We start from the raw sequence: 138,129 nt of genomic DNA on the forward strand, positions 1-138,129 counted from the left end.
AATGCATAAACAAGTTTCTAACCTTATGATAAATTTTAATTTTGACCAAAAATTATTTAGGTGCTAAATTTAAATGCGCACAAAAATGCTTAATTAAATCAAATTAATCCCTATTAATTTAAAACAGATTTTTGGGTGTTACAGTATGGTTAGAGTGGAGTAATTCAATAGGAAGTTATCCAAACCTTTTAAAATCACATAGAGATCGAAAACCTTTTAAAATCACATAGAGATCGAAGGAGTATATTCTCGAAATTGAAAAGGAGATCTGAAACAACATCTTTACCGAACATATATGTCATCAGGTAAGATGAGATGCGTGGTTTTGATATCTGATGACAACTCCATCCACGCTTTTTTTTGCATGACGCTGCATTTAATACACGGATGATGACACACTCTCTTATCTTTCTTGATAAGGTTCATCGTCCCCATTCAAACACTCTACATATCTATATTCATATGCTTAAAGTTAATTCACACAGTACTAATATTACTACTCGCGGAAAGTTTATGAATCCTAGTCAGATTAAATAGTTTGTCTACTCCTACGTCTATAACAGAAGACCGAGTCATATATGAATACATAGGCTCAAAATAATGATAAGAGGAAAACAGAGATCTCATAGGTTTTAGTAAATGCATGTTCCGCATGATTCGATATGACGGAGAATTTTGAAAAGTTTTTTGTTTTTTTGCGGTGAATTTTGAAATGTCTTGTTTAGTTCACCGCAAAAACAAAAAACTTTTTAAAATTCTCCGTCATATCGAATCATGCGGAACATGCATAGAACATTAAATATAGATAAAAAAAATAAAAAACTAATTACACAGTTTATCTGTAAATCGTGAGACGAATCTTTTAAGCCTAGATATTCCATGATTGGACAATGTTTGTCAAATAAAAAACAAAAGTGCTACAATATCAAAATCCAAAAACTTTTTAGATCTAAACGAGGCCTTAGCTGTGAGCTGCTTAGAAAATTTTGGAGGCACTAGTGACCACTAAGTATACTCATTAGTACTAAATGAAACAAATTGTTTGGGTTTATGTGGTTGCAATGGCCCTCGAGCGACAAGCACCCCTCACCAACCACCCTTCCCTGACGGGATCTTTACACACACGCACGCGGACGGAGCCGAATGAGAAGCGGCAGGAGAATCCGTTGGTGCCTGGGAGTGGAAAGGCACGGAGCACATGGGTAACGACAACCAACCAAGGGCGAGGGAATCTTGGCGTTTGCAGACTAGAGAGATCACAGATGAGACCAAAGTATCAAACCCACGCCACCGCCACCTCCAAGTTTTGCAATTTTGCGTGACAGGCCTTCCATCGTCACAAAAAAAAAGGGAAAGAAAAGAATTTGCGTAGTGAGGTACGTCGAAAGGGGTGTTCGGATACTAATAAAAAAATTAATTACATAACTCGACTAAAAACTGAGAGATGAATTTATTAAGCCTAATTAATTTACCATTAGCACATGTAGCTTATTATAGAACTTAAGGCTAATTATAGACTAAGTAGGCTTAAAAGATTCATCTCATGATTTTTAACTAAACTGTGTAATTAGTTTATTTTTTTAATCTATATTTAATATTCCATACATATGTCCAAACATTCGATGTAACGGGTGAAAACTATTTGAGTTGGAAACTAAACAAGACCTGAGCGCAGAATTATCTCAGGTTGTTAAATTATTAGAAATGGGAAACTCCAACCTTCGTTTGTCACAAAAGAGCAAAAAATGAGCATGCAATAAAGAGAAGCATAAGAATTGGTACTGGGGCCTTGTTTACTTCCATCGAAAAACCCAAAATTTTTCAAGGTTCCCCATCACATCGAATCTTTAGACACATGCATGGAATATTAAATATAGACGAAAATAAAAACTGATTGCACAGTTTGGTTGAAATTTACGAGACGAATCTTTTGAGCCTAGTTATTCCATTGTTAGACAATAAATACCACAAACAAACGAAAATGCTACAGTGTCGTAAAATTTTTTTTCCTTTGCAAACTAAACACGGCCACTAGTAAAAGGAGTGTAAGAAACAACAGTGAAAAAAATAACACTGCACAAAGGCTATAGGGTGTATTAGGCCTTGTTTAGTTCAAAAAAAATTTGCAAAATTTTTCAGATTCTCCGTCACATCGAATCTTTAGACACATGCATAGAGTATTAAATGTAGACGAAAATAAAAACTAATTGCACAGTTTGGTCCGAATTTACTAGACGAATCTTTTAAGTCTAGTCAGTCCATAATTAAACAATATTTGTTAAATATAAACAAAAAATGCTACAGTGTCGATTCTTCCCAAATTTTTTTTAACTAAACCAGGCCTTATTGGTCGACGAAAGCGGCATGGATCGTTGTCCAAAAAAAAACGCGGCATGAATCAGGCGGGTAGAGGAGGAGAGGAGGAATTGTTGGGAAGAAGAGGGGCCGTGTGGTAAGATGAGAAGCTGGAGTTGGAGTTGTGGCGGAGGGCCGAGGAATGGGGCCCGCAAGCGAGATTCCCATTCCCCGGAGCCGGAGTCAAGCTTGCAGTTGCAGCCATATACCATGGAAGCGGTCTCTCGTCTCGACTCCACGCCCTCGGCCTTGTTTAGTTCCAAAAAATTTTGCAAAACAAGCACCGTAGCATTTTCGTTTGTATTTGACAAATATTGTCCGATCATGCATTAACTAGGCTCAAAAGATTCGTCTCGTCAATTTCGACCAAACTGTACAATTGGTTTTTATTTTTATCTATATTTAATATTCTATATATGCGTTTAAAGATTCGATGTGATGAAGAATGTGAAAATTTTTGCAAAATTTTCTGGCAAGTAAACAAGGCCCTCGCCTCTTACGCGACGAAACGCCACTGCTCTGCTCCTCTCTCTCGTCTCCACCCACCGCATCGCATCCAGATTCCTCCACACCGCAGAAGCAATCGGGCAGTGCAGCGGCATCTTTTCTCCACCTCCCACCCACGCACCAAATTACCATCCTACCCTCCTCCCAGGATCTTCCCCCCGTCCCTTCCTCCGGCTCCGCCGGTATAAACCCACCGACGAGGCGAGCGGATTCCCCCCCTCCCTCCCTTCGCCAACAGCACGCAACCAGCAGCAGCAGCAGCAGTCCAGGTCCAGGGAGGAGAACGTACGCGTACGGAGGGAGGGTGGGTCTCGCGTCGACTGCCCGGCGGGCGATGATGGCGCGGAAGGAGGACCACCAGCAGCAGCAGCAGCAGCTGCGGGCGCTGGCGGCGAGGGCCGTCACCGACTCGCTCCGCGCCGCGGCGTCGCGGTGCTCGGCCGCCGACCGCGCCGCGCGCTTCCGGGACTGCGTACGCAGCCTCGAGGCCGAGAAGGCCAAGATGGAGGTCTTCCGACGGGAGCTCCCCATCAGCGTCCACCTCGTCGCAGACGGTACGTACCGTACGTCTTGTCTTACTTCTATCTACTGCCGCCCCCCCCCCCCCCCCCCCCCCTGCTTAATCCCGCCGCGTGCGTGCGTGCGTGCAATTGCTGATCCCCCGTGCGTGCCGTGCAGTCATCCAGTGGCTCAAGGACGAGCTCGCGCAGGCGCAGCACCGCCGCCACCCTCCGCCGCCGCCGCCGTCGGACCTCTTCGCGCCTGCCACCACCGAAGCGGCGGCGGCGCCCGCTCCACCGCCGCAGACGCAGGCACAGGCACAGGACGGAGCCGCCGTCAAGGCGGATGACGCCGAGGCGGACGCCAACGACAAGCGGAGCTGGATGAGCTCCGCGCAGCTCTGGAGCTGCGGCAGCCACGACGACAGCACCGCCAACACCAATGGCGTCGCCGCCGCCGCCCACAGCAAGGTACGGAACGTCGAACGCGGGCAGGACTCCTCACTCACTCATCACGCAGACGTGCTGGTTTTTTTTTTTCTTCCGGTGCAGTAATTCGGAGTCGCAGTGGTTAGCACAATCCGCCGCTAAATTCGCACCGAACTTTTTGTTTGGAACAAAAAAAAACGCTACCATTTGATCGAATTTGTTTCAACCGAGATTATTGCAAATTTAATTGTACGGAAGCATCTGATAAGCTCCTACTGGTGGGGGAAAAAAACAGAGGAACCTTTCTACCCAGTAAAAAGAGGCGAATTTTATGGTACAGTCACTAGGAAAAAAGGAAAGAATCTTTGCTTGTTTCATGCAAACAGATCATGTGATATTCACAGCGAGGCAAACCCAAAAATGGTTTTTTTTTTTTGTTTTCAGACCTTTTCTTTTTTGTGCGACCTCATTTAATTCTTCTTAAGCAACCATCATGCCAAATATGAGTTCAAGTTCAAAAAATCTCCTAATCTAGTTCAAATTTAATCTTTTTGATTTGTTCACCCAAGTTTAATCACATTAGCTAGCTAATTACGTGTAGGTAGTTTATATACATGCACACATGTTGTTAATTAGTAGTACTAGAAAGAATGCACACCACATGTCCAGATGCCTTGTTCTGATAGTAACCTGCTGTGCCAAATTACAAACAACCAGGTGTCCACCGCGTTCATGCCGACACTGGCCAGCCCACCGACGCTGGCGAGATCACCCGTCGACGCGGCGTGTAAGCTCGCCGGCGCCACGCCGGTCCCGGACCTGTCCCTGTCGCCCCCGCCGTCTTCTGCCGCCGCAGCTCCGAGCGCCACCAGCAGCGCCGTCACGGACGCCGACAGAGCGCAGCGCCAGCACCAGCAGGCGCAGGCGCAGCAGCAGAGGAAGGCCAGGAGGTGCTGGTCGCCCGAGCTGCACCGCCGGTTCGTCGCCGCCCTGCAGCGGCTCGGCGGCGCTCAAGGTCAGGAACAGCATCGGTTGTTGCTGCCAGCCCTGCGCTGCCTGCGCTGTGCAGTGCAATATGTTTCTTGATCTCGGTTATGCCTCGTGCTGAAATTCGCTGCTGTGTTCGCGTGATGTGCAGTTGCGACGCCAAAGCAGATCAGGGAGCTGATGAAGGTGGACGGGCTCACCAACGACGAGGTCAAGAGCCACCTGCAGGTAACGAGCCCTGTTCTTCCTCCTCCTCCTCCTCCTGTTGGGAATTGGGAATTGGGATAGTACACACAAACAACCTGCAAGCAATTCATTCAAGTTTGCAGTCACTAACAAATGTTTTCTTTTTTTCTTTTCTTTCGTCACTGCTGCAGAAATACAGGCTGCACACGCGGCGCGCGTCGTCGGACGTCGGCGGCGGCGACCATCTGGCGGCCGCAGCCGTGGGCGGGCTGTGGTCGTCGTCGGGGGCGGCGGAGCAGCAGTACGCGACGTCGCAGCACAGCACGTCGCAGTCGCAGTCCGGCTCGCCGCAGGGGCCCCTGCAGCTGACGACGGTGTCGAGCAGAGCTATGTCGGCCACCGCCGGGGACAGCTGCGACGGCGACGGCGACGAGGCCGAGGGCGGCGGCAGGTCGGAGAGCTACGGCTGGGAGATGCAGCAGCAGCAGCAGCAGCAGCATGGGACAAAGGCATCGTCGTCGTCTTGATGAAATGATGATCCTTGTTCTTCCTTGGACTGGATCACGAATTCACGATTCACAGCAGTATAGACGAGGACACTGCGGATGAGGCATTTTTTGTACAGCCGTTGAGAGGAATTTTTTCCCCCCTTCGATCCATTTTCTTGCAGCAGAGGGAGGAGGATGTGATGAACTGATCCGAGTGAGTGTTTTCGCTGGGTGGTGTTGTTGTAGGGGTTGATCGAGAGTGTGACATATATGAGATGAGATGGTGTCCTATTTTTTTACATACATCCCATTGTACAATCTTGAGGCTGGATCGCAATATCGCATAGTCCTTGTGGACCTAGATCGGTTTTTCGCATCTACAAAAACAGATTCATCCATTCTACCTGTTCGCTTGAATTTATGAGCTAACATCATTCATAATTATGTACTTTTTTAGCCACATAATAGTGTTTTTTCTTTACAATAAATCAGCATCAGCCACATAAACAATCTAGAAAATCACTATGTTTGAGATTTCCTTGGTCATCTGATTTTGTTCCTGCCTTGCTGCTGATGGTGTTCCGATTCAAAGATGAACTGAAAAGCATGCTTTTAGATTATCTTGAGCTGCTCAACTTTCAGTTTGATCTTGCCTGGCTTTGTTTAGTTTGCGAAAAGAAAAGTTTTTATATATTATAGTACATATATGTAACATCCCTGATGTTACGAACACTAAAACTGGATCATGTCATCATAAGCATTGCAAAGCATATTTGTTAAGCACATTATTATGCATCAACTTAAAATAAGGTTATTTTGGTTGATTGTGCTTAGGAAATTAAAGTGTGCTTATATTGTGTATGGATGTTTGTGTTGGTGATTAAAACCCTGGGTGAAAGTTTTTCCGAAAGACTTAAGGGGGAAACCCTAATTTCAAAAACCTAGATTTGCCCCTTTTGTGCAATTCAAAAACAAAGCAAAATTTGAAGTTGAGTTCAAAAGCAAAGTTGTAGATCTTGTCAAGATGTACAACTTTGGTGTTTTGAGTTTTTGAAGTTTCAGTACAAAATTCAAAGTAATTTTGAAAATACAGATTTCCGGAAAGTGTCCCCTTTTCAAACTTAAATCTCCAATTCAAAATCTGTTTGGAATTTTGAAAAATGGTCAACATGAGAGTTGTAGGGCTTAAAAATTTGAACAACTTTCATGTTGATAGTTTTTCAAGTTGTTTTGGAAAATCAAAAGTAATTTTGGAAATTCTAATCTGCTCCAATTCAAAATTTGGAATTTCCCCAATTTGGGATTTGAATTTCAAACTGTTTGGCTCAAATTCGTCCCTTTCCATTTAAAATCAGCCTTGGACCCTTAAAGATGTTTTGTAGCATTCAAAATTCTGAACAAGTTTTATTTTGGCATAAATTTGACTTCTATTCAAATTTTGGGAGTAATTTAAAGAAAAGCCAGAGAAGGGGATAACTCTCTGCTACAGTGCACCGACGTCGGTGGCCAACGCCGCTCCGTGGCGCTGCCGAGCTCGCGCTGGCACTCTGCATGAGAGCCCACGCAGCTGCTAGATAGCTGACTTGCCGCCTTCTAGAGCTCGGTCACCCTGACTCGCGAGCTCCATGTGTGTGGACTCCTCTTCTCTCCTCTTTGAGCTCGCCACCGCCATCGCCGTCGTCTTTCTGTCCACCCCGAAATTCGTCGTCTTCATAGCTCCTCCGCCTCCCCAGTGTTTCTCTTTAGCTTCGCCCAAAGCCTATCTACCTCTTGAGCTCCCCTGCGCGCGCTCTAGCCCACCATAGCGCCTGCTTCACGCATCTTCCTCAGCTCCGGCCAAAAGCGCCGTCGAGGAGCACCTCACCGTGGCCAAGCCACTCTAGTGCATCTCCACGGCTGAAAGGCACCGGTATACACTCCCGGTGAGTCACTGATGCTCACGCGCCCTTCGTTTTGCTCTCTACCACGGAGTAGGTAGTGGGCCGTGACATCGCCGCCAGTCTGCACAGCCGAGCTCCACCTCCGCGTGGCCATGCCTCTGCAGGCCACCTCCGACCGAGTAGAGGACACCATCAAATGCGCATGAGTCCGAGAAAGCTCCCTCACCACTCCGTTGCCACAGATACGCATCCCACCGTCGAAACCGCAAGCTCCGACGAGCTTCCTCTGTTTTCAGCTCGCGCTAGGGACCTCGTGCAACAATTTGATGTTTCTCAGGGGTCTAACTGCAGAGACTGTGACTCAGGTGAATAGTGCTATAAGGACTTGTTTGTAGATGTTTTGTTAAATCTTTGAAAATTCATATCTGGAGTTTGGTAGCTCCAATTTTGGTGAACCAAATTTTGTTGTGCTCCTTGAAATGTCTAGTTTTTATTAAAAATATGGAACTGACTATGTTTTGTAGTAAAATAATTAGTTATGATTTATGCCTTTTAATTATGTTTAAAAAGGAGAAATTCATATCTAATTCTGTGTAGCTCCTATGGGCCTGAAATTTTATTGGTGTTCTTATGATGCTATGTGAGTGTTACAGTAAAGATTTCATGTTCAGTGTATGATAGATGGTTAAGTTATTAATTTATCTTGTTTAGTGCTTATTAAATAGTTTAAAATTAAACTAAAAATAAATAAATGTAAAATATGGTTCCTGTACCTTTATATGAGGTTGTTATATCATATAGGTACATAATTTAGCTATGTGTTTGTAGAAAATGTCGAGTTTCTTATTTATCTTGCTGTTACATGCTTCCTTGTGATGGAAATTTATCTTTTTCATGGAAACTGCTATACTTATTCAAATGGCATGAAATTTATACAGTAGACTTTGGAGAACATATATGAGCTTCTGTAGTTTTCTCAGAATTTATTGTGTACTTTTGATATATGGTTATTACTTTGTCTATTTATCTAAATAAATTAATAAAGACATAAAAAGAATTTATTTAGGGATGGCCATGATGTTTTCTAGTATCTCTTTAATGTATTTCAACTGTTGGTGAGCTGAGTTTTGCCCAGGTCCAAGTTTGGAACATAAATGAAATGTTATTTGTCTATAATTAAATTATTGGTGATTTCTGGACAGTTTTTGGAACCTTATGAATTGCTCTAGGTAGATAATAATGGATGTGAAACTTGTCTATAACAAAGTTGTATAGAATTCATGTATCTAGCTGGTGTTAAATTTTGGTGGCATTTGGCCCTATAGTTTCTGAGTTATGCCTGTTTAAATTTAAGTTTCAGAAATGGTTCCTCTCTGTCAAATTCTGGATCAGTTTCTGTAGTTGTGCAATTTCAACCTACTAAACTTATGAATCATGCTTTCATGATAAAAGATGAATTGTAGTAATTTTCATAAGCTTTCCAAAATGTTATGGATCATGACTTTTGGTGATCTAGAACTCTGGTTATAGATGTATGAAGCTTAATGTCTGATTCTGTCCAAGGTCTGGACAGAATTGTTTATTCATACTGTTTGACCATGTTATCTATTAAATCAGTTCTCGAAGATAATAACAAAGTTGTAGAAAATTATCTAAGCTTTCCAGAAAGTCTAATATCATCTTTATTGGATGTTTGGATCTCTAATTATGGTTGAATGAAGTTGTGTATATGCTGCTGTCCTGGTTTTGTGTGCAAATAGAATTGTTTGCTTTTAGCTAGCCTTTACTTAAATAATGAGTAACTTAATTTCCAAATTATAATTTGAGTGCTTTTGGGATTGTGTGATGACCTGAGGTCATTATCTTTTATGACCTTTGGCACTTAACTATTGTTTGATGTTAATACTTAGTTACTGTCATTAATATTTAATTAAGAGTTTATTAAGAAAGATAGAAAGCCTAATCATATTAGGTTTTGATTGATCTTTAGGATTGATTGATAACCAGTGGGTACTTGGCATGATATGCTCCCTGGTTATGGATTATTTCATATAAATGATCTTTGTTGCCTGATATCTATACAACCTTGCTTCATGAAAATGATAAAATTTGCTTAGTAGTAATCTATGTTTTGATAGCTAAGTTAGTTTATTTCTATACCGTGAAGGTAAGTTGTACTCGAGGTAGTTATGATTGTTGTTATCATCCAAGAACATGTAACCTGTCTTTATCATGTCATGAACATCTCATTGATCATGCATATGCACTTCTACGTGTAGACTACGCTCCGGAGGAATCTGATCCTCAATGGGTTGCTTCCGAGTTTGTGAATCCATCTGGTTTTGCTGAGTTGTCGAACTTTCCTTCCGGTCAAGGCAAGCCCCGGACATTAAACCCTATCCTTGTATTTTCATAAAGTTATTTATATCACTTGAGTTAATATGATGCATTAGGTGAATAGGAGTTGAGTGAATCCTATTTGCTGCATTATCTACCTTGATGATTTCCATATTAACCTTGATACCTGTTTTATGAAAATACTTAGTATGCTTAGTCCTGCTTATTAGATAAGTTTTCAAATGAGAAAGTTTGAAGGGTTGTTGTGGAATACTTTTAAGGTCAATAATGTTCAACTTGAGACCGGTCGGTGGACTTGCTTTAAGAATGGAGTCTTAAAGTAGTGTCTCCAACTGTGTCGATTAAGGACCGTACCGTTGATTGGCCTGTTGTGATTGAGACCTTTGAGTACAGCCCACATGCGGCGGTAAGCCTTACCTATAGCTATTCCGATACTTGAGAACGGCTAACCGCGTACTGGGAGTGGAAAGATGGCGAGAGTAGCGTGTACCCACCTTACGGATCTGAGATGACCGGGAAACATCTAGATTGGCTGTAGGATGGTGGTGTACTGTACTCTCGGGTGACGCTGGACCCGTTCTTGTATGGGAGGATCTATAGAAAAGGTTGACATATGCAAGATTAAGTTCTACATATGTCGTGTGGTACTGAATCCCCAGCTGGGTTTAATCGATTCGAATCGCCGTGTTTCCTCGGATATGGAGCCTCAATCCTCGTACCATCATCGTAGTAATAAGTGAATCTTTGGTAAGAGAAAGATGTGGTATTCTTATGCAAGTTTGATAATAGTTTTGGTTAGTCATAAATGATGATCTTGAGTTAAAACTTGAAAGTAGGTTTTACTCTTAGTAAGCTTTTATGCAAAAGAAATGCTTTGATCTTGCTAAAGCTTTACCTTAAATCCCTATAGCCTGCATACCTGAGTTTTCACCTCTTTTATAGTCGGTTAAGTCTTGTTGAGTACTTTTGTACTCAGGGTTTATTAACCCCTGTTGCAGGTGCTGACTTAGACTGCTAATGGAGGTCATGTCGGTGGGCGCGACATGATTTATCCACCTCTTCTACCTTAGAAGCTTCACCTAGGATGCTTCTGCTACTCTACACACCTTTTAAAAATTTAGTTAAGTTTGTACTTCATCATATGTTGTAAATTAAGTTATAAATCTTCCGCACTCTGATGTAAGTTATTTTTGTAACAAATGTTGTAATGTTGTGGTAACTCCATGTTGATCCTGTATGAGATAAAATGTGGATGATTCGGGGTCCTCCGAGGATACCCGACAGACTTCTTGAGTCATTTGGAACTCGTGCATGCCGATCACAAGTCTTGGAGACAATGATGGGTGCATGTGGGCCACTTAATTCAGGAGGTTCTGCCACAGCTGGTATCAGAGCTCATACATGGATCTTCTGCAACATTACTTGTGAAAATTTTCAAAAGGAATTTACGAATTAAAATTTTTGTGGACAACAACTTGTAAATGCTCCTTAACTTTTCTTATGCTTGCTGTCCGGGTTCTACGAAGACTTTATGCTGACTCAAATAGAAGACATTGAAAGAGGCTTCAAGTCTTCGGCAAGCCAAGTGAAGAATTAAACCACAATGCTTTGTCAAGAGTCTTGCAACCTTCCATCTGGAGCAACAAAGATAATGTATAAAGTATGCCCTATATAAGCAATTATCTCCTAACTAACGTTGTAAAGACGTATGGGACGAGCATATTGCATATCTTGCATAACATGACAATATAATGATACTTAAAAGCCCCTCCTTATGCTTCAAAACAGTTATTATTCGTTATAGCTGTTTTATTGATGAATCTCATCATGTACCAGGTTTCGTTAACTGATTGATAATCTTTTACTCCATAAGATCCTGATCCTTGATTCATTTGTTATGCATGTGACCTTCCTTGATTTCATCTAATTCGGACACATGCTACCTCCTTGATATCTTTTGTCAACATTTTGTTGATTGAATGTCACTATGATTGTGTCCTCTTAAGGTACCATGACTTGTGACTTAGGTAACAATGTCAAAACCTGGGATCTCCTATGGCTCATGACCATGAGGAAATACTGCTGGGCGCTCATTGTTATCAAAGTATATGATCATGATCCCTTATAGTCCACAATTAGGGTGTTTCATTCTTTGGACACTCCTTAGGGATTCAAATTTGTCCTTTTGAGTTCCCTAAACACCTTGTGATTGTGATCGACTTTTGATCTCAGTTACATTCTTGGTCTTGTGAGACATGGGTTATTGTTGTGGTGCCCTATAGTGGTGCCATGTCCCGTGACCACGGTGCCGCGTCGGAACCTAGAGTCTTTTGTGTGTCCGGATGACACAAATTTCTACTGGGCGCGTGCAGGTATCGAGGTTATGGGCATGATCCATTATAACCCCACAACTATGGTGCCCTCGTTCTTTGAGCCCTATTATGGGAATCCATGCCCATTTCTCTTTGGAAGTACCTAAAGCCCCTGACTTGGATAACCAACATAGGTCATTGAAAGCTATTGTAACCGTACTCTATAGTAGGTACCATGATCCGTGATCACGTTATAACGTCGAACCTTGTAGTCTTCTGTGGACTGCAGCCATAAGGAAATACTACAGGGTGCTCGTTAAACATCGGGATCTCTCGTCATGCTCCACTATAGTCTACAGTTAGTGTGCTTTCATCCTCCTTGGAAGCTCATTTGGAGATTCATATCTTCGTATGAATTCTCTAAAATTCCTGATTGATTACAACTTCTTGTTGATCTTAGTTGTAATTCTCGGACCAATCGTAATTGTTGTATGAACTTCTCAAAAGTTAATGTGCTTGACACATTCCCTTTTCCATTACTTAACCCCATGGGTTTTAGTACCCTGGAAATCTCGGGACGAGATTTCTTTAAGGGGGAAGGGCTGTAACATCCCTGATGTTACGAACACTAAAACTGGATCATGTCATCATAAGCATTGCAAAGCATATTTGTTAAGCACATTATTATGCATCAACTTAAAATAAGGTTATTTTGGTTGATTGTGCTTAGGAAATTAAAGTGTGCTTATATTGTGTATGGATGTTTGTGTTGGTGATTAAAACCCTGGGTGAAAGTTTTTCCGAAAGACTTAAGGGGGAAACCCTAATTTCAAAAACCTAGATTTGCCCCTTTTGTGCAATTCAAAAACAAAGCAAAATTTGAAGTTGAGTTCAAAAGCAAAGTTGTAGATCTTGTCAAGATGTACAACTTTGGTGTTTTGAGTTTTTGAAGTTTCAGTACAAAATTCAAAGTAATTTTGAAAATACAGATTTCCGGAAAGTGTCCCCTTTTCAAACTTAAATCTCCAATTCAAAATCTGTTTGGAATTTTGAAAAATGGTCAACATGAGAGTTGTAGGGCTTAAAAATTTGAACAACTTTCATGTTGATAGTTTTTCAAGTTGTTTTGGAAAATCAAAAGTAATTTTGGAAATTCTAATCTGCTCCAATTCAAAATTTGGAATTTCCCCAATTTGGGATTTGAATTTCAAACTGTTTGGCTCAAATTCGTCCCTTTCCATTTAAAATCAGCCTTGGACCCTTAAAGATGTTTTGTAGCATTCAAAATTCTGAACAAGTTTTATTTTGGCATAAATTTGACTTCTATTCAAATTTTGGGAGTAATTTAAAGAAAAGCCAGAGAAGGGGATAACTCTCTGCTACAGTGCACCGACGTCGGTGGCCAACGCCGCTCCGTGGCGCTGCCGAGCTCGCGCTGGCACTCTGCATGAGAGCCCACGCAGCTGCTAGATAGCTGACTTGCCGCCTTCTAGAGCTCGGTCACCCTGACTCGCGAGCTCCATGTGTGTGGACTCCTCTTCTCTCCTCTTTGAGCTCGCCACCGCCATCGCCGTCGTCTTTCTGTCCACCCCGAAATTCGTCGTCTTCATAGCTCCTCCGCCTCCCCAGTGTTTCTCTTTAGCTTCGCCCAAAGCCTATCTACCTCTTGAGCTCCCCTGCGCGCGCTCTAGCCCACCATAGCGCCTGCTTCACGCATCTTCCTCAGCTCCGGCCAAAAGCGCCGTCGAGGAGCACCTCACCGTGGCCAAGCCACTCTAGTGCATCTCCACGGCTGAAAGGCACCGGTATACACTCCCGGTGAGTCACTGATGCTCACGCGCCCTTCGTTTTGCTCTCTACCACGGAGTAGGTAGTGGGCCGTGACATCGCCGCCAGTCTGCACAGCCGAGCTCCACCTCCGCGTGGCCATGCCTCTGCAGGCCACCTCCGACCGAGTAGAGGACACCATCAAATGCGCATGAGTCCGAGAAAGCTCCCTCACCACTCCGTTGCCACAGATACGCATCCCACCGTCGAAACCGCAAGCTCCGACGAGCTTCCTCTGTTTTCAGCTCGCGCTAGGGACCTCGTGCAACAATTTGATGTTTCTCAGGGGTCTAACTGCAGAGACTGTGACTCAGGTGAATAGTGCTATAAGGACTTGTTTGTAGATGTTTTGTTAAATCTTTGAAAATTCATATCTGGAGTTTGGTAGCTCCAATTTTGGTGAACCAAATTTTGTTGTGCTCCTTGAAATGTCTAGTTTTTATTAAAAATATGGAACTGACTATGTTTTGTAGTAAAATAATTAGTTATGATTTATGCCTTTTAATTATGTTTAAAAAGGAGAAATTCATATCTAATTCTGTGTAGCTCCTATGGGCCTGAAATTTTATTGGTGTTCTTATGATGCTATGTGAGTGTTACAGTAAAGATTTCATGTTCAGTGTATGATAGATGGTTAAGTTATTAATTTATCTTGTTTAGTGCTTATTAAATAGTTTAAAATTAAACTAAAAATAAATAAATGTAAAATATGGTTCCTGTACCTTTATATGAGGTTGTTATATCATATAGGTACATAATTTAGCTATGTGTTTGTAGAAAATGTCGAGTTTCTTATTTATCTTGCTGTTACATGCTTCCTTGTGATGGAAATTTATCTTTTTCATGGAAACTGCTATACTTATTCAAATGGCATGAAATTTATACAGTAGACTTTGGAGAACATATATGAGCTTCTGTAGTTTTCTCAGAATTTATTGTGTACTTTTGATATATGGTTATTACTTTGTCTATTTATCTAAATAAATTAATAAAGACATAAAAAGAATTTATTTAGGGATGGCCATGATGTTTTCTAGTATCTCTTTAATGTATTTCAACTGTTGGTGAGCTGAGTTTTGCCCAGGTCCAAGTTTGGAACATAAATGAAATGTTATTTGTCTATAATTAAATTATTGGTGATTTCTGGACAGTTTTTGGAACCTTATGAATTGCTCTAGGTAGATAATAATGGATGTGAAACTTGTCTATAACAAAGTTGTATAGAATTCATGTATCTAGCTGGTGTTAAATTTTGGTGGCATTTGGCCCTATAGTTTCTGAGTTATGCCTGTTTAAATTTAAGTTTCAGAAATGGTTCCTCTCTGTCAAATTCTGGATCAGTTTCTGTAGTTGTGCAATTTCAACCTACTAAACTTATGAATCATGCTTTCATGATAAAAGATGAATTGTAGTAATTTTCATAAGCTTTCCAAAATGTTATGGATCATGACTTTTGGTGATCTAGAACTCTGGTTATAGATGTATGAAGCTTAATGTCTGATTCTGTCCAAGGTCTGGACAGAATTGTTTATTCATACTGTTTGACCATGTTATCTATTAAATCAGTTCTCGAAGATAATAACAAAGTTGTAGAAAATTATCTAAGCTTTCCAGAAAGTCTAATATCATCTTTATTGGATGTTTGGATCTCTAATTATGGTTGAATGAAGTTGTGTATATGCTGCTGTCCTGGTTTTGTGTGCAAATAGAATTGTTTGCTTTTAGCTAGCCTTTACTTAAATAATGAGTAACTTAATTTCCAAATTATAATTTGAGTGCTTTTGGGATTGTGTGATGACCTGAGGTCATTATCTTTTATGACCTTTGGCACTTAACTATTGTTTGATGTTAATACTTAGTTACTGTCATTAATATTTAATTAAGAGTTTATTAAGAAAGATAGAAAGCCTAATCATATTAGGTTTTGATTGATCTTTAGGATTGATTGATAACCAGTGGGTACTTGGCATGATATGCTCCCTGGTTATGGATTATTTCATATAAATGATCTTTGTTGCCTGATATCTATACAACCTTGCTTCATGAAAATGATAAAATTTGCTTAGTAGTAATCTATGTTTTGATAGCTAAGTTAGTTTATTTCTATACCGTGAAGGTAAGTTGTACTCGAGGTAGTTATGATTGTTGTTATCATCCAAGAACATGTAACCTGTCTTTATCATGTCATGAACATCTCATTGATCATGCATATGCACTTCTACGTGTAGACTACGCTCCGGAGGAATCTGATCCTCAATGGGTTGCTTCCGAGTTTGTGAATCCATCTGGTTTTGCTGAGTTGTCGAACTTTCCTTCCGGTCAAGGCAAGCCCCGGACATTAAACCCTATCCTTGTATTTTCATAAAGTTATTTATATCACTTGAGTTAATATGATGCATTAGGTGAATAGGAGTTGAGTGAATCCTATTTGCTGCATTATCTACCTTGATGATTTCCATATTAACCTTGATACCTGTTTTATGAAAATACTTAGTATGCTTAGTCCTGCTTATTAGATAAGTTTTCAAATGAGAAAGTTTGAAGGGTTGTTGTGGAATACTTTTAAGGTCAATAATGTTCAACTTGAGACCGGTCGGTGGACTTGCTTTAAGAATGGAGTCTTAAAGTAGTGTCTCCAACTGTGTCGATTAAGGACCGTACCGTTGATTGGCCTGTTGTGATTGAGACCTTTGAGTACAGCCCACATGCGGCGGTAAGCCTTACCTATAGCTATTCCGATACTTGAGAACGGCTAACCGCGTACTGGGAGTGGAAAGATGGCGAGAGTAGCGTGTACCCACCTTACGGATCTGAGATGACCGGGAAACATCTAGATTGGCTGTAGGATGGTGGTGTACTGTACTCTCGGGTGACGCTGGACCCGTTCTTGTATGGGAGGATCTATAGAAAAGGTTGACATATGCAAGATTAAGTTCTACATATGTCGTGTGGTACTGAATCCCCAGCTGGGTTTAATCGATTCGAATCGCCGTGTTTCCTCGGATATGGAGCCTCAATCCTCGTACCATCATCGTAGTAATAAGTGAATCTTTGGTAAGAGAAAGATGTGGTATTCTTATGCAAGTTTGATAATAGTTTTGGTTAGTCATAAATGATGATCTTGAGTTAAAACTTGAAAGTAGGTTTTACTCTTAGTAAGCTTTTATGCAAAAGAAATGCTTTGATCTTGCTAAAGCTTTACCTTAAATCCCTATAGCCTGCATACCTGAGTTTTCACCTCTTTTATAGTCGGTTAAGTCTTGTTGAGTACTTTTGTACTCAGGGTTTATTAACCCCTGTTGCAGGTGCTGACTTAGACTGCTAATGGAGGTCATGTCGGTGGGCGCGACATGATTTATCCACCTCTTCTACCTTAGAAGCTTCACCTAGGATGCTTCTGCTACTCTACACACCTTTTAAAAATTTAGTTAAGTTTGTACTTCATCATATGTTGTAAATTAAGTTATAAATCTTCCGCACTCTGATGTAAGTTATTTTTGTAACAAATGTTGTAATGTTGTGGTAACTCCATGTTGATCCTGTATGAGATAAAATGTGGATGATTCGGGGTCCTCCGAGGATACCCGACAGACTTCTTGAGTCATTTGGAACTCGTGCATGCCGATCACAAGTCTTGGAGACAATGATGGGTGCATGTGGGCCACTTAATTCAGGAGGTTCTGCCACAATATATAACTATAGCAATTATGATCATAGAATAATTAATTAATGAATTAGGGTTAAAAGATTTGTATTGCAAAATACATATAAACTATATTATTAGTTATTTTTTATTTATATTTAATGTTCCATACAGAAGTCTAAACATTCGATGAGATGAGATGAAAAGTTTTTATTAGCTGAAAAAGCCTTGTTTAGTTGCACCAAAATACAAAAACTTTTCAAGATTCTGCATCAGATCGAATCTTGTGGCATATGTATAAATATTAAATATAGATAAAAAATAATTAATTGTACAATTTATTTATATTTTACGAGATAAATTTTTTGACTCTAGTTAGTCCATCATTGGACATTAATTATTAAATACAAACAAAAGTGGTAAAGTTAACGGAAAAACTTTTCACCCAGGCCTCGACAAGGCATTATACGGGCCAGCAGACATTGATACCTGGATCAGATCGGATTCGTGGCTTCCCGATTGCCGTGCAGGCCGTACTGTTTTATTCAGACGTGAAACGGGCCCGGGGCTCCGGTCACCAGCTATGGTTGGCTTCTTCAGTTCTTCTCCATTTTCCTCTTCATCACGCTACATTTCTCTCGGGACTATTCCAAGCATCCCCACTCTCCAGCAATTGTAAAAAGGATCCCTATAAACTAGAAAACTACCACAATATTTATTATTTTTACTAGTAAGATGATAGGGAGAAACAAAAGTCAAGAGACCCTAGAGGTGTGACAACATGAGAATTTTTTGGCATTATTATCGCAAAAAAAAAAGAAATTAGATCTTTTTTCCATTTCATATCTTAAAGGGAAATTGTCTAATATCATGGCTAATGAAGTTTTGAAACCTTTTTTTAAAAAAAAGCCAGTTGGAAAATTTATGTGTTTCTACTTGAGCCATACGAGATGAAGTTTTCATATACCATTGACTCAGAAAACAAGCAAGTTCAACGGTTCGCTAAATGCTCGGCCTAGATTCCTGATCCTGCAAACTAGCAGCTAAGGTCCTATTTGGATTCATAGACAACTAGTTGACTAATTTTTAGTCTCTAAATATCCAAACAGGCAGACTAATTCTTAGTTCATTAGTCATGGACTAATTTTTAGTTCATTACTTCACTCATAGGAGCTAATAAGACTACTTGTTAGCTCATATTCATCCAAACATCCCCTAAATGGACACTCTGGAGGAACTTTGTTTTTCTTTGGCACCTACTAAGGCCTTGTTTAGTTCCGAAAAAATTTTAGATTTCGGCACTGTAGCATTTTTGTTTTTATTTGACAAACATTGTCCAATTATGGTCTAACTAGGCTCAAAAGATTCATCTCATGATTTACAGACAAACTGTGCAATTAGTTTTTGTTTTTGTCTATATTTAATACTCCATGCATATGTTGTAAGATTCGATGTGACAGGAAATCTTGAAAAGTTTTTGGATTTCGGGGTGAACTAAACAAGGCCTAATCCATTTTCTTGCAAGTGGCGGACCCAGCCAGGCCTAGGGCCATGGCCCAAGTTGTGGCCCATGTAGCCCACATACACCCCACGGACTTTTGGCCCAAATTCATTTAGCCCAACAGCAGTCATGCCACCCAGCAGCCCAGCCCAATCATCGATGCCCTGTCTCGCAGTCTCGCCTAGACGCTCCTCTCTCTCTCGCTCTATGGCACTCGCGCCGCCGCCGACCATAGCCGCCGTCCATAGCCGCCGCCCGCCGCCCTCCAGTGCTCTGCTGCGGAACTGCTCGCTACGCCGCTCGCCCGCGTAGTCGTCCGCCGTCCTCCGTGGGAGCAACTTGGGCCTAGAGGGATCCAGAGCCCGCCCTCCGCCGTGGGAGCAACGAACGAGGGCAGGCAGGGATGAGGGAGGCGGTGACGGTGCAGGTCGGCGGCTTCGCGAACTTCGTCGGCTCCCACTTCTGGAACTTCCAGGTGATTGATTAGTTCCCCCCCGGAAGATCCTTTCCTTCCTTCCCCGGGTCCTTGCACTCGCTGTGCCTGAGCTCGACGACGCCTTTGCAGGATGAGCTGCTCGGGCTCGCCGACGACCCCGGCGCTGACCCGGTATTCAGGACCGCCGCGCTGGACTTGGACGTCCTGTATCGCGCCGGCGAGACACAGCAGGTAGAGAGAGAGAGAGAGAGAGAGAGGCTCTCACTCGCTTGGGCGCCGTATTTATTATTTCCGTGTTCGTTCACTGACACTGCTCGACTTCTTCAGGGCGTCGCCACCTACTGCCCTCGCTTGGTGTCAGTTGGTTCTCGAGGTAATTGATTGATTGGCTATGTTCTTCATTTCTCACTTTGCGTGCCCCATTAGCATTTCTCAATCGTGGACGAGTGCTGCATACTTGTAGTTTTGTTTCTGCCAGTGTAAATAACGTGGCGGTGACATTTGCAGGGTCTCTTGGCTCGTTAAGTTCCTCTGGTACTCTAGGTTCGAGCAGTAGTGCTGCAGATCAGCCCAACATCTTCACATGGCAAGTGATGTTCTAACTAAAGCTTTACATGCGTATGTCTAGCTGTTTATAGTTACAATTAATAGACAAAGTCAGCTTTTCTCGTAAAATTGTACTCCCTCCCTTCCAAATTGTAAGTCGTCTTGGCTTTTTCAGAAAAAAAAAGGTTTTTGGTTTCTATACACCCAAATATACACTATGTCTAGATACATAGTAAAAAAATTTGTATCTAAAAAGGCCAAAACGATTTACAATTTGGAACAGGGGTGAGTAGAAAACTGTTGCTGCCAGTGCCAGCAGAAACAATTTACCAGTCTTATATCCTCTTAATACTATAATCCCTGAGTTCTCTAATGATGCATTGCCTACACTCATCCAGCCGCTAGAGAATTGCTACATGACATCTGCCTATTCGTGGAACATCATCCAGCTTTTGGCTTACCATAACCTTGCATTGAAAGTGTTGCTTTTGTACTATTGATGCTATGAGATGTATGTTAGTGTAGTGGTGATTTAACTCTGAGTGATGAGAGAGCACAAATTTGTCCCACAGTGTGATAGGATCATGGAGTCTTGTGATAACTGGTCCCAATTGTTGCAGGTCTGGAAATGTAACGAAATCAGTAGCAAAACCTCATGAGCGGAACTTGTTCCTACAAAGTTTATCTGAAGGAGAAAGCAACCCAAGCTCTAGCAATGGCCGAAACAATGCCAGAGAAAATATTGAAGATAAGGACCTGGTTGAAAATCTAGAGAATGGAGTCATTTTTTGGACTGATTATTCAAAAGTTCAGTATCACCCTCAGAGCTTGTATGAGTTATATGGATCATGGACAGACTTTGACAAGTTTGATAACTATGGGACTGCAAAGGAGGTGGTTTCAGAATGGTCTCAAATGGAGGAGATGAATGAGAGGCTAAGGTTCTTTGTTGAAGAATGCGACCATATCCAGGTCTTGTCTTTTTACAGCAAACTATCAATAAACACTATTTACAGTTAGTCGTTTACACTATGGGCTGTGTTCACTTACATATTTAGTGAATTTGTAGAAATTTTTTCTCTCTCCTTTTTTGTTGATGACACTCGACCTTTGAAATTGTTTATCTTGATTTACTACAGGGCATCCAGTTTCTTGTGGATGATTCTGGAGGCTTTGCCAGTGTAGCTGCACAGTTTTTGGAGAGTATCGCTGATGATTACACAAATACCCCTGTAATGCTGTACTGTGTGCGCAATCCAGACTCCTCTGGGTCTTCCAGAAATCAGCGCGAAACCATCATAAGATCTTTGCACGATGCTGTGTCATTGTCGAAACTTTCATACTCCTGCAATCTGATGGTACCAATAGGACTGCCTTCTCTAAGTATGCTTCCGATTGCCTATAATCTCTTACATAGACTGCCATATTACTTGTGTTTCTCTTATACCTTCCCCCATTGTAGCATATTTGTATGTGCAAATCCTTATAATTGTACTAAATATACAGTAAACTCATAATTGGACTTGTGATCCTTTTCAGTAATTTAAGGCTTCTTTCACAATGCCTGGACCTTAGTTTTGTAAATGTTTCATTTCCTGGTCTTTGATCGTAAGCCAAATAAACAGTCAAATGTTGCATCCTTAACCTGAATCAACTCACATACACCTACTCAATTCTGTTATAACTCACATATACCTACTGTGAGCATGCCTATCACTAGCACATTGTTTATACATAACTTTTTTGTAGATTTTGTCAAACCTTGTTGATGTGTGTTCCTCTAACAGTGTTTCCTTTTGACTTTGGCACTTCAGGTTACTTGTCACCTTTGCTTTCTATAAAAGATGATAAACACTTCCACTCCAGTGCCATTTGTGCAGCAGCAATACATTCATTGTCTGTTCCATTTAGGCTACAACATGTGGGCCCGGCCACAGATTCGGCACATTCATCTGGCAAGCTTGATATCGGTGAGCTTGTGCACATATTATCTGATCAAGGAAGGCAGAATATGATCACTGCGCTGGATGTAGCAATGCCTGCCCCTTCTTTGACAGGTGCACAGACACAATAAATGTCTTGTTAGGTCAAATCTGAATATCTGATCTTGTTTGCTGACTCACTGTATATTCCTGATCTCTAGATAGAAAAGATCTGAGGAACATACAGAGGAGCTTGCATTCTCTGACCCCTGAAATCAGCAACAATGATGAAGATCCTTACGCTGTTGAATCCTTGGTGGTTCATGGAGCTCTAGATGCAGGTTTGCTATCTTATTCCGTAGGATCAGTTTTATTTGTATCATCAGCTACTTACTCTGCTACATTTTGCTTTTTGTAAAGACTTCATTAGGAGACATATTGCAATATCTGTGTCATGGCGAACTTTAGGCTGTACAAAGTAAAGTGAAGTTGGCTAACCTACATTCTGTCAATAATACAGGCGGGAAAAGGGCTTCCATATCCCAGGTGAAGGATGCCATCCGTTCAGGTCTGGAAGGCAGGGAAACAAAACCAAAGTTCTCCCATCTCTCTGTATCGCCGTGCCCCCTTCCGATCCCACTCCCATTCCCATCAATCTTCAGCGGCTCCATAGGTCAGCAGGGCGAGATCCTCAGCAACAGCCACCCAGAAGGATCTCGGCCAAAGGGTTCGCTCGATGTTGTCTCGGTGCCGATGGCAGCACGCCTGAGGTCGAGCAGCGCCATAGTGCCTTTCATCGAGAGGAGGTCGACGAGCCTCCAGAGGCTCGGCGTCGCCAGGGGCACGCTGGGCTCGCAGGTCCTCCGCGACTGGGGCTTTGGGAAGGAGGAGGTCGAGGACATGGGCGAGCACCTGGCGAAGATGCTGCGCCCATTTTACCCTGAGATGGATCTGACGTCGGATTCTGATGATTTGGTTTCAGTGTCTTTGTGAGTGTGTCGTATCACAGGAAGATAAAGTTCAAGTTTTGGTCTGTGGAAACTAGTAGAAACTGTGATGTGATGCAGCTGGTGTGAGATGCCATGCTGCTATGAATTCGTCTGTCCTGTGTTAAAGGGATGCAGAGCACTGGGAGAAGAGTAGTAGCTCTGAAATATGACCATGTACGTATGTATCTTTTGAGCAAACTGGAAATTAGATCTGAGAGCCCGGGCGTGTGACACGTGCGTGATGCAGAGGTTCGGATCTGTGCTGCACCTGCAAACCGCAGCAGAGGAAACTGAAGAGTCAGGCGTTTCTACTCTGAAATGTTTTTCCTTTGGCCTTAAAGATGTCAATGGGGGCCCGCGACCCGATGGGTATTTACCCTATTAGGGTACTAATATGGAGTGAAACCAGTACCTATGGGTACACAAACGGAGCAAACCCTTCACCCATTGGGTACGCGGGTATGGGGACGTTCTAATAGTCCCCATACCCATTTTACCCATGGGTGAAAAATACCCAGCCCAAAACTAAAGAAGCCCACCAGCCACCAGTCCACCGGCAGCCCATACACTGAAACCTTATGTAGTGCTAGCAAAGTACTACTCTCTACTACGTGATTTGTATGGACAATGAACTATTATGGTGTTGTGACTAGTGGTTGCAGCAAAAATTATTATGTTGGTATTTGCTAGGTATATGATGAGGTGGCTATGTGACGATGCTTGTGAATGGCTATATGACAATGCTTGTGAATTGCTACTACGTGACTGGTGCTTGTGAATTGCTGATGTTTGGCGGGTATGGGTGACCCACCGGGTCTAATTTACCCACCCGGGTATGGGTCTGGGGAAATTCCCCCACCCATCACTCTATATGGGGATACCCATGGTGTCATATTGTTGTCACGGGGATGGGTCTGAGGAGTTCATACCCGATGGGGATTTACCCATTGCCAACACTACTTGGCCTTGTTTAGATGCCTTTTTTTTTTGATTTCGCTACTCTATCACTTTCGTTTGTTTGTGACAAATATTGTCCAATCATGGACTAACTAGGGTCAAAAGATTCGTCTCATGATTTATAGTCAAACTATGTAATTAGTTTTTATTTTCGTCTATATTTAATATTTTATGCATGTGCCGTAAGATTCGATGTGACGGGGAATCTTGTTCGTTTTCAGCTTGGAAACATCAGTCTGAACTGTGTATTTGGCAGTTTTTCACCAAATGAATCCTTAACAGTCATTCATCATCTGTTTATGCGAACAAAAATTATTCCATCTGAAAAAAAAAAACATTAGTTAACTCGACAAGGCGCATTGTTCAATTGGATCTTCATGTCATCACATCCAGACAAAAAAAGAAGGTGTTGTTGCAAGCGCTAAAGTTGGATCGACCAGAACAAGAGGGCAAATGGAGCATTCTTGCATGTTGGGGTTCCCTGAATTTTTGCATGGTAGTGTCGCCATAATTGATCTCACGAATATGCAGTGTAACACTCTTTGTTTCTTGTCGTGTGCATGAATTTTCTTCAGACAGTGTGCATCGCGTGCACACATGCACATGGTCGCAACATTCTGCGATCTGATGTTTCAGACAAGCAAGATCCAGATCAGATACCCAGCCGGGTTGCCTTTTCCAATATCAGTGTTCCTCTCATATACAGTAAAGGTATGGTCTCAGTGGACGGGCCCTTTCTGTTATCCATTTTCCCGGGCTTTGTATACTTTCATGAAACATTTCTTTGGCCTTTTCCATAGCTTTTCTAGCCAAATGTTTGCTCAACGGCGTGGAATCTAGTTGATTGGAGATATAAAAGGTAACCCCGCCGAATGTGCTTTGGTTGGACCACTGTTTTCTGTTATAACAATTCTATAAAACCTATCTAGGGCGACTAGGAGTAATGAATTTATAATATTATTATCAAGTATCTTCAAGACAATTCTGACTTTTCATATATTGTTTTGAAGTTATGGATAGCAAGAACATTTTTCGTAAGATTACTTGATATTGTCTAAAATATATAGAGCATCTCCACCGGTTCTTTGTTTTATGAAAGTAACTCAAAATCAATTTATGATATACTGATGTAGTGGGTTACCTAAAACTTGTCTCCTATATCTTTAAGGATAGAGGAGAGCCGGAGAGGGGGTTGTCTCCTTTATTTAGGAGAAAAGATGTTTTTTAAGAGTTTTTTTTTCTAAAAAATAAAGATATATAGGAAATGAGATAGGAGATCTTTCTATAGGTCCTCCATCTCCTAAAATGCTACTTTTTAGCTATAAAAGATTGGATAGGATATCTGGTGGAGATGGTACTGTTTAGTTATATAGAAAATTGGATATGATATCTGATGGAGATGCTCTTGGTTTTTGTTAGAGCACGCAATAGTCTAGTCCCACGGATACCCACCATAGGCTACACCTTACTAAGAGATTAGACGTAGCTTAAAAAACTAACATGATACTCCCATGGTCCAAATTATAAGATGTTTTCATCTTTCTAGATACATTATTTTTGTTGTATATCTAGTATAGTACCTGTCTAAGTTCATAACAAAAGTTATGTATCTAGAAAAGTCAAAATGCCTTATAATTTAGAATAAAGTGAGTACAATAGAACTGCCCCTTGCTAGAAGAGCTTTCCACGTGGAATTAGATGGGGGTGTGTGGATGGGCAGTAGAGCAATAAACCTGTAGCTCGTTGTGTTTCGAATCTTGATAGGAGTTTCTGTTTTCCTTTTTGTGTTTTTACTTGCTTCATAATAAAGATTGAAATTTTATGATGTATGTGCAAGCAGGAGAATCTTTTTATATCTATACAAGTTTTTTAGTCCATGAGTGCTAATTGTTAGTATAGCTTTCAAATTGTCACTAGTAGATCCAAATACCCCAGCTAATAGTAGGACTAATAGTTCAAAATAAATTATCTGGCTAGGTAGTAAAATGTTATTAGCCTCCAAATGGAGCCCAACTAATAGGTCAGCTAATTTTTCATGATAAAAGGCTAGGTTTTCTCTACTTAGTACTAATAACTATTAGCGCTAATGGATTAAGCATAGCCTTGCCAAGACATTATACCTACCTTAAGGACTAACACGATTACTTACATTTGGGCAATCTCCTGTGTGCCCCAAGAACTTTTGACGTGGGGGGTAATTAATTAAAACCGGAGGATTATGAATACTCCCTCCATATATATAAAGAAAGTCGTTTAGAATAGAGACACGGTCTCTAAAATCTAATTTTAACTTCTTGTTTTAATAAAAATATTTATCAAAAAGTGATATGCGTATATCTTTATAAAAATATTTTTCAAAACAAATATATTCATATGGTTTTCACATTTTCAAACTCAACAACTTAAAAATTATTCATAAATTATATTTTCAATATTTGATCTAAATCTTGTCAAAACGACTTTCACGGAGGGAATATAAAGTGCCAAAGTGGAGAATGACAACATATTCCACTTATGAAAACAACATGAAATGAAATGGCACGATGGTACCGTACTATTCCTCCATTCCAAATTATAAGAAATTCTAAGAATCTTACAAAATCAAAATATTTTAAATTTGACCAAAGTTATTGAATAAATTACAAAGATTTAAAACATCAAATAGGTATACTATAAAACTATAATTAATAAAGAATCTAATAATACTTAATTAGTATTATAAATATCTTGAAACCTTTTACTATATAAATTTGATCAAATTTGAAATCTTTTAACTTTCTAATTTTTTTGAAATATCTTGTAGTTTGGCACAACGGACTAATTAAGAAATACTGCCGGTCGGTTGGTTGAATGATGAGCCAGGCGGCCTGGCGTATAAAAGCTCGGCATTTGGCCGTGTAGGAATGATTGGTGGCGACCGGCGAGGCTCTCACATGGCCCGCATGTGCCCGAGAAACCGCGTCCGATGCGAGGCTCGCTAAAAACAAAAGCCATCACGCACAACAACAGCAGTTGGTTAAAAGAAGAAGTTGACACGAGCAGAGCAGAGACATCAGACATGGATTTATGTTTGTTTATCCTAGCGATTGGGATTTATGTTTGTTTATACACGCGATTGGATCATGGATCTGCCTTTAATGATCGATTGATCATCATCACACACACACACACCACCCTCTCTCTAAAACGAGAAATAAACAAACAAAAGATTGGTGGAATTCGAATCTTTGTACGCATGTGTAGTTGCGTATTCGTGCTCCACGCAATTGCAATGTACGAGTATATATATATTTTTATATATTTATATACTTTTTCCCTTGCCTCTGAAAACGAAATGTCTGGAAAGCTTCACCTGCCAATTTGGCTTTCGACGAGAGCAGAGCAGGTGGAAGAGTGGTTGAAAGCGAGTGACTGAGGCCTAGTTACACTTAAAAACCAATTTTTTTTAAAGATTTCTCGTTACATCAAATCTTTACGGTATATGTATGGAGTATTAAATATATATAAAAATAATAACTAATTGTACAAATTGTCTATAATTTACAAGACAAATCTGTTAAGACTAGTTAGTCAATAATTAGATAATAATTATTAAATACAAACAAAAATACTACAACACCTTAAATTTTTTCACCTCAACAACTAAACAATGCTTAAAGCTGCTTTTCTCTTGGCCCTTGTCCTAGGAATAGCATGCTGCCCGTTCTTTGCTACCCACTCATGGTGTCTTGTGTGAAAAAAAAAGATGGAATGCATCCGGTGCCTATTGATCAGGTGCATAAAACCTTGGACCAAGGTGGAATTCGATTCCAAAGCTAGGACACTCTGCGCCACAAAATGAGTTTAATTCTAGATTAGACTAAAAGTTTTTTATTTTAAATTTAATCAAATTTATAGAAAATAGTACCAGCAATTTGTATCTCTAAACATTTGTATATTTATATATAATATGAACATTTATGTTTGGCGTATGCTAAGAACCGACGCGTGTATAGTGCGGTGACCATGCAAGAACGAGAAGATTGGGGGACGAAAGAAGAATGACTTGTGGGGGGCTCCTCATGTGACAGATGAGGGTATGTGACATGGAGAGAGAGAGAGAGAGAGTGAGAGAGAGAGGAGGAGGGTAGTGTTTTGCTTAGAGCTTGGAAAAACTATCTCGACCTATCAATAATTTTGACGTTGGACTTTGGAGAATCGGAGTGAAGATAGATGCCTAGCAGTAGAAGTCCAGCAAAAAATAAAGTTGTAGATGGACTCTATTTAGAGCGTAGATATTAGATACTATATAATAAATTATAATAGCAATGTTGAAAATAGATAAAGTGTAGCACAGTATCCTAACAAATCAAAATCTTTGGCCTAAGTCCAATCCGACGGACTACCAAACCGGATTGGATCAAGTTGTTTCGAAAGTTCTTTTTTTAGGTTGAACGCTACATGACATCGTGTCTGGATCTAGAGGCTAAAATTTAATGGTATCACATCGATGCGAACTAGGAGGATTAAACATGAACTAATCTTAAAGCTAGTTGCACAGGAGTAGACTAATTAGCGAGAGGAATCTATTAAGACCGATCAACCCATGTTCACTGTAGAATTACATTGTCAAATCATAGATTAATTAGGTTTAACAGATTCACCACACAAATTAGTCTCGATCTGTATACTTAGTTTTGTAATTAGTCTATATTTAATATTACAAATTTATGTCAAACATCAAAATGTGATGGAGACTAGCCGAGGTCAGTTGTTGCCTTTGACGGGTCAGATGGGGGCTCCTTTGGCCTATGGCCATGACCATGAGTCCATGAGCAAAGCAACGCTGGTCCAGTGTCAAATGCGTACGCGCCGCCCCGTTCCTTTTGGCTTCCGCAGTTCCGCTCAACTGGAACATCCACCGGTCGCTCTCGCCTGGACCACCGGCGCTGCTGCTGCTGCCACCCACGATTCCGACTCGTGTCGTCACCCTCCCCACCACCACCGCAGTTTCCCAGCAGCTTCCTTTCCTTTCCTTGCTTCCATCCAGTAGTCGCCGCAGTCACCACTCTGCAGTCTCAGTCTGCACACCCCTCCTTGGCTCGCGGGAACCAACGCCCATCGCGACGCCGGCCCCCACCGAGCGAGCGAGCCAGCCAGCCACAAAGTCAGCCGTGCTGCCCCCGGCACGCGCGCGCCTGATTGGCGCTTGACCGGCCGGCTGACCACCCACCCGAGGCGCGGAGGCGGGAGGGAGGGAGGGAGGACCTACTGCTTCCTTGCCGTTGCCCAGGGGGGCAGCCGGTCAGCGAGGAGGAGGAGGAGGAGGAGGAGGAGGAGGAGGGCGATGGAGAGCTACCTGGAGGAGCGGTTCGGCGGCGTGCAGGCCAAGAACTCCTCCGAGGAGGCGCTCCGCCGCTGGCGCCGCCTCTGCAGCGTCGTCAAGAACCCCAAGCGCCGCTTCCGCTTCACCGCCAACCTCGAGAAGCGCGGCGAGGCCGAGGCCATCAAGCACGCCAACCACGTGCGTCCCTTTCCCCTCCCGATTCCCACTCCCCCCTCCTCCTTCCTCCGATGCCGCCGCCGGGATCCGCCGCAAGCCAGCTCGTGGGATCTGGACCTGGGGCCACTGCCTGCTTGCCGGCGCCTGGGGCTAGTAGCGACTGCTGGCTGCATCTGGGTGCCGGATTCAGTGAGCTCAGCGGCGGCTGTGGCCATGATTCACGGTCAAGCTAGTGTTTTGGCCGCCTGTTTCGTTTGCGCATTTTGGGGGCCTTCATTTTTTGTTTCGAGACCCACTCAGGATTTGTGGGATCAATCAATCAAGCCCTTAATGCAACCAAAAAAAAAAACCATGATGATTGTTCTTTTAGCTACGATTATGTACGAGGGACCGACCATTTTGCTTCTCGCAGTTATATTGCTTTCTTAAAAGCAGAGTTCTACTCCCTTTTTTTTTTCTTCTCGCACCATTTCACACTGCTGCGACAACATGCCTTTTAATTTGCTCTGTTTCAGTGCGGCCAGTTCGGGAAATCTCAGTCCTTTTCACCAATTGATAATTACCTCCCATTTTCAGTAGGCCGTTGCAACTGGGCTGCTATCAACTCCACTCTTAGTTAAGATTAGTACCACTGCAGAACCCATAACTTCAAACTACTTTCCATTACTCTGCTACCAGATCCTGAATCAGTGCAGCCAGCAACTAGTTTTGCCCTCCCGTTTTCTGATTTGAGCAGTTAACCTCGCAATCCCAACTTTGCGAGGTTACTCAAGTTAACACTGCTGCTGTATCGTATGACAGGAGAAGCTGCGCGTCGCTGTGCTCGTCTCAAAGGCTGCACTGCAGTTTCTACATGGTAAGTGCATGCTGACAGATAGTGCTGCCAGAAATTGTCATTCTTTTGGAATTTTGATTGACTCCATATGTTCCATTTCCTAACGTTGCCAACATCTAAAACCATGTTTCTGAATCACATATGTTCAGGTCTCTCCCTTCGAAGTGAGTACGTCGTCCCTGAGGAAGTCAAGGCTGCAGGGTTTCAAATCTGCGCCGATGAGCTGGGGTCCATTGTTGAGGGCCATGATAGTAAGAAGCTCATCACCCATGGTGGAGTTGATGGAATTGCGGAAAAACTTGCAACTTCGAAGACGGACGGGCTAAGCACAGCCGATGATAGCATTAAGCGCAGGCAAGACATATATGGAGTAAACAAGTTCACTGAAAGTGAGGTCCGCAGTTTCTGGGTGTTTGTATGGGAGGCGCTTCAAGATACAACTCTTATAATTCTCGCTGTCTGCGCGTTCGTGTCGCTGGTTGTTGGTATTGTGATGGAAGGGTGGCCAAAAGGCGCTCATGATGGCCTTGGAATTGTTGCAAGTATCCTCTTGGTTGTGTTTGTGACTGCGACAAGTGACTATCGGCAGTCGCTGCAGTTCAAGGACCTGGACAAGGAGAAAAAGAAAATCCAAGTACAGGTTACAAGGAGTGGTTTCAGGCAAAGGCTATCGATATATGATCTTCTTCCTGGCGATGTTGTCCATTTAGCAATTGGAGATCAGGTCCCTGCTGATGGGCTCTTCATTTCAGGGTTCTCTCTATTGATCAATGAATCCAGCCTAACTGGTGAAAGTGAACCTGTTGCTGTAAATGAAGATAACCCTTTCCTGTTGTCGGGGACCAAAGTACAAGATGGCTCCTGCAAGATGCTGGTCACAACTGTTGGCATGCGCACCCAATGGGGAAAACTGATGGCCACTCTCAGTGAAGGCGGCGATGATGAAACCCCACTCCAGGTTAAACTTAATGGAGTTGCAACCATTATTGGCCAGATTGGACTATTTTTTGCTGTTATAACTTTCATTGTCCTGTCCCAAGGGCTTTTCAGTAAGAAATACCATGAACGGATGCTTTTAAGCTGGTCAGGAGATGATGCATTGGAGCTGCTGGAGCATTTTGCTATTGCAGTTACCATTGTTGTTGTTGCTGTTCCTGAGGGATTGCCATTAGCAGTCACGCTGAGTCTTGCATTTGCCATGAAGAAAATGATGAATGACAAGGCTCTGGTTCGCCACTTAGCTGCATGTGAGACTATGGGTTCAGCTACTACCATCTGCAGTGACAAGACAGGAACACTGACAACCAATCATATGACTGTTGTTAAGGCCTGCATCTGCGGAAACATTAAGGAAGTTAATGGTTCTGAGAATGCATCCAAGTTACGCTCTGAATTTCCAGAGATCGTCGTTAAAACTCTTCTGGAGTCTATATTTAACAATACAGCTGGTGAGGTTGTAATTAACCAGGATGGTAAATATCAGATCCTGGGTAGCCCCACGGAGACAGCTTTACTAGAGTTTGCATTGTCACTAGGTGGAGATTTTAAGGCAAAACGTGATGAAACTAAGATTGTGAAAGTGGAGCCTTTTAATTCAACAAAAAAGAGGATGAGTGTCATTCTTGAGCTTCCTGGAGGAGGGTGTCGTGCACACTGTAAAGGTGCTTCAGAGATAGTCTTGGCTGCTTGTGATAAATTCCTAGACGAGACAGGTGGTGTTCATCCTCTGGATAAAATAACTGCTGACAAGCTCAATGGTATTATTGATAGTTTTGCTGGTGAAGCTCTTAGGACATTATGCCTTGCTTTTAGGGAAATGGAAGAAGGTTTTTCCACCGCAGAGCATATACCACTACAAGGGTACACATGCATTGGAATTATAGGTATCAAAGATCCTGTCCGTCCAGGGGTGAAGGAGTCTGTTGCTACTTGCCGGGCTGCTGGAATTATGGTGAGAATGGTCACAGGAGACAACATAAATACAGCGAAGGCAATTGCTCGTGAATGTGGTATACTTACTGAAGATGGCATAGCTATTGAAGGACCGGAGTTCAGAGAGAAAAGCCTAGATGAACTCCTTAAGCTGGTTCCAAAAATCCAGGTTTGCTATGTACACAATATCTTATTGACTTTCAATCATTTTAACCATCGGTCCAAAAGTCTCACCTACTGCTGAATCTGTTCATTGAAGGTAATGGCCCGATCATCACCACTTGACAAGCATACACTTGTAAAGCATTTGCGTACAACATTCAATGATGTTGTTGCTGTTACTGGTGATGGTACAAATGATGCTCCTGCCTTGCATGAAGCAGATATTGGACTTGCAATGGGCATTGCTGGGACTGAGGTGCGAACGCTTATTGTTAAGGAGACCAAATCAAGTTTTATTCAGTAGAGGGCAGATATGCCATCGTGGCATGTCCTATTGCTCTAAACAGTACATGCAATTAGGATATGTCTATTCTTATTGAACCTGAGTATTGCCAAATTATATCATATCCTGCTATCTTAGTCATGTCATCCAGTGGAGCTAATATAATCTTTTTCAGGTGGCAAAAGAGAGCGCTGATGTTATAATTCTGGACGACAACTTCTCTACGATTGTAACTGTTGCCAAGTGGGGACGATCTGTTTACATCAATATTCAAAAGTTTGTCCAGTTTCAGCTGACTGTCAATGTAGTGGCACTTCTAGTTAACTTTTCCTCAGCCTGCTTTACAGGTATGTCTCCTTGCATCGCGATTCTGTTAACCTCAGAGTTTTCAGATGTCTCTCTGTCTAATCATATGTACTTGTAATGCCAGGAAATGCACCGCTGACAGCTGTTCAGCTTCTTTGGGTTAACATGATCATGGACACCCTTGGCGCGCTTGCGTTAGCCACGGAGCCACCTAATGATGACTTGATGAACAGAGAGCCAGTAGGAAGGACAGGGAAATTCATTACGAATGTGATGTGGAGGAACATCCTGGGTCAGTCTTTCTACCAGTTCTTTGTGATGTGGTATCTCCAAACGCAAGGGAAAAACTTCTTTGGGCTTGAAGACTCTGGTACTGATATTGTGCTAAATACAATCATTTTCAACTCATTCGTCTTCTGTCAGGTATGGCTATTTATTGCAGATCATTTCTTTTCCACAAGTGATTGGTTTGTTAAGTACCTACAGCAGCATTGATGCCAATATCTTGGGTTTGGTTAGAATCAGTTCAACCTAATTCTCGTGGGCACGTCATGGGAAAAGAGTGTTCACTGGAGAATAAGAAACCTGCTGTCACAACTTTGAGTATAATATGTTGACCTAACACAACTAGCTACAAGAAACTAGAGTTATGAGTTATGACTGGAGATTGATAGGGGGGTACCATCAATTTTGGGCAAAATAACATTACATTCTTTCAGAAGCTATCTTAGACTACACTGACCAGCTACATGCCACTTCAGGTGTTCAATGAGATAAGCTCTCGGGAGATGGAGAAGATCAACGTTCTCAAGGGCATGACTAGGAACTACGTGTTCATGGCTGTCCTTACCAGCACGGTCATCTTCCAGTTCATCATGGTGCAGTTTCTAGGCGAGTTTGCCAACACGACGCCCCTGACCATACACCAGTGGCTGGCCAGCGTGCTCCTCGGTCTGGCTGGGATGCCCATTGCCGCTGCCGTCAAGCTGATTCCAGTTGGCTCGTCATGATATCATTGAAGATCGCTGTCTGCGAAGCACGGCATAATACAGGCTGACTGACCAAGTTGCATGATATTCGGTGCAGCTGAGCTCTCTGCGTAAACTTTTGTAATGCATGGAGAGCAAGCAGGCTTGGGAACAGCTGCTGCACCTGCACTTCGAAAAGTTTTGTAGCCTGCAAATGTGTCTAGATCGCATCGTACTGTAAGAAGCTCCGTGTTTGGCACTGGGGTTCAGGCCAGCTCTGGTGGTGCAGCAGAATTGTAAGATTGGTGCTTAGACCTTGAAATGGAATTTAGACCACTGCATATTTATGTGGATGAATGAATCGAAACGTGGTTTTTTAGTTGGTCCAACCGCCGCCCAGGCACTGACAGGGACCGAGGGGAGTTCGGGAACGGGACATGCGATTCTAGGTTTGTTGCAAAACGGATGGTACAGATTGATCGGCAGATAGAACGGATGACACGGGATAAGTTAAACAGTATTCGTATTAAGCTGACCATTGTCATGCTAAGCCAATGGTCTAATGCGACGATTGTCAGCAGTTGAATTGCTATTAGATTCTCCTAGACACAACCATGACCGTACATGACAGTTCTTTTATTTTCATTCATGTATATACAAAAAAAGAAATAAACATTCGTCGAAATAGAACTTTTTTCCATTAATTCATTCTACATAATAGAAAGATACGATTTGGACGACTATTTGATCGTACTCGTCCGAAAACATAATAACTAACCTAAATTGTTAAACCTACTACCTATAAACTTTTGAATCTAAATATGATCCTCTCTGTTAAAGCGAGAGGATCATGCTCGCCTTGCTCACTTGGGAGGAGGTGAGTCGTCGTCCTCCTCCTTGTCCTTGCACTCCTCTTGGGTGCTCCATGAAGGAGACCTCCGGTTATCGGAGGAGACGTCCTTCGAGGAGGACTGGTGGCACGACAACTCATCCTCGCTGAATGAGTGACATTGTCATTCAAGATGGAAGAGAAAGGAATAAAGAAGAGGGGTGGTTTCAGAGGGCACTGGGCTTGAAGAATATGTAGAGCAGTGGTGATGAAACGACGTTGGAAGTTGGCATTTAACAATCACGCTAAGGGCACTCACAATGCAGACTCTATCATAGAGTCTAAAGTTATTTATTACCTCGAACAATGTGGACTTGGAGTCTAAATAAGACTTGGAGTCTTATTTTTTCTACCTCTTTCTTCAATAAATATGTTGCCACATCAGCAAAATATCATAAATAATATGTAATTAAGTGTCTTAGACTTTGTGATAGAGTCTTGCATTGTGAGTGCCCTTACTTAACTGCCTGTAGACCAAACGGTCATTTAGGGCCGGCGGCCATAAATGCGTATCGCACTCGGCCTGGCGTTTCATATGTCAGAGAAATGCAACCCCAACACCACCACCGCATCTATCATACTTGGTTTGATTCCTTTTCAGGCCTTGCTATCGATCTAACTGACAGTGAAGTATCGCACCATCACTCCTGCATGCTTCGGCAATGAAAGTGGCAACGACGATCACTCCATCTTTTTTCGAACCGGAGGTAACCCCCATTTCCATTAAAGTGCAACGGAAATACATCAGTTCATTCAAGAATGTTGCAGAAACGCGAGAAAGATAAGAAAGAACAGAGCGGGGCCACTCACAACTTCTGCTTGACCTAAGAAAGTTTGTCCAGAAACCGCAAATCTAAAGGTAGCCAATCAAACAACCTCACCATACAGACTCCAAAAGAAGGTAGCACACACATAACAATCTTTCGAACACCAAAACACCTCAGTCCTGAGAATTGTCGTCCGGACTCTCCTTCAGGAATAGAGTGTCATCTCCCTGCTTTGACCTGAGCATCAGCTTGGTGGCGATCTGCAACATTGTAGTCACTCCAGCTTGAAGCGTCTCCTTGTCCATCTCCGGGAACAAACCTGCCCAATATGTCATGAGGGCACATGCATAACAAATAATCTCAGCAGGATTTTTTATTTTTTTTTCCTTCAAAACAACATTTGTTTCTGGTTTTCCAAATTGCCCAGCAAATGGCAGCAATGCCCATAGTATGAAACTGTTTGCCAGAAGGTAACCAACGCTCACACCATGTCCAGCATTGGTTAAGAGTATTAGGTATATTGTTAGCACCAATGCAATGAGCAACAATGGCCCATACTGCCTTAGCTGTACTACAATGGAAAAAGAGATGAGAAACACTTTCATCCTGATCACAAAAGTAACATGTTGGTTCACCAATCCATTTTCTTTTTATTAAGTTGTCCTTTGTTAAAGTCACATTATTAAGGAGCCAGAGGAAAATCTTGATTTTAGCAGGTATTTTGCTTTTCCAAATTTTACTATGAGAATGACCAGAGTCATTAGATGTCATAGCATTATAAACAGATTTCACACTGAAATGCCCAGCATTTCCAACTTTCCAAACAACTGAATCATGATCAGGAGTAAAATTAACTTTCCTCATATCACTCAAGATTTTTTGCCAATCATATAGCAAATCATCTATCAACCACCTAGTAAAAGAGATATTCTGATGATTGTCTCTAACCTGATCCACCAAAATATTTTGCTTTTGGCAAAATTTGAACAACACAGGATATAGAATGCAAAGAGGCTTCTCATAAAGCCAATTATCTTTCCAGAAAAAAGTAGTCTTACCATCCCTTACCACCTTTTTCCTTCCCTGTAAGTATATATCTTTAACTTTTAAGAGATCAGCCCAAATAGCAGAATTAGATTGTTTATGAGATACATCAAGAATTGAATTAGATTTAAGATATTTGTGCTTGATAATCTTTTGCCATCTGTAGTAGTGATTGGTTTACTTATTGAAAAATCAAGGAAAAATGTATCATTTCTTTCTAATTTGAATGAATACCTAGAGCATCTCCAAAGAGTTCCCAAAACACTCTCCCAATCCTTTAATTTTTGGTAAGATTGAAAAACACCTCTCCAACGGTTTCTAATACCACCTCCCAATCTTTTGGCACTTGGAAATCTTACTCCATTGCGTGTAAAGATACGCACAATTCCTCTGCCGCGTATATGACTCGCCACCCCAGCTTCCTCACCCTTGTTCTTTCTCCTTCTCTGCTCACCATGGACGCTGGCAAAGCAAGCCTTCGCTCGCCCTCGCGCTTACACCCTCTCGGTACGCCATGGACGCTGGCAAAGCAAGCCACATCCGCCGTGTTTCCATCCTCCCTGTCTCTTGTAAGTTCTTCCATCAAGTAGTAAAACCTAGTATAAAGCTTAGAGGGACGCTGCGGATTGGCTCAGCCGGATGAGAGGGCCTGGTGGCCGGCTGGGCGTGGCCGGCGGCGGCCGTGGCCTAGTGGCACGCGCATGCGCGATCTGCTCTATTGCGAGCCTGTGAAGAAGAATGGCGTGGGAAAGGAAAAGGATTGTATGTTGTTCAAGAGGAACATAATTTATGTAGCGCTGAACACTACATATCAAACACCACCAATATCAGAAACACGACTCCAAGCAGGAGACTTCTGCATGTCCTTGTCTACCATGGAGCTTCTAATGTCTTCCACTTCACCCCATCTGCTACCGCCTGCTTGGACATTACTGAAGACCACATGGTAGCCAACATTATTTGGTTCCAGCTCCATAAGTTTCCGAGCAGCTAGATTTGCAAGCTTTGAGTTTGAGTGCGTTTTGCAGGATGCAAGGAGCGCACCCCATATCCTGCCATCTGGCTTAACCGTCATGCCATTGATCAATTGTACAGCTTCCTCCAGATTGCCGGACCGGCCAAGAACGTCCACCATGCAAGTATAGTGCCCTAACTCAGGTGCGATACCGAATTTTCTTGTCATGCAATCAAACAACTCACGAGCTTCACTAACAAGACCTGAGTGACCACATGCTGATAGCAAACTCAGGAAGGTCACTCCATTTGGCCTAGCTCCTTCTTCCAGCATCTGTCGAAACAATGCCAGTGCTTTCCTACCATCGCCATGGATCGTGTAGGTTTCAATCATTGAACTCCATGAGATGCTATCTTTGTGAAGGATGCTGCTAAAGCACCTTTCTGCCAAATGAATGTTCCCACATCTAGCATACAGCTTAACAATGGAGGTCTCCAAGGCACAACTGTGAGATTCTGCAGCACAGTTGTTTCTTATGATGTATCCATGAACTACTTTACCAAGCCGTAAATCACCCAATTCTGTATAACAGATGACCAGTGCTCGAAGCACGTCAGCACTGGGAACAAGTGATGAATCAATCATTCTTCCAAAAAGATGGATTGCATCTAAGAACTGCCCATGATGGATAAAGGCCGCGAGCATGGCTGACCATATGCAGTTGCTTTTCCCCCTGAATTCCTCAAATAACTGAACTGACGATGGTAATTCACCACATTTCGCATAGAAGTCCACAAAGGATGCTACCAGGATTGTGTCAATGAGCCCACTCTTAAGACCAAAAGAATGCAGCTTCTGACCCTGCCGAAGGTGTCTGCACTTGGCGAACGCTGCAACAACTGAAGTTAAGGTTTCACAGCTTGGACACACCTCCTCTCTTCTCATCCTTTCATACATATCGACAACCTTAGAAACTCTCCCCTCTGAAGAATACTCCGAGATTATAATGTTCCAAGAAACCGCATCGCTTCTCGGCGACTGCTCGAACAGCCTCACAGCAACGTCCACGCCAGTGATCCTGCTCAAGTGCGTCAGAATCGAGTTCAGAACCACCACATCACCACTCCAACCGCTCTTCACTGCGTAGCAGTGGAGCTGCCCCCCGGCAGCAGCATCCCTCTCAGCCATGCACGCCTGGAGCAGCACCGCAAGTGTCGCCGCGCTCGGCTCGCACCCGTCGGCCCTCATCTCCGACACCAGACGGGACACGGCCTGCGCGTCCCGGGCGCCGGCGTACGCGGACACCAGCGACGTCCAGGAGACCACGTCCCGCGTCTGCATTTCGTCGAACAGCTGCCGCGCGCGCCCCACGGCCCCGCGCCGCGCGTAGGCCTGCAGCAGCGTGTTGCAGAAGTAGGTGTCGCCGCCGAGACCGGCCCGGAGGCCCACCGAGTGGGCGGCGCCGACGGCGAGGCCGCGCCCCGGGAGCAGCGCCGCGGCGCGGTTGAGGAGCGGGAGCGTGAACGCGTCGGGGCGGGCGCCGGCGCGGAGCATGGCGGCGAAGGCAGAGACGGCCTCCGCGGGGAGCCCGGAGTCGAGGCGGTGCCGGATGGCCGCGTTCCATTGGGCCGCGTTGACGGCGGCAGCGGCGGCGGCGGCGGCGAAGGAGCGCAGGGTCGCCCGCCGCCGCGCCGGAGACCTCGACGGAGCAGGTGCTCGACGAAATGAGGAGCAGCAGCTAGTCATGAGATGACGCAACAACCCAGAAACCGCATTCACACACAGGGGCTGTTTAGTTCCCAAATTGTTTTTTTAAAATTCTCCGTCGTATAAAATCTTGCTACACATGTATGAAACAAAAATAACTAATTATACAGCTTCTCTGTAATTTACAAGATGAATCTTTTAAGTCTAGTTAGTCAATAATTAGACATTATAAATAAAAATGCTACCGTAGCTGTTTTAAAAAAACTTTTTGCAACTAAACAGGCAGCACAATTTCTCTGCGACTAAACAGGTGCACCTTCTCAAAAAAATTTTAGGGAAAATGAGAATGTGCTGCCTTGCCTAGTAACTTTTGTCCACAGCCACATGTAGTTTCGTTGTGCAGATCTAGGCCTTGTTTAATTCTAAATTTTTTTGGAAAATCGACACTGTAGCATTTTCATTTGTATTTAACAAATATTATCTAATTATGGACTAACTAGGCTCAAAAGATTCATCTCGTCAATTACGACCAAACTGTGCAATTAGTTTTTATTTTCGTCTATATTTAATACTCCATGCATGCGTCTAAAGATTCGATGTGACGGAGAATCTGGAAAAATTTTGTAAAAATTTTTGGGAACTAAACAGGGCCTCAGGAATTGTTGCATGGTACTTGTTACAATGACTCTGTTTGAAAGAAAAACGAATGATCTTAATCGTTCATGCATGTACAGCATATAACACACTAGTATACAAACAACTCTGAAGCACAAACTAAACACAAACCACAGGAATTTCAATAACCCAGGCCAAGCTGCGGTATGGTAAAACAAACAAAGATGCAAGCAACCAAAGCAAACCTATAACATTTATCTGACTCATAATCGACCAAGCCTATAAAAAAAAGTGATTGACTAGGCTACTGGAACAGATTTAGAATCAATCTGATATGACATCTCACATACATGGAAACCCATCCATGCTCCCATCGGAGGGCAGCTGTGTCTGTAAGCCCAGTCTCAATGCATAGTTTCATGACACAGTTACCAAGAATATAAACTAGGTAACCGAGCCACAAGAGTTTCATGGAGATGAAACTTCTCTCTCATCTGATGAAACTCCTTCATTTAATGACCCTGCCAAGTTAGCAATTTTGCTGATGTGGCACTCTATTTAATGTGCATGACACTTTCATGAAACATGCATTGAGACTGGCCTAAACAACTCGGTCCTCCTTCTCATGCATGGGCATGCATCGGCAGATGTTTGTCGAGATGCGTCCTATGAGCCACGCGTTAGAGTCAAACATAGGGCGCACGGCCATACCGTTGGATTTATTATAGGCTAGATCTATTTAGATTTAATAAATTAATAAATTCTATGATGTATAATTGTAGATAATATGAGTTATACTGGATTGGAATTCTAAGAGTTTTTGACTTGACTTATATAGTGGGAGTTACTCCACTTAAACTGAGAAGTTAAAAAAATGACAAAGGTGTAACTCTGCGCACACGGAGGACCAAGAGGGCAGGTGCCTCCGAAGCCCTTATCATTCGAGACCTTGCAGGGGATCGACAATTAGGTTTTTTAGGAGCATCATCGCGACTGTCCAAACCGCTGCTGTTTGTGGTCGTCTTCAAGCGCCATCATCGTCTTCCTCACGCGGATGCGAGCGGATTTCAAGCGCCATCATTCTTCCAATAATAAATTAACTAGGCTCAAAAGATTCGTCTCGTTATACAATTAATTATTTTTTATGTATATTTAATGCTTCATAGTTCTTCTTTCACTTCCATCTCAATTCCTAGGCCTTGTTTAGTTCCCACCGAAATCTAAAAAGTTTTCAAAATTCCCGGTCACATCGAATCTTGCAGCACATGCATGAAGCACTAAATATAGACAAAAATAAAAATTAATTATACAGTTTGTCTGTAAATTGCGAGACGAATCTTTTGATCATAGTTAGTCTATGATTGGATAATATTTGCCACAAACAAACTAACGTGCTACAATAGTGAAATCCAAAAAAATTTAACATCTAAACAAGGTTCAAAAAATAGAAGATGTGATACGGCGTAGCTAGGGGCCAAAATGCCTAGTAAACAAGATTCAAAAAATAGAAGGACCAAAATGCCTCGTAGCTAGGGGCTCTATTTTAGGAGCTATCGTTAGAGTCGCTCTCACTGCTCCTCTTCTATCTGCAAAGTATGAATCTTGTTAGCCCAAGAAACCAATGATGATGCATTTCATTTGTTTTTAGAATGAAAATATGTGGGCATCTCACAGCGAGTTCACACAATTCCTACACACGCGCAGATGGCCCATCACCATCTCACAGTGAGTTCACACAATTCCCACGCACACATATGGCCCATCAGCAAGGCCGATCCTAGGGGTGGGGCAGAGCGGCCGCCGCTCGAGCCCACCTAAAATGCAGACCCTCTCTATATAATATAATATGTAGGCCTTGTTTAGTTCTAATTTTTTTTTGATTTTTGAAACTGTAGCAATTTCGTTTTTATTTGATAAACATTATCCATCATAGAGTAACTAGGCTTAAAAAATTCATCTCGCGATTTACAAGTAAACTGTGTAATTAGTTTTATTTTCGTCTATATTTAGTGCCTCATGCATGTGCCACAAGATTCGATGTGACGGGAAATTTTGAAAATTTTTTGGTTTTTCTGGGTGAACTAAATAAGGCCGTACTTCCTCTATCACAAATTAGATTAACTTATTTATAGAGTTATTCTAAGTCAAACTATTTAAAGTTTGACCAAATATATATAAAATAGAGGTAATACTTATGGCTCCAAATCAATATTACTATATATATATATATATATATATATAGTTATTTAGGGTCTATTTGGTTCCCTTACTAAATTTTAGTTAGCTAAACTTCAATCATCACTTTAGTAGCCTAGCTAATAAAGTTGTAAATACAATGACTAAAAGAAATAAAAATAGTTTAATCCCATTAGTCTTTGAAAAATAACTAAAATAATTTTATCTCACTGAAATTTAGGAAGAGAAGTACACCCGGCTGGCATGGAACACGACGGCACGGCACGGCACACATAGAAGTTGGCAGTGAGTCTTGAGGCCTGTTTAGTTTGGAGATGAAAATTATTTAGGTGTCACATCGAATGTGTCGGAAGAATGTCGGGAGGGGTTTTTAGAAACTAATAAAAAAACAAATTACATAGCTCGTCAGGAAACTGCAAGACAAATCTATTAAGTATAATTAATCTATCATTAGCACATATCGGTTACTGTAGCACTTAAGGCTAATCATGGACTAACTAGGTTTAAAAGATTCGTGTCGCGATTCTCAACCAAACTGTATAATTGGTTTATTTTTTTATTTACATTTAATGTTTCATACATGTGTCTAAAGATTCGATGGGATGGATGAAAAAATTTTGAGCCCCGGCCGGGCCGGCGCAGAAATCGACGGAGAGGTGGATGGATGGCAAGCAAGGAGAGGTTGTAGGGCAGCCAGGAAGAGGCAGACCTGCAGTCCCCGATCTCGAGGTTGACCAGAGGAGAGCAGCTGAGGTCGGTCGCCCCCGGCAACGGCACGGCCTCCTCATAATGCCTCCCCTGCCGTTCGTTTGCCCATCACCACCAGCTGCAGCAGCAGACGGGGAGACAGACACGTCTCCCTCCCTCTCCCTGAGTAGACGCCGCCACGCACGCCCACAGTTTCTAGGTTATTCAGGCAGGCCTGTTTATTTGTGAAATGTTTTTAGATTTAGCACTTTCATTTTTATTTAACAAACATTATTCAATTATGGAGTAAATAGATTTAAAAGATTTGTTTTGCAATTTACAGGTAAATTGTGTAATTAGTTTTTATTTTTATTTATATTTAATGCTTCATACATTTACCGTAAGATTCGAGGTGACGAAAAATTTTAAAAAGTTTTTTGGTTTTTGATGGGAACTAAACAAGGCCTTAGTTTTGAAGCTTCATTATTAGGCACTCATGCTAATTAATATATGTTTCCAGGGTTATTCTTCACTACTCCGTTCTCGTTTCGCAAGAATGCAGTGGTGGTTTTAACTGATCCAGGATCGAGCTATCAAAGTGCATGCAGACAAAACGCTGCCAATACCGCCAATAGTATCTCATCATCTAACAAATTCCAGCTGAAGAACTTGTGAATGGGCACGGTCAAATTGTTTTCCCTTTCTCGTGAGCACACTGTTACGGCTCTCTAGCTAGTAAACAGAGAGAGTACTATACATAAGAAAGCGATAGAGTTATGTGCATCGATGGATGCTTAGGCAGATAGAGAGAGTATGACAAGGCAAGAACCGGGACCGCACGCCATGCCAGACGCCATTGCCAATGCCACCCAACGCAAAGAGACGACACTTCATCACATTCACAAACAGTGCCTCTCTCTGCCTCCACGCAAAAAAAAACCAAAACAAGCGATACAAAACAAAGCATGCATGTGTTTCCTTGACCAGATCAGGATTTGTGTGTGACTCTGCTACAGGATGCTGCTCTCATCTGATGCCCTCTGTTGTGTCATGCAATGCATGGGAAGACGTCTTTGTGCTGGCCTCTTTGTCTTTGTGCAGGCTTGTTTCTAGCCTTTAGACCACATCCCCCCTGATCCAGCAAGTGCTCGCCCTGCTCACAGTGAGTGAGTGAGTGAGCAACCTGCAGGGCCACGCCACGCCCTGCTGTTGGTGCAAGCACAAGCAGGGCCATCATCTTTGCCTCCACAGGCTTTCGGTTTTACTGAAGACTCACAGTCACAGCTGTGCAAAACTCCAGCTGCCATACCTCATATACTGTATCGATCGGCTACTTTTAAATTCCCCCTTCAGTTTCATGTACATGCATGTATGGCATTTAAATTAAGAAGAATGTAGTGCATTTCATATTAGGATGTATAGGATCATACACGCATCAAACTTAACTGGAAACTGGAGATGATTCAGAAATTTTAAGATTCATTTGTGGCGCGGAAATTTCGCAGGTGACTTACTTCCCCGGATCGCGATGAAACGACCCCCGTGTTCTAAATGTGTCTAGGCATCGATTACATGGAATTGGGCACATAAATTCGATCAATGTTAGTTCATACAAAAATCCTTTATGATCACAATATAGTCAAGTGTTGGATAAAAAAACTATTGGTGCTTTGCTTAGGACTAGGGCAGCCGGCCATCCAATGAGGTGGCCACTCACTTCTAGGTGGCAGCTGTGCTACTCCTTTGAACCAACAAAATTTAACCAAAGCTTTGTCTCCAAGCCTGTTTTTGACTGCATTGGTGACTGAGAAGCTCTGCAGGCTTGTTAACCCTTTCTAGATCATCCTCTCTCATGTTTATTCACCCAACAACCATATGCATATGCAGCTCTAGGTTTGAGCAGTCCAGATTCAGAAGACAGGCAGGCATACTATTATATCCTCTCCACACTTTAGATACAAGCTATCAGATGTGCTGCCATTGGTTGAAACATGCATTATTGTAGGTTATCTTTAGTTGCCCAATGCCCATCTTAACATTGTACAGTTGATTAGTCCAAGAAAATCCCCTAAACATGTTTGATTTGATCTGCTTTGTGACGGACCTACAAATTTTTAGTGGTCCATTCATCTTGACCAGCTCGATCTCCGAGGTATCGATCATACATGATAAGTACTGTAGATCAGTTTGAATCAAAATCAATGTTACTCCTATATGGTAGATTGGTAGGCAAGGAAGCATTTCCTCAAATTTCTTTGGGTGCCTACAGAGACACCTAGTTTATTTCCATTTTTTTTTAATTTTCTCTCTTCTGGGGGAAAAATGTTCAGACTTGGGAAATGACAAAATCCATGCTCATATATTCCCTTTCTTCCTTATGTACATGTATTTCTATCAGGCCTACAAAATGGAATCAAGATGTTCAAAAATCTGATCTCCCTTGGGCACTCTTGATCTACAACTGAATTATTATAATAAAGCACATGTTGCATTTGTTTATCTAACTGATCTAGGCTAACATTTTCAAGTTCCACCTCCATCCCCCCAAGTACCAGCTGGCCTACCTTCATGTCATGGAAACACTGTTTGAAAATAGTACAGAAGCATTTGTGACCAACTGTCCATGCTTCAATGCAAGGAACCCCTTTCCTTTATATAGCAACATTGGAGAAACAAAACAAAGCCATGGAGGCACATGAATGAGAGAGAAAGAGAGAAGGTTTGGCAATGCCATGTCTGCAGCAGCCAGCAGCTAGCATGCATGCTTGCAGACTGCAGAGATGGTGGTGGTGGACTGGTGGCTGTGCTCTCAGCACAGAAAGCCACCACTCCATTGCCCATGGGGGCAGGGCAGGGCAGGCATTTTCATTGCCAGAGTGCAGGGCAAAAGCTCTTTTTACCAGCTGTAAGGCAGGGTGCAATGTAAGACCTGCATTAGGTAGTGGATGAGGCCAGAAGACCAACTTTAGGGTTTAGGGTTTTATCATGGGGAGGGTGAGAAAAAAAATTAAAGGCAGTGGATGTAAAGATATCATCATTATTGTATCCATGAATGAAAGTTGTAATATTCTGGGCATGTGTGTGTTCATCTTTCTCTCTGCATGTGCACGATGCCACATTGGTAACCTTGTTCTTCCATTTGACTAACTTATGGTAGTTTGTGTTTGAAAGAGTTTTCTTCTTTGAAGAGTTACAATAAGCCCATGGTTACTTGTCGATTCCTTTGCGCCAACTTGGCGCCTATGTAACCCACATACGTCTTATGATCTAGTTTGAATTGGTATAATATATAATAGGATGGATTAAATATACCATTTGTCAAAAAATGTCACATGCCACAGCTTCCAAACAACTTGCAAGTTGCTTCACTAGGTGAGGTGTGTAACAAATATCATGCTCCAGTAGTAACGCTAACACCCCAACCAAATACATAAGTTCGAAGTCACATCACCATTGCTAATATTGGGGCAATTATTGGCATAAAGTGCTAACCTTAGTATCTATCCGGTACATTAATACTCCCATTCATATGCAACACTTGTCTCCTTTCCAACACAAGTGCACATTGTAATGTGCTGTTGCATGCTTTGCTCAGCATGCACAATAATGACCAAAAGGCCACATTGTACTTACTACTAATCATGGTTGACAATGCCTTTCTTTACGCACCGGCCATCTCTTCCTTTACATCACTGTGGATTGTGCAAGTGCTGTGCAACAGTGGGGTTTGGCCAAGATTCATCAAGCATGTGCTAAACTGGTTGCAATGTAACAGGGAAAGGGTTGCATTGGATCCTCCTTCCTGGAAAAAAGCAGAACAAGAAGCACTGGCATGGCCCAGCCAGAACTGAATGAGTGGCACTGAAAAATTGCAGCAGCCAGCAGAACTGATCAAGAAACCTACAGGGATGTTGCCACATACACAGGCAGGCACCACAGCTTGATGCAATCTGATTCCATTCCTCAGGAACAAGAGGGGTTACACAAGTACAAAGGGTTTGTTACAAACGAATGTAACCCTTGCAAGTGCAGAGTGAAACACCACTCTCACATCCACTTGCACAAGTGAAAAAGGGAAACAGCTCTCTCTATAAACAATGGCAAAACCCTCAACCTCTCAAGTGTTGTTACCACTTGTTTTGCATCTTCTCTCTGCAGCAGCAGCATCTCACCATATGCAATGCAACATTGCATCAACAAATGGTTTATCAAACAGTGCAACTTTGAAGTAAAGTTCACTGTGAAATGTGCCCTGTTTGGGCACTGGCATTGGGCTTATTAACCTAAGCTCTCCTCTCCATAGGAAAGCTCAGCCCTCTGCTTTGTTCATTCATCTCTTCCACCTCTCACAAACCAAACCAATCCAATCTGACAACAGCCAATGCCAACCCATGGCAATGGCTCAAAGAACCTAAAAAATCTCTTCTTTTTTTTTTTTGCAAACATATAAGTTAAAAAAAGAAGGAAAGAAAATGAAAGGGAAGATCAAACCAAGCCCCCCCCTAGACATCTGGCTAAAAATTGTGTCCCCGGTGGTGCTAGCTTTCTCAACGGATGCCCGTCAGCTCCAGCCTGATCCGCTTATTCCTCGCCGCCACTACAGTGGCAATGGCGGCTGCCGCGGTGTCCGTAACGTCATCATCAACAAGAACAGAATCATATGTACTAGTGGCAATCTCGTTGGTGCCTGAACATGGCAATGATCTCTTGCTACCTCTCCTGTTCATGTCCCCAACCATCATACTGTAGCAGGCATGTACATGCTCCTGATCAGAGAAACAAACACATCTATTTAAACAGAGAAATGGTAAACTGAAGCTCATCTAATCCAAGGTTCATCCAGATAAACACTCCTATGGTCAAAAAAATGCTACACAGGTACGTACTAGAAGATGGAAGCAAGTGACTCACCTTCTCAATAAGACAAGATGGAGAAAGGTAGCTCATCTTGGAACCCAGTGCTTCTTTGGTCAGCAGAGGTCCATAGGTTGCAGCCAAGATTGCAGCTGCAGCCACAGTGGACGGCCTGTGATCAAGCACGCTACCAGCTGCACGAACAGTCGAACACCGAGCAGACCAGACAGTCAGAGCAATGCACGCAAGACAGATCACTCGATGTCAGAAAATAGAGAGAGAAAAAAAAATAAAAGATTCGATCTTGATGTGTATGAACCTTCAGCCGTGGCGAAGATGAAACCGATGGCCTTGAGGGCGACGTGGCCGCCGGCGCCGGCGCCGGCGCCGCCGTGCGGGTGGACCCGGGAGGAGAAGCAGGGGAGGAAGTCGAAGGGCGTGACGGCGCGCATGCGCCACCCGAGCGTGGACAGCACCAGCAGCTCCATCCGCCGGATGGACGCCGAGTCGAAATCGTAGCCGCCGGCGTGGAACTCCGACAGCGCCGGCACCTGGCACTCCTCCATCTTGGCGGCCACGGACACGCACGCCACGGACAGCAGCTGCGCCGCCCACGGCATCGCCTCCCTCTGCAGTCACACCAGTGCAATGCCCGGCGTCAGGCATTCATTCGCGCGTTGGTCCCCAAAAGCAGAGGCTTCTTTTCTTCTTTTTTTTCAAAAAAACAAAAGTTTTTTTTATACGGCGGCGCGGATAGATAGAATACATCGACGCGTCGCCGGAGGAGGAAGCTATCGAAGTAGGCGATGGCGAGGTACGCCGTCCGGTGGCCGAAACCGAAGCACCCGCGGGTCTGCAATGGGCGAACGATGCAATCAGATGCCATGCCAACCTGATGGCGTCAAGGAGCTAGAGCTAAGCTAATCGGGACTCACTTCAAGAATCCACTTGACGGCGGCGAGGCGAGCTTGCCGGAACCACTCCTCGGAGGCGAGCGAGGGGTACTCTTCGTCTCCTTCGCCGTCTCCGTCGCCGTCGCCGTCGCAGTCGGCGCCTGAGTCGGAGGAGGAGGAGCAGAAGCTGGTCTCCTTAAACACCAGCTGCTCCAAGTACTCCTCTTCCTCCTCGTCGCCGGCATTGTAGAGCGGGAAGAACTCGCCGTCGTCTACGACGCCGTCGCCGAGGTCGGCGCAGTCTTCCTCGCAGGTCAGCGAGAACGCGCACTCCGACCAGTCATCCGCCGCCGCCGCCGCCGCTGCCTCCACCGGCATCATCTCGTCAGTGGTCACCACGCTTATAGTCGATTAGTTACAGTGAACGTCGAGCAAAAAGCAAGAAGCCAAGAACCATGCGCGAGGGGCGCGAGCTCTGAAGTATTTGATGCTATGGTGGTCGGCGGCGAGGTGGCGGCGGCGGAAGCGGACTGGCGGAGGCGGCCGTGGAAGAGGCCGGAGTGATGGCGAGAGTGAGATGGCAACCGAAGCCACCTCCCCCTATTTAAATGGCTCTAGCTTTTTAACCGCTCTGTTTATTTTATTTTATTTCTCAAGACAATTGTGTGTGTGTTCCAATGTTACCGTCTGCATTTCTAGACATTGACAGTTTTGGTAAAACTTTGCTTTGCGATGGTATAAACTATGACAGTTTTGGTAAAAAAAATCACCTGGGGCTAAGAGTACTATACCAGTACAGATACGGACTACGGAACGATGTATGCGAGGTGCATTCATGTATACTCCCTCCGTTCCCGAAAGCTTCAACTCCTAGAATCCGTGCCAGTCAAACTTTTCTAACTTTGACCAACTTTATAGAAAAGAGTATCAATATCTATAACATAAAATAAGTATCTTTCAAAAATATATTCTATAATAAATTTAATGGTATTAATTTGGTATAATAAATCTTAGCATTTTTTCTATAAATTTGGTCAAAGTTGTAAAAGTTTGACTTAGAACAACTTTAGAAATTGCAGCTTTTAGGGACGGAGGGAGTACGTGCATCTGTCACCTTAGTTTAGTGGTCATTTACTCTAAAGGGTGAGCCTAATCATTATTATGACCGTGCATTTGGAACTCTAAAAAGGGTATATAGTGCCCGTACGTTGTAAGTTGTAATAGGGTATACAACTTGTTACACTATAACATGGACCAATCAGACATTCCCTAATATGTCTAATGTATGTATACTGTTCTCTTTTCTTTTCGGTCATATTTTTTCTGTCAGCCAACAGTGTTTCTTTCATAATATATGCATCATATGTTCTAACATCCTAGAACCAGGATACACTATTTCTAAGGGCCTATTTGGAGAGCTGCTTCAACTCTGAAAAAACTAAATTTGAAGCACCAGATTCATTTGGATAGCTGCTTTAATTATTGTGCATTTGAGCTCCCACAAACTTGTCCGGAGATCTCCGCCTCTAATATGGATTCATATGTAAATATTAAAAATTAATCATGGGCTAGAATGGAAAATACCTACACAGGCATGGATTCATCTTCGTCGACGGTGGACGTCCGACCACGGCGGCACGGCGATGGAGCTGAGCGTACGGCAGCCAAAGTCGAGCAGCTCTGGTCGGCGATAGGAGAAGAAAAAGAAGAATAGAAATTAATTGATACTCATACAATTTCAGATAGGAACTCTAGATACCCAAATTTAATTAAGGTAGTTTGGGTATTGATCCCGCTACCCGAATTATCCATATATATAATACCTAAAATTTATGTATGTGTGATGTGTATGAGTGCATATATATGTTTATCTGCTTAATTAACATTGTATGGTTGTTGAAGACACATATGCTGTTTGCTACTTTGTTATTTGCTAGCGCTGTGATTGCTTATATATTTCTCTCTATTAATGCTGGTGAGAATTATTATTTACTGTTTTAATAAAAACGTCACTAAAGTTTTATCTGTTTTGTCGGTTTTATCAAATTCAGGTACTTTGGGTATATCTGAGTTTTCTTAGGGTCTAGATAATTCGAGTTTGGGAATTGACCGTTGGGTTCTATGCCCACCCCAAGAGAGAGTGAGGACAGCAAGGCGAGAGACATATAGAGAAATTAACATTTTGTAATATCAGATACATAGGATTTGTAACCAGCCATAGGGCTTGATTTGGCATGATGCTAATATGTTTTACTTTGCGACACACTCTAAAAGAAGGAAGAAAAATGCCTAATAGGATTTGTAACCAGCCATAGGGCTTAATTGGGCATCGACGCCAAATGTTTGAGTTTGCGACACCATTTCCAAGAAGGGAGAAGAGAAGTGCTCAACGATGCAGAGTATTATTTTAGAGTTTGAGTATCGTGGTTTTGGAAAGCTTTGAGATGTTTTGATGCATGTAACATATCTTATAGTTTCCAGAACCATGATATTGCTAAAATTACATTGTTTTTTAAGGTTCAAAAACTCAATTCTAGACGATTTTTGGAGATTCTCCCAAAAGTCAAAAGTATGATTGCAAACAGCCCCTCAGAGTCATCGTAAGCATCCTTGTACTGTGCATGCCTTCGGATATTTGATGCATTGAAAAGTAATCAAAGGTAATTTAGCAACTTCCATAGTTCCACGTTCTCTTAAATCTAATCTCTTAAAAATATTGTCCTCGCAATCATAGCTGGTAAAGTCGCTCTTGGCATAATGTAAGGTCATTTTTGGATCAAAGGGACTAATAGTTAGCTACTAATTGATTAGTTCCTTGAGTCTAAATAGGTCTAGCTAATTGTTAGCTAAATACTAGACTAATAACTATTTCACTAGCTGACCAAACTAGCACATAGCAACCAATATGAAAGCTTTAGAGCTAAAGTTTCCAAACATATTGTTTAAGTTAGACCTAAACTTTCGCCCACCTCACATTAGAACTTTAGAGCTTAAAAGTGAGCTCAAGTGCTCTAAAGTTTTTAGATCTCTAAAGTTTAGAGGAGGTGATCCAAATTGTGACCTATTAGAGCAACTCCAAGAGACTCTCTAAATCTTTTCTAAATTCTAGGAATAGAGATTTTAATGAAAAGTTACCCTCCAACAGTTTATCTAAATGGTTATGCAATTTTCTATTCTGGATTTTTCGCTAGCCAAAAACAGAAGATTAGAATGGCTCTCTAGGATGCGCACGAGAGATAGAAAAACTATTGGACAGTTCAGAAATATAGAAAGCGATTTTTATGGAAATGGTTTCCTAAATGATAATTTAGAGAGTGAGATTTGCAAAGACTCTTGGAGATGCTCTTAGCTGATTCAAATAGGATCTAAGTCCGGCTTTAGCTTTTCATATACAAAAGGATAATACAGGCAAAATTTATAGGTTTAGCATGCAACAGTGTGCATCTAATCTAACTATCCATATGCATGCTCATCTCAAAGGGAGAGAAAACAAAATAAAGCAAAAACAATATCCACACGTACGCTCTAGCTGACAAGGCATGCTTACTCCTGAAACATTTTTATTCAGATAAAGAGTTATCTGTCGCGAGGAAGCCCTAGAATCTAGTGTGTGGAAAAGGCAGGCTGCAGGCTCTCTGTATAAAATATGTATACAAAAGGATGGATTCGCTTGAGACGAGACCAATCACCAATCCCAACTACCTCCCAGCATCATCTGTCCCAAAAATTCTTAGTAACGCGTCCAAAAAATATACAAAAAAAATAAATAAAGATTGCAACGCTCCTCCTGCAGAAATGTACAGGCGGTGAGACAAATCACCCGGTTTGGACACTAATCCGTGTGGGCCCGGCCCGGCGGCCACAAATCCAGAAAAGGAGAGCCATCTGAAAGCGAGCAGGGACATAATACAGACACAGCGTGGTATCTGCTCAGGAATCATGAGGCTAATCTATAGCATCTTGCCATACCCCATCACAAAAAATCAGAAGCTTTATTATCGATCTCAGCAACACTTTTTACATACAGTCTAGTATTAATAAAGTTCAGACCTTGTGAAAACTGAGCTGAATCATTTTAACCGAAAAATGGTGAAATACCATGGAACAAAACCTTGCAGTAGGTGTCCAATTAAAATGTCCATTTGCATGATAGGACTATGTATATATATTTGCATGCTCGTGAACTAGGGCAAGCTGTCTGCAGAAGTCGCTGTCATAATACATCCACAGTAGTGGGGGCATGCCCAAGATATATGTAATCACATATAGAGCCTTGTTTAGATCATCCCAAAATCCAAAAACTTTTCAAGATTTTCTGTCAAATCGAATTTTGCGGTATATACATAGAGCACTAAATATAGACAAATACAAAAACTAATTACACAATTTGTCTGTAATTTATGAGACGATTTTTTTGAGCCTATTTAGTATATAGTTGGATAATAATTGTCAAATACAAACAAAAGTGCTACAGTGTCAAAATCTAAAAACTTTACGAAACTAAACAAGACCTAGATAAATAATTAGATAGATAGATACATATACATAAATATATGTACAGTACATATATGAGGTCACATGACGGGCAGAGGATGCAAAAAATGGTGGGCATGCAGTGAGCAAAACGCATGATTCGAGGGCCAGTGTATTGGACTAGCGGAGCAGTGCCAGTTCTACACGCATACTTACATATATCGTCCAAGATGTGGATTCATTCATCAGTACCCAACCCGATTGCTGCCATATATTCCAATACAAAATACGCTGAGGGAAGGTGCCAAGATTTGGCCAGAGCTCAGCTCACTGAGATCAAGGAGCCATCAGCCATGGATGGACCACCGCCGCGTTTGGTGATCGATTCATCAGGCAACAAGACGACCGGGAATTCGCGCCTGAAAACGAAAGGGTGCATCACATGAGGTTCTTTCTCATCAGGAGTTGTGAGACCTGACCTGATGAATCCTCTGCTTTTGCTTTGGCCTCGGTTCTTCCGACGAACCCTGCAAAAACCAGAAACAATATTGAGCAAATTCAGAATTTGAATGCTTTGCAGTCATCAATTGATGAGACCACGAAGAATCATCAGTATTTCAGTCCACTGCTGCTGCCGCTGCCGCAGCGTTGATCCACTGTGACCGACGGTCCTGCATGTGGAACCAGCACCCAGCACGCTGCATTTAAAGATTGTACAAGGCACCCTCTGCACAACAATGTCGCCTGTGATGGACAATTGTACATGAATGGTAGTACAAATCTGCCACCACCTATTTGAATCCGATTTCATCGGCACGCATTTATGGATTTTGCAAGCAAGCAGGTATGTGTCACGAATCAGGCAACCCAGGACACATCTTGTCAAGTTTGCTACAGGGCCCTGCATAGCCCAACCCTGAATTCAGGCTCCCCCCAGCCCCCACAGGGCCACACTAGAGAGAGAGAAAGGCGGGCAGCCGGCCATGTATGCATCCTACTATTCAGAAAACAATTCAAGGATCAAGACACAAGTGTTGACTCATCACAAGAACCTCATCAGTCTTCCTAATCACTAGTATTATAGGCAAACCTAATTCAGATGGAACGATAACAGCAGCAACTAGCAGAGGTCTTCAATGTGTGCACCCACATCCACACCAACACCCACTTTGATGAAGCAAGGGTTCAGAAAACTGCACTGATGCTGCTATCTACTGTGCCACTTGCAGATTTTTTCCCCCCACTCACCAATGTTTTCTTTGACCAATGCTTCAAGCTTTTGGATCAAAGCATGATGAAAATAAACAAACGAAAACCCAGGTTTGGTCATGTCAAGGTCACGAGAGGGCCCTCCCTCAGCTTCTTGCCCCCACCCCCCATATTTCAATGACAGCAGGGGGCTGTGCCAATCACTAGGGGACACAATGGGCCTTTGCTTGTTACAATGAAGTAAGCTAAAGTGGGCACTGTGTGGATGGAGATCATGTCCACTAATAAACACACTAAAGTCACAGTGCCTAAACTCTACAAGTGCCAAACTTGAACATGCTACTTGTAGCATTTTGCTTAGATTAGCCTTTTGAGTCACCAAAACACCAATGATGATATAGTATGAACTGTTCAATATGAAAACCTAGGTGGTAGTAGAAGGAGCAATATCTGGTAGCCCTATAGTTTACCTTTTGCTTCCAGGCCTATTTGGGGCCAGTCACTCTTGCTGGTTGCTGCCCAGAACCCAGAGACAAAACAATTGTTGATGATGCTGTTGATGCTGGTACACGCAGTACCACTGCACTGCAATGTCATGGACAACAATACCTCAAGGATGGGTTGATTGGATAGCTCAGAACAGAGTGCCTGCCAGCCACCCATGCTGCATAGATCCAGAGATTTAAAAGTAATTTGAGCACCAAAACAGGCAAATAATTTTGATCCTTCAAAACAGGCAAAAAAAATAATACAATGACACCTTAAGCTGGTGAAAAGAAATACTAGAACCCAAAGCAGGCAGCATCCCCTCAGAGATTTATGGACAATTTTCATGTACTCTTAATCAATATCCGCATTGTTTATTCTCATACTCTGATGATTGAACAGCGAAGAACATTTGAAAGTTTGAAAGTTTTGTCAAACCCTGCCAGAATCCATCAACATCAGCCATCAACCGGGTAGTCGGTTTTATAAATCCTGTTCCAACCATCAAAAATGAAAGGCCCTGTAGGCCCTTGGGGGGGCTTTGTATGCATTTGTGTTGCCATCATTGATGAAAAGCTGGATAAGCCCTTGCACGTTGGCTAAGATTACTGGTCAGGCTTTATGCCAGCCCAATCAGATTAAAGTGGCTAACCAAAAGGTCTAACCTTTACAAGCTTTAATCTAATTACTTATATGATATAGGTTCCCAATGTTTGACCAGTGTATGGGCTCAGCAACACTGAGCAGTGCACATGGATGCAAGCACGCATGCGATGCACTTCACAAGAAAGGCTCCAATACACTTGTAACGTGGTCGCTACTAGCCATTAGATGAGACAATGCACTAGAATGCAGGGGAAAAGACAGCCAAAGGTATAGTATAAAATGACTTACTGCACTCAGTCACAGGGATGAAATATAAGTTACATGATAATGCAGTGAAAAGCAAGTTGATAAGATAGTTGCACAATGCAAAATACAAGGGACCACTTATCTGCAGTGTCATTACCATTTTATTTCCTGCAACTGCTTAGGTATTATACATTTGTATGTGATGTGTCATGTGCATACGCTTTGCATTTTGCATTGAGAATAGGATGTGCAACCCTTCAGGCCTACAAGGGACAAAGATGCACCACCTATCTGTACGTCCCAGAAGGCCAAATCGTGTACAGAGGGGTAACTGATAACATACAGAACTCACAGAGAAAATGAATTGTCCAAATCACTGGATAAACTCATCGTGTTACAATGTTTGCTGGCAGAATAGCTGGCACAGCACGGGAGATGAGACCAATTGATCTGAGATCACATGTAAGTGGGAAACATTCAGCTCTCCAACCTGTGCTGTCTTTATAGAATCAGTGGAAATTTGCTGGCAAGTGATGGTTTGCCTCATCACTATACAGATCCCAGAGGTCAGATGAGTCTGAGAATAGCAGGAGCTGAATAGAGCAGTGTCATACTAACATTGGTTTCGTCGGGAGAAAAAAAGAAGAAACACTGTTATCCATAAGTTTGGCATATGCCTGTGTGACGCCAATGCGGTGTCTTCTTGTACAACAAACAAAACATGTCGGTATAAACCAGCATTCAGACATTCCATATGAATTAAACATTGTGACTCCAAATTATGTCATGAAATCAGAGATTAATGTCAGTTTTCATCGTCTTCATCCAGCAGGTAGTCCGCTATCTGATCTCTGAAATAAACATTTTACCATTTCAGTGCACTTGAAAGAATGAACAGGACATGATATTAGTAAATGAATAGAGTGCCCAACATGTTTGCCAGTAAATCACTGATAACATGCACTAAATATACCCAGACAATGAGGCAGCACGTAAAGAAAGATGCGTCAGCCTCACCTTAGTGAGCTATGGCTAGCAGATGCAGTGTCCACTTTCTCAGTCCAAAACTTCGGTAGTAGTGAAAAGAAATGTCCATGCATATCTGTAGCTGCTGGGAGAATCTGGAAATGGCAGCTTTGACAACAATGAGCAGCATACAGATCAGTTTTCTTCTGAGCCTTGTGCTTTGTGTTTTCCAAATTCTGCAGTTCTGATTCACTGAACGGGCTTCCACATATCAGGCAAAGAATCTCAGAGAAAGTAGACTCGTTGGCATCAATGTTCTGAAACTTGGGACGAAGCCGTGACGGGAGGAAATCATGGTAGCCGTTTGCTGAGAACTTGTTAAAAGAGAATGGCTTAAGCTTTTGTGCAGTTCTTAAAATGGTATGCTCTCGGGACGGGTTCTCTTCCTGTAAATAGAAACGAGAAAATATTGAAAACTATGTCTTGTGCTGCCCCACCAGATATTCATAGTAGTCATCAAACAAGAATACACCTTCAGCCCAATTTCAGAATAGCTAAAATTAGGTCGGCAAGAAAGTGACATGCAAAGAAGAAGAGGCCCTACCCTTAGCCGTGAAACAAAGGATGCAACTAAGCCATTGATGCCACTGCAAGGCCTATCGAGAAGTTGCTGTGTCTTCAAACTGACAAGAGAAGCCATTATAATAAAAACCACTGCAAGGATAACAGACAACTAGGATAATAAGTGAGCGTTTACCTTACCTATCAAGTTCACAGAGCAAGTTAAGCTCTTGGGCCAAGCAATCATGAAGTGGAAGAACAACGGGTACTTCCCACCGTGTATCAACATACTGGACATCAGCTGGTAAAGCATAGCCTTGCCCCTGGGAAAATTAGTAATTCCATCATGCTCTCAACGCTCTCTCATCTTCTTTTCGAGAACGATCAAACATCATCGGATCAGCTACATACCTTCACAGTTGCGGATAGCACATGGCATGCTATTCCAGAAGCACACGTTCCCAGCATAATCTTGGTGTAGCCATTTTCCAGTGCAATCTGAGCAAAATATCAGACATGAAATGGTAAGTTCAACATATAAAGATAAAAACATGTGAAAGACAAGCACTGAAGGGAACCACCTTCTGCAGTGAAAGCATGCGCAAGCACCGAATAAAGTCGTCCCTACCCGTCTCATCATTGATCACGCCGACCAGCTCCTTCAGCCTGGCCGCCTTGTCATCTGATCCAGATGAGATCACGTCCTCAAGAGGGGCGACGTGCAATTGCTTATCCCCTGGTGACAAACTCGACACAATCGACTTGATATCTTCGATCGCCGTGTCGATTTCGTGCCCCGGCCTCACTGAAAGGACACTCTCGTCGACGAATGCGACGCCAAGTCTGAAGGCCGGCAGGGCCTGGGAGTTACTCGTCTCCCAGCTTTGGATCGCCTTGGACTGCATTTCGTGTATGAATTGCAGAGCCACCCTATGTTTGTGCGGCAATACTTGAACTCAGTGGATCATAACAAATTCATTCAAGTGAAGCAACATAAAAACGGCCTAAAAGATTATCCTGCCACCCATTACTTTGTAAATTGTAATATAGGTCGAAGTCAACGCTATATATGTTGGACGTGTGCACTGATCCTTTTTTTCTTTTCAAGATGCTATGTATTGATCTTTCGTCACTGTGCAAAGTTTTGCCAAAATCACCCGCCCAAATTACCCGGTAGAGAGAAAGCCTAGAAATAATGAAGGGGAAGAAATAGGGAGAGCTGGGGGACCTGGAGGCGGGACCGCCGGAGAAGGCGAGGAGGACGGCGTCTGTGGGGCGCACCATGGCGTTGCTCGTGACAGCGAGCTTGAACTTCCCGAAGAGATGAGCCCGAAAGCAATCGACGCACATGCCAACGCCCCCGGCCACCGCGACGGCCGCGCCGCCGCCGTCGCACTTGCCGCACGTGGCGGCGGCGGCGGCGGCAGAGGAGATCGAAAGGCGTCCCATGCTCTCCGAGGAAGCATCCCCCTCGCCGCCTGCAGAGGAGGAGCACTGCGGCCCGCAGCCGGCGCCGCCGCAGGCTGAGGCGGCGGCTGCCATGGCGGGCGCGACGAGAGGGAGACGTGGGGGTTTGGGGAATTGGGATTTGGGAATTTGGAATTCCCTTCTCGCCTCACGTGCGTCGGTGAGTGTGCGAAATGTTTGTTGGGCTTCGTTTTGGGCCCATCTGGAGCTGGGATGCCCTAATAAGGGCCGAAGTCCTCTCAAAAAAATAATAATAAAGGCCGATGTAAGCCCACAATGATAGAAAAAGTCTATTCTACCTCCTGAATTGTTAGGATAGCGTGAGTTCTATCCTAAAACTCTAAAATTTAGATATCTTAGAGCATTTCTAAAAGTTTGACAAAACAACTTTATATCCATATAATTTTGGCAAAACAAGAAAAATTTGCCTCCAATTGTTAAGTAAATCAACTAGTCAAAAATAGCAACTTGGCAAATCATGATTCTCAGCGCTCAAAAACAGCAACTTGGCATATCAACTTGCCATCATGATTTCAGGCACACACGAAGCCTTCATGTTTTTTCTTTCCCCACGCGCAAAGAAAAGGGCGCGTCTCTCCTTCGTCTGTATAAAGAAAAGAGGGTGCTGCCGTCATTCTTCATTTCTGCTCGACACGAAGCCAGGCTGTCCAGCGTTCAGGTACGTGGTTTTCTCTTTCCCATCATCGATCTTCATGTCCAGCTAGGGTAGTCACCATCTGCTAGGGTAAGGTCGGTGTTGTGGTTTCTAGGGTTCACGCTAGGTCAGACACCAGGAAACCGATCGATGAAGCTACGATGTGGTGACGGCGTCGTTCGGCGAAGTGGAGGAGGTGAAGCACGTGGAACCAGTAGCGCCCGAGGAAAAAAAACCATCTTATAACCCTTCTTTTTTTTCATTTTGCCAATTCCAAAATAGTAAACTATTGAAGAGGATTCTCTATATTATTTTGGAAGCTGCAAATCACATAACCATATCTCATATCTGCTAATTATTAGTCATCAACAACAATAGCAAACACTTACATTGTGTCGCTGGGTGGTTTATATATATATGTGTGTACACAAGCTTAGTGGTAGCGATGCGGCGGCAGGCGGCGACGTACATGAGCTTGGAAGCACGAAACTCGGCCTTGTCCTCCTCCGTGTGCTCCCCCGTGTCACGGGGACCCTCACCCGCTTCCTCCTCCAAAGGCTTAGGCCGTGTTTAGTTCCACCACGAAAAAAATTTCGTAACACTGTAGTATTTTCGTTTGTTTGTGGTAGTTATTGTCTAATCATAGACTAATTAGGCTTAAAAGAGTCGTCTCTTAAATTTTGATAGAACTGTGTAATTAATTTTTATTTTTATTTTTATTTAATACTTTATGTATATGTCTAGACATGATTCGATGTAAGTAAACAAGGACTCTAACATGGTCTGCCTCGACCTCTCCTCGCACTCCCGTGACCCTTTCACCACCACCTGCATGTCCACCTCAAGAACGGGAGGTCTCTCTCTCTCCTGCAGCATCTGCAGCAGCCCCGTGGACGGGGACGGATCAGACCGAATTGTCTGATCCTCCACAAGCACACTCGTGAGAGTCGTCGGCGGATTTTTTCTGATCCGACACAATCTTGAACCTGAAACTCGGCAGCCTAATTTTTTTCTGATCCACCTCCGTCGTCTCCTGCAGACGACGACCCGTGGGATCCAACTCCGGCAGTCTCGCCATCTCTTCCTTCTCCGAGCGGTGAATGGCGCGTGGGATCCTCCTCCATCGCCCGGGCGTCCTCCGCCTCGCGGACGGGCCGCTGCCTGATTCCCCCGACGGCGGCCTGGGGGTCTGCCAATACACGGGGATGGAGGCCCAGGTTGGACATCCTTAATTTACGTGGTCCTGGCCCCATGTTCTTCCATCATGATGATTTCATGGCCTACAAATTTGTTGATAAATGGATGGAAATATTTATTGGGTAGAAAATCGAAATGAGGCCATGTTTAGTTCCAAAAAAATTTTGGGAAATCGACATTGTAGCAATTTCGTTTGTATTTTACGAATATTATCTAATCATGGACTAACTAGGCTCAAAAGATTCGTCTCGTCAATTCCGACCAAACTGTATAATTAGTTTTTATTTCCGTCAATATTTAATACTCCATGCATGTGTCTAAAGATTCGATGTGACGGAGAATCTGAAAAAAATTTGCAAAGTTTTTTAGGAACTAAACAAGGCCTGAATCTCAGTGTTAAGTTGAAACGTTTATACTGCAGGCAGCATGAAGAGGAGAGATTTCAATCGCAAGTGCTTGGTTCTGCTCCCAAGAGAACAGTTTCAAACTTGTACAAGTCTCAAGGTCTTTGTCAAAAGGTGTCTTTTCTTCTCAAAAGAAAAGAAAACGTCCCGTCCAATTATATGGGACTAAAACAAAACAAAACAAAACAAAACAAAAAAACAGTTTTTGATGTAAGTGTCGAAGCAGGCAACTGGGCGTGCTACAACTTGTTGTGTATCTATCCAGTATGATCGATCCCTCAGCGACTGCTGACGAACCGCGCTGTGCAAAAAGAAACTTGCAGACTGATGACTGCAACAAGCAAGCACATTGATGATGATGATGAGTGTCAGTCAGGTAAGAGACGCGTCGATCGATGGCAAGCGAACGCTTTGCGATCGATCGATCATCTGTCCATGTTGAGATCGATCCCGATGCCGATGTTCATCCCGTTGTACGCGATGGGCGCATACATCCACGTGTCGTCAGAGCTCAGGAGCTGCAGGATCATAAGAACAACAAGGAGCTGTTAGCATGATGATGACATGGCACTGAGATGAGATGGAATCAGATTCTGCACGCGCGCAGATCCTCAGTACTCACCCTGATCTGGAGCTGCAGGAACTTCACGTAGTGCACTGCCTCCTCAAGCATGGTGCTGATGTCCACCTTGGTCCCGTTGGGCACCAGGTTCTGCAGGATCTTCAGCCTCTCATTGATCCTCTCCCTCCTCTTCTGCAATCCCAAAGAAACACAGCAGCAACGGTTCATACATGTCAGGTTCAGTTACAAAGAGGAGTGATCGATGCATCATCATCATTTCATTTTTAGAATTTTATCATCGTCATCATTTTTCATCAACAGAACAGTAGGATGATCATATGGATTAAGTACCCTTGCATAGATGCTCTGGGGTTCAGTCGTCGCGCTACGGCCTGCCCGGCCCTTGCCTTTGGGACGACGAGCATCGGCATCGCCATCGCCATCTGCAGACTCCAGAGAGGCATTTGAATCGCTGTCAGAGGTGCAGCAGCTGGTCGGGCTTCCATTCCGGATGGCCATGCTGGAGTCTTCGTCTCCACTCTTCTTGGCCCTCTTGGCTCGCTTAGCTTCACCAACATTCCGCGCGCTTTTCCGGCCCTGCAATACACGATTTCAAACAATCACCATTTTGCATTAGAAAAATGATCGCTTAGCTATCTATGATATGTCAAAACTCAAAAGGAAGCTGATCACCAAGACTTACCCTCTTTTGGGTTTGGCCATCGTGTTCTTCTACCATGTGCTTCCTCTTGCTCTTGTCTGGAGCGGTGCTTACTGAGCCAAGCATGCTGACGCTCATCGGATCATCCAGATCCTCATAGCTCGGATCACCATTCCCATAACAGTTGAAGGAATGGTTTGCAGTCACATCCAGGTACTCAGCTGCACCTGCACCATGCTCCTCCTGAAACGGCAGGGCATCTGTTGGTGCAGTGCAGGAGCTGCTCCCAAGGGCCTCATTTGAGTTGCTCAAAAAATAGTAGCCCCCACATGAAGGTGGGATACTGTCACTGTATGCATTGGAAGCTTGATCAGGCCAATGCAGCAGCTCATGTTGACCTTCATCGGCATGGGACGGGAAGGCACCGAGCAGCTGCGCCATCATCGCCTCCGACTCCTCGCCGTGCGACAGGAAGTCGAACTCGGTCCAACCGACCTCGGTGATCAACCCTCCAGCCTCCATTGTGATGAGTAATGAGGACCTGGAGGTCAGAGGTGGTTGTGTAGTGTGTAGATGTTGATGTCTGAGATGCTAGCTTGATGAAGACTAGTGCACAAAGTGCAGGTGCTTTTATACTGTTCAGGAACCAGAATTCAGAAATGCTGCTGGAGGCAGGAGCATAATCTTCAAATTTAAAAAATGTGACTATGATTAAACAAATGGCGGTCCACGGTTGGGATGAAGTAGTTTATGGCCATAAGTTAACGACGACTAGAATCAACCAAGGTAAGGTGTGTCCTGGGGGTGTGAAGGTTAATTACAAGATCAGAAAACTTCAACTGCTAGCTGGTAGACAGGACAGTGACTTATCCAAGATTACAGTGCCGTGGCCTGTCTGCTGTGAAGGAGGTTCAATGATTGGGGACACTTTACTAATCATTGGCTCATCAAGGGCTGTGACAGGAAGTCTATGATCTCTGAATAGGGACAGGGTTTACCCCCAAAAGATAGAATAGAATAAAATAGTTGGGGGAGGTGGAATAAAGAAAACAGGATATGCAAAGAGAGGCTTGCACGAACATGCTGGAGGGAATCTGAACATTCTTTACAAACTGAAGGAGATATGCTAACGCCTCTCTGCTGATTATAGAGGAACGATGATACATTCTTCAATGTGGAATGTACTGACGTTCTTCTGCGGAACTCTCAAAGCCTCAATCATTTTCTCCGGGAAAAGGACTTCAGATCAAGGGTACATTTGAAACAAAGGGCCAATCCAGTGAAAATTTTCTGAACTAGATTTACATAGAGATGAGCCTGTGCCTAGCTAGAGCCTCATTCCATGCAGTTCTAAATGCAATTTAGACCACATAGTACACAGGGGGAAAAAACTGAACAAATGCAAAGATGCTGTGTAAAATGCCACCTTTGTAAAGGTCAAACAGGGCACCAGCTGCAGCAAGATTACCAAAGGGCCTTCAGAAAACTCAGTCAGATTCTAAATTCAGATTATGGCACATTTTGTGAATCGAAGAGCATGTGCATCATCAAAATGGAGGCCACAATTGCGTCCAGAAAAGAAAAATGGAGGCCACAATGTAGGTTTCCACATAAGGTGTCAGGTTTCCGCAATGCCCGACAAATCTGAAACTGCTGGAGATACGCTGCTGATATCCTCATCAGCAACAAGTGACCTGCATCCATCTAGCAATTAAGAGCTGCACATGACTCAGATCCACCATGGTGTACAAATCAACTGTACTTCTGGCATGTCCTCAAAAGGGACTTCTTGCCTCTCCTTGTCAAACAGCAACAGCTAAGATGCTGGGAAGGAAAATGATTCCAAGGGAACAAGATGAAGTTTGTTTATGGCCATGATTCTTACCCTTTAGCTGTACGAAAGAAGCGATGCCTCCAATTTTATGTGGCAAACTGCACGGGTATGCATTACAAAATACCTAACGAACCAACAACATATCAACAATAGCATATAAACGAAGAACATAATATATGATCATTGCCTATTAAGCACTTGAGTTTATTTTCTGACTTTGCAAAGTTCAACTTTTTAATTCGAAGCATGGGAAAGCCAGATTGCTTGTGGGTTCACTCCTTTTGGAGATCCTAAAAGATATTCTGTTCATAACCTGTAAACTAATCGCACAAACTGGCACCAATAAATTATGCCAGCCGATAGCCTTGCTCTGTTGTGCTTTCCTGAAGAACAGCTGCACTTTATGATGAGTACATTTGCTTCCACGAAGTAACTATATCGAGCTATGACATTTCAAACATTTGTTTTCTTATCACACATTATTTCTACTTCAAAATATACAATTTTTTTTTGTTTTTCTCATCACACATTATTACTAAATGAACTAAGATTTATGTCACATTCATTGACTACATTAATGTGGAATTGTTTTTAGCTTTGATTGTACCTATTTGACTTACACAATCACTAATATGTTGTCATAATCAGAAGCCAAGTCCTATAATGTTTTGTACCTTCTAAGTCAACAGAAAAAGCAATGGCACCGAGCAAAAAATCATGTGAATGTAGCCGGTAATAGCTCTACAGAGTAAATAAAACTAGTAGCCTCTACAGAGTAAATTAAACTAGTAACGCACGGACTGTGACTGAACTATGTAACTTCAGCGAGAAAAAGAAAGCATGCACAGATAATTTGGGCAAGAATATATATCACTAACACTGGCATGTCTTTATATTTTGTAAAAAAAATACGATGTGTGTATGCGTTGGAACTATGCGGTTTTCTTTTGTATTCGCCTTCCTAATTGAGAGAGAGAAAAAACAGATGCAAATTGCAGGTGCAAGAAAAATGCACCTCACAACAAAGTCACATTAGTTCATGAAAACCACGTGTATAACTAGTCACACAGCCAAGTGAAGTCAACTACATGAAAGAATGGAACCATGCAGTTAAAAGTCTACTAGACACCTATAGGTTCAGCTGGTCTTCTCATTAAAATGATATAAAACAAGATATCCCCAAAAGATTCCTCTATATTTTAACTGATGGAGTCATGATGCTCAGAGAGTAAAAAGTGAGAATTTCTGCATAGTTTCATCAAAATGACACCATTTTGGTCACCGGTAGAAACACAAATGAAAAAGGGAACATACATGGAGAGAGATTTCACATGGATGAATAGGCACTCAGAACCATAAAACAAAGAAATATCAATACTTGATCAACCTAATAAAACAAACAGATCACACTCAGACCACTGATCATAAATACACAGAAAAAACCTACTTAGAACGAGCACAATAATGCAAGGCATAGAAGTCAAAGTAAACAGATTGACTATCAAAAGATAATGGAACAAACTAGAAGTCAAAGATCATACAAATAGAGTTCATAGTCAAACATAAAGATAATAGATGATTGAGGAAACATTTCCTGAATCCATAATAATATTCATGTCAAATATGACTCAGGCAAAAGCATCATTAACCAGAATGTTAAGAAAGCAATAACAATTAATTTATAAACTAAAAACTAGTAGGAAGATAGCATTGTTCTCTAAAAGGAATGCAATTATAAAGCATACAAACTAATAGACCTATTTCAAGTCACAAAGCTATTAGCAGAGTCCACCGAGTACACCTTAATACAGAGATAGGCAGAACACTCAGTTGTAGAAATGGAGCATAGGTAGGACAGCAAAAGTCGGCCAAAAATTTCAGTGCCATGAAAGCATATGCATTGCCTAGAACAAAATGCTTGAAGTAAATATAGTTTGTCAAGATTCAAAATCCTTCTCAGTTATGCAACTAATTGCCTTTATGTGGTCAATTCTATCTAAGGGATTCCAAAGGTTCAAGCTACAAACTGGTATAATCAAGAGTCAAGACTCAAGAGACCATGCTAAATGCCAGTTGAGATAAAGGAAATTGCAAAAGGCATACAGAGTATGTGTATCAAACTGCACAAAAATCAAAGTCTGGAAAATAGTGTTCATGTTCATCAGAAAAAATACTGATTTAGAGCCCATGACCACTAGGGCCCTAAGCTTGCCACCAGCAGCATGATCTCCCAAATTAATTCAGAAGCCCATCTCCATACACCAGCCATTATTCAATTATTGAGATGGCAACTTTATTTCATCAATAGTTGCGCCGACAAAACAAGAAAGGAACATTACTAGAACAAACAAGCATCTCCAATCAGGATTATCCTCAATTGATGTGAATAATTAGCACTGTTTTGACAAAACATAAGCCACAGTTTACAAGGACCAGCAATCATGTCTACATTGACAAATCATTCAGGGGATCACAATTTGGAATAAAACTTTATTACGCGTCAGCCAGAAAATAGCCAACATGGTAACATGGGAACTTTGTTGTTTCCAGAGAGGGAGCATCAACAGCGCCAACTCTAACTCTCTGAGAAGTCCAAAGTTCCGCTCAAGCGTCTGCTTCCACAAGGACAAAAACTGGCCTGTCCCCAAGCTTGTCTCGGCCCTGAATAGATGTTGTAGTTAGAATAGTACACAAACACAACATAATTTCTCGTGATAAGTAGTGTTAGATTTTTCCTAGTCGATTAAAATAATTGTTTAGAGTGCAGGAATTCCTGCGTCTACGATGGTAGTGCCATTATGGTACGTGAAAAATTATACTAGCTGCTTTTTACCCTTTCCTACTCGCTGAAAATATACAAAAACAAAATTGTCAGGGGTCTATCTGGATCCAAAAGAAACTCCCAATAATAGCATGAACAAACTACACAGTGGTATATGCATAATATTTGTCTACAGCAAACCATGGGAATTGATGCATCAAAGCAGAATATACCTTCAGTTCTGGCAATTCAATGACACAAGCACACTCAACAACCTTTGCTCCAACACGTTCTGGAAAGGAAAAGGGATACGAATGAAATAAATAAATTAGCATACAACAACTCGCAGGAAAGCGATGTCAAATGATACTAAGAATGCCAGAAAGTGCAATTCCTTGAAAGGCATATACAGCTGCAGAGCTTGCCAAAGAAATGAGGTGGGGCAGGACTTAAAATAATATGGTTGTGTTAGTGTATAATTAAGATTTAAGAAGTGACACTAAGCATATCCTTTAACACCTTTTGGGGATTAGGGGTGGGTGGAGGGAGAGAGAGGAGGCTGGCCAGCCTAGCTTCAGAGAAGCTCCTCCCCTGTAACAACAAATCGAAGCTCAAAAAAAACATTCTTCAATTTTCTTGTTCCAAATCTCAGACTAGAATTTGAAAAAAGAAGATTCAGTGCAATGTTTACTAAAAGCTAGAACTGTGAGAGAAGGAAACTGTCACCATGATGAATTTATAAATAATATGAAACTTCAGAAAAACTAAAACATCGTAAAAATAATTTTTATGATAAAAAAGGATTTAGATAACTGTGGTAGGACATTGTATATACACAGTAAAAAAACACAAGAGCAATAAGATGAGCTCACCAAGAAGTTTGACAGCTGCACAGAGTGTTCCACCAGTGGCAATAAGATCATCGACCACAAGAGCCCGATCGTTGGCCTGTACAGCTCCAACATGCATTTCGATCTTGTCAGTTCCGTATTCCAAAGAATACTCTTCGGAGATCACCTCGCCTAGTAGATAGATGAAAGAGTGTCAGCTATTTCATTCACCATGAGCTCATTAGTAATGGTACAACAACAAAAACAACAGAGCTACAAAGCTAATGGTGGATATGCAGACCTGGCAACTTCTTTGGCTTTCTCAAAGGCACAAATTTTGCACCGATGGCTAAAGCGATAGGAGGACCGAAAATGAACCCTCTAGCTTCAACACCTGTTTTAACGTGGCACCAAACATGAGAAAATGAGAATCACTGAGCATATAAGGCCACCTATTTCATTGTTTATTTATACAATTCTAAAGTTTTCTATTAAATCCAGAATGGAATGACTGCGTAACTATACATTACCAGCAACTACGGTGATCCCTTGGTCCTTGTAGCGCTCGACAAAGAGGTCGATGGTGTCACGGAACGCCTTGGGGTCGAGCAGCAACGTCGTGATGTCCTGGAACATGATCCCTGCACAGAAACGGAGCAGCCCATAATCAATTAGAACGAACAAGGCACCGTGATTATTTATTCCCACACACAGAGAGAGAAATCTAGATTGTTGCTTTGCAAGGCCGAGCGGTGGTACTGTCGTGTCAAAGGTGGTTCTACTTGTTTGGGCACGAGAGATGAGTGTGCAAGAATAGAGGTATGAGTAGAGCAGCACGCGCGTTGCACGCGAAAGGCAAATAAAGCCCAAGAAAAGTGCTGCTCTACTCCTATAGTTTTACTAGAAATGTACGCAGTGACGCAAGTTTATGCAGGCTATTTTATTATTATTTAACCCCCCAAAAAAGTGCTACTCAATACTCCCTACAGTTTCAGTAAAAAATATAAGCAGTGACGCGAGTTTTATGCAGCATAGTTTAACGCAAACTCCGAAATCCCGAATACGAAGCTGACGAATCGAATCGACTCCGCACTCATCCAGCAACCCGTCAATCCACGCGAGCGGCGATCCAGCAGGAGGGCTGTAGAGGAGTAAGGTAGGGTACGGAAGCGGGAGGGGTGAGCCAAACCAAACCAACCCACCTGGCTTGGGGAAGTCGGGGATGACGCGGATGGAGGAGGCGATCCCGGCCAAGCGCGCGTCTGCGGACGCCATCGCCACCACCGCCTGCCTCCCTCGCCTCCCGCCGGTGACGCGCACGCTCAGCGGAGCCGCCGCGACGCGGGGACGAAAAGGCGGCGCCGACGCGGGCGGGGACGGCACGCGAGGCTGCTGCTGGCACTGCAGGAAGAGCATGCTCTGCTCCGCCTCCGCTCCGCTGCTCTTTTTATTTTTATTTATCTGGGCCTTCACGCGGGCCGCGCTCGCGGCCGTGTCGGCTATAGCCGAGCCCCGGGAGACGTCTCCGTCCCTGACACGCGGGCCCGGGGATGCTGTCCGGGCCCACGGATTCCAGTGCCCCGCGTGAATCGAAACCTCCCTTTGCTGGTGGGTCCCACGCGGAGTGGAGTGGGCCCGGGGGGGCGGCGCGGTTCGTGCCTCCGCGGCAGCGAGCGGCAAAGGCACACAGCACCAACCAACCAACCGGCAAACCGGTCCGGAGCAGGAAACGACGACACGCGCGCGTGGGGTTGGTTGGTCGGATGACATGTGGGGTCGGCGTGGGACCCTCGACGCGAGGCGGCTCGTCTCATGCGGCGGCCGGAAAGAGGGAAGGCCTACTCAGCAGCAGCCAGCGGTGCTGCTGCAGCAGGGTCATGCAGCCGAGCTTTGACTTGGCCATTGTGTGGCGCGGCGTGGCATCGTTTTCTCACCAACGACGCTAGTTCAATTTCCATAAAAAAAAAAAAAAAAAGGACATGGCAACTACTAAACTATGGCATTGTTAGCTGATTTATGGTGAGAGAAAAATACTATTGAATGGCTGACAGATTTGGTTGATAAGTCCAAACAAACAAGGCGAAAACGACACAAATAAAGGACAAAAGGAGCACAGGAGTGTTAACATGCACTCGTATTTATTCACACTAGAATATATACGTCGAAGTGGATTAAAGTGAAAAAATTTTAATTTTTCACCTCAGTACATGTAAATTGAGAAAGAAAAAAGTGTATCCACACAAGATTTACCTTGGATCCGGACCGGACAGCTAAAAGTCTGCATAAATATAGCACTATATTGCATGGGTAGAAACTGCACTCCAATTTTTACGTTTTCCTTTACATTAGAAAAAAGAAAGAACAAGACAAATATCCAGGCCTAGATTAGATCCAAAAAGGTTTTGGATTTTAACACTATAACACATTTGTTTATATTTAATAATTATTGCCCAACCATGAATTAAATATGCTCAAAAGATTTGTCTCGTAAATTACAGACAAATTGTGCAATTCACTATCTTTTTATCTAAATTTAATGCTCCATGCATGTGCCGCAAAATTCGATGTGAGAAGAATCTTAAAAGTTTTTGGATTTAGGGGTGAAAGGCCTCCCAACGATCGAGTATATATACACAGTATATTGTACAGATGGTACAACAGATATAAAATCAGCAGAAGGGATTGTTGGACTGAAATGGGTCCTAATCCCCTGAGCGGTTCGACTGTACTAGGAGATGCATGAGACCTGCACGATGCTGTTAGCTGACGGCTAACTAGTTACACAGAATGTGTTATGTATGTACACTAGGTTAGGTGATATATTATCTCAGTCCGCTGTGTCATCGGAAGGACGAAATGCTTGGCGATGTGTCCGGGCTGGGTGATGTCAAATTGTCCTTTGCCCCTGTGCTCAAAGAGTTGCTCCGGAGCTCTGACAGGCGGGCTTTTTCACGCAATAGTTTGCACTGCATACGTTGCAATTGTAAAGGAATCAGTTGCATGAAAACATGGAATTAACATATGAGATTGGCTTTAGACTTCAAAGTGAATATACATATGGCTGTGTGTTTATATGAAGTGCATGCTAAACCAGGCATAGAAAGAAAGAGTCCTACCCAATATAAAGATTCAGTCTGTTCAATTCATAAATGAATTACACCACATCATTACCCACCAAATATGAAGAGTCAATCAACTCAAATAAAAATTGAATTACCACATCATTACCTTTAAATTTAGATCCTCAACTTCGCTTTCCAAAGAAGCAATACGGCACTGGAGCTGATTTAAGCATTCCAATGCTTTCAAAAGACTAGCGTCAGATTCAGAGTTCGTAACTCCAGCAACCTGCACAACAGCAGGATTAGTGCTTGGCCTTGTAAATCTACCAAACCAGTATCAAGTGCATGATAACATTACTTCTTAAGTTCCTAGTAAGACATTCATGTATACCTTCAGAATACTGGAGCATAAACTTGATAGATTTTCTACCAGCTGACTTCTATCTTGTTCGCTCTCCTGTTCACAATCAGACTGTTTGTCAGTGCAAACAGTTTTCACACCTTTTTGCATAACTATTTGACAAATAAAAAGAAAGCAGACACACATCTAATTTCTTCCTCAGAAGCTCTTCCTCTTCTATCTGTTCGTGTGGATCTTTTCCATCTGAAACCCTGTAGCGGGCAAGCTTTTCCTTTGTACGGGTAAGGATGCCCCCCAGCTGTTTCAGCTTTGCACTTAGCTCTTCATTCTGCCTTTTCAGCAGGATATTCTCTTCCTGTTCAGTGGTGTGAAGATGCATAGAGATGACCACACAGGAAAACACCAATGTTCACAAAAGCCAAATTAAGTACCAAAAATGATCATTACCTTTGTTTTGACATGGTGATTTATTCGAAGCTGAAGATTCTGTTGTCTGGTAAGGTTCTTCACATCAGCTTCAAGATTAAGGATGATAGTTTTGTAGTTTGAATTCTCAGCCTACAAATTACCATCCAACAGTAATTACAAAATATACCATAAGGAGAGAGGAATAAGAATGGTCCTTTTGCAATAGAAAAATGAATCGATGTACCTTTAACAACTCTATTTCAGCTACCATAAAGTGTTCTCGTTGTCGTAATTTCTCTATAGTAATGCGGGCAGTTCCAAGTTCTGATTGTTTCTGGTTTATTTCGTCAAGCCAACTGTACCATAAAATTAACATGTTGTCACTATGACCTATTATTGAGATGCTAAGAGGTCACAGATGAAATATCTACCTCTGTCTCTCTTCAATCAATTCATCAAGCTGCTTCTTCAACTTCATCAGCTCATTGGACTGCTGAACATATATGTTATAAAATAAATGCTAAGGAAGATTAGTTGACAAAAATTATTATGCAGAACTTACCTCTTTACTTTCCTGTGATTGAGAAGTAGTTGACTCTTTTGTCTCCAGCTTTTGCTGGTTGTCAGCTAGAGCCTGCAACATAATTGGTTTAGATGCATAACTGAGAACATTTTACGATGAATGAGGTACACAAATCCAAATACCTACCGCCCAAGTTGTCATGTTCATTTTAACCCCAAGCATATCACGAATCACATCATGCGTCATGCTCTCTGTTGTTGCTAATTTCGCGTTCAACATGAATATCTTCAAACAAAATAATAAATATAGGTTGGCAAAATAATAAAAAGTAGATTAAAAAAAGAAAAGCTAAGAGTAACCTCACCTCCCTTTGTCTACTAGCTGCAATGCCCTCAAGTTCCACAATACGTTGCTTCGCAGCACTAAGCTCTTCATCTTTCTCAGAATTCATTTGCTGTACAAAGCCGATGCCGATACATTTAAATGGAGAACCTGAACCCCGAGGTTTTGAGTTAATCTTCTCTTGTCTCCCAGGGCAAGCATATGCTGAGGAATTGTCTGTCTTAACCTGTTGTGCCATGACCTCCAGCTCCATCAACTAACCAGATCATTTTTCATTAGTTTTATTTGGATTATTAATAAGTTGAGTTCTTCAAAATAAACAGACACACAAAGTTTACCTTGCGCTTGTATTCTTGTGCCGCTGCCTCAGCATGAATATTTATCTCTGAGATATGTTCCTTGCACTGAGCAATCTATAAAGAGAAAAAAAATAGTACTGAAATCTACAACAAGGACTACACTTTACAGCAGTAAAACGAATGCATGAATGACTAATAAAACCTTGCAAGTGAGCTGGTTAACAATTAACAAATCTGTGATTACCTCAGATTCCTTCTTAGAAACCTCATTTCTCAGTATTGTAATAGTCTCCTGAGCACAGAGAAGCTCATTATGCATATCTGTTGGGTGCCTGCAAGAGAGTCAGGTTGAGTGGCAACTGTTTCTCTTACAACTGTAAATATATGTAGCTTGTAACAGAACTGAAAATAACCATACAAACCTGGATGAGTCAGCTAAATCAACCATTCCATCTTCCATATATCTCCTTGCTTTCCCAGAGGGTGGAACAGCTAGCACTTGTTGCCTAACTTTCTGCAGCTCCACTTCCAGTTCTTCTCGCTGCATTCTTTGCCGCTCTGCTTCTTCCTTGACAATGTCCACCTTAGGAGAAATAGCCAAAATTAGTGTTGATAAAGAATAAACATTCAAAATGATGGCAAACAAAATTGAATGGTTAATCAACACTTAAATAAAAGAAGCAGCACAACTTACTTCGCTTTCTAAAGTACACACCGTATTCTCAAGCACTTCAATTGACTTCTCCAATACCTTTACTTCTTCATCCTTCCCTTCAGCATATGCCTTATGTTCCTCAGCTATCTGCAATTTTCAATGGAATTGGGACAATTATATTCACAGAAACAAGAATTGAAAACCATTTCAATGAATACACATCAATTTAATAATAATCAAATAAGTTCTAAGCACCTGCCGAGATTCTGTAGCAATTGCTTCACTTTCTTCTGCAAGTGCCTGAGCCATCTCCAGCTTTTCCTTCAAGATCAGCAACTCAGTGTCACATGATGCCTTTTCATCTGAGAGTTTGGAGAAACCATTTTGCAAGCTCTGAACACAGACATCCCTTTCATCAATTAAAGTTCTCAGTTCAATCAACTTTTCTTCAAGTCTTCCAATGACTTCACGTTTATCAGCTAACTCCTCCATAGTGCAACTAATCTCTTCAATATACTGGAGCTGTGATTTCAGTTCAGCATTCTCCATAGAAACCATGTTTAATTCATCAAACTTTTTTCCCAGTTCCTCCTCTAGGGCAGCAACAGTTCCATCACACTTCAAGATTCTTGCTTCTAGTTGTTGCCTATCAGAAACAACATCATCAAGTTCAAGCGACTTACATGCAAGCTCTTGTTCCAAAGATTTTATTACTTGTCTCAACTCTGTAATCTCGGCTGCTTGATCTTTTGCAACAGATGCAGACTCTTGTAACAGGCTAAGATCAAATGATAAGCCCTTTGTTAATTCCTCTTTCCTGATTAATTCAGATTCGAGAAGAGAATTCTGGGTGCTTAATTCCTGAGCTGATACTTCAATGATGTCTAACTCATTGGACAACTTGCTTACCATGTTAATTTGCTCAGAAATGTAATTGTGCACATGATCAGTAACCAGTTGCAAGCGGCCTTCAATGGTGACAAATAACTTATCAGCTTCAATGTTAGCCATTAATTCAACCATGCGCTGATCCTTGCACAAAATATTTCTAATTTCCTGCTTCAATGTTGCATTTTCAGAACTGAAATAATTTTCTCTAGTACTTATGCGATTCATGGCATCAGTTTTCAGTTCCAGCTCCCTACATATGGTTGCATGAGAGCATTCCAACTCCATCAAAGCTTTGTTTTTTGCATCCAAATTTGTTTGGAAGGATGTGATCCTAGATTCTAAGGAGGCAATTGAATATTTAAGTGTTGTGTTTTCCTCGTTCATGGCATGCAGAATTTTCATAGATTCTTCACCATTTTGCTTCAGGCTCTCCAAATCAACCCTTGCCTTATTGTTCTCCTCATGTAAAGTGCAGATTGCAATATTCTCCAAATGCAGGTCCACTTTCCATAAAGTTGCTTCCGCCATCAATTCTTCAAGGACATCAGTAAACATAACTCTTTGTTCTTGCAGCTGTAGTTTGTGTTGCTTCAGTTCCCGAGCCAAAACAGTAGACTCGATATCCTTTGCCATAATACTGGTCATCACCAAATCACATCGATAATCTGCAAGTGAATTGCACAGCTCAAATTCGTTGCAGCCTTGAATATTATTTAAAGGTATGTAGTTATCTGTTTGAAGTAGATTCAACTCTACAAGCATTTTATCCTTCAACATTTCACTGAGAAGCGAAGCTTCATCCAGTTGGTGGCGCAGTTCTTCTTTTTCTTTGGATTCAGCTTCCAAGGCACTCCTATTTGTAGCATCAATCTCTTCAATCAAAATGGAAAGCTCGCTGTGCATGGAATTTGACCGTGCCACCATTGCTTCTTCTTGTGCTTGCAAATGCAGAATCTTGTTCTCAAAAGAATCTAATCTTGAGTTCAACTCGGTTGCTTCTTGTTCCTTCTTTGCAATACGACTGAAACTATGGTTGATGTCAAGCAATAACTTCCCTTTGAGAACACTGCACATTTCTAGTTCATCCTTGGCTTTGTCATTGTGCTCTCGCAGTTTAGATATCAAAGAATTAGACTCACAGAGCCCACGTTGAAGGAAACCATTTTCTGCATTCAACCCAGTGATTCTCTCCAAAAGAATCCCCATGTGACAGAGGTGCAACACAGAAATAGCACAATCTTTGCCAATTATCTCCAGCCAATTCTCCTCTAACCATTTTCTGGTCAACTCTGCAAACTGCTGGACCCTTTCCTTCATCCACTCAACGTCAGAAGAAACAAACTCAAGCTTCTGTAGTAACAAATTCTGCAGAAGTCTAATGCCATCTTCCAGCTCAAGAGCTAGCTCATTTGCTTCAAGCAAGCCTGACTGAAATTTCTTTTCCATAAGCTTGTAACTTTGTTCTTTCATATCCAGCAGCCTCTTCAGACTATTAATTTCACTTAACATGCCTTCCCTTTCAGCAATAAACGAAGTTTCCCTCTCTTGATACTTTTCTGCTTCAAGTTTTGCCTTTTCGTTCGCTTCAACCAGTGCCTTGACCGTAGAGTCTGCATCACTAATAGTTGCTTGCGCTTCTTCAAACTTGGCTATAAGAGTTGCAGACTCAAAAGATTTCTGGGCCACAACAAGTTTTGCCTCAGAAACCTCAATTTCAAGTGCCTGAAAAATTGTGATGTGTGGATATGATCACAGAGGCAGTGAGGAATCCAGATCGACTAACTCAAGGAAAGATAAAACAAGCCTTCATCATCAGACGCAGACCTATAACTGTTATATACTTATCTCCATAAGCAAACAATGTGTCTGGTAGGGCCAACACACATTGTAGTGCATAAATATCCATAATCAACATCAGATAACAACTGAAAGTTTCCAAATCAGGTAACAACAGTATGACATATGTACCCTTGAGTTCTTTAACACTTTTGTTAACAAAACATGGATGACGATGTTTTAAACCAATATGGCAAACCCCAAAGGAGCTATTTTACTAGAAATTCCATAAAGCATCATAAAACATTCTACTATTAAGTGTTACTTGTTGCGCGTTATCACATTCTACATGTCAAACATACAGTATACAGCAGTGAAGAATTCTTTTACTGGACAAAAAGTGAGGGGGAGATAGAGAGAGAGAGAGAGAGAGAGGTATTTTTGCAAGGAAGAAAAAAAGGGCTAAATATGATAAATTACTACACAAACTGAAAGGGAAGATATAGTTATTCATCAAACCACAAAGCTTTTTAGAAACAAAATACTTTTATGGAGAGAGCATAATGGCCTTTCAGTCATTACCTCTTTTTCTTCATTCCACGAAATAAATGATGCATCCTGTTCTTGGATCTTTGTATTCATCTCTTTCAATTTAGCTTCATAGGATCTTTCTGTTTCAATCATTTGTGAATTCAATCTAAGGACATCACTACTTAGATCATTAATTCTTTTTTGACTCTCCAAATGAAATTCTTTCACATTTTCTTTTTCTTGAAGAAGTTTAGCCATTTGAGACTGCATTATCTGCATTCCTAGAACTGCAAGCTCGATTTCCTTGCTAAGTTGGCAAAGAACCTCAACATTTTGCTGCTCCACAGATTGGGACGCTTCGTTGATCCTAAGGTCAACCTACAACATCATTTAAAATATGGTCATACCCTGAATGATTAAGGATTGCAAGTCTTAAATTGACTTAGATTGATCAATGTGAGGAACTTACTGACATATAACAGTGGATTGTATTGTTCACACCTTGATACCAAATAACAAGAGCATTAGCTTACCCGATCCTCCAAGTTCAAGTCTGAATTTTGACAGGTGATCTCCTCAGGGCTCATAGAAAGGCTTGACTGCAATGTATTGAATCCAATTCGAAGTTCACGTGAAATACCATTTGCCTTCAGAACTTCTGACATCAGTCTTGACAAAACATTGAACTCTTCATTTTTCAGCTTTGCAATAGACTGTTCCTTGTCCTGAATCTGACTCAATAAATGAGCAAAATGTACCTTTGACTGGTCTAATTGTGACTCCAGCCGATGAATCTCTTCTCCCATTGCCTTTTGTAAAGAAACATAGTTCTGTTCCAGAACCTCCTTCTGCAGAAATGTCTCAATTGATTCATCCAACAAAAGATTTATTCTGTGAATTTCTTCTAATTGGTGATAGTTCACAAGTCCTTGTTCAGATATTTGTGATCTTAGAAGATATATTTCTTTTTCTTGATCACATTTTTCCTGCTGATGCTCTTCATTTACAGCCTGCATTGCTCCTCTTAAGGACCTTAACTTCAAGTCTAAGTCACATCGTATATTATCTGCCTCTTTCAACCTGTTCTGAAGCTCTTCAAGTAGCCCATCTCTTTCAGATATACCACTACACATCTTCTGAACTTGTTTCTCGATCCATTTTCTTTGAGATAAAGATTTGGAAATAAAGGCAGCCTGATCAGAAGCTTCATCTAAAGCTATATTTCCATCCACAAGACAGCTTCCAATGTCACCAGCTAATCTGTTCCAGTCATTGGTCAATGCTTCAATTTCCTTTTCTTTTTCCTTGATCACAGAAGAAAGTATTTCATTCTCTTTCAACACCTCAGGTAACTTATCATTCAACTGCTTTATTTCTAGCTGAAGTTCATTTATTCTTTGTTTGGCTAACAAGTCATTTTTGTTGCTTGCATTTAGTTGCTGTTGGAGTGATACCAGATCTTGTTCTAAGCATTCAATCACCTTAGCTGTTTCAGTCTCCACCTGTCTACGAACTTCATCCATTTCTTTCTCAGCAAAACAGTGTGATGCCTGATCTATTTGGTACCTTGTATTTAATTTCCGTGCCTTCTCAAGTGAAGCTTGCATTCTTTTAATCTTTCTCTGCAAAGGTGAATCTTCTTTATCAAAACACTCAAGAAATCTCGCTCTGGGCTCCTCTTTGGTCAAGTAATCCTGTCTATGGTTGAGGTCAAGTTCATTGTTCAAACTTGAGATTTCGACACACCTCTTCTTCTTAAGTTCATCTATTTTATTTATCAACATAATCTGATCTGACTCAAGAGCCTCAATAACAGATCTTGACTCATTCAATTCCCTTTCCATGGCCTCACAATGATTACACGATTGGAGGATATGTATATTTGCTTCTTGCAGTTTATCACCTAAACCAGCTGATTTTTCCTCAACTTCTGCACGGGCTGTTCTCTCTTCCACAAGATCAGCTATTTCCCTGTGAAGTGATTTACTTGCTTCAATAACAGAAACTCCAACCAAGAACCTTTTTTTGCGAATATGCAATTACCTTGTTAGTGCTTTGTTTGATTCTAAGGAAACTTGCAAGTCGCGTCTACATGTTTCTAGTTCTTGGCTGGTCCTTTTCAACTGGACATAAAAAAAGAGATTTATAAAAGAAATCTGTTAATACATCACATGGAACAGTAGACTTTTAGTCAATACAGCTAGAAAGAAATAATTTAGTGCTCCTCTAGAGGGCAAAAGGATACCTGCATATGCAAAATTTCAGCATCACTTGCTGGAGCTAGACCAGTGCAATGCTGTTGGCTGTCCTGAAATTGTCCAAAAAGAAAAAAACTTTGAGTAAACTTGTGGGCAGAATAAACGTGCACTGAGAACTAAATACGAACTTAACCTTGGTTTTGTCAGAAAAGATATTTTGCTGATCAGTTTCTATCCTCTCTTCAAGTATTTGTGAAACCTGTCAGGGCAAGGAAAGTTGAGTAAAATAAACAGTAAAGTGCACCTACTAGAAGTACAAAATAAGGTTTAATAAAGACCTGATCTCGAAGCTCAGAAATTTCATTCAATAGAAGCTCCCTCTCCCCTTCGTCGGAGAAGTGCTGGGACCTATAAATACACCAAAATATTTACTTCAGTGCAACATTTCTGTGTCTGCATGCAAAGTAGCACTATGTGCTTAAAGTGTAATATAATTATATGTGCATACTGCATACTTCTGCAGTTGGCTTGAGAGACGAATATTCTCTAGTGCAAAACGAGTTACTTCTGGATTTTTATCAATTCTTGCCCTAAGAAGTTCAACTTCTTGTGACAAGGTTTTGTTTTCTTGCAGTAGATATGATTCTGCTGGCAATTTGTCGTTCACAAGAGCATCCATTCTATGAATCTTCGCATCTCGAAACTTAAGCATCATCTTAGCCGATCTTGTATCATCCTCTCTTTGTTTAACCTTTGGACACATCCCAAAAAAACATAATTATGTCACCTTACAATTTTTTATCGGTTGGTATTGCAAAAAGTATTTTGTTGTCACCAGAAATTACCAATTCATTCAACTTCTCAATTTGAAGTTCAAGATCCCTAATAGTATTTTCTGCAGTTGATTCTCTCCGCAATGCTCCGGCTAGTGCTTCTTTCAGTGACCTCACCTGCAATAAATTTATGTATATATAAGCGAATAAACTTTTACTTTGATCGATTTCCGGCGATGCAAAGTAAAAAGAACAAGACCATGTAACTAGAGATGTGTTTGCTTTTTTACGATCAATAATATTAAAAACCTCGTGAAGCTCAAAATAGATGTTCAACTCTAACAAGCAATCAGCATGTAAAACTAAGCCATGAGATCCAGTGGACAAATTTCAAATGAACACAGCTTACCTGCTTATTTGAAAATCGTATATCTTTCAAAAAGTGTTCGTTATGGGCATCATTGTCATTCCTATCATCCACACTCATGTTTTCACTACCATCATCAATATCACCTTCACAAACATCAGCAGAGAAGGATAAAGATCTAGTGACATGTTGACGCTTGAGGACAGCAAGCTCCTCCTGATAGAAGGACATTATTTTAGTTTAGGATCATGACATATGGAACAAAAAAGGTAGATCTAAAATTCTCCATACATCACCTTTAGGAGACGTATCTGATGTTGCAAAGCTGACACATCTCCTGAAGCGTCTTCATTAACAACCGCCTTACAATTTGAATGGGAAAGAATTGCTTGTGGTTAGTAACCTAAGATGTTTTAGAAGATAAAAATACTGAAATGGCATATACTAACATTGTTCTGAATGAGCCTTGCACGCTGAGCAAACTTCAGGGTACTGAGTGTTTCATTAGCAGAACTGTACGAATACACAAAAAGGATATCACAATATTTAACAAGTTCACATACATTTGTAATTATACCAGACATAAGAATCATTACCATACTGAAGGGCTGACATTTGCAATGATCATAGTTTTCGAGTTCCCTCCAAGTGAATCCTGCATATTGTAAATGAAATAGAATAATTTCAGAGATCAAGGGAATTCAGATATATTGAAACTTAACATGATGTGTCAAGACTGTTACTTGGAGAAGAAATGTCAATCTTGAGTCCCTATATGGAACGTGTCTTTGTTTGCCATGCGCTAGATCAACTAAACTCATTATCACAAGACTGCAATGCAAAATTGTGATAACACTTGTGGCTGAGCGATCGAACAAAAACTTGTCATGCCATAGAATATTATTTATCTAAAAGTTTGAGTGGCAAGTACAAACCCAAGTGTTGATAGCGATTTGTTAATATTAACAGCTTCCTTCAGCCGCTCACCTTCTGCTCCAGACGTCCTCTGCCTGTTTCAAGTGGATTATCAAGAAGACAAGAACCATGATTGAACTGAGCACAATATACTGTGACACAATTGACAGAATAGTCTCCTACCTTTCAGACCCAGCAAGATCAACAAGATTTAGTCTTGCAAACCGTAAGTTAGATGCTGAATCCTTCTCCCACCTACTCTCAATGATACAGGTGAAAACACTGTGGGAGCGGCTACTCTCACGGTTCATATTTGTAGCAGCCACTCTTCTGTTGGCAGAACCCTGAAGCAGGTTTTGACCAAGCAGAATATTTTCAATATGATCAGTTTACCAGTTATTCACAAGAAAAAGATCAAACAGCAAACATACTTACCTGCATCAGGAGTTTTATTATGTCACTGACACAGCCAACTTCCAATTCAGTCAAATTTTCGACGTACACTCCATTCCTTATATCTTCTCGGAGCTGCACATAAAAAAATGTTAGTAAATATCATGGTGTCATGTTGAAAGGTCATGTCATCTTGAAGCGACAACACGAAAGCTTACTGGGAGATTTGTGGCAGAAGGATCAAGAAGATCTGTAATTTGTTCATTATATATCTCCAGGAAAGAACACTTGCAACTGTATTTGAGTTTCTCATCTCTCCTGCTCTCTTCTTCCTATCAATTTAAGTTTCACATAATAATGCAATGATTATAGCACATATGATACTTTTCTTTATGCAAAACTGCAGGAGTTCCCCACAGTGCCTTTTCATATGTATTATAAAAACAAGGTACGGTGAAAAGTGGTACATTTGTACATGAGATACATGCTCATCTAATCAGATAATGAACTACGTATGTTTGAAACTACCAAAGAGACAAAAACAACTTTGTAGTATTACCGCTTTAATTCTAGCAAATAAGAACTCAAATATGCGTGGTGTCATCCCTCGGTCTGGACTAGGCCTCACTTCCAGATCACTTATTTCACCAAGCATTGTATATGTTTTTCCGCTTCCAGTCTGCAAACAACTGAAAATTCAAAGGAGGGAAAGCATTCCTTTGGCAACGAGTAAATCACAAATAAATTTGGTAAAGACCTGTCCATAAGCAAACACACAGCTGTTGTATCCAGCCATACAGTTCTCAACCATTGGTAAACCAGCAACTCTGAAGAGCACCTCCTGGAAAAGCAAACTCAGCAGTTAACCACACAAACCAAGAACTATAACCCAATCACAAGTCAAACTGGATTCTAGCAAACCTGATCCACTGCTTCGCAAGCAACATGGTCAAATGTAAAACGAGTTTCGTGCTGCCCAATCCAAGTGATATTCTTCGCACTTTCTTGTCTCAAGCATCGATAATAACTTTGCAGGTTCTTCTCATTATTATTTAGGGGGCGCACACGGATGACAACCTGGAAAATGAACCACAAGTTAAGAGTGTTTGCTGAAGTTGACTCGCCAACATATGGACGTGTTTATAACTCAAGGTTCAAAGAGACAGGAAAAGTAAATAAAACTAACCAGTTCATATTTAGGATATCCACGCAATCAGTAACTAAGGAACATTTATACTACTCTACTACACAACCATGACCAAATCAGCGCAAGTGCTAGTGTTTGTCCATTGAATGCATCACTATTTTGTGTACAATAAACCATATACCAAAAAGGTGAATCCCTATGTTCCAGCAATTGTGTAATATGGGACCAATATATACACATGCATCAAGAACAAACTTCACGAAAATTCGTGAAATTCCCACGATAGCGGCAAGAGATGTGCAGTAGATGTAGTTCACCTGCACATTGTTGTCCATCCAGAAGGAGGGGTCCTCTCGGAGCTCGAAATGAGGCACTTCCACGGAATTCACCACCGTGGGCGGACCAAATGACATCGGCGTCCCCCTCCCCGCAAGGGTGAACCCCAGGCCAAACCCTGGCCCCCTGGGCCCGCCACCGCTCATGGGCGGCCTCGACCCGCTCATCCCAATGCTGTGCGCCGGCTTGACGACGCTCTTGGTGGGCGTGCTGTGCGTGGACCCGCCCTCGGAGGCCGACGGCGCCGCCGCCGCCGCCGCCGCCTTGCCGCGATGCGCACGGGGCGTGGTCATCGCGCTGTGCGGGGTCGCCGCCCCCACGCCGGCCCGCGGTGGGGCCTCGTCGGCGCGAGGCGGGACCCAGCCGAACCGGCTCCGCCCGGCGGCCTTCTCGGGGGTCCGGAACGGGAGCTTGGAGGGCGTCGGCGCCGGCGACTCGGGCGGCTTCCGCTTCAGGCCGGACGCCGGCGGCTGGACCTGGATGGCGAGCAGCGGAGGGCGGCCGGGGTCCGCGGAGGCGGCGACGGCGACGGCCGCCACATCTGGGGCGTCGCCCGCAGCGTTCTCGTCGTTGTTGCCGGCTTCCGAGGCGGAAGCCTTGGCCGGAGTTCGGCGGAGCGCGGCGTGATCCCTCACCATTATTCTGCAGCAGCGCCAAACTTATAAGAGTTGGCACCAAGAGGGATGGTAATAATTGGTAAGAAAAAAATCCACCCGCCCGAAACACAATCGAAGCAAGCTGTTGCCCAAATGCTGGGAGGGTGAGGCGGCGGAGGCACCTGAGCGGGGCGGAGGCGGAGGCGGTGACCAGGAGGATGGCGAGGCGGCGAATGGTGCTCTCTGTCGGCTGCCGCCGCGGCCGCCTGCTGCTGGAAGCTGAAGAAGCAGGAGGAGGAGGAGATCCGCGTCAGAGGAGCAGGAGATTTCAAATTTTGGGTGGGTGGAGAAATTCAGATCGCGCCGCACTCGATTCGAACCACTTTGGTGGAGTAGAATAACTCGGGTACAGGAGGAAGGGCGGAACGACGGCGCCGCAGAAGGCGCGGCGCAATGGGAGCTGCTGCCCCTGGCAAGGAAGGAGTACCCCCTTCTAGAAGGTTCTAGAACCCTCACTCCTCTCCCTCTCCCTCTCCCTCTCCCTCTCCCTCCCCGCGTCTGCTGCGTGAAGAAGGGCTGCGGGAGGAACAGACGAACAGTGGCGAACGGCGCAGTGCATTATGCGGCGGTGCCTTTGCCCGTTGGTCGAGACGTGGGCCCGAGTGGGGCCCGCTGGAAGGCCAGACAAGGATTTGAATCGAGGCGGAGAGGCATTCGAAACGGACGGCCGCGATCTTATTCCCTCGAGGCGGTGGACGGCGCGGATGGGATCACGCGGTGGGCAGGTGCCCCCGCGGGGAGGGTTCGAATTTGGAGGGTCAGCAGATCAGCCCGGAGACAAATGAGAAAATCTTTGTTTAAATTGACAGCGTTTACCATCTTTGTTAAATTATTATGATGTCCCGTCTGATCGAAATTAGGGTAGGGGGCTCCATAGGGCAGTGAAAAAAGTTCACCCGCCGTATTATAGTCCAGAAGCATATATTGTAAAGTTTACATGTTGCTTCGCCTTGTTCGTTTGGCTAATAAAAATACTGTTGGTTAATTTATTATAAGAGAAAAATACTGCTGAAAGACTAGCAGATTTGACTGATGAGCTCAAACGAACAAATCATTAATTTTACTGTTGTCAATATATATTGTTAGTCCAGGAGCATATATCGCTTGTATGGCTTCATCAATAAAATGGAAAAAGTCTACGCCACCCCCTGAACTATGGGGTGGTGTCTACTTTACCCCCGAACTATGAAACCGTCTAATTTACTCCCTGAACTATCCAAAACCGTTCAAATCAAACACACCCCCCCCCCCGACGGTTTTTTATGGCGGTTTTGCTACAGTACCGTGGTTTTGACTTTTTTTTCCTATTTGTTTTCATATAATCTTTGAAAAATCATAGTAAATCACAAAAAAAATCATAAAATAGAAAATCTAATTTTGTTAGACTCCACATGAGTAGATCTACGCAATGAATATATAATATGATATACTTTAATATAAATCTTTTCTGTAGCTTTAAAATAGTTAGAAAAATCAAATTTTATCTCTAATTAATTGGAATAATTCATAGCTACAGCTTCTGTGGTCCAATTGTGGTGAAATTTTTATGGTGGACTAATTATTCTATGCTTGAACTATAGTAAATATTTCATACTCATAGGATCATGTATAACTAAGTTTATTCAGGTTTATTCAGGTTAATGCTTGTTAAATATAAATAAATCTATAACTAAGTTATACATGATCCGATGAGTATGAAATATTTACTATAGTTCAAGCATAGAATAATTAGTCCACAAAAAAAATTCACCACAATTGGACCACAGAAGCTGCAGCTATGAATTATTCCAGTTAATTACAGATAAATTTTGATTTTTCTAACTAATTTAAAGCTATAGAAAAAATTTGTACTAAAGTATACCATATTATATATTCATTGCGTAGATCTACTCATGAGGAGTCCAACAAAATTATTTTTTCTATTTTTTAATTTTTCTGTGATTTACTATGATTTTTCAAAGATTATATGAAAACAAATAGGAAAAAAGAAAAAATCAAAACCACAGTTACTGTAGCAAAACCATGGTTACTGTAGCAAAACCGCCATCAAAACCACCCGGAGGGGAATTTGAACGGTTTTCGATAGTTCAGGGGGTAAATTAGACTGTTTCATAGTTCGGAGGGTAAAGTAGACACCACCCAATAGTTCAGGGGGTGATGTAGACTTTTTCCTCAATAAAATAGAACTTCGGCCACACGCCCACACAGAATATATATACACACATACAGAGTGTAGCAAAATCTATACTTGAAAAAGTTGTTTACCACAATATATTTTACGCATATATTTACATATTTGAGCTACCTGTTTTGACTTTTGAGTATAGTATTAGAATTTATATATTGCATGAATAAGGATTTTTTTTTCAAATCACACATCACATACACCAATAACCACACGCGCACACTCACTCTTGTAAAAGTATACATACAAATTGTACTTTATGAGCACCTCCGAAATATTGAGCCAACAAAACTCGAGATTGGTAAAGTCGCCATAGACACCTTGTTGTAGACAAGTACGTTACTTACCACTAAAAAATGTGTGGTTAAATCTTGAAAATAAATTACCAAATCAATAACCTACAAGAAACCTAAACAACTAATAAACTACACTTTGTGAGTAAGGGTGTATTCGGTTTTAGGATAGAAGGAATGGGGGGATGACCCTATCCCTGCCTTTTGGAATGAGACTGCCTAGTTTGGTGTTTTGTTAGAGAGACAAGGTCATTCGTGTTTTCTTTGGTTAAACCGTTAAAGGGATCTGAGATGTAGGATGAGGGACTTTTTTTCGAGACGAGGGATCTTCCCATGAGGCACTATTTTTGGGTGGTAAAAGGCTATTTTTGGTAGGTAGATAGAAACACTAGATAAATTTTAAGTACATAACTCGCTAGTTACCTTGAAATTCACGTTTATCTAATGTAACATCAAGTTTAAGTTGTTAGATTAGAAATGTTTTCGGTGACCTAATTTACTACCTTCCCGGCTTACCCTCTTGTGTCACACTTTGGACCCTCACAAAATGCCAGATCATTCTGTGCACTAGGGAAAAAGTCAAATTATATTAATTTTAAACAATAACTAGTTAAATTACATAGAAGTTCAGGATATAAAATTTATATCAGCATGTTTGTATTTAAAGTGCAACGAGATGATATTGACCCTTAAATTTTCTTAGATGGTTCAAGATCTAATTTGTATATAATTTTTTTTATGATCAAAATATGCTCATTATCACTCCTAGACGTCAAATTAGAATCGTTGAGCATATTTAGTTTCTACCCAAACGAGCCGTGCACTAAGCCAGGCCAAAAATTGACACCAGTCAAACTTTTTGGTAACCAAATTGCCGGCCATGGTTTTGGCCAACCTTAGGCTATCTCCAACAACAAACACCCAAATTGGAGACTATTCTTTAGTATGAGTCATGCATAGTAGATAAGTTACAACCCCAAAACTGGTGTTCTCCAACAGCCCACCCAAAAACCCATCCCTCTCTCTCCTTGCTCTCTCCCACGTCCTGTCTATCCCGTAGCCTCTCATCCTCAAAACAGAAACAAAGAAACATCCCTCTTCTTCCTCTCCTAAATCCCACCTCCAAATCCACGAATCAAATCATGCATGCCACACCACCGCATTCTCCATCTTGAGAGCTTTCCATTCTCCTATAGACCTCTCACTAGCATATTAATGTGAGATATGATACATGCATGAAAAATCTTCGACTTGCACATTTATCAGTCCCATTTTTTACCCTAAACTACGGAACCGGAAAATAGACACTCTTAAACCGTTAAAAGTCTGGATAACTTTACTCCTACGGTTTTAAACAGTAGAGTATACTAGAGATTAGAGTTGAGTATAAAACAAACAGTAGAGAGTAAGGCAAAATGTATACTATAGCATTTTCGTCCAATTATGGATAAACTATGTAATTAGTTATTATTTGTATCTATATTTAATGTTCTATATATATGCCGTAAGATTTGATGTGACAAAGAATCTGAATTTTTTGCAAAATATTTTGGGAACTAAACAAGACCTAAGTACTAGAGCTGAAGAGCTGAGTACATTAATATAACAAACGGTAGAGTACTAGCTAGAGTTGAGTATATAACAAACAGTAGAGTACTAGATCGAGTTGAGTATACAACAAACAGTAGAGTATCTTGATCCCATATCTTGATGATCAGTCTTTGACACAGGCCCCATAAATACGTGAAAAATGAACCAATGCATCGATCAGAAATGCATGTAATACATGAATAGTACATCGTCATTCGTCACGTACACGCGTTCACATGTGCGCAGCGTGTCACAGAGCCTCACAGTCACAGGAGCAGGTGCGGGGCGCCGCCGTGGTGCAGCCCGGCGGCCTCCACCACCGGCGCCGTCGCGGCGAGCTCCTGCCACACCGCGCCTGCCGGCGGGAAGGGGAACACGGTCGTCGTCTCCGCGCGGTCGCCCTCCAAGATCCTCGTCGTCGCTGCGGGCCACGGAAGAAGCGGCGGCCCGCCGCCCAGCGGCAGCTGGTGGTGGTGAGGCAAGTCGGCAGCATGTGCCCCCCCGCCGCCGCCGCCGCCTAGAGCTGCGTCCCCGAAACCGAGGTCGAAGCCGAGTCGGCCTTCCAGCAACGGCGCTGCGCCGAGCGCGAGCAGCGGTGACGCCGACGACGACGCAGACACCGAGCCTAGCAGCAGCGAGCTGAGGAGGAGGCCGCCGCCTCCTCCCACGCCCTGGAACGTTGCTGGTGAGGCGAACGGGCTGCCGCCGTCCGAGGCAGTCGTCGTTGTTGAAGGCGTGGCCATGGCAGCGGCGCCGAATGCGGCGGCGGCCATGGCCCGGGTGTGGCGCGCGGGGCGCGGGCGCGGGCGCTTGCGCGTGGACCCGCCCACGGGGACGTTGCGGAGGGACCCTCCGAGCGTCCAGTAGCGGCGGCACGCGCGGCAGAAATGCCGCGGCTGCGCCGTGTTGTAGTTGTTGTAGTAGCAGAACTTGGTGTCCCGCGACGCGCACCGCGGGCACTGCTCCCGCCCCGCCGCCTTGTTTCCGGCGGTGGCGGCCACCATCAGCGCGCGCGCCGCCACCGCCTGCTGCCGCAGCAACGCGTCCTGCGGCAGCGGTGGCGGGACGGGGAACTGGTGCAGCGGCGCCTCCATGGTGGGAATGGATAGCAGAGCAGGTATGGAGGTAGAAGCTGCTGCTGCGGCGGCGGCGGCGCGCGGTTTGGTCGTTTGATGGCTTGTCCTGCCTGCCGTTGTGAGACTGTGAGTTGGAGAGGCGTGCACCAGCACCGTGGTTATATATATATATATATATATATATATATATATATATATATATATATATATATATATATATATATATATATATATATATATATATATATATATATAGAGAGAGAGAGAGAGAGAGAGAGAGAGAGAGAGAGAGAGAGAGAGAGGGGCCAGCGTAGGGCACGCCGGCCACGGCGGCGGCGATGGATGATGGCGGTGTGCAGTGGACGCGCACAGAGGACAGTTCTTGTCGAGCGGAGGCGGAGCAGAAGCAGACGCAGAGAGGGGACTGCTGGGGATGGTACGGACTAGGGAGGTGGCAGTGTGGCAGCATGCAGCCAAGCAGGAAGCAGCAAAGGGGGGGGTGGGTGGCCACAGCACAAAGGTTACGTAGCTTTCTGTTGCAGACGAAGCAGAGGATCAATGGAGCGAATTCCTGATTCTTCTTGCTTCTTGCATGGCAATGCACATGGGCAATGCACAAGGAAAGAGAAGAAAAGACTCTTTCACACAATAATTTCCTGCTCTCATGCATGCATCTCACTCACCCACCCTGCACCTGCTGCTGCAGCCCTGGGTAACGGCCGGCTACACTCGCGCCGTCCGCCGTGTAGCCATCAGCTGGTTGCTAGCTCTCGATCAATAAGGCCGGGCCGATCGAGCGAGGAGGCCGGGACTGCGCATGCTGAGGTCCTGCTTGAAGCTCGAGAGCGACGTGTCATGCTCATGCATGCCCCGATGCCCGAACCCCAGGATTCCTTTGCCGGGTTTTGGCTTGGCTAGCTTCTTCCCCGCAAGGTAAGTAAAACTTGTTTATAAGAGACAAGCCATGCCACCGGCACCACTAGCACTAGCGATGACACGATTGTTCTCTCTAGACAAGTTAATTCCCATTTCCTTTTTATATTTATTATTATATATGCCACAACAGCAGCACCACCATCACCACCAATTCATATCCCTCCCATTTTTCTCTCTCTCTCTTTCCAAAATCAGCATTAGCATGGACCCATTTAGAGATAAATAACATAACAAGGTTGTGCTGCCCAAAATGGTCAGAATAAGGCCTCGTTTGGCACGGCTCCACTTCGCTAGTGAAGCTAATTTTCGGAGGCTTTAGCTCCATAAACAGCTCTATCGTTGGAGCTGGACCCGTTTTGGTAAATTGTTTGGCAAAACAGCTTATTCCTTGAAATATGTTCTCATAGAACGCCACATGAGATGAGGTGAAGTCGGGAGAAATCACAATTTTTAGCTTCTTCACACCCCAAAGCTTTGCGAGAGTACGTTTTTAGGTACTTCATCGATTGAGCTATTTTATTTTATCCCGTTTGGCAGAAAATATGGCTCTCCTGAAACCGATGGAGAAGTCCTGCTAAATAGAATCTAATCTAAACACTAAACGGTAAACACTCTGGTCATTATTTGCTTATTGTATATGGGCTGAGCTCACGCCGCCACAACGGGTTGAAAGGCTTCAGACCAAGTCGACACGGGACCGATAGCATAGTATTGGGCCATACATACTTAAATGGCCCATATGCCCCATTGCCGCCCATGAGGTCCAGCCTATTTCGCTATCTATAGTTCTATACTCACCGCTCTTATTTATTTATGTCTTAGTTCGCTAAAATTTTTAGCTTTAGCTACTGAAGCACATTCGTTTGTATTTAATAATTATTATCTAATTATGAACTAAATATGTTTAAAAAATTTATCTCGCAAATTATAAACAAAATTGTATAATTAATTTTTATTTTCGTCTATATTTAATGCTCTATATATACATCAAAATATTCGATGTGACGAGGAGTTTTGAAAAAAGTTTAAAACTAAACCAAGCCTTAGCAAAGCGCACTAACACTTTAGCCCAAATTCTATGCTCAGCAAAGCCACTAAGGAATAAGTTCTATAGCTTAGGACCACCCGGCCCTGATAACTTTTTCTTTTTTTTTTTGTAAAAGTTCTTGCCAAATTTGAAACATTCATTTCCCACTGATTTTGTAACATTATATTTTCCGAGCGAAATAGCATGTGATCAGCACCATTACAATTTCATCTACGACGACGTGGAGTACGCTATTGGCGGGCAGGAATTGCACGTAGGTACGTGCTACGGGACACGGCCGGCCTCGGAGAGGGACATTGGCTCTTTTTTCAACGGTATTTTATCTGCGAGCGAGTGTTTTTCTCTAACAATAAGGGTTTGTTTTCACCAGTAAAGTTGTTTTTTTAGAAAATAGCTTTATGAGTGACTTTTTAGATAAAGCTGAGCTGTTTTGGAAAAAATGTTTGGCAAAATAGCTTCACAAACTACTTCATGCATAATTGAGAGAGAGAAATGAGAGATAGAGCTGCAATAATCTACTTTTTTTCAGCTTCTTTCCTACTTATGTCTTTGTGAGAGGAGGAGAAAAACAGCTTCACCCATGAAGCTGTTTGGAAATAAGTGTTTGGCAAAAAAAAAACAGCTCACAACAGCTCATGAAGCTATCGTGAGCTGTACCAAACAGGCCCTAAATCAAATAATAAATCAACCAACAGTAATTTTTTCAATCATGACTTAGGTCTTGTTTAGTTCCAAAAAGATTTCGGATTTCGATACTGTAGCATTTTTGTTTCTATTTGACAAATATTATCCAATCATGGACTAACTAGGCTCAAAAGATTCATCTCGTGATTTAAAGTCAAACTGTGTGATTAGTTTTTGTTTTCGTCTATATTTAATGCTTCATACATATGCCGCAAGATTCGATGTGACAGAGAATCTTGAAAACTTTTTGGATTTCGGGGTGAAGTAAACAAGGCCTTAAGCTCAATGTTTAGGTGGTGGGAGCAAGGCATATGCAGGTCCGCGGCCCTTAGCAGCCGGGGTACGGGAACATGGGCACGTTCCCCGTTCCGGGAACTTCGTCCCGAAATGTGGAACGGGGACATCATGGAACATCGTTCCCAAATACGGTGGAACACGAATCATATATATGAGCAATCATAGAAACGTCAGTCCCAAACGACTATGGAACTTCGTAGTGTGTGTGGATACTGCGCCGTGTCCGTCCGTGAGCGGTCGGCGAAAAATCTAGATGGTGATTGACTCATTGGCCTAGACCTGCAATGAGCCTTAAGGTTGGAGTTGGACAGCCCTAGATGAAACAAAAATAATACAATAGTAAGGAATCGAACTCATTTGGTTGAAAACAACACGTAAAACTATCTGAGCCAACCACTGCGTCCCAACACACGTTCCTTTAGAAAGTAGAACGCGTTCCGCAGCTCTATACCCCCATACAGTCTCGTATTGTATCGCGTACCACGTACCTATGCGGCTGCTAAGCCGCGGCCGCGGCGCAGTTCCAAGCGGAAACCGCCAATGCTAATTAAATGCCCCGCAACGCCGCGCGGCCGCATTGCATTCGCATGCGACGACGAGAGCGCAGCGCCTGAGCCTGATGAGCGAATCGAGCACGCTGGCCGGCAGCCGCGGTCGGGGCCGACGAGCCGCGCCACCTAACCAGGCAGCAGGCAGCAGGCAGCTGTAGCCCTGCAGGCCAACGGACGGCGCCACCAGAGACAGCTGAGAGCGCGCGCCGGAACCGGAACAATAATCGCTGCGAGAGCCTGCGCGAACGTTGGCAGACCGATGGATCGGCACATAGCGACGAGCGAGCGCAGCGTCGTCCGTCAGCGTGTGCATGCATCGGCATCGGCATCGGCGCCGCCCGGACGGGCGGGGTGGCGACGTCGACGTGCGTCGTGTGTCGTGGCCGATGGCGATGCGCGCTCGGTTGGACGTACGGGCGCCGGCCCGCGCCGGGGCCGGGGGGTCGGGCGATGGCGATCGGGTCCAGTACGTGGTCGATCGGGTCCAGTACGTGGCAGGCAGCGATGGATGTTTTATTAGAGCAACTCCAGCCCACCATGCAAATTGAGTCTCTATTTTTTTTTCATTTGAATGCTGGGCTACATACAATAAGGACTTAAAATTTACTTCAACTCCAGCCCAACAACCTATTTGCTCACATGCAGCATGCGCGCCAGCTCCAGCTCCGACTCGCACCGTGGTGGCACTGCGAATTTGCAACGAATTCAGTGAAAAAAAGAGAGACAAAAATCTAAACTTACATTGGGCTACAGGCGTCAATGATGCTACGAGAATGATCATCATCACGCACGCAAAGCCACCACCAAACAAGTTCGTCGTATTCATGCTAGATCTTAACGGCAATGGAACTCAGTTACGGCCGCCACCAGTTACAGAGTAATTATTACCGCCATTTGTTTGATTCAGCATATAGATAGACGGGAGCTGCAAGAGAAAGAATGCATCAACAAAAATATGAAAGAGGTCAGAGAAGAACACACGCCCCTTGTCCGATTTGATCTGCCCAATCTAATCTAATTTGATGCAAATCGTCTTCTCCACATACCCCTCTCACAAAGCATCCATTTCACTGAAAATCCCAGCCAAATCAAGAACACAACCCACATTTAGAGTTTGGGGAAAAGATTGGGGTTAGAGTGAGAGGAAAAGGGGGAAGGGAGATGGAATGGGATGGGCCATCCTCACCGTGGACGATACCGGAGCACCTAGAGACTGGACTGGCGGATCTAGAAACCTGATCCAGGAGACTCGCACCGTGGTCGCACCGAGATCCTGGAGCCCTGTGGACCCTCGAGCGATCGAGGTAAGAGCCACCCGCACCGGCGCTGTCGTCGTCGACCGTGAGCGGTCGGAGAAGGAGAGGATGCCGGACGCGGAGGTCGCCTCGGATCCGGCGCCCTCCGCGGATGCCTCGTCGGACGTGGAGGCGAGGAAGATGCGCTGGTCGGGGTCGCTCCAGCGTGGCACCTAGTCCAGCGTGACGGCCGGCTCGACCCCGCCCATGCCGGGAACCGTGGTGGCACTGGCGGCGGCGGCCTCCGCCTCCGCCAGAGAGCGCGGCTGCATGGAGATGGAGGCCGGTGGGACACGATAGGGCGGCGGAGGCGGAAGCGACGGCTGGGAGATCAGGCGGAAATGGCGGCCGCGTCGGGGCGCGCGCGGTGGCGTCGGGGGAGAGGGAGAGGATAGAAAGGTCCTATTCTTGGAGGTCTGAAACTAGAATTTGAAGAGTCCTCCTAAAATGAGAGTCCAAATAGGAGGCCCACTGGAGTTGTTTTTTCACTCAAACTCTCAAAATGGGCCCTGTTTACCACTCGAGTTGCTCTTACACAGTTGCACGCCATAGTACACATGCAGAACACGTCAGTCCGGCCGGTACGCTAGCTACGACGCGTGTGGCTGTGGCCAAGGGTCGGAGCCAAGGGGATCGATGCGATGGCTCATGGCAACAAGGCCAGGTCAGCTGGCAGCCGGCCGGTTGCACTCGCACATCCAGGTACGACGGCGACCACCGTACCAGTCAGCTCAGCGCTTTGCATCTGGTTGTTATTCCCTGCGCCCGCCTCAATCGGAGAGCCCGGCCGACCGCTTGTCTCGCTGCTCGCATCATCATGCTGCTCCATTCTCGATCGTGCAGTGGGACACAACATTGTACAGATCATAGATAGAGAATCGTAGAAGAAGATCGATGAAGGGTATACACTAGAGCCCAAAGTGTGATCAGACGAAGGAAACTGAAAGTGACGAGAGCTGGTGTGCTATTCTTTCGTCTATTACATTTTAGAGATGCATGCATGTACGTCGTCGCTACTGTAAAATCACTCGCTTAACCACATTTATTTACTCTAGTATCCGGCCGGTCGCAATAGCCGTTTGGTTTTTAACTTTTAGGGGAAAAAATAATGCTAGCTAGGATTGAAATTTGTGAAGTTATTTTCATGCGGTCAAATATGGCCATAGATTGCGGCTGGAATGACTGAAATAGCGTCATGCGGTCAAATAATATGGCCATATATTTGAGTTGTGCTTTCTCATTTCAAAATAATATATAGTGGCTTTGTACTACAGTACAGTAATATAGTGGCAGAGCCGGAGCATGCTGCATTGTGTGAGAGAGCTTATTAGCCGTGATCTGCATCTGCATGAACTGGTGGTGATCCTGTTCGTGAAACGGACAGCTCCGTGCCCTAGCTAGTCGGCTAGTCCCTATCTGCTGGCTGCATGATGCACCATAGTATATTGCAGAGCACTGATGAGCCACTGAGACAGGGGCCAGGGGCCGGCTAGCAGAGTAGCAGGCCGCGATGCATCGCCATCTACAGTCTACGTACACTACTGGTGCACTTCTGTTGGAATAGACGACAAAGACGACTGACGGGCATGGACGACCCCACATGAATGCGTCATGTGTTTAGCTAGTACACTAGTTGTGCTTTCTAAATCAAGTTTCTAGCTAGCCTTATTACCATGCACACAACTCCCAAGTAAATGAACCATGTTTTTGTTTATAGATTTAATAGATCTTAAATTAATGTTAAATGGCGATGGTGTATTACTCGATCAAAGATGGCCGGATTTTGGTCTTGTTTAGTTTCAAAAATTTTTGATAAAGAGAGAAGTTGTCGTATTTCGTCAAACGTTTCCTATAAATTTGTACATAGTTTAACTTTAACAACCACATGTTTACGTATTATTATGAAAGCTTTTTTGTGACAGAAATTTATGGAAACATAAATCATAATTATATGATGTTCAACTGTACGAATAATCTTTCGAAATTTACGGTGAAAAATAGAAAAAATTTGGCATTTGAACGCAAGCTGAAACGGATGGATCGGAATTCAGGAGTATCAAATAACTCCCAAGCTAGTTTCCTCGAATTTATGATGTTCTAGTTTGAACGTAAACTAGAACAGTAATCTTTCTGAATTTATTGCTCGCTCAGATTGGCCTGCCTGTGGCTGTGCTCCTGCAGTCCTGCCCCTGCCTCTGCCGTGTTGGATATGCTTGGCTTTAGGCCCTGTTTAGTTCCCTACCCAAAATTTTTTTATCCATCCCATCGAATCTTTGGACACATGCATGGAACATTAAATGTAGATAAAAAAATAAACTAATTACACAGTTTAGTTAAGAATCACGAGACGAATCTTTTAAGCCTAGTTACTCCATGATTAGCCTTAAGTGCTACAGTAACCCACATATGCTAATGACAGATTAATTATGCTTAATAAATTTGTCTTGCAGTTTCCTGACGAGCTATGTAATTTGTTTTTTTATTAGTTTCTAAAAACCCCTCCCGACATCCTTCCGACACATCCGATGTGACACCCAAAAAATTTTCGTTCCCAATCTAAACAGGCCCTTACAACTGAGAATACCGGCCCGAGTTTGTCACGGGTCCACGGGATACGCGATCAACTGGGCCCAAAAATGTCGGCAGTTTGGCCCAGATCACACGCAGCAAGGCAAGAGAAGAGCAGCGACCTGAATGCAATGCAACGCGAGCGGCTGCAGCTTCGCCTTCTCTCCCTGCCTGTTCAACGGAGCTGAGAATGCATGCTGAAACCGTCTAGGGTACATTGCCTGCCAATAGCTGCGATCCCGTCTGTTCATGTCTGGCTGCTTCTGCAAACTATGGACTTGTTTAGATCCAATTCTTTTTTGAATTTGGACACTATACCACTTTCGTTTGTATTTGACAATTATTATGTAACCATAGACTAACTATGGCTTAAAAGATTTGTCTTATAAATTATAAGTAAACTGTGCAATTAGTTGTTTTTTATCTATATTTAATGTTCTATGCATGTGCCACAAGATTTAATATGATAGAGAATCTTAATAAGTTTTTGAATTTTAGGTGGAACTAAGGGGGTGTTTGGGACTGCTCTGCTCCACGTTTTTTTAAGCTCCGCTTCACGTTTTTTAGTCAAACGGTTTCAGCTCCACGCACTCAGTTCGAGGAAAAAGAGTGGAGTTGTGAGAGCACCTAAAAAGATTCTCCACAAACTCCAGTTTTTTGTGGAGCTGCTCCACAGTAGAGTTTGTGGAGCAGTCTCAAACACCCCCTAAACAAGGCCTATGTCGCTGATGCATGCCATGCAATCTATTGAGTCAACTCAAAGCTCAAAGTTCAGAGATGGTACAGGTTTCGTCAGATCATGACCGTGATCCAAAGCTACCCAGCGTAACGCACAGAAAGGTGTAATAGCAGCACTAAAAACACACACTTCATTCATCGTGATAATGATGCTGTTCATGGTAAACACAATCGACAATCGTACAAGGAATATTAGTACCAGCATCGTCAAACAATGAATGTTGTGACTGTAGGTAGCTATTCATATTCGCATTACAATGAAAAGAAGAATTAAGATCAACGGATCAGGTGCATTACATACACGCAGAATCCGTTACCTGGTCGATAATCCGAGCTCTATCTTTGTGTGGACCAAGCAGTAGAAACCGATATTTACAAAAGGATCAAGCTTCTATATTACGAGTAATAACATGATCCAAACACAGCAGCTCTGTCTCACACGGGAGCATGTGGCGTGGCTAAAGGGGTTAGTTTGAAAAAAAATAATGTTAATTTTGAAAATAGTTTTAAAAAGGGTTAAAAATAATAAAAAAAATTCCACACAGTAGACCTCCTCTTGCTCACCGGCGCTAAAGAGGAGTCACTGGTGGGGAACCACCACCATCAAGAACTCTAAAAAAATCGTGGAAGAGGAGGTCTACTGTGTGGCAAGTTACAGTAAGTTATCCTAGTCCACGTTAACAGCAGACGGTAATTGCAGAAAAATAGCATCCTCAATATATATACAGCATGTGTGCTACAAAAATAAAAGTAGAGCTTCGGATTTCAAATGGTATCACAAACAACGCAAGTGATGCAATGTGAGTATCTTTTCCAGACAACGAGAAATACTTGTACAGGAGTCCATACTCACAATACAATTTTTTTTTTGACAAGATACTCACAATACAATTTGTTTTCTTCTCATGTTCCTTGGCTGAAAGTTTGTTCCTCTCCCCCTGCATTGCTCCCCATAAACTGCCTATCACTGCTACAGAGAGCATTTGTAGTTACGGTCAGAATTCATCTCTAGAAGCGGGTCTTCCAAACGCCTCTTCTCAAGCATCTCTAGAAAATCAACAGATTCTACAAGCAGGCAACTGAGTCCAGAAATCGATTTCTTCTAGAGAATCTTGGGCCATCTCTGAAACTACTTGTAGAGACGATTCTTGATAGAGCGGCCCTTGTAAAAAAATGGGGCCGGCTCTGAACATCGTTTTCGTAGAAGTGTATCCCCAGTTGTAGAAATATTTTATTCCCTCAATCTGTTGAGTAACATCTGACATTGCTGGTCTCAATGTGAGGTTCTTGTCACAGCAATGAATTGCAAGTTTGAGAAACTGAACCAGCTCCTCTACAACAGTGTTTTCTGTAAGGAGCTTCTTATCGAATGCTTGCGCTACCCAATGCTCACGGGGGATTGATAAAATCCAATCGAGCAAATCTGGCTCATCTGTGAGGATTGGTGACTTGCCTGTGAGCATCTCAAGCAGTATGACACCAAAGCTGTACACATCATCCTTTTGTGTAATGTTGTTGTCGATAACTAGTGTTGGGGCACTGACAAGAGTTTTGAGGCCGTGTTCTGAGACACGTGCCTCATAGCTCCCTGTAAGAAGAATGTTGAAGGAGTTGAGGTTGCCATGGGACGCAGTAGCAGCATTGATTGAGTGGATGTAGGCAACAGCACGAGCTACAGAGAGTGCAATGGCTGATCGAGTCTCCCAGCCTACAGGCGCCACATTTTTTCCTGGAAATTTAATCCTGTGTGAATAGCACAAACTACATATAGAATATCTTGCAACAGAACCTTGTACTCAAAGCAAATTCATTATAAATTAATAATTGATGCAAATTTTCTTGGTGATTTTTATTATGAATCTTGACATGACTTACTGTGTAGTTATCAAAAGCAAAGCCTATTTTTGTGGATCCAACTCATGAACAGTATATTACCATGAAGATTTGAAGCTAGGCTACCATTGGGAAAATAATCATACACCAGTAGCCTCTCATCCTTGCTGTAGTAGTATTGACGTAGTGGGACTACAAGCTCATGCTCAATTGTTCCAATTGCTGCTATTCGTTCCTTGAACACCGCCTCTGGCACATCTGGCAAATCTACACTCTTCAGTCTCTTTATAGTTAACGTGAAACCATCATCCAGTACAGCCTTGTATGTCGTTGCATATTTGTCTTTCCAAAGAACCTCAGCAGATGCCTTCAACAGCTTTTGTAATTCTATCCCTTGGGATGAACCAAAGCTGTAAAGTCTTTCACTCCCTTCACTCACTACTGTAACATCATACACATCTCTATCTACCTCACTTTCTTTCTGTGCTTGTACCTCTGCTTTGAGAACTTGATTTTGATGGAAGTGTTTGTCAGCAGGAACCATATTTTGGGGTGGTTGTTTGCTTCTCCGTACCCAGCCAAACAATAGTACTTTTTCTTGTGACTGATATTGAGCTTTTCTAATCATTCGAAGGCGTTCTGCAACATCTTTCATTTCTGGACGTTTCTCTAGGTCCATTGCTAAGCATTTTGTTGCTAGTTTCCCAATTCCATCAAGAATCCTCAAATTGTTCTCATTTGTAACCTTTACATCATACAAGTCTCGTATCTTCTTTCGTTTTACTAGAGCTTGAGTAAAGTTTTCAATAAGGCTAATTTTACCATCAACGACAGCCTTTCTTCTAGTAATCAGTTCCAAGAGAACAACTCCAAAACTATAAACATCACTCTTCGAGGTGAGACGTCCGCTTTGTGCAAACAATGGATCCATATACCCTATACTCCCCAGTACATGCGTGGTGTATAAGGTATTATCCGTCGAAAGTAACTTTGATAACCCAAAGTCTGATATTTTTGCATTGAGGCTTTCATCGAGAAGTATGTTGTCCGGCTTAATGTCTCCATGGATGACTTGGCCATACATTTCTGAATGCATATAGCTTAATGCTTCTGCACACCCTATAGCAATATCCAATCGTGTTTCTAAAGATATGGAAATTTCACTGCAGTGAAGAATATCACTGAGGTTTCCTTTGGAGATATATTCAGTCACCATCATTAGTGCATTTTCACTTATACAGCAACCAATGAGTCTAACTACATTCCTGTGATTGATTTGGCAATGGACAATCATTTCTTTGGCAAAGTTCTCCTTTACATTGTGGATGTACCTTTTTACAGCAACTGAAATGTTATCATCAAGAACCCCTTTATAAACTTCTCCAAATGCCCCTTTCCCAAGGAGAGTTTCATAGTTGTTAGTGATCATTCTTATATCTTCTTCTTTGAAATACCTTATGTTGTGATTGTTATGTGCTGTCCACATTGGTTTGCCATTATCCTCAATGTATCCTCGTAGCTCATTTTCTGGCAGATCCATGTTATGCCAGTAGTAAAAATACCGACTATAGAAATCTTCTTAACATCTGATACAGAAGAGATGTTGATAATTATCACCTGAAGGCACATAATGTAGGAAAGAGTTGGTGTTAATTACAGACCAGTAATTCAAAGAAAACAAATTGATACAGTACTTGCACCCATGAAACATCTTAAATAATCTTCTCATGATGTAATTTTTTAGAGGACTCTAAGGATGCATAACTTGCAGAGATTTCAAATTTTGCCAAATAGTCCTCAATTGCCAAGAAGTTTTACCACTGAATAAAATATTGGCTAACCATCAAACAGGTTATTTTCTAGTAGAATTAAGAGGTCGATTTCCAATTACAATCAAGAGCAATTGACATTGTAACTGAATATTTGAGATTCAAGAATCCTTTCCGTGTCTAGAGTTCTAATACAGAACTGAAGCTCCTTGATTGTTCTATGGAGGAATATAATGTGGCTAGAACTAAACTTGCTACTAGTAAATCAAAGGAACGTGTTCCTAATTTAGGGGTTAACTTTAGACTATTATGCATAGTGACAGAGGTGGATAAATTTTAAGATAGAATACATAATAGATTCAATGGCTATGGAACACATGGCTCATAGCTGCATGTTTCTATTCGTTTGCAATAATTTCTAAGATTTATCTCTTTTTCTAGCGTGTCTCATGAGCTTTAGCGTGTAAGCTCCAAAAGAAGTCTCTAATTAGTAATAGTAAACAAAATACAGTGATTTCATGGATTATTTATTTAATTATCCTGTTGATGCTAACTTGCTATCATGTATGATTCATGCCGACAACAATCTGATGGCATGGATTGGTGTGAGGTAGTATTCACTGCATCTGACCTGGGGAAAATAGGGATTCTTTTGTGACCCTGAAGTATTTCTTCGCAAGCAAACTCTTGTATACTTCTTGTTTCTAACATGAGCAGTGAGAAACGTGCATGAGATCGAGGAGCATATGATATATACATGCAAACAAGCTATTGAAAGGTTATGAATATACCAAAGCCTCTGACAGAGAAGAATAAAGAAAAGAAGCTATGTCCTTGTACTGGTCATGCGTTTAACCTTCAGTACATATCGTTGTCAACTTCAATACATACCAAAGCCTCTACAGCAGAAGGATAAAAATCTATTTTTACTGATTGGATCTTGAGAACACAGAGTCCTCCTTGAGAAGAGGCAAAACGAATGTAAATTTACTTGCTGAAGGAAATGGTTGATGCCAGAGAAGGAACAGATGAGCATGACCTGAGCAAAAATCAAATGAAGAGAATAAATCTGGTCTAAAAGATGGTAGATACCTCGAAATCACATCAACAGCTGTGTACCCTGCAATCTCCAGACATGTCAATGGAAAACTGAGTTTGCAGGGTTTGGGCTAATGGAACATTTTAGGCGCCTACTGAAATTTTGGTGCTTCAGAGGTTGTAAAACGCGTCGTTGACATGTATATGTTCTCACTTGAAACCCATGCTGAAACGGTAGGCTTTTCTCAAACAGGTATACATATTCCTCAACGGGAATTCGAGGAAGGGATGAGCGACGACTTAGAAGAGTGAGGACAACTAAAAAGACAAATCAAGAGGGTGAGACGACTCAGTCAATAAGGAATTCAGGGTCAAATGAGGACCTCTCAGCCAGAAGGTATACCGTGCTATTTTTTTTTTTAAAAAAAAATGAACAACTCAACCACAATCACCCATGCCATTTTCACCCTAGTGACGAAACAGAACTAATGAGGAAATGTCCCCATGTGCTCGGTTGGTGCAAATTCTTGTTAACCGAGAAGTAAACAGCAATGAATTTCCAATGGGGAGTGACGAGAGCTGAAAATACAGGCGCCGTTCTGAAGCAATGGCACCACTGAGCCTCCAGCGATACGTGCAGGTCAACGTCCAACACATTGGCCGTTCATCCCTAAGGCCTCGTTCGGTTATCACTGATCCTGCCCCGGAACCATTCCTGGCTCGTCATTTCTTTAGTATTTTAAGTAGCGCAGGAACCATTCCTAGCCAAACCAGGCCAGGAACATATTATATAAGTGGGTCTCCTCTCATCTTACTATATATTATATAAGTGATACCAGAAACAGAAGTAACAACAAATATGAAGTTGTTTTATCTAGTCAGCATCGGGTAACTTGAAAGAAACTCAAGTCAATATAAAAGTGCGGAATCACAGGAACACCATAATCCCCAATGTTTCACATCACGAGTTGCATGTGAAAATTACTGGAGCTCTGAATGGTTACCAAGTCAGAGATATATACACAAAATAACTGAGAAATGAGTGCAACTGCCCTATTCACACTACAACCATCACTTCTCCCGTTGATACCAAGGAAATCTCCCAAACGGGCTTGGCCTCACAAAGGCTGGCTGAGCTGAAACATCGGCTAGTGAGTGCCTTATAGGCCTGAGTCTGTGTCCTCCACAACCTGAAGATCTGTTTGTGTGACGGTTATCTCCCTGGGGCTTATGTCCAGCTGTGTCAAACTGGTGATGGTTGTCTGCATCAACATCGACCACAATCTCTGGCTGAAATGCTGAAAGTGGTGACTCAGATGGGGCAGCTACTGCAGGTGTCGGGGGACAACTGAATCTATTCCTCCGTTTTTGCTTGTAGTTGTAGGAAGGCCTGGGCTTGTATGAGTTGTGCCTGGATTCTCTAGACCCGTCATATTCAAAAGCGCTCATAATCATCCCCATGATATATGGCGCATAAAACAGCAGGTCCTTAAGACCATTGCGACCTGAAATAATCAAATCTATTTCACCGAAGAGCAAAGCAATGACGTCAAATGGTTGCTGCTTCACAATATGATACAAGAGGTTCCAGTTATGTCCATCAATATTGTTTCCAGACCTGGGATAGATGGTTGACCAGACAATCTTTTTGGCTATAATTGTCAAAGGGGAGAGACCACTGATTTGGCCAATTGTGCAATCTGCAGCAGTGTACAGGATCCTTTTGTCATCATCATCAAGCCAAAACTGTGTGTGAATCTCACTATGAACACCGCAAGGAATGCCAAACAATTCCTCCCATGCTCTCTTGTTCGTAGTGATCTTTCTGCCATTAGTCATCCAAGTTATGGAGCTCTTGTCCGTGCTGATATGAACCGTAGAGTAAAACTGTCTAATTAGCTCAGTGTCCCAAGCACAGCGATAACCCATGATCTGCTCAAGCCCCAGAAAGGCACATCGCTCCCTGATACCAGCAAACTGATCTACACTACGAATATGCTCCCAGTCAATCCACTTCATTTCAAATATCTTAGCACTCTTATATATGGAGCTGTACAAGTCCTGCTGCTCAATGGACCAGAACCTCCTGTCTGTCGCTGTCCTCTGCCCCTCATAGTGGTTAATAGTTCTGAGCCTCTTAAGCTCATCGGAAGGGGCCAGAGCATAATCCAAGGGCTTTCTGTCCTGCACTGGAGCAAGTGGAGGCAGCTCCTTTTCCTCCACAACCTCTATTATTGGCTTTAAGGCTTGAGGTGGCACTTGCTCCCCTGCCTCGGACTCTGAGGGTGCCTGATCACTGTCTGTGCCATTGCTGTATAACTCAGGCTGCTCAGCTGGGCTGGGATGCTCAAACTGTGAGCTCTCTGGCTGATATTCTTCATGTGATAAATGCGGCTGCGCCATCTCCCCATCCAACTGCTCAGCCACCTGCATGAAAGGAAACATACAGTATTCACATAGTGGAACATGTAAGATATTAATATACCCTGCACCCAAAGAAATGGGTGAAAAAGCAAAAACACTCGCAAAAAATACCAGATAGATATTTTGGGTAAATTATTTATAAACAGCATTAAAAAAATCTATGAGATCAATGAACTAACAGCTATCAAAATGAACAATGTGCCCATTAGATGAGGCAAAAGATGATTTCATAGATGATAGAAGATTATTTGCGCCTAACTATCAAGGAAACACAATTTCAAGAATCAGTTATGTGGAACTACAATTACTTCTGCCCACAGGCCTACAACCATGCAGAATGTTGTAGCTATGTCAAGCTGAGAGCAGAAATAGTTGTGGTCTTGTGAAACTAATCCAGGAGTTATAGCTCCTTGATAATTAGTAGCAAACAGTTTCGTGTGATCAACATGTTGCAAAGCACCACTATCACCAATAATAATAACAGAAGTTGGAATGATGAAAAAACTACAAGCATATTAACTGATAGATGGTTAGCAAATATGTCATTACCACTGATTCCTTATCAGAAGCCTCCTTTCGACATATTCTCGGACTCACATGTGAACACAGTAGCTCATTATTTCTATAACTTAGGACCCTGAGAGAGAGAGAGAGAGAGTTATAAAATGTTGCCTTACGTCTGTAAACATAGATGCATGTTAACAAAATTCATGACCATGCAAACCTGGTTGAGTCAGCTAGATTAGTCATTCCATCTTTCAAGGAGAACTCTGCTTTCCCAGAGGATCGCGCAACTAGCGATTGTTGTCGGAGATTATGCAGCTCTATTTCTAGTTTTTCTCGCTCCCTTCTTTGTTGCCGTGCGTCTTCTTTGAATTTCTTAGCCTATGGAGAAATGGCAAAATTCATTGTTGAGAAAGAGCAATAAATGACTAGTTAACACTAATAAAACAAAAGCAGTGGCAAGCTCACTTCCTCTTCCAAAAAATACATATCATCCCTCAAGTCCTCAATAGACCTCTCAAGCACTTCATTCTGTTTCAATATTTCATTCTTCTCTTCAGCATGTGTCTTCCTTATCTGAAAAATAATAATAATAATAATAAGTACAAAGGTTATAAGCAGTATTTAATTGTTTGTTGTTCAACGAAATCAAACAAATATTTGAAAAGACAAAAGTTTCAATAAAGTAATCCTAATAGCCTTTCAAGGGTTACCTCTTTATTCCTTGCAATAAGTGATGCAGCAACCTGATCATTCATTTCTTGCATCATTGTCTCCAGTTCTTTAAACCTACCTTCGTAGTAACTCTTTGACTGCTCTTGTTGTGACTCCAACAATGAAGCATAGTTTTGTGCAAGAACCTCCTTCTGCATAATTGTTTCAATTGCTTCATCCAATAAAAGCTCAATTTCACCAAGGTTTTGTTTGGCCAACAACTCATTATTCTTACTGGCTTCTAGCTGCAGCTGGATTGATGACTGCTCTGTTGCTAAGTATGTGATCAGCTTAGTTTGAACCTGAACCTGCCTAGAGACATCATTCTTTTCTTGCTCAGCAGAACTGCAAGATACATGATCTTGTTGGTGCTTTTTATTGAAGTTTGCTTTCTCAAGCTCACTGTTTAATCTCTGGATTTCCATATCCCTCTCCTGGAGAAGCTCTAGGCTTTTGTCATTAGCCTTCTTCAGCTTCTTTGATTCTTGTATCAGATCAAACAGATCAGATTCAAGAGCGTCTCTTGTGCCATTCAGTTCCTCCTGTATGGCTTCTTTCTGCCTGCAAGCTTCAAGCATACGGAAATTTGCTTCTTTGAGCTCATCACCTAAAGCAGCTGTCCTGTCCTCAACTTCTGCACGGGATTTCAACTCTTCCACGAGAATGGTTTTAAGTATGTCCCATTCCAGCTCCAGGATTAACTTAGTTTCTGTGTTCCTCATGAAACCTTCATCAGAACAGGCTTCTAGATTTGCAGGTGTAACAGGGGCATATTTGGACAAAGAATTCTGTCCATAAAATCGAATAGCAAAATGTCAGCGTATTTCTCATAGCAAAAAACGTAACAGATGCAATATGGAGGTGCGATTTTCAGGGATAGTAATGGAAGCCACAGCCTATATGAGTTTCACTGTTTTTGATATAGCTATTCTTCGGTGTTGTGTGGTAAGTTGTGCAGTCTTTCAAAGAGTGTTAAAGGTCATATATGAGTTGAAAAGAAAACTGCATTGGACAACCTCAATATAATTTTAGAAAGAAGAAAAGAAATAAGACAGGGATCAGTATATGTATTTGACCTGTACCTTGTAGTTCACCTCCCCCTCCCAGAACGAGATGCTCTCTTTGACCTTGAAAGGTAGCACATCCACAGACCTCCTCAACAAGCTGAACGAAGGCTTCTTCGTCAGCTCGAGGGAAGTCCTCGCTACACTCTGCCGCGCCGGTGTGTTGCCCGCAGCCCTAACCCCAGAAACCTTCTTGGGCGTCGGCGCCGGCAACTGGGGCTTCCGGTTGTACATGGACGAGGACGATGCCAGTGGCGGCCGTATGGCGCGGGGGTGGAAGGGGAGCCGGGAGGCGGCACCGGGCCCTGTGGCGCCCGATGTGGACAGCGCGGCGTTGAATCCATCCGGCGGCGGCGCATTCTCATCGCCACGGGCTGCGGCGGGATAAGGGCCCGCCGAGAAGCGGCGTCGAGGGCCGAGACCCCTCACCATTCTGGTTCTGGCGCTGGGCAACAAACAAGAAAAAACAAGAAAATATTCAGACCTCCGAAACTGGTTCCAAAAGAAAAGAATCACGGGGAGACGAGAAGAGAAGTTTCGTGCTCACGGCGTCTCTGCTGCTCAGGCTCCGGCGAAGAGAAGTTTCGTGCTTGGGCCGTCCTTTGCTCGGGGCTCCAGTGAAGAGGAGGAAGCGCCGGCTCGGCTGCCTGCTCTACTCGACTCGCCGCGAAGAGGAGCAGAGGAAGGGGCGCGGGCGTGCCGGACTGCCGGTGAGGAGGAAGTGCCTCCCTACTCTCCTCGGGAGCCGAGCCGACGAGGAGGGCGAGGCGCGGGCGACCTCCCCACCCGCCTGGAATGAATCTTGGCCGTAGCTGCCCGCCGCCTGCCCCTCTCCCAGATCTCGCTGAGGAGGAAGAGGAGGCAGGGGGCGATGGTCGACGAACGAAGAGGAGGCGGTGTAGGGGGCGACGGCCAGACGGGGTTTCCGGGAGAGGCAGGGGGTCGGGGTCGTGCGGCGGCGTGCAGGCGAACCGGCGAAGGAGGGAGAAGCTGGTGCGGTGAATTTTTGAAACAAACCCCCTCCCCTTCCTTCGCTTGGACGCCAAGGGGTTTTGGCCGGCGGCCGTTTGGGATTGGAAAGCTACTGTTACCGAGAGAGAGAGAGAGAGAGTTGAGAGGTCACTTGACTTGATTGCCCTCGCGATGCGGGCCGCGGGAAGCCATTAGTACGTCATTATTGTTGGCGCGTAATCCTTCTTCGACCGTTGGAACTGGACGGACGGCGCAATCTTCCTCCAACAAAGAACAAGGCCTTGTTTAGTTCCGAAAAGTGAAAAGTTTTCGGCACTGTAGCACTTTTGTTTGTTTATGACAAATATTATTTAATTATAGACTAACTAAGATCAAAAGATTCGTCTCGTGATTTACAGCTAAATTGTGTAATTAGTTTTTGTTTTCGTCTATATTTAATGTTTCATGCATGTGCCATAAGATTCGATGTGACGAGGAATCTTAAAAACTTTTTGGTTTTCAGGGTGAACTAAACAAGGCCCAAGTTTCAAATACTAGGCCTTGTTTATAGTTCACCTAAAAACCAAAAAAAAATTCAAAATTTTTTGTCATATCAAATCTTACGGCACATGCATGGAGCATTAAATATAGTAAAAAAATTAATTACACAGTTTGTTTATAAATCGCGAGATGAATCTTTTTAGTTTAGTTAGTCCATATTGGACAATATTTGACACAAACAAACCAAAGTGCTATAGTGATCGAAAACTTTTCGTTTCGACAACTGAACAAGGTCTTAGTTCCTAAAAAGTTTTGCAAAATTTTTCTCCCGTCACATCGAATTTTGCGGCACATGCATAGAGCATTGAGTATAGATAAAAAAACAACTAATTACACAATTTATCTGTAATTTATGAGACAAATCTTTTGAATCTAATTAGTCCATAATTGAACAATACAGTGGCCAGTTTGCAAAATTTTCCAAACTGTTGATATTGGGTGGTCACCTATTTTAGATTCCAATATAATGACACTCATAATCCTAACTATTGTTTGCATAGCTACTGATAAGAAACTACTACCTAAGGCAATAGTTTCTTACGTGGGTTTGTAGTGAATATTTTATTGAACTATTAACGATGTCCTCTTCTTTCTAGGATCTTCATCTTAGCCGTGCTAGTTTTCTCCAGTAGGATTGCCTCGCCTCGTTCGGTCAGGTTAGCATGGGACATGAGAAGCTTGTCCAGCCAAGTGAGCCAGCCTCCTATCCACGCTTGGCGAGGCAATACTGCGACCGGTAAGAGATCCAAGCAACCCCTTACATTACATTCTATCTATGAACCTTTTGTTAAGTTCACATCTCCGATCAATTCTGTCTCTATTTCTCAACTCCAACAAACACTTGTTCGTGTTCATGACACACACTATCACAAAAAATGTTATCACCGCCGATTTAGGATCCTCAATTACCATAATTTGGTTGTAGAGGTGAAATGTCAGGTTATGAAAAACACACTTTCTATGTAGAAAGAATCAATTTATGAGCACTTTTAATAACATTCATGCATATAGACCCCTGCAAACCAATTATCAAAATAATCAGGTACTCTTTAGGCCCTATTTGGTAGGCCTCCGGCTGCTCTAAAAGAGATTCAGCTCTAGTTTCTCATGTGCTGCAACTTTTATGGTAGAACTAAAGCCGTTTTGGAAAGTATTAGGCAAAACTACTTCAATGACAGTTTTTAATAATTTATATTAGATATGTGAGAAAGAGTCAGGAGAAACCTTTTTTTTTTTGCTCGGGCTCCTTTATACAAAAAAAAAAGTTTTTGCTCCTTCTGGCTCTTTGCGAGGAGCCATTTTTATGGGCGTTTGGCAGACTCCTTGCAAGGAGCCGCAACAAACCGGAACCAAAGTCCTGCTAAATATGGCCTAATCTTAACATGTTTATTTTCAAATCAATATGGAGCGGTTTTTATGAAACAAAAATATTCTCTCCACCAAGAATTATATGATCCTTCTTTGAAACATCCTCACAAGTCTCTTATGTAAGTTGGGGTCCTATTCAATTTCTCTAAAAAATAATCCTCACACTAGACTGGTTTTGAACACCAACATGTAATTCGTCGAACCCCGATAGTGATGCTATTTTTTCTTCATAACCGATTGCCGATTTAAAAACAAACAGCGGCGATATAGCTACCCGTAATGGTCATTTCTGTAGTAGTGGACGCTCGATACTCTTCAAGCTGCTTTTACCCCAAAACACCTATAAATTCTCACCCATTTGGTTGCAGAAGTACCTATAAATTCTCACCCCTTTGGTTGCCTTTTGTTTTTTGGAAGCCAAAGCAGGGAAACCCAACCAAAAGGGGTTTGAGTACAATCACTGTAACTATGCGCTAATTAAAGAATCCAGAATTATACTATCCGTGTGTCTATACATAAATTCTGTAGGTATTTACATGGTGCTTCTTAGATGTTTGCTGAAGCTTCATGTGCTTCAGCAAAAGGCCTCCTATGTACACCCCCATCAAGGCCTAACAAGTTGAATTGTGCACCATCCTATATTGCGTTCTTTTTCTTTGACCGCAACGTGGAAAGTTGGTCTCTGTATTGAGCTGGAAAGAATTAATAAGAGGAAAGAGATCAGTCTATTTGAAGGATTAGTCAAAGTAAAACTGAAAAAACAGTCTTTAACATTGCAGTTGTGCAAGTCCGCAGGAGCTCACCAGCATCTTTGTAGCGTTCTTCCACTGCAGCGATGAGCATATTCCGGACCAAATCAAACTCTTGGGCCTCACTGCAATGTTGGTCATCAGGCCTGCAAAATGGAATGGATGCAGTTGCAGAGTTTAAGAAGACACTTATCCTTACAGAAACATATAAAACAGAATTTGTAGGTCTACCTGTCAAGCCTTGTGATTTGAATGTCGTCGGAGCCTACATAACTCTCAGCCACCTTTGGTTGCACGACTTTCAATCCATTGTTATATGCAATACGCCTGTTAACTTGTATAGGGACCTACGGATGAACCACAAATTGGAATAAGTACCACACCCAATGAGCAATAGAACAACTTTCAGAATTTGTCTGTATATATTATACCAGTGCATCAACTTGTGCCCCTACACGGATTAGAACTTTAGGAGATATAAGTATTATATATTACTGTTTAATTAGTACCTATAACTAATTAAAACTACTTATATTAGTTTACATGTTTTTTCCAGCTTATTAATTTTCTAACACAATCGGCAAAATAGATACTATTTAGTCACTGTCCAGTTGCGACAAACTTCTCAACTACTGTTTTATATTTTTTAATTTTTATCCATAATTTTTATCCTTTGCAAGACACCTTTGTGCATTCTGAATATGCATATAGTTGAAACCTTAACTTAAACTATAGGGTCTCTTGACCTTGTTGCAACCTGTGTCTTTTGACACCACGAATCTAGATTAATCTAGTTCGATGCTATAGTTTTTTTTATCCCCAAGTGAAGTTGAAACTCCTTCATTAACTCTCCTTTTGTTTTGGCTTTTTTTTTTTTTGAAGATAAGCATTTTAGGTCGTAGACTGCACTCTAAGTACTAGAATGGCATAGCAAATATTTAATATCTGCAAGCATCGCTTAAGATCTGCAGTAGAGCTTCAAGTGAGATCTAAGATGAGGTAGTGTGGCTAAACTCAAGAGAATATTAATATTTAAACTTCATAATCATTGTTTAGCCAGAAAAAAATCTCTAGCGCATATGGTGAGAGTTAAGAGGAAGACACAGATGGGGCCTGTAACTGTAATTAGTAGTAGTAAGATTCCTAGAAGAGGAATTTGTGGATCAAAATCAGAATTGCTGACCAATCAAAGGATTCATGTTGCTTTGATTCTCCAATTGAATGGTTTATAGTTTATACTCATATGAAATATATATAGTTTACATGATCACTAGGCCAAAAAGATACAAAGTACGCCTTCAGTATCAGCAATAGGTACAGGTCCACACACAAATATTGTCATCTGGTATGAAAAGTAAATGAAGCAAATGCATACCTTGCAACGGAAAGCAATGTTGATAGCATCCGATGGCTTGAGGTCAAAACTAATAGTGTCTTGGTCATTCCCAATCTGGCGTCATGTCGCAATGCTTTTTTTCAGACCAATGCATTAAAAAGAAACATTTATGTGATATAATTTACTTGGGAGTGCAGTTACCTTTGCAAGATACAGTCGAGAATAGTATGCGTCATGGACCATTTCTGTAATCCGCACCAAACGCACCTGGAAAGCAGAGCACGTAGCCGAAATGATCGGTGAGGCAGCATATCGAACCAAAAATGTAATGGGTTACACTTGACAATTATTCTTTTCCCTTAAACATACCTCATATCCCATCCTGGTAGTCATCTCCAATACCACGTTGTAGATAGTTGGCCTTGGCTGGAAAGACATGACAATGTCAATGCAGTTTAGGACCTCTGTACAGAACTTTGTGCACTAACTAAATCCAAGTCTTACAATTCGGATGTTCCGAAGAGCAGCCAGCAACATGATGCTCGGCGTCTCCACTGGGGAGGAGGAAGAGGAAGGTAGCACGTGCAAGCAACAAGATTAATCAGAAAGAAAAGCATCTGCTGCCAACAGCAATTAACGACGTCGATGGGGAAATTATTATTCATCCTTGCAGCAAGCAAGGAACTGGTGGGTACATACTGACGATGATGGGGAGCAGGAGGTCGCTGCCGTCTTCCATCTTGAGCACAATCGCGTGGTGCGGCGCCGAGTCCCGGAGCCTGAGCACCCGAGGGTTGTTCTGCACGCACCTCAGGTTCTTGCCGTCGCGCATCTTGATGACGAAACCGCCGTCCGACACGCTCCTGAGCTCAACTGCAAGCAAGCAAGCACACGGATTTTTTTTTTGAGCACCAAACAGACAAGGAATGGACGTGCCGTGCTCCTAATGCTGAAAACTGAAAAGAGACGGACACCAACCGGCCTCCATGACGCTGGAGTCGACGAACTCCTCGCCGCTGGCGTCGAAGTCCGCGGCGGCGGCGCCGTCGCCGTCGGAGGAGGAGCCGCCGAGGGTGCAGCGAGCCGGCCGCCATCCGGTCCTCCCGTGCCCGTGCTGCTGCGGCGGGGAGAGGGAGAAGAACCTGCGCGGCACGCCGGCGCGGGCCGTCGTCGCATGCAGCAGCCCGGCGCCTCCGGTTCCTCTGACGCGCACGCGCCGGAGCAGCTGGAGGTGGCCGCTGACCCTCGCGTCGGCGACGGAGGCCGCCGCCGCAGCGCCCGTGACGGGAGCCGCGGCGTGGTAGCTCGGGAGCACGGCGCCGTTGATGATGTCCATCGTCGTCGACCGTCGTCCCCCGGACCGGAATTTAGTTTCGCCCGCGAGAAAGAGAGTGATCACTGATCAGAGCATGGTGCAGGACTGCAGGGGAGAGCTTTGGATTTGCTAGCTGGACTGCAGCAAGTGCTTTGTTGGCGGCTTCTTGGTTGCAACGCTGTGCTCAGAACCTCACACGCACTAGTAGTAGACTTATCCAAAAACCCGGCTAGGAGATATTTTCTTCAACGGACGGCATGCATAAAAGGGGATGGATCGGAGATATTTCAGTCTTAGCTTTTTTTTTTTTGTGATTTTAACAAGCAGTGAATGAAACAAGAGATATCTCATCCATCAGTGTTAGTGTAGATGATGCGCCTCAGCGAAGAGATGAGGTCTCTAGTCTGTATTCTGCACTGTACGAGATAGAAAGACAAAACTGAGCGGTCGTACCTGACTGATTATCAGAAGCGAAAAGGATTAGCACCTCTCTTGTCAGTTGTCAACTTCATCGGCGATGAGCCGACTCGATCCAACCTCCGGCGCAAAGGCATTGTCACGAACAGGTTGTGGGCACGCACGCGCGCGTTCCATTTCCATGTGCCGCCGTGGCACGGGCACCAGCGCTGGCGGCAGGCATTGCTGCGCCGATCCTGCTGTGCGCCGCGCACTCGCCGCAGAAGAAAACGAACCCGCCAGCTTGGTCCAAAGCTTTCCTCTCGATCGGTCATCGGTGCCCCGCCGGACATGAAGATGAGCAGCAGGGCAGGGGACGCACGCACACCACACGTCGCCGGCCTTGAAGAGCGCGATCCGGCGATCGCCCTCGCTCGCCCCCCACGAGGCCACGGCGCCCCGAGACTCTCCGCGGCGTCCGGCCTGGTCGGCAGGTCGCGCGGCTCCACACCCACGCGAGGAGGACCCGCAACTCCGCCGTCGTTGCCTGGACACGCGGACGCGGGATGCCGCCACGTGAACAGTCGGGCCTTGTCATCGTCCTGGCCCACTAGTCCTGTTTGGGCCTCGTACCTTCATCAGGCTGCGGCCCAGTAGCACAGGAGACAAGAGTTCTTTTTTTTTTCCCTTTTCTTTGCCTCTCACCTATCAATCAATCAATCTATCAGATTCTCAAATCAAAAAAAGAAAAAAACCCGTATATCAATCTATCATCGTACTAATAGGCAGAGCTTCATTAGGGCCATAGTGAGCCATGCCCCCCCCCCCCCCCCCTCCCTCATATTTTCTTTCACTTTTTACGTAGGAGATACTATAGGAGCCATTCCCCATGTTATTCTGTAGTAGGATAGATTCTGGAGGCGTGTTTTAGGTAGTGTTGGTGCAAAAATTAACAAAAAAAAGTAGTGTAAAAATAAATGGCTATACAGATAAAAAAAGTAGGGACCTTGTTTTGGATATTAATGCTCTTATCTAGCTCACAACCAAGAATCTTGTGTAGATCTTGACACCTCTCTTTTAAACTTGCGCTCACAAAACCCACAACAAAGTCAGAATTTGCTTGGCCAATCAAGAGCCAAAAGTCAGAACTGCAGATCCAGTGATGTTTATGTAGATCACTGACACAGCGACACTTCTCTGAATTTATAAGCCTGCACTGAAATGGTGATGATGTCTTTTTAGTAGTGCAAATGGTGATGCTGTAACATGCTGTGCTGATGCATGCAAACTGCAAGTAGGTACTGTACACTCCTAACAAAACATGCTGTGCAGTCAGAGGTAACCACGCACTGTTATATGCTGTACGCAAGCAGGCTGATAAGCCTCATTGGCTAGGGAAATTGGGAAAAGGCATCTCGCTTTTCACTGACCACAGGGATTAGGAAGATGCTGTCAAGCTGAAACACTGCTACTATGACTGGTAATTATATTACGGAGGCCGTTGAACTCATCGGGGGACTAAATTAAACTAGGCCTTGCTTAGGTGTAAAAAGATTTTAGATTTCGCTACTGCAGCATTTTCGTTTGTTTGTGGCAAATATTATCTAATTATGAACTAACTAAGATCAAAAGATTTGTCTCACGATTTACAGTTGTGTAATTAGTTTTTATTTTCATCTATATTTAATGCTTCATGTATATGCCGAAAGATTCGAAAATCTTGAAAACTTTTTGGTTGTCGGGGTGAACTAAACAAGCCCTAAACTACCGAACTAATTTACCGATTCAGACCACATGCATGCATGGCGCTGTCTGTTCATTCGTACTAGTACAGTATTACTATAAAGAAAACAAACAAACAGGTTTCAAAGCCCTCGAGAGGCCTCGATCGCTTCCAGTTTCTTCAACGCTTGCAACCGGACGCTCACGCCATCTCCTGGACGGACCTCGAGGAGGGCTCAAGAATCTGCTGGGGGCAGCTGCAGACTGCAGTGCGCAGCCATTCCGAGACGACAGGTAACGAGCGAGAGCGACCCAGCAAAGCAATGCATGGCGATGGCGGACACGGACTTGTGAGCGAGCGCATGCCAACAAGAAGATCGCTGTGCCTGGGACTGCAGGGAGCCAGGGAGCTGCGCCATGCCATGCTTCTCTACAGTCTACGCTACGCAAGCCATGGGGTCAAACAGACAAGTGCTACTGTGCTGCCGCTACTTGATCTTATAATTCTAGTGGCTGTGACTGTGACTGTGACTGTACTGTACTTATGTACTAGTAGACGGCGATTAGTTACTTTCATTTTGGCAAAGGGACGGCGGTGATTAGTAGGGGATTTTACTAGTGGCAAGGCAAATGGGTACTGGTGATTGGTAATTAGTAGGGGGGATTAGTAGTTGGGAGAGAGATTGGACTTGGACATGGGCATGTGCTGGACCAGAATCAGCAGGTTCCATCCCTCGGTCAAACTCAAATCTAGGCTTATGTCACCTCTGTTTTTTTTTACGTTTCGTATTTAAGTCAAATATTTGTACCTTGACCGTCGATTTCAAAAAGATTATATGTGTTCATGACATAAGATTTATGTATTTAGTTTCAATGTGAGAAATACTTTTTTTTGAAAGTGACTGTAGGGGTTTGCACCCCTCCAGCATTTATTGAAATTAAAAGAAACCAGTACAGTACAAAACAGAGAGGGGTAGAGACAGAGAAATACTTTGATAATATATATTCCTTTTTGTTCTAAATTATAAGTCACTTTGACTTTTTTAGTACAAATATTTTGCTATGCATCTAGTAGATATAATAATATGTCTAGATACATAGCAAAATAGATGAAACAAAAAACTCAAAATGATTTGTAATTTGGAACGGAGGGAGTAATTCATAAGTTGTAAGACTATAAAGCTTTGTTGAAATTGATGGTCAAAGATAGTAAAGTTTGATTTGGAACAAAGCTAATGTGATATGTAAAAATGAATGGTGGGAGTAACTTTGATCATCAATGTAAAAGATATATATGGATTGTTAGAGCGTAAGATTAACATTGCATTATTGAGATTTATTATGAGCAATACTTTAATAATATAAGAGAATAACTGTTAACATAATTCACATACACAGATACACCACTAATTAAAGTTTCATATTATAAACTATGTTATCCTAAGTCCATCTCCTATAGTCCCCCAATACCCATATCCCCATAAAACTACCATATTAGGGTTAATCATAATTTTTTTCTTGCTTGATCGAGCATCGCGCGATACCTATTTCTTTTTTTTTGGCCACTAATAATCCTTTTACCTTCCCTCAAATAAAGGGGAGTTGCATTTCTCCAATAGCATAAAGTCCAACCCAACTTACACTTTTCAAACATCTTTCTCCCAACACACTTGCAGGGCCCACCTTAATTTCATATTGGTATTAGAGGACCAATACATACAAGTTGGTGATAGATCATTGGGAGACTGGTGAACATGCTCTAATTGACTTTATATCATTCTTTTATGAAAGGAAATCCTTAATATAATGACGTGAATTCTAGCATGTCCCATAATAGCATGTTTAGAACGTAAGAATTCAGTCTAACTTCATAGGAAAAAAAGATGTAGGAATAGGAAAACATTACCACATTCCAAACACGACATGGAAAAGATAAAGGTTACTCCTCTGAATGTGGAACCGAGAATTGAGAATACGCACACGACACACCAAATTGATTGTTATTTTGTCCTAAACCAATGTACCAAACTGTTGTTGTGTATACCACCGTCAGACAGAAATTTTCAAATTTTTTGAAATCCAATGAATCCATCGCATTAAACAGCTAGCAACACGGAGCAGAAGAAAACAACCTAAACATTCGCAGTACGTAGTCTCCTCTTGAAACATCCCTCGATCTCCACTCAAACTCCTACATTTGGAGACTCTCGAGTGAAGTGGGAGACCTTGTGTGAGCGAGCTGCCTTGCTGCCTGTGAGCATGTGACACACTGCAAGCGACAAGCGAGTAGTCGCCCAATGCATTTCGACATGTTGTTGTGTTGTGCCTGCGACCTTTGCCCATGTCCTCACCCAAGTGGCCATACACGACCAAAAATACCTGTACTACTGAGACGTAGAGCTAGACTCCACTCCACGCCTCCATAAAAAACGAGTAGGTTTGCCTTGGACCTTTACTCCAGCTAGCCTTTTGTAGTTTTGTAGTATTGTGCAAGAACGAACCTACTACCTGATTTTGCAGACGTTTTGCAGCGCGTGCAACAAGCTGATGCTTGGTTGGTTTCTTCAGACTTCAGCCAGATGAGATCATCTCTCTAGTATATGTGTGTGTGTGTGTGTGTAATTATTGGTGTTTGATTTCAGATCGATGGATTTGTCAATGATTAGGTCAGTGAGTTGGAGCAAGTGGCAATGCAATTTGTAGCTAATAATCCTGTGTACTGTATTAGTACTAGGGATGGGATCTTAATCTGATTTGTGAATTGGTATCTAGGGGCATTATTTTAGTGCACTGGGATCTGACTGGAAATGAGGTCACCTAGGAAGTCAGATACGCAAAACCAGTTGGGACTGCATTTTTGTTTGAAATAATATATAGTTGAGCAAATTTCTATTTTATTTTTTTTGAAACGGGCAAAATTCTATTTTATGATCTATCCTGAATTCCTGATATGTAGTGCCCCTACTAGAAAAGACACAATTGTAAAATAGTATCTGGTAAAATCTTGTCAAGTTTGATCAAATTTATATAAGGAGATTGATATTTAGTAAACATGTAGTATCACTATCATTAAATTTAGGCATCCATTTTTAGGATTGGGGGGGGGGGGGGGGGGGAGCTTTTACTCCTTGTTCCAGTACATATTCAATTCGAGTTCCAGGGACAGGGAAACAAAGGCATGAATAATTGGAAGGTACAGCAACATGTCCTGGAGTTTATGTATCTCACTCCCTTGTCCAGTTGTTCTTGCCCGATCTGCATAATGTGGTCCTGTATTAATTTGTCAGTTGTCATCACAAATAGTTAGACAGAAAAATGGGTGAAGTTTTAGGCTTGAATGCCCAACCAAGAACAGTTGGGATCTTATTATGGGAATGGACTATATTTTTCTCTTTCTGGAAAAGGAGGTCAACGAGGGGCGAAGAATCCACTGCAAATTTCCATTCATTATAATAGAATTGGGCCTTGTTTAGATGCATTTTTTTTTAGAATTTTGACACCGTAGCACTTCGTTTTTATTTGGCAAACATTGTCTAATCATGAAGTAACTAGGCTTACAAAATTCGTCTCGTGATTTACAGGCAAACTGTGCAATTAGTTTTTGTTTTCATCTATATTTAGTGCTTCATGCATGTGCCGTAAGATTCGATGTGACGGAGAATCTTGAAAAGTTTTTGATTTTGGGGTGAACTAAAGAAGCCCTTGGAGTAGCCCTCTTAAATCTAGAAGGTCCAAGTTAAGCTGCAAGGGAGGGGCGTGGGATGGGGGGTGGGGGTTACATAAGGGCACTCCCAATGCAAGACTCTATCATAGAGTCTAAGACAATTAATTACATATTATTTATAATATTTTACTGATGTGGCACCATATTTATTGAACAAAGAGGTAGAAAAAATAAGACTCCAAGTCTTATTTAGACTCCAAGTCCACATTGTTCGAGGTAATAAATAACTTTAGACTCTATGATAGAGTCTGCATTGTGAGTGCCCTAATCGAAAAGGCTTTACACCAGGCCTCCGGGCTGTGTAGTGTGGAAAGTCCATGTTTGCCATTGATGTACAGTTTCTTGGATGGCAATATTCCTACTGTAATGGATTCTACATTCTGGTCTTGTTTCGATCACGAAAAGTATATATTTTTATGTGTCATATCGAATATGTCAGTATATATTTGAAGTATTAAATATAGACTAGTTAAAAAAATATTACATAACTCGCCTAGAAACTGCAAGATGAATTTATTATTCCTAATTAATCCGCTATTAGCACATATGGCTAATCATAGACTAATTAGTCTTAAAAGATTCGTCTCGCGATTTACAACCAAACTGTGCAATTAGTTTTTTCGTCTGCATTTAATGCTCCATGCATGTGTCGAAAGATTCGATGAGGATGGACGAAAAGTTCTTATGTGGAGAACTAAAAAAAGCCTCAATCGAGTTACCAAATTGTTTAAACTGCTCTCTTCCAATTCCCATTTCAAAAATTTCACTAATTCATGTGAAAAAATGGTATCCTTACTCTAGCAATAAGTGAACAGACTTCATGAAAGGAAAAAAAAAATCTGTATTACGAAATTCCTTCTAAAGTAATTTGACAAGAAATTGACAATGGACAAAAGATGATGTTCAAGCCTTACTTAGTTCACGTTTTTTTTTTAAATTTGGCTACTATAATATTTTCGTATATATTTAATAATTATTGTCTAACTATGAATTAGGTTTAAAAAATTCGTCTCATAAATTATAAACTATACATTAGTTATTTTTTATCTATATTTATTATTTCATATATATATATATACGTTTAATGATTATGGAAAACCTTTTAAAACAAGACCTCAGACGAGGGCGAGGCCGAGCAGAAATCATTCATCAGTCTGAGTGGCCGCATGGACGGATTATTGGATTGGATGGGGCGATGAAAAAAAGCTCGCTGGCCCCGAGCCTTTTCGGCGACAGCTCACTGCTTTCACAGGCCTATGCTATTGCTATGGCCATTTGACTTTGTCCTGTCCACTGACACGCTGGATTCTCTGTGGAGTAGATGCGCGCGCGCGCACACGCCTCACCTGACCTGATCCTCACCCATCCATCCACATCACGAGTGTCATGCCAAGTTGACAAAAGGCAAAGGAAACAATAGTCATATGGATGGATAAAGATAGGCCCCCATGGCGTGAGACGACCAGAATCATGAAATGGGAAACGTTTAATTGATAAGCACAAACACCAAAAACACTGTTGCAATGTCAATGCTAGTGCTACTACAGGTTTTCAATGATGGAAGTCAATGTCAGTTTAGGGTAGGAGTAGTTCTCACCATTAAAATCAAGGGATGGTCACAACACATTCGCTCAAAGATAAGGACTAAGAAACTTTGGTGGGGCCGTTTCAAAGATTAAGGAGCTAGTACACTCCTAGAACAGATACAAACTTGTTGTATGTATTATTATAACAAAACCATCATGAAGTGCAAGAAAAGCAGCACGAAACTAGGCGAAAAAGGCCAAAGACAGCTCCACAAATCAGGCCTTGTTTAGTTGCTAAAAATTTTTGGCAAACACTACTGTAGCATTTTCGTTTGTATTTGACAAATATTGTCCAATCATGGATTAACTAGCATCATAAGATTCGTCTCGCAAATTACAGATAAATTGTATAATTAATTTTTATTTTTGTTTATATTTAATGCTCCATGCATAGGTTGTAAGATTCGATGTGACGGGAAATCTTGAAAATTTTTGGCACTTCTGGTGAACTAAACAAGGCCTCAGTCAAGAGGCGATCATTGTGGCATGCTTTTGCTTTAACCCCTTAGACAAAAAAAAACTGAAGACCAATAACACTGCATTTCAATGGGGGAAAAACGTTTCCCTTGTTTACTTCCACTCAAAAATCCAAATTCTTTTTCAAAATTCTGTTACGTCGAATTTTTAGACGTATGTATAAAGTATTAAATATAGACGAAAATAAAAACTAATTGCACAGTTTGGTCAAAATTAACGAGACAATTTTTTGAACCTAGTTAATATATGGTTAGACAATAATTAGCACAAACAAATAAAAATACTACAATGTCGTAAAATTTTTCGTTTCGAGAACTAAATAAGGGCCAAAATAAAGGAAAAGTCAATGCCAAGCACTTGTTTGGATGCAGCTGCTGCTTTACAGACAACCCACACTCTATTACTCCACTGTAAGGTGGGCCCCAGGGGGAAAATAATAACGCTAAACCAAACACTTTGTTTTTACTTTGTGGAGATAGTACACTTGCAAACAAACCGCGGCCCCTAAAATAGTGACTGTCAGTACTTTATTACTCCAGTCCAGAGCAAGAGGTAGGAGGAGGGAGGAACAAAAAAAGTCCAGAGCAAATAAAAAAGTTGGTTATGTGCTGCTGCCTGCTAGTAGCTCTTGCAAAGGCAATGAATGCAACCTCCTCTTCATCATGATGCGCTGCATTTAGTGGCATTGAAAACACCTGCAAGGGGTTTGGTGAGGAGCTAGGGGGTGTGTGGCTGGAGCTGGTTTCTGCATCTGCCTCTGAGCTCAAGTTTCGTTCTTCCCCCATCTGGGAATCGAGCTGGACTCTGTTCTTTCTCCTGTTTGTAGATTTCAGGAACTATTCAGTCATATCTCATCCAATCCCATCCCATTCCCATTTCATTCATTTACCAAGTGGTTCTTGGTGAACAGCTGGAGAAGAGGCGGAAAAGTGGAGTCAAATCCTTTGTGTTTCTCTGCTTTCTTTTTCCCCCCTTGTTTGATGCTCGTCTGTTTTCTTTAATTTGAGTTCTTGATCCTGCCAAAAGCAAAAGCCCTCGCCTTTTGTTTGCAAAGGTGAGGTGTGTCCTGGCAGTTCAAACCCTCCCACCCCAAAGCTCCAATTTCTGCCTGCAGTTTCCTCGCCTCTGAATCCCGTTCCCTCCACGAAAACCTCAGATTTCCACGCCCACTGCTCCACCGCCGCAGTTCTTGATTCGCGCAGAACCAGCTATCCTGAGATCCAGTTTTTCCTCCCGAAACTGCAGTTTTCCTGCACTCGTTGGTCCAAAATCTCCCCATTTCGCACGGAAATCTCGGGGGTTTGCCCACTCCATGCCTCACTCCGCTCGTTGATCCAGACCGCCACCGGAGAGCTGCGATTTTTCCGCCCCGGGAGCGGCGTCTTCTCGATCCGAGGCCCATGCATCTGTCGCTATGGAAGCCGCTATCCCACTGCGCCGCCGTCCTCCTCGCCAAGAACCACCGGCGCCGTGGCGGCGGGGGCGGTGGGCACGGTGGTGGCAGCAACGGCCACCGTGACGACCCGGCCTCCTTCCTGCGGCAGCTACGGGACGCGCTCGACGCCGCGTCGGAGGATGGCTCCCTCTGCCCGCCGCCAGACACCGCCGGCGCCGATGCGGACGCCGCCGTGTCCCGCTCCCGCTCCCTGGCGCGCCTGCGCGCGCAGCGGGATTTCCTTCGCGCCACGGCCCTGGCCGCCGCCGCCGGTCCGTTCCGGTCTCTCTCCGACCTCCCGCTGCTCCCGCACGCCATCGCCACCTTCCTCGCCATGTACCCGGACTACGCCTCAACCGCCGATGTCGACCGCCTCCGCGTCGACCATTATTCCCACCTCGACGCCCCCGGTGCCGGCAGGGTCTGTCTAGACTACTGCGGCTTCGGCCTCTTCGACTCCAGTTGGGATTCCTCCTCCTCGTCCTTCACATTGCACGAGCTCAATGCCAATTTGAGCAACCATGCGCTCTATGGCGGCGCTGAGCCCGGCACCGTGGAGAATGACATCAAAGAGCGCATCTTGGAGTACCTGAATGTGCCAGCCAGCGAGTATGCGCTGGTGTTCACAGTGAGCCGTGGGTCAGCCTTCCGGCTGCTCGCTGAGTGCTACCCCTTCGAGACCAACCGGAGGCTGCTGACCATGTTCGACCATGAGAGCCAGTCAGTCAATTGGATGGCACAGAGCGCACGGGCAAAGGGTGCCAAGACGCGCACTGCATGGTTCCGCTGGCCAACACTGAAGCTCTGCTCAACGGAGTTGCGGAAGGAGATTGTCGGCAAGAAGAAGGGGCGGCGACGGGATGCTGCAGTTGGGTTGTTTGTCTTCCCGGCGCAGTCTCGCGTGACCGGTGCCAAGTACTCCTACCAGTGGATGGCGCTGGCGCAACAGAATGGGTGGCATGTGATGCTTGATGCTGGTGCACTTGGCCCCAAGGACATGGATTCGCTGGGGCTCTCACTATTTCGGCCGGACTTCATTATAACTTCGTTCTATAGGGTGTTTGGTGCAGACCCAACTGGGTTTGGTTGCCTTCTGATCAAGAAGTCAGTAATTGGGACACTGCAGGGGAGAAATGGGTGTAATGCATCAGGAATGGTGAGGATTGTTCCAGTGTTTCCACAGTATCTCAGTGACTCAGTTGATGGATTTGATGCATTTGATGGGCTTGAAGATGATGCAGGCATTAACAAAGATGAAAAGCCATCTTCTAATGCTCAAAATGGGTCACAGCTGCCAGCATTTTCAGGTGTCTACACGTCTGCTCAGGTTAGAGAGACTTTTGAGAGTGATCCTGGTCGGGACAGCAGCTCGGACAGGGATGGGGCTAGCACCATCTTTGAAGAAACTGAGAGTGTCTCCATGGGTGAGGTCATGAGGAGTCCAGCATTCAGTGAGGACTGTTCATCAGAGAACTCTTTCTGGGTTGATGTCGGCCAGAGCCCATTGGGGTCAGAGAAGTCTGGTCAGTTCAAGAAAGGGAAACTGGGTTCACCATTACCATCTTCTTGGTTCAACGGAAGAAAGTGTAACAAGAGGATGTCCCCAAACTTAACTTCCAGGATATCTAGAAGCCCACTTTATGATGGTCATGTGATTTCCTTTGATGCAGCTGTGCTATCAGTCTCGCAAGATGCAGACTGCCTCAAGGAAGACCCTGAAGAAGACAATTTTGAGAATGGCCGGAGAACTCATTTCAGGCAGGTTAGTGAAATACAAGAGGAGCCAGAGGTCGAAGAGGTGGCATGCCAACGTGCTATGAATGGTAATGCAGAGCACAAAGAAAGCGCGATAAGAAGGGAGACTGAAGGGGAATTCCGTCTGCTGGGTGGTAGGGATGGCAACAGCAGATTTACCGGGGGGCGACTCTTCGGTGTTGAAGAGATTGATGGAGGTTTAAGCATGGGGCGCAGAGTTTCTTTCAGCGCAGAGGCTAATATCATTGCTGACAGGCTGACTCGGGCCTCAGATGCTGCTGAAGCTTCTGGGTATACATTCCGTGATGATGATGGTTGTGCAAGTGATGGATATGATGATGCTCAGGACTGGGGCAGGAGGGAGCCAGAGATAATTTGCAGGCACATTGATCATGTTGATATGATGGGACTCAACCGAACTACTCTTAGGTTGAGATACTTGATCAATTGGCTAGTAACTTCACTTTTGCAACTGAAGTTGCCAGACTCAAAAGGTGGTGATGGAGTCCCTCTTGTACACATCTATGGTCCCAAGATTAAGTATGAAAGGGGAGCAGCTGTTGCTTTTAATGTGAAGCAAAGTGATGGAACATTTATTAATGCTGAAGTTGTTCAAAAGATTGCTGAGAAAAATGGCATATCTGTTGGCATTGGTTTTCTCAGTCATATAAAAGTAGACATGAACCAGAAACAGTTAAATGGCACGCTCGATATACCTGAGGCTTCATTTTATAAGAATGGACGGAGAGACAATAAAAAGGTGACCATAAGAGTTGAAGTTGTGACTGCTTCACTTGGCTTCCTTACTAACTTTGAAGATGTTTACAATATGTGGGCTTTTGTTGCTAAGTTCCTTGATCCTTCATTTCTTGAAAGTGAACGCCTCACCATTGCTGCTGACCACTCAGAAGGACAAAATTAAGCATGACATGTAACATAGCAACAAAAAGTGAGAGGAAGGTGATTTCTCCTTCTGTTGAAGCATATGTTGTCTTCTATGCTTTCAAGGGGTAGCCAGTAGTGGATTTAGCAGATTTGTTTATTCTTTGCTAGTTCCTCGATATGAGTCATATGACTTTGTTTTTGTTCATGTAGAGTTTGCTCAACTCAAATATGTACCAGCAGCTCATCAGTAGAGCTCTTTCCCACGGAACAATGTCTGTAAAGCAGCTCATTGGAAATGAAATAGTTTGAGTGGTTTTGTGCAAGTTCAATTTTGTGAGATACTCAGTCTCAGATGTGTGTTCGTAATGTGGATTTTACGTCTTAGCAAACGTTTCATTTTGGTCAACTTATGTGCATCTCTTCTTGTGATCTGAAAGTTTGAATATGTTCTGTGGATCCTTGTGACATATGGATGTTGCTGAATACTTCTTATCTGTTCATAAAGTAAAACCAGAAACTTAGAATGCTGTGAATTTAGGTTTCAATATTCTTCCAATTTGCATCTAAGGCTGCTTAATCTGCACAGTACATGTTTAGGTTTCATAATATAATAGTAAAACATCCAGTTGGGTTTGAAGTTTGAGTGCAGTACCATTGTTTTCTTTATGACCACTGAGCAAATATCAACCACATATTGCCTGATTGTATTATGCCATTTAAGTTTCTTGTGATCACATAGAAACAGGATGTTTTTTTAATGTTATGCTTTTATCACTATGAAAGTTGAATGCCTTGATAACTATATTCTAGGATGTATAGTCAGATGCTGCTGTTTCTGCAGCCCGGGACCATCTTTGTTCAATGCAGCCCTGAAGTCTTTTCCTGTCCTACGTTCCTACTGTCAGTCCGTGGCATACACATTCCTAGGATCCTCTCTGAAATGGAGACGGCCTCATGAATTCATGATATAACGTGGAGAAGGTCCGATACAACCTTAATGTTCCCTTTGTGCTAATAAACCAAAATCAGGAAAGCAAAGTAGCAAACTATAAATTTGTTTTGTGCTTTGCTTTTAACTATCCAGGAAAGGTAACCCCTATTTGAAACTCTTCCGGTTTCAGTTTGTTCATGATTTTTGATGGCCCCCATTCACTGCTAGGTGATACTCTGGAGCTTTATTATAGATCCCACTCTCTGATACCATGATATAGATCCAGGTAGTGGTCCCTTCTCCTTTATGCTAGTAATCAAAATTTTGAAGCTCATACAAATTACTGTCCTATCTGTGTTAGATACTCAGATGTTAATGCTCAGTTGTAATTTTTTTTGGATGCTGAAAGAATCTATGATCCCATGGCCATGGGTTTTCCTTCCAAGTACAAATGATGGAGTATACGATGTGAACTTGTGATACTTAAAGCAGACAGTTTGCTCTTGCCTAGTACATAAGGGAGATGTGAATCTGGAAAAAGGTGATTGATGTTTTCAATATTTTAAATTTGAATTGTATCCCATGGAGCGTCAAAATAGTTAACTTGGAAACTGAGTTAACAATGGATTTCAAATGAAGGAATTTTATTGATTCCAAATACATTTTTTTTGTTTCTTTTCAAAATCTTCAGTTCTTTTTTTTTTAGTTTAGTTGAAAGTAAGGCAATGGCATCATAGGTTTGAAGTCTTTGGCAGAAACTCTGTCTGTTTCTTACCTGACCAGGGCACCAGGCCTTGCTGATTCTGCCATGCCATGCCTTGCACTGCTCGCTCAATATGACAGCCAGAGTTGCAGAGTTGTTCAGTCTTGTTGAAAGCAGAGATGTTCGAGCTCGATGGCTGAAACTGAAAGCCCTGGATGATTCTTTTAGCTTACTAGGCGTCTAGGCTTTATCGATTTGATTTGATGCTTGATAGGTCATGTCTTTTGCTCAGTCAATTTCACAGTTAGAGATGCTGGGATATCTCCCAATGTCAAGCAGTGTGGTGTCAGTTTCTCAGGGTACTAAACAGAGGCACCTGGAGGATCAATTCAGGTCCGTACCTCTCCGCTCCGGCGCTCCCTCATCCCTTCATCCCATTCTTCTCATTTGCACATGGTGGTTGTTATTAGTTGCACAAATAAATTTCTTTAAGTGGCTTTTAACTGTTTGGAAAGGGTGGACTGTGGTCCAAATTCAGAAATTCTTAAGGTTTAAACAGTTTGAAGTTGAGGTTAACACTGAAAGTTCCTAGAGCTTGAGTGTTGAATGTCGGCTATTGCTCCTTATTTCTGTGATTTTTTTACTTCCACTTTTGAAACCACTGCTTTAAAGTTGTGAGTTTAGCTTTTAACAGTTGGTGTCTTGCAATAGTCCTGGCAATATCTTGTTTTGGTGTCTTTCATTGTATTGCAACACTAGAAGACAAAATCTATGTCATCATTTTTCTTTAAATGATGATTCTATTCCCTTTCTCGGTAAACAGTCTGTAGCAAAACTTACTGAATCAATATGTTAGCAGATTCCTTGCAGCTTTTGGTGCTCGAAAGTCAATATTCTTGCACCAGTAATCATGACAGATGCCTGCCCTATATTTCGGTGCTGCCTCCTTATGGAAGTCGTAGTGCTTCTTGGCCTGGGCCTTCCATGACTAATTTCGATGCTGCCTCCTTATGGAAGTCGTAGTGCTTCTTGGCAGGAGCTAAGGGCCTCTCGAATTTGCAGTGAGAGAAGACATGGATTTGAGAAGACATGTATCTTTTTTATCATGAAGTGTTCGCTGTCCTGCATTTATGCATCCTTGAGGTAAGGGCCTCTCGAATTTGCACTGAGAGAAGACATGGATTTGATGAAATGCATTTCGTGAAACACTAGTCCTTTGAATGCTTTTAGCTATCAGGGGTGCCCTTCTTTGATTTATTTGAAATAAGACAGTGCTGTTGGCAGGCTTTGATGACTGTCTATGCCATTGCTGTAACTAAGAGTGCAGTCTAAAACCTAGAACCTTATTTTGATAACAACTACAAAATGAGTATTTTGAATAAAAGGTACAATCATAAGCACAAGACTTCAAACTTAACATGCAGGCAAAAAAATGTAGCAACTTATATGATCAAAATTTAAGTCAAAATCTAGTGCAAAACATCATGAGACATGGGCACTGCCATAGCTTTAGCTATGTTTTAAAGAAAATATATATTGAAGGTACAATGCAGAGGGAGAAAAACTATAGATATGGATGAGAAAATAATATATAGAGTAATTTATACATTTATCATAACATGATAGAGATTAGAGCTATGTCTCCATAGATTATAGGTCACAAGGGCTTGTGTTAATATACTAGTTGTATTAGTTCTCAATACATCTTTCGAATATGCAGAAAATTGCATATAAATTGATTAAGAAGACGAAAAAGGTGCAAAGAGCCGACACCAAACAATCTTTTATTCAATGCTTACATAACAAGTGAAGCAGTTCTGTCGAAAGTGAAAACAAGGAGGTGGTGATCATCATGTCTGAAACCTATGGCAGAACGTCGCTGATTCTGGTCTGATCAGTGATCACTGAGGTGTCACACTTGGCGCTTCTCAGTTCTCACTCTGTTGGCAGGCGGCAGCCAGAGATGCTGGAGAATCTCTGATGATACCTTCAACTTTTTATACTATAGTGCTACAAAATTGTTCAGTTTAGTTGTTAGCAGATTTTATATATTCATTCAAAGGTTCATGGAAGAAAACACTGCTGTACTCGATTAGGCCTAGTTGATTTGACCCTATCTATGGTGACTGGACATGCCATGTTCTGTTCCATCAATTTCTGTCTGAGATGCTGTAAAATCTCCCACAGGCCCCAGGATATTGAAGCAGTGCAATGTAATCGACTAATCGTCTTCACTGGGATAAAAAAAGTTCAGTTTCAGTTCAGTACTATTCCTCTCCTCTTCCCTATCATTAATGACTCTTTTGTTCCAAGTGGGTTTTAATCCACATAAATAATTATTTTAGTGTTATAAGTGCAGTTACCTAACTTTAGGGCTCCCCATTACTTCCAAGACCTTTAATTGGCGTTTGGTTTGCCACTCTTGAATGTAACCCATTAGCCCATCAACCCATGCTTCATTGATAAATATAGTAATATAATGAATTAAAACTGATTATCTTCAGTCTCTTCATTTCCTAATACAACACCAATTTGGATAATCTATAATTCTCGTCCTGCTTGTTGTGATAACTTTACCAATTACTCTATATGTTTTTGTCCTTTGCATTGTACTCCTGTAAGTTTTTGTTGCAGCACAAGAATCCGCTTGCAGAAGAACCCGTTTCTCTCTTGCTCATTGTTTTCCAACTCATTTATTATTGGTTGCTGCACAAGATAAGGACAAAATTTCTACAACTCTATTTGGATATTAGTATTCTCCTTTCTAATAATTTATTTAGTATAAGAAACGAAGTGTCACTAGCATATTTCATTAGATTCCTTGCAGCCTTTGGTTCTCAGTCTAGAACTCTAGATTCCCGGAACCCCAGTGTAAGGCCTTGTTTAGTTCACCCAAAAAACCAAAAACTTTTCAAGATTCTCCATCACATCGAATCTTGCGGCACATGCATGAAGCATTAAATATAGATAAAAATAAAAACTAATTACACAGTTTGCTTGTAAATCGCGAGAAGAATCTTTTAAGCCTAGTTACTCCATAATTGAACAATATTTGTCAAATAAAAACGAAAGTGCTACAGTGTCAAAATTCAAAAACTTTTCGGATAAGTAATCATTCATGGCATTCTTTTTTGTGCGTCTATATTTTCAGTAGAAGTTATGATTACCTACGTTGGCTAATGTGCTAGAGAGAAATCACAGGAACGCAGGTAAAGTATCCACAATGTAGGCACTAGGCATGTTTTGGTTCATTTTTTTTCAAGTGATGTTGGTGTGAGCCTGTGAGGCCGGCCTTGCCCTATATATAGTCTGGACTGGAGCTGGAGTTTGGTCATCTGGGTGTTGAGGCTGCTTTCTGCAGGTGCAACGACTTGTGGAGCTCCTTTCCAAGGTTAGTGACCTCTTCATCTTTTCTAAATCTTGATCACCTAATGAAGTTCATAATTTGCCTCTGGCCAGATACCCATTTCGTTTTGGCCTAAAAAATGTGAATGTTATGCATAGTCAGGACACAAAAAGATGTTTTTGTTTTGTTGCAATTGCATTACCCTACAAACTAAAATTGTTTTGAGTTATTGTTCAGCCACAATGATGTTTATGTATCTTTCGCCTTTTGGGGGGCAAGAGCAGCCCTGGGCTGTGGGTCCTAAAAATATTTGATATACATCCTCACAACTTTGGTACAATGATCGACCAACTACTTATCATGCTATATTTGCAACATACTTGCTGCGGCTACCATTACAATTCTGAAAAAATGGCTGATATATTTGGGTTATTTCTCTTGTACTTAGGTTGTGTATGAGTAGGTGCATGCATTCGATTTAATGTTCCCCTAATAGCTTCATCTCAAATTACTTTATATTGTAGGAGAGGGTGGTAGGATGAACAAATCTGGGACAGTCTTCAAAGCGTGCATTGCTCATCATTATTGGCACTACATGGATGCCCCGAAGCGTTTTTTCAAGATTATGATTGGTGATTTCAAAAATGGAGTGGTAAGACATTCTCCTTCATCCTGTTCGTTGCAATCTTGTGCACAGATATATATTTTTTATTTTCGCAATATCTTTTATTTTGATGGGAAACTAAATCTTCCATTTCTGAGTCTTTGGTGAACACTTTATCCTCTAATCACATGTGCTCCCAGAGTCCCAGTCCCAGTTCCCTTAAAATTAATGATGTGGAAAAGGCTTCCTTGAAATTAATGATGTAGGAAAGGCGACCGCACTATCAACCTGGCTGTTAGAAAATTATAGGTGTGATTATGAACATGCTTATTCTATATGTTCTAGTCACTAGTTCCGTTTTGACTGCGCCAGCTTGCGGTTTCTTAGTAGAGGGTTCCCCTAGTCTTCTTGTCGTGTTGGTTTCGTGTGGAGTTTGAGTGTCTTCGGTAATCTTTGGTTTACCGATGTTTGTTGGTTCGTGTTAAACTCTATTTCTTCTGCTTAATGAAATACATGCCGAGCATGTTCTCGAAAAAAAAAACACACCTAATTTGTTAACTCATGCAGACCATACCGAAGAAGTTTGTGGCCAACATCAGAGAGCAAATGTCTGAACAAGTCACACTCAAGGTGCCAGATGGCAAGACATACACCATTGAGGTTGCTGAGGAACAACAGAACGAGCTGGTCCTTCGGTCTGGATGGCCAGAATTTGCGAGTGCTTACGAACTTGAACAATTTGATCTTTTAGTGTTCAAAAACAGTGGGAACTCACACTTGAAAGTCCGAATCTTTGATCGAAGTGGTTGCGAGAAAGAGATATCCTGCGTTCTGCTGGACAGCATCCCTTGTATGCAAGAAAGGAAAGGTTCTCATGGTAAGCAAATGCAGTCACCGACAGGCAAAAGGTTGGCAGTTGGCAGCCCAAGCGGCAGCAGAAAGACTCCGAAGATGAACCCAATAGACTCTCCATCACAGAAGAAAAGTAAGAATTTGATGTGTGTAATGTACATAAAGTTTCGGCTTTTTCTTGCAGTCTTTGTGTACTACTAGTCTACTAATAATGTTTCTGAATCTGATGACCGTGCATGTTTGTGACTGTTCTCTGCAGGACATGTGTCTCCAACTAAGAGGCATGGAGTTGCTAAGCCAGCAAACATGCTCCCAGGGCACAAATCTCTAACTGATGAACAGAGGAGTAAAGTAGAAGAGAAAGTTGGAGCTATGCAGTCGGAGACTCCCAAGATGAACCCAACAGACTCTCTTTCACAGAAGAAAAGTAAGAATTTGATGTGTGAAATGTAAGTTTCAGATTTTTTTTGCATTCTTTGTGTACTACTAATATTTTTTTCCCTGGTTGGCAACTTGACATTATGCAGCTGAACATTTCCCATCTTCTGAAGGCATTCATCAGGAGCCCATCAATTCAGGTGTTTCCCACAAGCTCATCATGTCTTGGACCGTATGCAGTATGACAAGTGAGCAAAAAGCTAAAGTTCTCGCTCTTGAGCAGAAAATCCAACCCAAAATTCCTTTTTACATCACGGCAATGTACAAGAAAAGTTTGGCTTCTGGAATTCTGGTCAGTAGGTGTTCATGTGTTCATGCATTTAAGATATTTTCGCTTGTGCTTCATGTTTGAGTATTGAGCTTTCACCTACACTGATCAAGTCGAAGTTTGTAAAATAATATAGTTCTAAACCATTTGTGCTAGCCCATCTCCAAGAAATATGCCACGAAACATCTCGCAAACGAAAATGGGACCATCCAGCTCTGTCAACTTGATGGTAGCAAGGTATGGACCATCAATTTGGACATAACCGCCAATGACCGGTGTGCTGTTTCTACGGGCTGGATGGGCTTCATTCGCCACAACAAGTTGCAAGAAGGTGATATCTGCATTTTCCAACCATCAAAGAACGAGAAGGGACTGAAACTGATATTTCATTCACTTGCACAAAGGCGCTGCCTGCAGCCACCAGGTTATATATAACTATATAAGCATTGCATTTGGTATTTCCTACAGATTTAGTTCTATTTCATTAAAAAAAACAGATTTAGTTCTATATATATATGGAACATGCTCAGACTCTGATGACCATGCATGTTTGTGATTGGGCTTCTCTGCAGGATATGTCCCTTCAGCCAAGAGTCTTAGGCATGGAGCTGCTAAGCCTCCATACATACTCCCACGATTCACATCTCTAACTGATGAACAGAAGAGTAAAGTAGAAGAGAAACTTCGAGGTATCCAGTCGGAGATCCCCGCATATGTGGCTGTCATGAAGAACAGCAATGTTAACAGCCGTATGTGCATTCTGGTGAGTGATCATTTCGTTTCTCTCTTGTGCAGTGTTATATACTAGTAAAAACAAAACTGGCTTTTCATTTGTGGAAGGTTTGTTCTTGTCAATTTGGTTGTGAAGTCACACACACCATGTCAATTTTTTGTTTTTCTGAGTAAAGTTGGAAAGCACTATATATTTGCACTGATCAGTTCACTGCAACTATAACAACCACAACCTATTTCTGTGCCTGCATTGTCACTGAATTCTTTTATATCTTCCATATGGTACCAGGGAATCAGTTCAGCATATGCAAGAGAGTATCTTCCAGGCGGCGGCGAGAACCAGCTGACTATGAGGATGAGGCTTCGGCGCAAGGACCATACATGGGAACCTGATTTCCAGGTCAGGAACGGGAGGCAGCAGATCTATGGTGAAGGCTGGAGGAAGTTTGTGACTGACAACAAGCTGAAACCAGACCACATCTGCCTCTTCAACCTGAAGAACACCAAGACGCTGACGATGGACGTCCACATTATCCGGAAGAGATCGGTGTAGTTGCATTGCATGGTCGGTGTCACTGCATCAGTGCTGTTCGTGCCGATGCTTCGCTCTTAGGAGCTCTGCCTCTCAATTAAGAAAGGAGAGACATTTATATGTACCACATTTTCGCTCTGGGAAAATGTGGGGGCGCTTTTGTGTTTGCAGTGTTCGTTCGTTAGCTCTGGCTATGACGTTTGTCTGTACTGTCGAGATCACTGGTGCTCTCCAATCTCCAGTATGAAGCTCTGCATGCAGTGAACTCTGAATAATCTTATTTCAACCAATGTGTTGCTTATTTTATGGCAATTCTAGGTGGGAGAATTGCGTTGGATTAGTTCATTCAGAATGTTTTGAGCACCTGATCTGAAGGTGCTTCAATTCAAGTTGGGAACCGCATGACATGATTTACATGGTCATCATTCATTACAATGTTGAAACAGAATAAGAGGTAAAGAATAGTAACAGTGCTGGTTTTATATAGGATTATAAAGGCTAGTAATGGTATGCATGAGTGGAGGCTGCATGATGAATACCCACTAACCCACATACATCTAGAATTTGCGAGATTTATTAGTAGGCTTAGTCGAGTTTCGCAGGTGAGAGAGAACTGGAAGGGTGGTGATGCCATGCCATGCGTTAGTGGAATATAAGACTGCGTGAAGGGCCACTTCTTTGGTGTGGTGTGGTCTATTTCTAACAGTTTTTGATAACAAATACTCCCTCCGTCCCAAATTATAAGTCATTCCAAAAATCTTGGAGAGTTAAAAAGTTTTTCAAGTTTGACCAAATTTATATAGCAAAATAATAACATTTTTGGTACCAACCAGGTATTATTAGATTCTTTGTTAGTTATATTTTTATATTGTACCTATTTTATGACATAAATCTTTATATTTCTCTCTATATTTTTTGTCAAACTTGAAAATGCGTTGACTCTCCAAGATTCTTGGAATGACTTATAATTTGGAATGGAGGGAGTAGCTATTATTAGAGTGTTTGACGACCACTTGCATATAACTTGAGGGAGACATGGTGTGTTTGGTTCGTAGAATCATCTCATACCTCGTCATGAAGTAGTAGTACATCATGATTTTATTCTATGAATTTTAGTTAGGCCTTGTTTAGTTTCGAAAAATGAAAAGTTTTCGGTACTGTAGCATTTTCGTTTGTTTGTGACAAATATTATCTAATCATGGGCTAATTAGGATCAAAAGATTCGTCTCGTGATTTACAACTAAACTGTGTAATTAGTTTTTGTTTTCGTCTATATTTAATGTTTCATGCATATGCCACAAGATTCGATGTGACGGGAAATCTTGAAAACTTTTTGGTTTTCAGGGTGAACTAAACAGGTCTTATTTCTTAGACCAAACACAAGCTTAATATCGTGCCGACGATATTGGTGGCTCGCCACAGTTTTGTGCATATTTTGATGCCTAACGAAAGGTTTTGTGCATTGGTGGCTCGCCACAGTTTGGCAATAAATTGTTTTGTTTGTGTAGTGTATTGTTATATTGGTCAACGATGATGTATAATAGTGGCAACTGTCAACTTTTGTGGTGTAGTATGGTGTTGTACACGTTGTTTACTGGCTGACCATGTAAACAAATTTTACTCTTTTTTTTTTCTATCGTAGCCTCCACGTTACTCTTGTATAAAAATATAAATACCTCTATAAAAATATAATCTAATTCCTCCATAAATAAATCAATCTATAGAATCCTTATCAGTTATTTTTTTAAAAAAAAATTGACTAATTTACTAAAAAGAGTAACAACATCTATAACACAAAATGAGCACTTATGAAAAAAATATTTTATGATAAATCTAATTATACTAATTTGATATCATAAATTTTAATATTTTTTTCTAAAAATTTAGCTAAAATTTAAGAAATTTGACAACTCTAGAAATCTAATTAATGACATAGGGAGTAGCTAGAAACACGAACAAGGAGGCTAAGGCCTTGTTTAGTTGTGAAAAGTTTTTAGATTTTAACATGTAACACTTTCGTTTTTATTTGATAAACATTTTCTAATTATAGAGTAACTAGTTTTAAAATATTCGTCTCGCGATTTACAGATAAATTGTACAATTAGTTTTTGTTTTCATATATATTTAATGCTCCATATATGTACCGTAAAAAATCATGGTCTTAATCTGATGCCCACTAGCCAAGCTTAATTAAGTTTTAAGGTAGCAGTTATTACATGAAAGTATTTGGTAACGAGTTGTCACTTTTCTGTCACAGCATACCAAATAAGGCCTTGTTTAGATGTGAAATTTTTTTGGATTTCACTACTATAGCACTTTCGTTTGTTTGTGGTAAATATTGTCCAATCATAAACTAACTAGGGTCAAAAGATTCGTCTCGCGATTTACACTCAAATGCATGTGCCGCAAGATTCGATATGACAGGGAATCTTGAAAACTTTTTGGATTTCAGGGTGAATTAAACAAGGCCTAAGTTTGTGAAGAATTTTGACAGTACTGAAAAGTTTAGTTCTGAAAGCATCCAGTGGTGAAAAATGAAATGTTGACAAGCACGCCAAAATGTTGTTTCTCTGGGTGGGAAGACTTCGTCGATGCTCATGAACTGCAGGAGAATGACATCCTTAGAGCAAGGTTAATAATGCAGTGGTCCACCTGCCTTTCTTATAGAGTTTCACGGTTCTTGTGTCTAAACGGCTGTAAGTTTACAATCCGCTTCCCCTCTCTCCTCTCCTCTCATCTCCACGTTAGTATTTAGCCTGCTTACAACTTGCTGTTATACTTACTCTTATCTTCACATGCCGTGGCAACTCTACATTTGATGTTCTAATATTTTGGCATGATCAGAGCTGTTCGTTCTGTCCTTGTTCAGTTTGTAAATTTTTTTGGATTTCGACACTGTAGCACTTTCGTTTTTATTTGACAAACATTGTCCAATCATGGAGTAACTAGGCTTAAAAGATTCGTCCCGCGATTTATAGATGAACTGTACAATTAGTTTTTGTTTTCATGTATATTTAATATGCATGTGCCGCAAGATTCGATGTGACGGAGAATATTGAAAAATTTTGGAAACTAAACAAGGCCCCTCACGTGTTTGTTCGCTGTTTCCATCCAGACTCTGACTCCTAAGAGACGGAGGTGACTGGTGTTCCATATATGACCTGTCCAATGAATGCGATATACTCTGAATAATCTTATTTTAACCGACGTGTTGCTTATTTTATCACAATTCTAGGTGGGAGAATTGCGTTGGATGGTAGAGTTAGTCATCAAAACTAGTTCAAAGAATGTTTTGAGCACCTGATCTGAACGTGCTTCAATTCAAGTGCAGAACCACATGACATGATTTACATTTTACATGATCATCATTCATTACAATGTTGAAACAGAATAAGAGGTAAAGAATAGTAACAGTGCTGGTTTTATTAGGATTATAAAGGACGGTAATGGCATGCATGAGTGGAGCCTGCATGATATGAATACACCCACTAACCCACATGCATCAGGAATTTGCAGAGATTAGGCCTAGTTGAGTTCTGCAGGTGGGAGAGAATTGGAAGAGTAGTAAAATGCCATGCGTGCATTGCTGCTGGATTGAATTGTGCGGCTGGAAGACTATTGGACTGGGAAGAAGTTGTGAGGACAGTGCTGTGGTGGGGTAGGGAAATGTATGGCTAAATATCATGGCTTCCATATCATCAGATGGTGGAGGCCTGAGAGTTGAGATTTAGAAGAAGCAACTACAGGTAGATAGCGTTGAGGGTGCACTGCTTCAGGTGCGTGCAGCTGGAAGGAAGAGCCCCAAAAGTAAGAAGCTAGCTCATGCAGTGCAGCTGGAAGGAAGAGCCTCAAAGGTAAGAAGCTAGCTCATGCAGTGAGGTGTGCAAGGAATATGCTCTATTCATTCATGCATCGATTGGTCAGTCATACTGGTATTCCGATTGTCTTGGTACATGATTCTTGGGTACAAAATGTTCTCTGAGGAAACATCAGGCGTGCATGTTCTTTGATGGCATCAGACTTCTTTGAGACGCCTTGATTTATTTGGTTTTTTTTTTTGAACTGGCAGGAGAGCTTAAGAGTTTTTTTTTTTAAAAATAAATTCTAAAATACACGGGTTCTTATCTTTCAAAAAAACACAACTTCTGAAAGTTGTAGGGTCACTTGTACTGTAGTGCTGGAAAATTTCCCTTACAGGTATCTGAAATTATTTTTGAAGAAAAACAGGCATCTGAAATTGGCGTTTTCAGTTCGTACATAACCTGCAATCCATTGGTGATCTGCTCTGCTGAGAGGGTGTGAATGAGTAGTTGCATGATTAGATTTAATGTTCCTGTATAATGGCTTCATCTCAAATTACATTGCAGGAGAGGTGGTAGGATGAACAAATCAGCTGGGACAGTCAGCAAAGAGTGCATTGCACATCATTATTGGCACCACATGGATGATCCGAAGTGTTTCTTCAAGGTTATGATTGGTGATTTCAAAAATGGAATGGTAAGACATTCCCCGTGACCCTGTTTGTTGAAATCTTGTGCACAGATATATATCCTCTATTTGCCAAAAAAAAAATCTTTTATTTTGGTAAACCCATTTCTGAATCCAAACAAGAAAACTTTATATTTATCCTCTAATCACATGTGTTCCCAGACCCCAGCCCCAGTTCCCTTAAAATTAATGATGTAGAAAAGGGTTCTCTTAAAATTATAGGTGTTGATTATGAATATGCTTAGTAGCTGTGGTGGTTCCTGCCCCCAATTTTTCACTTTACCTCAGCGTTCACCTCTTGTTATATACAAAAACACCTAATTCACTGATCATGCAGACCATACCGAAAAAGTTTGTGGCCAATATCAGAGAGAAAATATCTGAACAAGTCATACTCAAGGTGCCAAATGGAAAGACATACACTGTAGAGGTTGCTGAGGAACAACAGAACGAGTTGGTCCTAAGGTCTGGATGGGCAGAATTTGCCAGTGCTTATGAACTTGAACTCGGTGATCTTTTAGTGTTCACAAACAATGGGAACTCACACTTGACAGTCCGAATCTTCGATCGAAGTGCTTGCGAGAAAGAGCTCTCCTGCGTTCTGCTGGACAGCATGCCTTGCATGCAGGAAAGGAAATGTTCTCATGGTAAGCAAATGCAGTCACCAACAGGCAAAAGGTTGGCAGTAGGTAGCCCAGGCAACAGTAAGACTCCGAAGATGAACCCAACAGACTCTCCTTCACAGAAAAAAAGTAAGATTTTGATGTGTTTAAATACATAAATTTCAGCACTTCTTGCATTCTTTGTGTACTAATGTTTTTTTTCTTGGTTGACAACCTGACATTATGCAGCTGAACATGTCCCATCTTCTGAAGGCATCCATCAGGAGCCCATCAATTTAGGTGCCTCCCAGAAGCTCATTAAGTCTTGCATTGCCTTACCAGCCGGATGCAGTATGACAAGTGAGCAAGAAGCTAAAGTTATCGCCCTTGAGCAGAAAATACAACCCAAAATTCCTTTCTACATCACGGCAATGTACAAGGAAAGCTTGGCTTCTGGAATTCTGGTCAGTAGGTGTTCATGCATTTAAGATATGTTTCACTTCTGCAGCATGCATGTTTGAGTATTGAGCCTTCACCTACATTTATCAAATCCTAGTTTGTAAATAAAAAAATATAGTTCCAAACCATTTATGCTAGCAAATCTCCAAGGAATATGTCATGGAACATGTTGGTGTAAATATAAAGATGTAAGAGGACTACTATGTAAAAGTGAGAAGGAATGAATAGAGAAGAGGTGTGCTGTTGGCACACCCGAGAGTGAGTCTTCCCCAATTCCATCATGTTATCAGAGCCAAGAGTAAGGGTTAGGGTTACCTGCGACGGCGGCGCGTGGAGCTGAGCTGAGCGCCGGCGTGCG

At 42.5% G+C, this 138,129-nt stretch overlaps 16 protein-coding genes and 2 long non-coding RNA genes across 28 annotated transcripts in view; 7 read left to right on the forward strand and 11 right to left on the reverse strand.

Moving 5' to 3' along the window:
* Positions 2,921–5,850, forward strand: LOC8069712 (transcription factor HHO2). The gene is made up of 5 exons (XM_021465935.1): positions 2,921–3,416; positions 3,541–3,833; positions 4,509–4,806; positions 4,930–5,006; positions 5,156–5,850. The coding sequence occupies exons 1-5, from the start codon at positions 3,197–3,199 to the stop codon at positions 5,489–5,491; spliced, it is 1,224 nt and encodes a 407-aa protein (XP_021321610.1). The 5' UTR covers positions 2,921–3,196; the 3' UTR covers positions 5,492–5,850.
* On the forward strand, positions 19,120–23,206 carry LOC8069713 (protein misato homolog 1). Its single transcript, XM_002442376.2, has 9 exons — positions 19,120–19,448; positions 19,539–19,640; positions 19,737–19,782; positions 19,917–19,995; positions 20,576–20,927; positions 21,095–21,338; positions 21,770–22,012; positions 22,099–22,218; positions 22,398–23,206. Exons 1-9 carry the CDS (start codon positions 19,377–19,379, stop codon positions 22,868–22,870), a joined length of 1,731 nt encoding a protein of 576 aa, XP_002442421.1. The 5' UTR covers positions 19,120–19,376; the 3' UTR covers positions 22,871–23,206.
* Positions 28,724–34,170, forward strand: LOC110429675 (calcium-transporting ATPase 10, plasma membrane-type). The gene is made up of 7 exons (XM_021445986.1): positions 28,724–29,326; positions 30,107–30,161; positions 30,290–32,241; positions 32,332–32,490; positions 32,693–32,864; positions 32,948–33,246; positions 33,585–34,170. The coding sequence occupies exons 1-7, from the start codon at positions 29,150–29,152 to the stop codon at positions 33,831–33,833; spliced, it is 3,063 nt and encodes a 1,020-aa protein (XP_021301661.1). The 5' UTR covers positions 28,724–29,149; the 3' UTR covers positions 33,834–34,170.
* On the reverse strand, positions 37,303–39,192 carry LOC8069714 (pentatricopeptide repeat-containing protein At4g35130, chloroplastic). The gene has a single exon (XM_002443410.2). It carries the CDS (start codon positions 39,190–39,192, stop codon positions 37,303–37,305), a length of 1,890 nt encoding a protein of 629 aa, XP_002443455.2.
* On the reverse strand, positions 46,592–48,974 carry LOC8074298 (cyclin-D5-2). Its single transcript, XM_002443411.2, has 5 exons — positions 48,441–48,974; positions 48,272–48,358; positions 47,825–48,134; positions 47,563–47,699; positions 46,592–47,417 (listed from the first exon to the last, which is right to left on the reverse strand). Exons 1-5 carry the CDS (start codon positions 48,777–48,779, stop codon positions 47,199–47,201), a joined length of 1,092 nt encoding a protein of 363 aa, XP_002443456.1. The 5' UTR covers positions 48,780–48,974; the 3' UTR covers positions 46,592–47,198.
* On the reverse strand, positions 55,759–58,587 carry LOC8074299 (cytoplasmic tRNA 2-thiolation protein 2). The gene is made up of 7 exons (XM_002443412.2): positions 58,174–58,587; positions 57,527–57,875; positions 57,357–57,443; positions 57,147–57,268; positions 56,989–57,067; positions 56,436–56,830; positions 55,759–56,269 (listed from the first exon to the last, which is right to left on the reverse strand). Exons 1-7 carry the CDS (start codon positions 58,485–58,487, stop codon positions 56,224–56,226), a joined length of 1,392 nt encoding a protein of 463 aa, XP_002443457.1. The 5' UTR covers positions 58,488–58,587; the 3' UTR covers positions 55,759–56,223.
* Positions 59,792–60,867, forward strand: LOC110429771. Its single transcript, XR_002446859.1, has 2 exons — positions 59,792–60,284; positions 60,686–60,867. It is a non-coding gene; the product is annotated as an uncharacterized LOC110429771 (long non-coding RNA).
* On the reverse strand, positions 60,705–65,912 carry LOC8074300 (transcription factor bHLH85). Of its 3 annotated transcripts, none has more exons than XM_021446306.1 (5): positions 63,777–65,912; positions 61,934–62,526; positions 61,582–61,827; positions 61,291–61,422; positions 60,705–61,186 (listed from the first exon to the last, which is right to left on the reverse strand). In XM_021446306.1, the coding sequence occupies exons 2-5, from the start codon at positions 62,411–62,413 to the stop codon at positions 61,094–61,096; spliced, it is 951 nt and encodes a 316-aa protein (XP_021301981.1). In that variant the 5' UTR covers positions 62,414–62,526; positions 63,777–65,912; the 3' UTR covers positions 60,705–61,093. The 3 variants fall into 3 exon arrangements, with proteins under 3 accessions (XP_021301981.1, XP_021301980.1, XP_002443458.1); XM_021446305.1 differs by having other exon boundaries at positions 61,934–63,585; XM_002443413.2 differs by having other exon boundaries at positions 61,934–65,912.
* Positions 66,061–68,784, reverse strand: LOC8074301 (adenine phosphoribosyltransferase 1). The gene is made up of 6 exons (XM_002443414.2): positions 68,519–68,784; positions 67,847–67,957; positions 67,618–67,710; positions 67,359–67,508; positions 66,720–66,778; positions 66,061–66,386 (listed from the first exon to the last, which is right to left on the reverse strand). The coding sequence occupies exons 1-6, from the start codon at positions 68,730–68,732 to the stop codon at positions 66,330–66,332; spliced, it is 684 nt and encodes a 227-aa protein (XP_002443459.1). The 5' UTR covers positions 68,733–68,784; the 3' UTR covers positions 66,061–66,329.
* Positions 69,884–83,462, reverse strand: LOC8074302 (kinesin-like protein KIN-12F). 5 transcript variants are annotated; one of them, XM_021446378.1, is made up of 38 exons: positions 83,270–83,462; positions 83,072–83,168; positions 82,275–82,935; positions 81,732–81,887; positions 81,568–81,651; positions 81,370–81,489; positions 81,029–81,142; positions 80,853–80,945; positions 80,601–80,761; positions 80,438–80,512; positions 80,246–80,333; positions 80,099–80,157; positions 79,952–80,015; positions 79,799–79,864; positions 79,545–79,718; positions 79,208–79,312; positions 78,878–79,113; positions 78,701–78,770; positions 78,556–78,621; positions 78,410–78,472; positions 78,208–78,287; positions 76,698–78,135; positions 76,216–76,542; positions 73,222–75,579; positions 73,006–73,113; positions 72,734–72,894; positions 72,556–72,643; positions 72,351–72,425; positions 72,035–72,268; positions 71,857–71,955; positions 71,710–71,781; positions 71,579–71,640; positions 71,392–71,503; positions 71,187–71,297; positions 70,924–71,094; positions 70,770–70,835; positions 70,545–70,664; positions 69,884–70,282 (listed from the first exon to the last, which is right to left on the reverse strand). In XM_021446378.1, exons 3-38 carry the CDS (start codon positions 82,929–82,931, stop codon positions 70,157–70,159), a joined length of 8,259 nt encoding a protein of 2,752 aa, XP_021302053.1. In that variant the 5' UTR covers positions 82,932–82,935; positions 83,072–83,168; positions 83,270–83,462; the 3' UTR covers positions 69,884–70,156. The 5 variants fall into 5 exon arrangements, with proteins under 5 accessions (XP_021302053.1, XP_021302051.1, XP_021302055.1 ...); XM_021446376.1 differs by having other exon boundaries at positions 83,259–83,462; XM_021446380.1 differs by having other exon boundaries at positions 82,275–82,951; positions 83,259–83,458.
* LOC8074824 (dof zinc finger protein DOF1.6) lies at positions 87,284–88,206 on the reverse strand. Its single transcript, XM_002443418.2, has one exon. It carries the CDS (start codon positions 88,109–88,111, stop codon positions 87,284–87,286), a length of 828 nt encoding a protein of 275 aa, XP_002443463.1. The 5' UTR covers positions 88,112–88,206.
* On the reverse strand, positions 92,148–93,119 carry LOC110429946. The gene is made up of 2 exons (XR_002447136.1): positions 92,796–93,119; positions 92,148–92,295 (listed from the first exon to the last, which is right to left on the reverse strand). It is a non-coding gene; the product is annotated as an uncharacterized LOC110429946 (long non-coding RNA).
* On the reverse strand, positions 97,266–99,583 carry LOC8076615 (pollen receptor-like kinase 3). Its single transcript, XM_021466120.1, has 2 exons — positions 98,128–99,583; positions 97,266–97,939 (listed from the first exon to the last, which is right to left on the reverse strand). The coding sequence occupies exons 1-2, from the start codon at positions 99,581–99,583 to the stop codon at positions 97,266–97,268; spliced, it is 2,130 nt and encodes a 709-aa protein (XP_021321795.1).
* On the reverse strand, positions 101,699–106,595 carry LOC8076616. Of its 3 annotated transcripts, none has more exons than XM_021446706.1 (7): positions 106,104–106,595; positions 105,569–105,995; positions 104,492–105,280; positions 104,247–104,354; positions 103,999–104,159; positions 103,824–103,911; positions 101,699–103,277 (listed from the first exon to the last, which is right to left on the reverse strand). In XM_021446706.1, exons 2-7 carry the CDS (start codon positions 105,986–105,988, stop codon positions 101,922–101,924), a joined length of 2,922 nt encoding a protein of 973 aa, XP_021302381.1. In that variant the 5' UTR covers positions 105,989–105,995; positions 106,104–106,595; the 3' UTR covers positions 101,699–101,921. The 3 variants fall into 3 exon arrangements, with proteins under 3 accessions (XP_021302381.1, XP_021302380.1, XP_021302382.1); XM_021446705.1 differs by having other exon boundaries at positions 105,569–106,001; XM_021446707.1 differs by having other exon boundaries at positions 105,575–106,001; positions 106,104–106,594.
* On the reverse strand, positions 108,630–112,688 carry LOC110429846 (bifunctional nuclease 1-like). 3 transcript variants are annotated; one of them, XR_002447034.1, is made up of 10 exons: positions 111,494–112,688; positions 111,221–111,394; positions 111,026–111,075; positions 110,891–110,947; positions 110,723–110,788; positions 110,561–110,635; positions 109,417–109,532; positions 109,240–109,331; positions 108,811–109,128; positions 108,630–108,776 (listed from the first exon to the last, which is right to left on the reverse strand). XR_002447034.1 is itself a non-coding variant. In XM_021446530.1 (9 exons), exons 1-9 carry the CDS (start codon positions 111,855–111,857, stop codon positions 109,073–109,075), a joined length of 1,044 nt encoding a protein of 347 aa, XP_021302205.1. In that variant the 5' UTR covers positions 111,858–112,688; the 3' UTR covers positions 108,704–109,072. The 3 variants fall into 3 exon arrangements, 2 of the variants coding, with proteins under 2 accessions (XP_021302205.1, XP_021302204.1); XM_021446530.1 differs by having other exon boundaries at positions 108,704–109,128; positions 111,500–112,688; XM_021446529.1 differs by having other exon boundaries at positions 108,704–109,128.
* On the forward strand, positions 120,268–124,301 carry LOC8076617. Its single transcript, XM_002442377.2, has one exon. The coding sequence runs from the start codon at positions 121,142–121,144 to the stop codon at positions 123,851–123,853; it is 2,712 nt and encodes a 903-aa protein (XP_002442422.1). The 5' UTR covers positions 120,268–121,141; the 3' UTR covers positions 123,854–124,301.
* On the forward strand, positions 128,766–132,534 carry LOC8069715 (B3 domain-containing protein LOC_Os12g40080). Its single transcript, XM_002442378.2, has 8 exons — positions 128,766–128,841; positions 129,321–129,448; positions 129,968–130,385; positions 130,512–130,679; positions 130,780–130,982; positions 131,115–131,382; positions 131,531–131,721; positions 131,980–132,534. The coding sequence occupies exons 2-8, from the start codon at positions 129,335–129,337 to the stop codon at positions 132,241–132,243; spliced, it is 1,626 nt and encodes a 541-aa protein (XP_002442423.2). The 5' UTR covers positions 128,766–128,841; positions 129,321–129,334; the 3' UTR covers positions 132,244–132,534.
* Positions 137,042–138,129, forward strand: part of LOC110437628 (B3 domain-containing protein LOC_Os12g40080-like) — a 1,373-nt gene continuing 285 nt past the window's right edge. Inside the window, exon 1 of the mRNA XM_021466121.1 lies at positions 137,042–137,357. Coding sequence (XP_021321796.1) covers positions 137,042–137,357 — 316 coding nt within the window. The remainder of the gene's footprint in view (positions 137,358–138,129) is intronic.

This window comes from Sorghum bicolor, chromosome 8, assembly GCF_000003195.3.
Source record: "Sorghum bicolor cultivar BTx623 chromosome 8, Sorghum_bicolor_NCBIv3, whole genome shotgun sequence".
NCBI classification, from domain to species: domain Eukaryota; kingdom Viridiplantae; phylum Streptophyta; class Magnoliopsida; order Poales; family Poaceae; genus Sorghum; species Sorghum bicolor.

Bases quoted from the DNA above. Each gene is read 5' to 3' on its own strand.
- LOC8069712 (XM_021465935.1), top strand. From the start codon at position 3,197: ATGATGGCGCGGAAGGAGGACCACCAGCAGCAGCAGCAGCAGCTGCGG. The intron at 3,834-4,508 runs GTACGGAACGTC...ACAAACAACCAG, and splicing joins CCGCCGCCGCCCACAGCAAG to GTGTCCACCGCGTTCATGCC. The intron at 4,807-4,929 runs GTCAGGAACAGC...CGTGATGTGCAG, and splicing joins GCGGCTCGGCGGCGCTCAAG to TTGCGACGCCAAAGCAGATC.
- LOC8069713 (XM_002442376.2), top strand. From the start codon at position 19,377: ATGAGGGAGGCGGTGACGGTGCAGGTCGGCGGCTTCGCGAACTTCGTC. The intron at 19,641-19,736 runs GTAGAGAGAGAG...CGACTTCTTCAG, and splicing joins GCGCCGGCGAGACACAGCAG to GGCGTCGCCACCTACTGCCC. The intron at 20,928-21,094 runs GTCTTGTCTTTT...GATTTACTACAG, and splicing joins AAGAATGCGACCATATCCAG to GGCATCCAGTTTCTTGTGGA.
- LOC110429675 (XM_021445986.1), top strand. From the start codon at position 29,150: ATGGAGAGCTACCTGGAGGAGCGGTTCGGCGGCGTGCAGGCCAAGAAC. The intron at 30,162-30,289 runs GTAAGTGCATGC...ACATATGTTCAG, and splicing joins TGCACTGCAGTTTCTACATG to GTCTCTCCCTTCGAAGTGAG. The intron at 33,247-33,584 runs GTATGGCTATTT...ATGCCACTTCAG, and splicing joins ACTCATTCGTCTTCTGTCAG to GTGTTCAATGAGATAAGCTC.
- LOC8069714 (XM_002443410.2), bottom strand. From the start codon at position 39,192: ATGACTAGCTGCTGCTCCTCATTTCGTCGAGCACCTGCTCCGTCGAGG.
- LOC8074298 (XM_002443411.2), bottom strand. From the start codon at position 48,779: ATGATGCCGGTGGAGGCAGCGGCGGCGGCGGCGGCGGATGACTGGTCG. The intron at 48,359-48,440 runs GTGAGTCCCGAT...CGCCCATTGCAG, and splicing joins CCGTCAAGTGGATTCTTGAA to ACCCGCGGGTGCTTCGGTTT. The intron at 47,700-47,824 runs GTTCATACACAT...CTGTTCGTGCAG, and splicing joins CATCTTCGCCACGGCTGAAG to CTGGTAGCGTGCTTGATCAC.
- LOC8074299 (XM_002443412.2), bottom strand. From the start codon at position 58,487: ATGGCAGCCGCCGCCTCAGCCTGCGGCGGCGCCGGCTGCGGGCCGCAG. The intron at 57,444-57,526 runs GTGGTTCCCTTC...TATTTTGCTCAG, and splicing joins GCATGCTTTCACTGCAGAAG to ATTGCACTGGAAAATGGCTA. The intron at 57,269-57,356 runs GTATGTAGCTGA...TAATTTTCCCAG, and splicing joins TGCTATCCGCAACTGTGAAG to GGGCAAGGCTATGCTTTACC.
- LOC8074300 (XM_021446306.1), bottom strand. From the start codon at position 62,413: ATGGAGGCTGGAGGGTTGATCACCGAGGTCGGTTGGACCGAGTTCGAC. The intron at 61,828-61,933 runs GTAAGTCTTGGT...CGTGTATTGCAG, and splicing joins ATGGCCAAACCCAAAAGAGG to GGCCGGAAAAGCGCGCGGAA. The intron at 61,187-61,290 runs GTGAGTACTGAG...ATGATCCTGCAG, and splicing joins TCCTGCAGCTCCAGATCAGG to CTCCTGAGCTCTGACGACAC.
- LOC8074301 (XM_002443414.2), bottom strand. From the start codon at position 68,732: ATGCTCTTCCTGCAGTGCCAGCAGCAGCCTCGCGTGCCGTCCCCGCCC. The intron at 67,711-67,846 runs GTAATGTATAGT...ACGTTAAAACAG, and splicing joins AGGGATCACCGTAGTTGCTG to GTGTTGAAGCTAGAGGGTTC. The intron at 66,779-67,358 runs GTGAGCTCATCT...TTTCCTTTCCAG, and splicing joins TGCAGCTGTCAAACTTCTTG to AACGTGTTGGAGCAAAGGTT.
- LOC8074302 (XM_021446378.1), bottom strand. From the start codon at position 82,931: ATGGTGAGGGATCACGCCGCGCTCCGCCGAACTCCGGCCAAGGCTTCC. The intron at 80,513-80,600 runs GTAGGAGACTAT...CACTTGAAACAG, and splicing joins GATCTTGCTGGGTCTGAAAG to GCAGAGGACGTCTGGAGCAG. The intron at 78,622-78,700 runs GTCTTTATTAAA...TTGCCCTGACAG, and splicing joins TTTCTGAGCTTCGAGATCAG to GTTTCACAAATACTTGAAGA.
- LOC8074824 (XM_002443418.2), bottom strand. From the start codon at position 88,111: ATGGAGGCGCCGCTGCACCAGTTCCCCGTCCCGCCACCGCTGCCGCAG.
- LOC8076615 (XM_021466120.1), bottom strand. From the start codon at position 99,583: ATGGATCTGCCAGAAAATGAGCTACGAGGATACATTGAGGATAATGGC. The intron at 97,940-98,127 runs GTTGGATCCACA...TTAAATTTCCAG, and splicing joins TGGTAATATACTGTTCATGA to GAAAAAATGTGGCGCCTGTA.
- LOC8076616 (XM_021446706.1), bottom strand. From the start codon at position 105,988: ATGGTGAGGGGTCTCGGCCCTCGACGCCGCTTCTCGGCGGGCCCTTAT. The intron at 104,355-104,491 runs GTAACCCTTGAA...ATTATTTTTCAG, and splicing joins TTATTGCAAGGAATAAAGAG to ATAAGGAAGACACATGCTGA. The intron at 104,160-104,246 runs GTGAGCTTGCCA...ATTTCTCCATAG, and splicing joins TGTATTTTTTGGAAGAGGAA to GCTAAGAAATTCAAAGAAGA.
- LOC110429846 (XM_021446529.1), bottom strand. From the start codon at position 111,857: ATGGACATCATCAACGGCGCCGTGCTCCCGAGCTACCACGCCGCGGCT. The intron at 111,395-111,493 runs GTCCGTCTCTTT...GCTTGCTTGCAG, and splicing joins CGTCATGGAGGCCGGTTGGT to TTGAGCTCAGGAGCGTGTCG. The intron at 110,789-110,890 runs GTATGTTTAAGG...TCTGCTTTCCAG, and splicing joins CTACCAGGATGGGATATGAG to GTGCGTTTGGTGCGGATTAC.
- LOC8076617 (XM_002442377.2), top strand. From the start codon at position 121,142: ATGCATCTGTCGCTATGGAAGCCGCTATCCCACTGCGCCGCCGTCCTC.
- LOC8069715 (XM_002442378.2), top strand. From the start codon at position 129,335: ATGAACAAATCTGGGACAGTCTTCAAAGCGTGCATTGCTCATCATTAT. The intron at 130,680-130,779 runs GTAAGAATTTGA...GACATTATGCAG, and splicing joins CTCTCTTTCACAGAAGAAAA to CTGAACATTTCCCATCTTCT. The intron at 131,722-131,979 runs GTGAGTGATCAT...ATATGGTACCAG, and splicing joins ACAGCCGTATGTGCATTCTG to GGAATCAGTTCAGCATATGC.